At 39.5% G+C, this 121,896-nt stretch overlaps 3 protein-coding genes and 1 non-coding gene across 8 annotated transcripts; 2 read left to right on the top strand and 2 right to left on the bottom strand.

Annotated features, from left to right (window-relative positions):
• Positions 1–622: 622 nt before the first annotated feature.
• SGCE (sarcoglycan epsilon) lies at positions 623–33,475 on the top strand. Of its 5 annotated transcripts, XM_058026214.1 has the most exons (13): positions 623–800; positions 8,915–9,019; positions 12,902–13,024; positions 15,639–15,796; positions 18,471–18,543; positions 19,361–19,559; positions 21,209–21,371; positions 24,567–24,778; positions 25,531–25,557; positions 26,250–26,438; positions 28,038–28,081; positions 28,905–28,939; positions 30,626–31,670. In XM_058026214.1, exons 1-13 carry the CDS (start codon positions 692–694, stop codon positions 30,674–30,676), a joined length of 1,488 nt encoding a protein of 495 aa, XP_057882197.1. In that variant the 5' UTR covers positions 623–691; the 3' UTR covers positions 30,677–31,670. The 5 variants fall into 5 exon arrangements, with proteins under 5 accessions (XP_057882197.1, XP_057882171.1, XP_057882163.1 ...); XM_058026188.1 differs by lacking the exons at positions 8,915–9,019; positions 30,626–31,670 and adding an exon at positions 31,967–33,475; XM_058026180.1 differs by lacking the exon at positions 8,915–9,019.
• Positions 33,476–34,427: 952 nt separating this feature from the next.
• CASD1 (CAS1 domain containing 1) lies at positions 34,428–62,808 on the bottom strand. The gene is made up of 18 exons (XM_058026167.1): positions 62,587–62,808; positions 57,441–57,537; positions 56,644–56,764; positions 55,069–55,113; positions 52,873–52,935; positions 51,647–51,691; positions 48,867–48,990; positions 46,971–47,185; positions 45,594–46,019; positions 45,091–45,180; positions 44,413–44,532; positions 43,334–43,490; positions 41,803–41,882; positions 40,822–40,923; positions 39,417–39,557; positions 38,804–38,881; positions 37,730–37,822; positions 34,428–36,719 (listed from the first exon to the last, which is right to left on the bottom strand). Exons 1-18 carry the CDS (start codon positions 62,717–62,719, stop codon positions 36,453–36,455), a joined length of 2,397 nt encoding a protein of 798 aa, XP_057882150.1. The 5' UTR covers positions 62,720–62,808; the 3' UTR covers positions 34,428–36,452.
• Positions 62,809–68,270: 5,462 nt separating this feature from the next.
• On the top strand, positions 68,271–68,344 carry TRNAN-GUU (transfer RNA asparagine (anticodon GUU)). Its single transcript has one exon. It is a non-coding gene; the product is annotated as a tRNA-Asn (tRNA).
• An 8,055-nt stretch (positions 68,345–76,399) lies between these two features.
• On the bottom strand, positions 76,400–114,742 carry COL1A2 (collagen type I alpha 2 chain). The gene is made up of 52 exons (XM_058026157.1): positions 114,673–114,742; positions 112,345–112,355; positions 111,718–111,735; positions 111,002–111,037; positions 109,303–109,386; positions 107,981–108,037; positions 105,933–105,977; positions 105,783–105,836; positions 105,436–105,489; positions 105,007–105,060; positions 104,422–104,475; positions 104,093–104,146; positions 102,525–102,569; positions 102,269–102,322; positions 102,119–102,163; positions 100,051–100,104; positions 98,836–98,934; positions 98,709–98,753; positions 98,503–98,601; positions 97,875–97,928; positions 97,668–97,775; positions 96,786–96,839; positions 96,584–96,682; positions 95,669–95,722; positions 95,192–95,290; positions 94,395–94,448; positions 93,716–93,769; positions 93,543–93,596; positions 93,390–93,443; positions 92,565–92,609; positions 90,762–90,860; positions 90,002–90,109; positions 89,133–89,186; positions 88,508–88,561; positions 87,887–87,940; positions 87,725–87,778; positions 87,516–87,623; positions 86,522–86,575; positions 86,375–86,428; positions 85,315–85,476; positions 84,500–84,607; positions 83,956–84,063; positions 82,961–83,014; positions 82,747–82,854; positions 82,491–82,544; positions 82,029–82,136; positions 81,312–81,365; positions 81,067–81,174; positions 80,427–80,673; positions 79,811–80,004; positions 77,906–78,148; positions 76,400–77,319 (listed from the first exon to the last, which is right to left on the bottom strand). The coding sequence occupies exons 1-52, from the start codon at positions 114,740–114,742 to the stop codon at positions 77,173–77,175; spliced, it is 4,095 nt and encodes a 1,364-aa protein (XP_057882140.1). The 3' UTR covers positions 76,400–77,172.
• Positions 114,743–121,896: the final 7,154 nt, after the last annotated feature.

Below are 121,896 nucleotides of genomic sequence, written 5' to 3'. Positions count from 1 at the left end.
CTTTGAGATATTTATATGCATTGATGAGATTCCCCTCAGTCTTCTCCAGACTGAAGAGGCTCAGTTCCTGCAGTCTCTCCTTATAAGAGATGCTGCAGACCCGTAATCACCTTTTTGACCCTCTGGTGGACCCCCTCTAGTGTGACAGGGTAAGGTGTTCAAAAAGCTGCTGTTGGGAGGTTTCTCCACGTTGTTTTCCAAGAGCACAGCACACTCCCGTGCACCAGGCAAGCCTGTGGGGTGTGGGACGCCGCCCTCCCCTGCTGGCTCTCCAAGGGCCGGCGCGGGACAGGGCTGGGCTGGGCTGGGCAGGGCAGGTCAGCCTACGCCGCGCCCCTGCACCCGGGGCACCACGGCTTCGTCCCGCCACATCTGCACCGCAGGGCGAGCGGGACAGCCCCAGCCTCCGCTGCGGCCACAGCCGCTCTGCCCCCGCCCTGAGGGGAGGGGAGTCCCGCGGAGCTCGCTCCCCGCGGAGCCCGCATAGAGCACCTCCGCTCGCCGCGGCCACCCCGCCATGGCGGCGAGCGGCTCTTCCCGGCATGCCCGGCATCTCCCGGCCGCGCTGCCTGGAGACGGCGGCCGGGGCGGGGCGGGGAGGAGCGGGGCGGGAAGGGGAGGATGCTGCGGCCGCCGCGGGGCGAGGCGGCGGCAGCGGCGGCAGGAGTAGCGGTACTTGGCGGCGTAGAGGATGCGGCGGCGGTGGTGTCGGCAGCAGCAGGCGGAGGAGCGGGGAGCGATGCGGTGCTGCGCGGCGGGGCCGTGGCCGCACAGCGCCCTCACCACGCTCCTGCTGACAGGTCGGTCACGGCGCGTCTCCCCGTGGCGAGCAGTGGCGGGCCCCGCCGGCAGCGGCCGGCCTGCGCCGCGGCGCTGCCTCTGCTCGGGCTTCGCGTCCCCTCCCGGCGGAACCACCCCCCGCCTCGCCCTCCGGCTGCGCTGGCTGCGCGCCCCATTCCCGCTGCTCCGTGCTCCCTGTCAGTGCGAGGGCCGGGCTGTCCCAGCATCTCCCCGTGCCGCGGCTCCGGCGGCTCCCGGAGGACGCTCCACAGGCGGCGCGGGGATGGCGGCCTGCGCGCCCCGGGACCGCCACAGCCCCTCCCGGCACGGCGGGGCCCGGGCTGAGGGAGCCCGGGGGCGGTGGGTGAGGCCGGAGCGGGAGTGCCGGAGGGCGCGGGAGCCGGGCCTGGCTCGGAGCCGCTGGATGGCGCGGGAGCCTCCGCTCCCGGGGACTGGGCCGGGCCCGCTGCGCTCCTCCGGTGCCTCGACCTGGTGCCTGACGCGAGGGACGGGCTGCGGTGTGAACGGGGCTGTCTTCTCCTTCTTCTCCGTTACTTCCCCTCTTGACCACTTAGTCCAACCGAACCAAAATTAGGAATTCAGAAAAAGTCTTGATCCTGGTCCCTAAAAGCTAAATAATAGCTTTCATGCAGGTTCTTCACCTGCAGTGTCTTCACAGTGAAATACATTAAACAACCGACACTTAATAGCAGCCCAGCCACAGGACTGCCTTTGTGAGGCTTGTTACACCAAGAGTAAGTTAACAGCAAGAAATCTGTTTGGGTTATTTTGAGTTCTGAGAGGTCAGTGGTGTGTTTTCTGCAAGCAGTCTGCTCTGTTTCCTTTTGAATAGTATCTAGGTACCCTCTTAGTACTCCTTTTACTTATGACCATACTTGTCATAGGTTATTAGCCACAGAATTGACATGAGGCACTGGATATATTAAACATGTGATGAGGACTTAAGTGTGAATTTGTTCAATGTGAGGATAAAACTTCATTTGTTAGATGCAAGACAAGACTCCTTTTCCCTTACGAGGAAATTTTTCCTACCTCTTCTGCCTTCCCCTTCATGACTGATTATGGGATAGCAACCAAGGAAGAACTAGGACAATTGAGAATAAGCTTTCAGTATCAACTGAAATAATGTATTTTACGAAAGTCAACTAAATGACCTTCTAGAAACTGAATTGTGAGCTTAATCCACAAGTCCTTTCCAGGCTACATGGTAAGGGAAGAGGTTTTTCATGATAACTTTTCCACTTAGACCTTTCTAAGGTTGGTTCAGTGAGATTTCATTAGTTAAAATAGAAGAATATGTGGTTTGAAACTGATGTAAAAAAGGAGGCATGAGCTTTAGTTCATGTTTCTTTTAGTTCAGTTACATTCTTTTAAGAGATATCTATATAAAATTTGTGGAGATTTGTTGTATGTTCGTGATCTGAACAAAGCTGTCCCAGGAGCTCACCTGAGCTCCCCTCTATTCTCCCTAAATAAAGAAGTTCCAGCCTTGTCTGCTGCTCCAAGATGCATTGCCCAGCATGAAAATCCATTCTGTTGAATCCTGTAAACTTTACAGTACTGCAGCATTACTTAACAAGGCAAGAGATATCTGACAGACAAAATGGCATGTGAGAAGTAGCACAGGACTTGTAAATAGATTTCTTTTTGTTTTCCTCAACTAATATGGATTAGTTTTTTCCCCATTTGTGTTGCAGCACTTGATCTTCCAAAGAAAGTTTACTTATGATTTTTGCATTTCTTAAAAATGCATGACAAAAGGCTTTCTGGAGGAGGATGACTGCTGTCAGAACTCAGAGGGGTTGTCTGCCTCTCACTTCTCCCTATCCTCCTTGAGGCAAAACGTTATTTCATCATCCAGATATTTCACAAGAATTAAGACTTTAAAGGTTGTAAGAGTGATTTCAGTTGCTCCTAGGGGTGTAGTATAGTACTCATATTGAAGCTATTGACTCCCAGATGCAAGCTGATGATGCTCCACTGCTAGGAAAACATGGGACTTCATTGTGAGAAGTGATATATAGGATTAAGCATTTCTACTAGAAACTAGTCAGGTGTTCTTTGACTCTAGCTTTATATAACAGACTTCCTAGAAGTTTGCTCAGTTACACTAACAAGCTCTCTGTCACATTAGTTTGGCAGACCAATGAGTTGCCCCCATATTGTGTATCTGCAGAGAGAGCAGTTATCAAAACTTCTTTTGAGTGACTGTGGCTGGTGGTTTTGCCCTGTATTTCTGCACTTAGAATTAATTGTCAGTGCCCATGTTGTCCCTGGAACCCCGGTTTATTTGTTGTAGAGAAATGGAATTGCATTCTCCTTTCCCTATAAAGGGGTCAAAATTAGGAAGAAGCTCATTAGTTCTCACTTTGCAGGCTGTGGTTATGTGGTCACATTAATTTGTCATAAGGCTGCACTGCTGCCACAAAGCATTCTCCAGCCCTTGCTCAGCTAGGGATTATTTGCTGCTTTCCCTGGTGACAAATAAACTAGTACAGTGACACTGTGCATTGGGTCACCTGGCTCAAAGCTAGTTGACCCACAGGAATAGTTCACTGAAGTGTAAGTGCTGCCCAGGACTGGTTTGGGATTGTTTCCACTGGTGTGTGCTGGGTGATGCAGAGTGTGCTGGGAACGCCCCTTTTGAGCAGAGCTGCAGACATGCCCATTTAGAAGAGCTGTGAAATCACTGCCTGGGGCGGGGCCCAGGAGGCTGAGCCCGATCCCTGCCCTGCTGTTGACAGCAGGAGTGCTGTTGGCAACGCTCCTCTGCTAATCCTCTGCTAAGCCGCGCCCTGTGCAAGGAGGCAGAACATCTCACACATGCTCTGGTGTTCTCCAGCTAACAGCACAGCACACCTACCCTTGTTCCTGTTGTGGTGCAAGCATAAGGGCAGAGAAGCAGGTTTCCTTCAGAGAGCCTCTGGAAGTCTGCCTGCCTATGAGGATGCTGCCTGCACTACTAATCTCAGCCAGGTCAATACAATCTACTGTCAATAGGTACTTACTTGAATGAGTAATTACAGGAGGGGGAAAGGTAGCTGTTCCATTAATATGCTTTTCATTACAGAAACATATTATTTATAGGCAGTACATGGAGACATCTTGGAGGTCCTAAAGCCAGACAGTAAGAAGTCAGCTTTATGGCAGGAGATGTAACTGCTCAGTGTGTAGAGAGGCTTATTTTTGCTCTTTAATGTTTTTAGATTTGGTTGGAAGTTCATTAAAATACTTCAGGAATTGCAGCCACTGAAGTAAAACCCTTTCTTTAGAAGAAAGATTATTTACAATCAAAGAAAAAAGTTATTTAAAGCCTAGACAATAGTATCGGGTTTTTTTCAGTATCTGAAGAGCTTTTGAATTCTTCCTGAATAGAGGGTGATAAATTTACAGTAGTCACTATGAGTGTAGAGTATCTTCATTGGCAGACTTCTAGATGAAAGAAGAGAGTTGCTACTTTTGATTACTTCCATAGGAATTTGAATCTGTATCTTGTATGTTGTTACAATTGCAATACAAACAGCCAAAATGTCTTTTAATTGTAGGTTATTTTAGTGACAGTCCAAACTATGAAAATGAGAAGTTAGAAAGAACAACCTACTGAGCAAGCAGACATCTTAGTGTATTGAAACCAATGACTTTTCTGAATTCCTTGTCTTTCAGTACAATTGCTACCTCTGAAATCTGGAATGCAATTGCAGGGATACCCTGATAGTTCATATAAAAATATAATAGAAATATGTGAGACATCATGGAATAGCAGGCCACCAGGGTGGCATGGTCATACCCCCTTGGTTACACTCAGGCTGGAACCACAGGAACTGACAACGTTTTCCTCACCTTCGTGGAAATGCTAACCTAATTTTTCTCTTGTCAGGCCTGCAGTAGGAGGGAGAATGGTGATGGGTAAATGCTACTGTTAATAAATCATGAGGGTTTTGTTCTCCAAGTAGTTAATTTGTAGCATTCCCATGAATGCTAATGCTGAAGTTTTACCAGTGAGACTGATAAATGCTTTATTTGGTTACATTACTTCAATGATTTAGGAGAAATGTTCAGATGTTACAGTAATCAGTGGATACCACAGGAACAGATGGAAAACCATTGCCTACTGAACAAAGATTAATAAGAATAGAGCCGAGAAACATTCCTGGGGTTGATTTGGACTTTTAAACAGTTTCAATGTAGAGGGACCTGAGCAATCTGTGATGGAGAACTGATACAAATTAATTCCTGTTTCTTACATAGTAGCTGTTGTTGAAAAGGGTTAGAACATATCCGGTTTCAATGTGAATTTCCACTGAGAGAATCCCTTCTAATTAATAGTAAATTTCTGCCACGTACTAGCTAGTAGGCAAGAGGACAGTGCGTGGAAGTTGGAAGAGAAGGGAGAGTAGGTGGGTGCTGCAACTTCTGCCTCCTTTAGTGGATGATGTGACCAGCTGGGCAAGTATCCAGCAGATCCTCAGTAACTGCCTGAGTTCAGCTGTGGGCTATGCACCTTGCAGGTGGTTCTCTCTTCACAGATGTTTCACTTCAACTTATGGTGTCATTTTCTAACTGTTCTGCTGTGTGGTTCCAGCAGTCCTTCAGAAGAATGTGCTGTGTATGAATCTGCACTTCCAGCTCAGAATTCAGAGGAAGGAGGACTGAGCCAGATGGGATATGCAGTAGAGGAGGGCAAGGGTAGCTTTTTGTAGTGGGGTTGTGCTGTAAGAGAGTGAGGGGCAGTGTAAGCATGGCCAGAGGCCCTGGTCTGTGGCATCAAAGTAGCAAGCATGAGTTTATGTCAGGTCCCAGGGCAAGGTGGAGGTGTAGGAGAGAGGGGAAGTGGCTGAGTTTGATAGCCTGAGCTGTGTGCTGCTTTAATAGTAGGAGAGATGGACTTGAGATCCTACTTCAAAGAAGGAATAAGAGGATAGGTGGAGGTGCAGGATACTGCTTGGAGGTCAGAGTGCACTAAAGCAATGGGGAAGGTAAAATTGCTCCATGATACTTGTGTCCTTTTATGATTGTTGTGTGGTCAGAAATTGCTGTGAGTATCCACTCTGTTAAATATTTGGTTGTTAAATCTTATGCAAATATACTTTTAAAAGGGGAATAAAAGAGCATAAATTAATACAAATGTGATTTTTATTTATAACAAACACAATTATAATTAATGTATAATTTAAAGAAAACATAATTGCAGAAAGAAGAAAAAACTGTGATATGCTTCACCTGGGCATATTCAAGTCCCAGGCACAGGGCTATGAAATGCTCCTGCTGTTGAAGGCAGTGGTGGCTTCTCCAGCAACTGTGGCAACATGTGTAACAGACTGAAGAGCCTGACACTATTAACATTCTTTTCATCGTGAGTACAAGGCTGATTAAATTAATTCTAAACTGTCTCTTTGATAAAATGCATAGTTTGAATCCCTGCATTCTGTAGTATAAGGTCTCTTTTGTCATCTTTTAATCATATTCAGATCTTCCCAGAGCCTTCCTCGTGTTGTCAGTTGCTTCTTGAAGGCTCTGCTAGACAGAGCATTTGAGCAGTGATCATATCTGTGTCAAGTACAAAAATAAAGTCTGCCTGTTCCTCCTTGATGTAGCTGTTCACATGTCAGCTGTTCTAGCCAATGTTCTGGTGAAAGCTCTGTTCAACCTGACTTACATCTCTAGGTTGTTACCCAAGCTGAGATCCCTGAATTGTGTGCTCACAGTATGTGTTTGGTATGCTGATGCCTTTGTTCCTGCTGTGCAGTTACATTTTATTCTATTGAACAGCACATCACTGATCACCTTTTCACAGACAATGCAGACTCTTCTGTCATCTCTATTATTTGTCAGTCTCCTGGCCTTTGTTCTTACCTGCAAATTCTATCAGTATATTTGATACATACAAGTCATTCTTTGTCTCCGCATCTCCATCTCTCTCCTATCTTTCTTCCACCCCAGTTACATAAGGCTAATGCCAAAACTTTGTGAGACCCACTAGAGAAAACATATAACAAATTAACTTTTTAGCAGCCCCAATCTCTTGCTTTTCACATCTGTCATTTGAAATCAATTCAGTGGTGATGTTTATGAAAACATCACACTATAAACTCTAGGATCTGAAAACAAGCATACTGGTTGCTTTTCCAGTTCCTCTATAAAATGCAGCATAGCATGGAGAGGTAGACAGGTGACTTCTTCAATCCACACAGCCAAACCTAGCACAACTTGGAACCCAAATGAAAGACTTACTGACCATTTATATTGAAAAACACATTGTGGAACTTGTCTTTATTTTTTTTATTTTTTTTAATTGCATTTAAATGTGCTAAAATGATTTAGTATTTACTTTTCCAGTGAACTGTTAAGTGACAAGCTGTATAGCTAAGGGTAATGTTATTATTGCTGTCTTTATCAGGAAAAACTTGTGGGCTCACCAAAAGTGTCAAAAAAGATGCATGAAATCCTTAATGAGGATTAAATAAGGACTGTGATAAGTATAATAATTTTGACAACTCTAATACTATTCTCCATTTAATAATTCAGTTATCTAATCTTGTATTAATTGTTTTGTCTGGTACTGGTGCTGGTTTGTAGCTGACAAGCCTCTGATTGCCCAGCTCATCCTGTTGGAATAATGGAGCAACTTTATTTTATCTTTTTAGGAATTTCTTGAGTTTTTCAAGAATTACTAAAATTTATGCAAAGTCCTATGCAGTACTAAATTTCATAGTCCCTAGGATGTTATTATATTAAGACTTGCAATATATGCAGATCAGTCCAGCAGGAAAAAAGTTGTTAGAAACGTTATTGTGTTGGTATGGCAAATATTGCATCAATCAAATTATTAAATTTAATAAATAAGTAAAATTAAAAGTGCATTAAAATTCATTTATCTACACTTCATCCTCAATTCAGTTTTAGATGTTTTGTGTGAATTATCAATAACAGATATCTGTCCTACATGTGTAGATTGAGTGTGGTGAATCTTTATTACTGCTTAAGCCAGATCTGTTTGGCCTCCTGAATTCTGTTTGAAGAATGTCTTATCACTAATTTAATAGTTGCCTGGTGTAGCAGGTCAGAAGTTTCCACAGATATTTAGGCTTCTTTCATGTTCTGTGCATGTTTTCCAATAAGTGTTCATTTTTTCCTGCAGACTGGTGTATCTGTACACAGGTACTGCTCCTTTATATTTCTGGTATTGCTTTTTTTACAAGGGTATTAAGATGCTAGACCAAAACCATTTTTGATCCAGGGTTTAACATGAGTTCTTACTCCCAAACTATTTCAAAACAAAAATACCTACTCATTATGGCCACTTTCCCTTTCCTAGCATCTGACTGCAGGTCTTTCCCTCTGCACTTTCAGCTGGCATGTAACTGTACAGCTGACATACCTATTATTCATCCCAGAAGAGCAGGAACAAAAAGTGGGAAGTGAGGAGGGAGCTTTCTCAGGCACCTCTGCTGCTGGGGAGATGGAATCTTTCTGTCAGCTCCACAGCTGCTTTCTGTCTCCAGTAATCATTTGCTCCTCACTGCATTTAAAACTTCCACCTTCAGCTGCATGGATCCAGCTGATTTCAGGCTGTGTTCTAGTTGTGTGGGATGTAGGCAGCCATTTTTAATGGGTTCTCTTTTCAAAATTGATTATTGGTTGTGGCTGCAAGGCAATCAGTCCCATGTGTCTTTATATAAGCATCATTATAAAAGCAAAGCTTGCTTACTTTAATTTTCCTACTTTAACCAAAAGATACCACTCCAGTGAAAGCTACTTTATATATTTTTGTCTGTATGTGAGGTTTTGTCTGTGCAAATAGATTTATTAGACAATGCTCTTCTTCATCTTTGTTATCAGTACAGTTATGTCAGCAGAATTGTCTGCAGAGATTTAAGTATTTAGTGTAGACTTAGCTTATTTGGAAAAATGGAGTCCAAAAGATTATTGTTAGAAATATTATTATATATTTATATACTCAAACACCTCTGGTTTTTTTTGACCTGTGGTTCCTAAACTTTGACTAAAACCAAAACATGATGTAGAAGGTGTCTGATCCCATCTGATCAGATTGTTTGTGGCAGTCTGTTGATCTGACTAATTTTTTTTTTTGCATTTGTTTTATTGTGAAAAGCTATTTTGCTAAGCTCTGCTGATGGCAATAATGGAACTGTTAACTGGACGACTAAGCGAGCCCACAGTTATGTTATCAGCAGAATAAAGGCTGTTCAGAAGAATGGTGAGTTTAGGTTAAGTACCCTGTTGGTTCAAGCAAACCTGCTTTTAATGTTACTCTTGCTTTTCCAGTCATGTCCTTGTTTTAGGAGTAGGGTGCTATTTTAAGGTAAGTAATTTGGAAAACTTTACATTTCTTCAATCTTCAAATATTCACAGACCTGTGTGTTCTTGTTAGTCTTCCCTGACTTTTCGTGTTCCTGTAGCTTTGCTTGAAATAATGGCTGTGTTTATACCTAATACTGCACATTTTCTTATCATGGCTGGTTGCTTGAAGATACCTCTGCAGTTTGCTTAATACAGTAACTTCTCTGTAACAATTAAAAAAGTCTTCTCACACATGAATGTAAAAAGACTATTTTACTGTCATTATGCAAATACACATCAAATACTGTAGCTAGTGCACACTGGCTGAGAAGAAGCTTTGCACTGATTGCTCATCCTGGCAGGCAATCTGGATTGGCCTCCAAATCAAGTTATTTCTGGAATTGTTCTTCATCTGCTAAATATCGGTGGGGAGAGAACCAATTGAAATTTCTAGGAAAAAAACCCAAAAAACTTCCAGGTGAATTGTTTCCTAAGGATCATCAACATACAGGCTGCAACCAACATGGTGAAACTGCTGAAATTTCTGGAGTTAGGGGTTTTCTGCTTCTGGTAACAGGGCCTGGGCTGCAGGCTGATAAAATCCTGTCTGGATTCCTGGCTGTGCCTGTGTTCAAGATGTCTAAGGAGATCTTGGGATCTACAGAAAGTCCTCCAAGTGATCTGGAAACAAGAAAGAAGAAAGCGGTGCTGCCAAGGTAGCCAATTCTAGCAGGGATCTGATGTGATCCTGATGAAGATTTTTAATTTCCCATGATTAGTTTTACAGAAGCTTTTCACAGTCCCTGAGATTTTTATCTACCACAGGGAATTTGCCCAGACAATTCACAGCTGGCAGTCTGCTGCATTAGATTAGTATCTATTTGTTAAGTGTATTCAGTTTTGTCCCTAGATCACCCATGATGATGATTACACGTTCATCTCCAGTCTGTCTCCTGAAAATAATCATGGGTTTTAAAAGCTCATGAAGAAAGTAGCGTTTCACTTGTTTCATTATTGAAAAGCTAGTGATAGCTGTAGCAGACTGAAGACTCATAGTTTTCCTTCTTTTTGGAGGTTTTGAAGAAACTTCTTGTGGGGAAAAGAAGGAGGGCATCTCTGACAATGAGGGCAAGAACTTCTGAGTTTTTAATCACCATACTTGTGTCATTATGATGTGTTTGTCATTACAAGATAGAACAGGTTTCTGAGATTTTTTCTTCTGGGAGATGTTTCTAGACTTCCACCAAGATCAGTGTTTTATAGCTGCATCAAATCCTTACTGATATACTTATTTCAGTAGCAGGGAATGTCTCATTGCTAGGAATGAGACAGGCAGGCATTTAGTGGTGGTAATAGGTTTCCTATAGCAGACAAAATAAGTGTTATATGTTTTTTTTTCAGTAACCACTGATTCTATTATGCTTGTTTTTTTCCTGAAAGAATTGCTTACTGAGAAAAAATGCACATTTCTTTTTCACTGTTCTTCCTGTTTGAAATGGATTTTCATTGTAGAGGAAAAGCATCAGAAATGGAAAAATTATCTTTTCTAGGTATTTGATGCACCTTCAGCCAGCCACCGTATTTTTGTCAGCTCTTTGTTCTATTAACGTTACTTTTTCAGCTTTTCTTGAAAATATTTTAAAGGAAATTAGTTAACTTCCTTGTGCTGTTTATGGCTTATTCACAGAATTGAGTGCAGAGGTTTTTTGGATAATAATTTACTAATTTTAAGTAGGTAAATCAATGATCTTACTGTACGTAAGTCTACATGATGAAAATGACACATTTAAATAAACGTGTAACTGTGTAACAATTACAGTTACACGTTTATTTACAACGTGTAACTGTAATTGTTACACAGAGCTGTAACAATTCAAATTTCAGGATTATTTTAATTTTGTCACTAAGATAAAATTATTAGAAAGGTACTCTGTTCAGTATTGTGTTAAAAGTGGTTTTCAGAAAAGCAGATGCTGTGGAATGTGATCAGTAGTATGTCCAGAGTTATCCATTCTGCAACATTAAGCTTGAAGAGTGGGGAGTATGTAAATGTGGAGGTCTGCATTACAGATGTTTGCATCTCCTCTCAGATGCCTCTGCAGTCCATGGAGGACTAGTCAGTGTAGCCTGGAATCTAGGACATGATTCATCTCACTTTACAGGAGAAATCAAATAAATCAACCCCTAGAAGCATCTGTTTCTTCTCCACTGACTATAAAAGGAGCCTCACTAACTTAGTGGTGGATGTTGTTTCTGTAGGCATCTAAAATTAGGTGAGAGAGATTCCACTCAGAGTACGTGGTGTGAGGGCTGGAATGCCTGTGATTAATGCCTAATTAATGGTGTCTTTTTAAGCAGATCTCAAGTAAGAAAGTTGGTATAATTATAAGGCTGGAGAAGTTATACCAGGAATAAAAAATTACACCAGCATTGAAGAATTACATGGGCTTTATCCACATTTCAAATGTGTCCTGCTTATTGATCCAAAGTTGGAATTAGCACCTCTGGGACCTACAACTTTGTTCCTATCAGTTTGTTACAATGTCTCTGAAGTGTCTTTTGGAGTCTGTCTTCCGGTGACAGCACCTCCAGGCTGTATGGCCTATAATTTGCTTTTGGAGATGTGATTCCTCATGAAGCTTCTTCCAGCTTGGCAAGCAAGGCTGGTAGCTGTGTGTGGTTGTCTGTGGCTTACCATCTTTATCTTCTACATTTGTAATCTTCATCTCGCTGACAAAATCTATTAGCAGTGATCAATTCTTTTAGGGCATTAAATTAAAATTCAGTAGTAATAAAATTAGTAATATGAGCTACAATCAATCTTATTAGGACACCTTGAGAAATGCCTATTTAATCAGTGTTCTCTGTTTATACTTACATTTTGAGACTTGTTGATAAAGTGGCTTCTTATCCATCTAATTTATTGTAATGATTTCTTCATTCTTCTGATTCATTAAAATGTGTATGTAGTCCTGCATCAAATGTGTTATACCTAAAAAGCTATGCCCTTGTCAGCAAATTTTGTACTAAATAAAAACCACCTTATTGCTTTTACATATGCTGATTGTTCTGAATTTTCTTTAGTTTTTTGATCCTCAGTCCTGTAAAACATGGCTTCACTTTTTTTGTTAGGAATCAGTTTCACCTGACTGGCCTATAAATCCCCTTCTCCTCTCATTTTATCCTTCAATACAAGCCCAACATCTTCAGTAAAGAGCTCTGTAACCAAAAGTTTGAGTTGTATTTTGCCCTGGTGGTCTGAGAAAGTCTAGCTGTAAGAACTCATAGAAATCAGTTGAAGTGAATTGCTATGTCCTTTTCTGCGCAAGAAGTGAAAAATCTGCCATTTCTGATCAGTGGGGAATGACGACTGTTGATTGGTAAGGTTCCCGTGTTGCTTTCTCAATGTAAAATATCAGGAGAACATGATTGTGTAACTCATTTAATGTACTTTTATTAACGTAATATTAAAAATAAACCAACTATAAAATTACAATAGCCTTCCTCATTTTTTTAAATTACTATAGAAATAAAGAGCTCAAACAAATTTTGAAATCTTGACATAGGCAGATTTGTTTCTTGCAGTCTTGGAAATGATCCCGTTGGGCAAAGAGAGGGTTTGCTCTGTGTTCTGTTCTTAAATCTATGTAACCTTTTAAAAATCTTATTAACAGGTGCCTAATATTTGTTGCTCTCCTTCTCCCAGATGCCTGCATTGCTGTTGAAATGCATGAAGTTACCTAGAGCATGTCTCATTTTTGCCTTTTTTCTGTCTCTTATCTCTCCTTCTGCTTTTCAGTGTACACAATTCTGTCTAAGGTGCACTCTGATCGGAATGTATACCCTTCTGCTGGAGTTCTGTTTGTTCATGTTTTGGAGAGAGAGTACTTTAAGGGGGAATTTCCTCCTTACCCAAAGCCCGGTATGAGATGCTAAGATCTTCCATATTATATGCAGATACAGAAAAAATATTGTTATAAAAAGTTGAAGTCTTATTTAGCAAACCTTGTGGTTCAACATGTAAGGTTTTAGTTTCTACTGAAATATCTTAAAATGAAGTAAAATATGTAGTCCTGCACTTCTAAAATATTCTAGTTTGTGATTGTTTGGGAAAAAATGCATATAATTGTATATTGTGAAAAAATGTACTTAATTTGGGAAGGTGTAGCAACCCATTATATATATATATGATATTAAGAAGTGTTTCATTGCTTTTGCATTAAATATGAAATTGTGGAAATTGACGTCTGTTAAAAATGCTATTTATCTGGTTACTGTTTGAGACATAGTATGTATCAGGCTATATGAAGGAGCAATTTGAAAGCATATAGTAAATGTAAGACAAAATAGAAGATTAAATCAAATATGAGATTTCATAATACTGTTTTCTTTAATTTTTAAAAATAGTCCTTGGTCTTCAGCCTTCTTCCTATATTTAGAAACAGTTTAATTTTAATAAGCAGATTGGTTTTAGAGAAGGAGCTGTGATTTCCTAAGTATGGTTTTGCCATACACTAAAGCTAAAAGGCTGGTTGCCACAGGTTAGAATATGTGTGAGCAGTCTGGTAGGGGTGGGAAGAGAGAGTGCATTCAGCCGCACATGCTTATCAACAATGAAAAGGAATAACTGTATCCAGTTTATATAAATATTACTATTTTCCTGTAACAGGACAATAGGAAAAACCTATGCACAGTGCTTACATAATTAAAGCCTGTTTCACTAATAAACTTCTGAATTTATTTGGGAGTGCTGTTACTAAGACTCACTTTAAAGAAAAAATAAGCTTCTGTTAGCATTGGTTAAATTTTGAGTAAACATGAGTAAACCCAAATGTTTTTAAAACTTCATCTCTTTGTAAAATGGGTGTTTTTCCTGACATAGATACCTGGGTCTTAATTTATGCCGTGGTGACTGGCAGAGTGAAGTTTGCCTCTGTTCCAGTTTTCTCTCCCTTTTGGCACATAGGTGGAAGGAGCTTGGAAGTTTTACTAATGATGGCTTGTCTTACAGGTGCAGCCTCTTGACATTCATGTGATTCCAAGGCAATAGGAATCTGGTTTCAGATCCTTTGAAATTGCTGTTCCCACAGACAATTGTGATTATGTCAGAAATTCACTGTGAGGTCAGGTGTTGTCATGGTACTCTTATTTTTGTCTGCTGAGCTGGATCATTGTCATGGCCTACCTTGACAAAGGAAGGGCAAACCAGAATGTGTCACAGGTTGCTTTCAGAATTTTCCTCAAATCATTTTTGAGGTGGTGCTGGGAATTTGTTTAGAGCAGGGTGCTGGTAATGCCAGGTTGTGGGTTCAAGCTGTACGTGCCATTCACTTAAGAGTTGGACTCCATGATCCTTGTGGGTCCCTTCCAACTCAGAATATTCTGTAATTCTGAATCTGTGATTCTGACTGCAATAGATTAGATTACTGGAATGTCCTGAGAGAATTGTGAGGGTAGTTGTGTTAGACCAAGTACTGGTTTGGTCTGGTTCTGGTTCATTTTACTCAACCAGATGTGGAAATGTGTACCTGGAGACTGGGTAACACATCTCAGTCTCTCTGTCCCTCTCTGGAGGAGATGAGAGCTGTTCATTCTTCACTGGGCTTGGTTTCTGCTTTCTGGGCCAGCCTGGCTGGTATCTCCTTTCATCACCTGTCCTATGATGCTGTTGCCCTCTCAGAGGTGAGTTGGAGTGCAGGGCAGAGGTGTCTGTACAGGCTCAGAATGGATTTGACTTGAGTTCTGTGCCTCAGCTGGACACTGCCTTGGTGGTGAGGATTTGGTAGTGTTCAGGCCTGATCTCATTTACAAAAGATAAAATAAGTAAAATCCAGAAGTAAAATCCAGACTTATAAGAGTATAAATAAGAACCACAAGAACCAATGTACTGGTTTGACTTGAGGGGCTTTTACAGATGGACCACTGTACTTATTAGCCATCAGTGGCTCCAGTTCACAGGAATGTCTGATCCTTTTTTGAATTAATTTGTTCTCTAAATTAAAATGATTGCCAGGCTGTGGGTGCCAAAGACCTGTGTGTGTATCCTAATGCTAACAGAAGCTTTCAGGCATTATTGATTACGGAGTACTCTCTCCAGTATATTGAGTACCTGGATCCATCATTAAAAACATCAATAAAAGTAAGTTGGGAGGGGAAATTAAAGGACTGAAACTTTTGTGCTTTTGTCTGTAAGGAGGTTAGATGCTTCAATTTGAGGTGGAACTGGACTCTAAAAACCAGACCCACTAGTTACTGAACATAAGCATCCAGTTAGCCAAAACTCTAGGAAGCACCTGCACATTTATATCTGCAGTTGGTTACACTTTCCAGGTATGAATTTCTTAATACCTAGAAGTGCTAAGTAATAGTTCACTTATTTCTGATATGGTAAAGGTTAGCAATTTTTTTTTATTTTTTTCTTCTTAGAAAGGTTCAGAAAACAAGTGAAAGCAGAATATGACGTCCTAGTTGAAAAATTAAAATCAAAGCATTTAACATTTTCCTGTAAATATTCTAATATAATTTCTCTTATCTAGGTGAAATAAGTAATGATCCTATAACGTTCAATACCAATTTAATGGGTTACCCTGACAGACCTGGATGGCTGCGCTATATCCAAAGGACACCGTACAGTGATGGAGTGCTCTATGGCTCACCAACTGTGGAGAACGTGGGCAAGCCAACCATCATTGAGGTACTTGCTTTCAAAAGTTCAAAAATACATATTTTGGTTTAGAGTGTAAGGTTCAGAACTGTCAACAATTTCCTCCTTGTTTTTTAAGAGTTAATTGCTATTTCATATTCCAGTTTTATTCAAAATACAGAGCAAAAAGAAACTTAATCGTAACTTTGTAACATTCAACCTAAATGGGTTGAATGGGTCAGACTATTCCCCACTAGATGAAAGTGTTCAGTCAATAAGCAGTTGTGGGTGGTTTTGCCTTTTAGTTTTTGTTTGCTTGATGGGAGTTTTTGGTTTGATTGTTTTGGGGTTTTTTCAATTATTATTCATCAAATGTCTCCCTGTTCATTATTAATATTTATTGATTTTTATTTTATTTTATTTAACACTTTTATGAATTTAATTCATATGAGTGTAACAATGACAAAAGTGTATTTTTGAGAGTTAGCTATTCAAATATTTTAAAGCACTAATTATTCATTGAGCAGCAATTCAAAAGGGAAAAGGGACAATATTTTCTACCATGTATTTCATAGACAGCAGACTGAGTCAGGCACTGTCACAGTGTTAAGAAATCTGCACAATAACTTGCTCCAGCCATTTTGCTGCTTCAGCAGTATATTTGTCTTAAACCCTTGATGAGTGGTTTTTTTTTCTAAATTGCATTTGATGTAGTTTTTCTTCCTCAAGAATGATAGCTCTGAATATTAAATTATACTTCAGATAGTTTCACCCATGTTTAATTTTGTACCCATGATTCTGTTTTGATTTCAGCAGGACTAATACCATCTGAGAACTGGTCATGTGCAGAAGTTCTTGCAGGCTTTACTTAGTTTTATTTAGAGGAAACCATTATTTGAAATTGCCAGTTTTTAAATGGCATGTGCTTTTAGATTCTATCATCTTTATCAAGACCTCCATTCTAAGCATGACCCCAAGCCAAATTTGAAGTAAATCTTGTCTAGCATACAAATTAATTCCTTGCAGTTCAGTCTTAGATGTGGCTTTTGAATTAATTTTGTGGTGTGTGACGTGGGCAGATGGCATTTGATCCTCTTTCTAGTGCCCTCTGAGAGGATTGATTGCATATTCCTGGCCTGAATAGAACTTCCATCATGTTATAATTCCTGAGGGGATGTCATGGGGAGCTCACTTAACTGGAGGAGACCTCATGATGAGGAGAGCCTAGCATTATGCACAGCACTGCAGTAGAGCAGGTAACATCCTGAGCTCAAGCTCCTTTGAAAGCTGTGCAAGGACAGTTTGTGTCTGAATGAATATTCAGGACAAGGCAATCTCTGCCACGCCGGCCTGTGGTGTGTGGGCCATGCTGGAGTGCAGGCTCACAGTGGCTGCTGCCCTGCTCCTGTACAGAGCTTTGATTTTCTGGGTATTGGTGGTTCAGCTGGTGTTGAAGAAACCCTTTGAAAAATTAGCAGAATTAGAGCTAGTGAAATCTCAAATTTATTTTCTGTTAATTTTATAATGAAATTGTAACATTAAATGAGATCTGATTGTGTTGGGTAAGCTTTTCTCTCTCCACTTAAACAAACCTGCAGTAGATACTCCACAGCATTTTCCCTTTTCATTCAAATCCTTTAAAAGAAGTGCAACATCTGTTACTTTTTTTTATTTATTAGCCAGTGTCACAATAGTTTGTGGTTCTGTTTGCTGAGAAGCAACATAGTTCTGTCACTATTGTCACTCCTCTGCCTCTCCTTTGCTCTTGAAATGAGCGAATGAAGGCTAAAATTAGAAAGAAAATTAGTTTTTTTCCGTTTATTTCATGAAATATTTATCACCTTGCAGGGATAAAAAAGGTAGAGAAGATAATACATAATTATACTGATAGCCAGCCTTGTTCTGTATTTCTTATGAATGATCACTTAATGGTAGTACAGCCTTGGAGTAGAGTCACCACTGAGAAGTAACCACTTGCATGCATTTCAGGTATCCTAAACATTTTAACTTTTAGATTGGTATCCTTGCTTATTTTATTCATGAAGGTGTATGTTTCAAAAGATTAGAGTCACAAATTTTGCATCTACCTTCTAGTTTTCACTTCCCCTACATTTACAGGTTCTAGGACAGGATTTTTTTTAAAACTACTTCTATTTAAGCATTATTTTGAATCCATTCGTGGAGTGAGACTTCACTGGGGCCAGAGCTAAAACTAAATAGCAGTCCCAAAGATGAGAATTCCTGGCATCACAACACTTTTTTCTTCAAAAAAACCTCTCCATGTAGTTTATTTCCTAGGAGCTATCAATGAATTTAATGTTACAGTGTTGATGGAGGTGGGGATTGGAGGCTGCTTGGGGAAATGGAGAAACCAATCTGTCCTTGTGGTAGTTCTTAAAGATAACAGAAGAGAAAGAATACACATGTATGGCAGACCACTTCTATCAGGACCAAAATATATTATTTTCACATATTCATTAATTTTATTTGAGTCTAGACTGGCCAAGAAAATTCCAATATCCTGACATGAGGGTAGTACTGCAATAAATAATTTGACCTTACCTTTAAATTTTATGTTAGTGAATGAATATTCGTATGTTTCAAAATGAGGAGGCAAAGTACTTAAAAACTGATAAGTATTTCTAAGTTACCAATTTAACTTTCACTGATGTTTCATTTATATAATTCTCATTTTTGCATTGTTTTGTAATCTTTTTCACTCTAGATCACTGCATATAACAGGCGTACCTTTGAAACAGCCAGACACAATTTGATCATTAATATAATGTCAGCAGAAGGTATGTACAGAATATAGCTGATTGTATTTTTAACTGAATCAGCAAAACCCTCTTATGGGCTCCTGCTTTTGAAGATAAACACTGTAAAATAGTTGTCTGGTATTCAAACTAAACATAGAGGCACAGGGGAGAAGTAAGAGAACTTTTCCTGCTTTAATTCATTTTGATTTTTTGATTCAGGTTATTTCTGTCATTCAGGACTGTTTTTTTTCACTCACAGTAAAATGTTTGCATCTTTGTTTTTCATTAAAGTTCTGATTCCAATTTCCCTTGTCTTTTCAAAGAGACCTTACATGAAGGATTTCACTCTTTTTCTGTTGTTTAATTTTCTTAGTTCTATGTGTACCTTATGCAATGAACACTTATGTAGGCAGAGTCAGAAAACAGCAGTTTATGGCATATATGGATATTTGGACCGTAAAATTAGTTCTCTTTGTCACATTTACATTCTGCAGTGTCATGAGCTGGAATCCATTGTTGCTGCGGATTGGTTTTGACCCCCAAATTAGCAGGAACGTAGTTATATCTGTTTAATGAAGTTTTAGCAACTGAGACTCTTTTCCTCTAGTCTGCTTCTTCCCTGTTGTTTTATAAATAACTGAAGGTTTTCAGCTCAAGTAGCAGCTAATGGTACTCTCTATTGAATTTAACATAATCACAGTAGGTTCAAAATTGGCAAATTCAAACACAAGATTTTTGGGAAGGTGAATCAATCTTAAGTAGTATTACATTAATCATTACTCCAGATATTTTGAAGATTTTTTTTTGGATTTATGGAGCCTTTGTTTAATGCAATACTCTTTTTCATCACGGGTAGATTTTCCTTTACCGTATCAAGCGGAATTCTTCATAAGGAACATGAATGTAGAAGAAATGCTGGCAAGTGAAGTTCTGGGGGACTTCCTTGGAGCAGTGAAAAATGTGTGGCAGCCAGAACGCTTGAATGCCATAAACATTACTTCAGCCCTTGACAGGGGAGGGAGAGTTCCACTTCCCATTAATGACATGAAGGAGGGGTAAGCATATGTCAGTATGATGGTTTTGCTTCACTTTTTTGTTTGTTACTCAGAAGCCAAATATTTTTTCAAGTTTTCTAGATACTTTGCAACTGCTGTTTTATGTTTTAGAATTAGATATGAAAAGTTTACTCATGTTTTGAGCCCCAGTTAGGAATTTATTGTGTTAGATACCACTATGACAGGGCACAGTTCCTATATATGGATGTTATAATCCAAGGAATACTAATGAATTCCATTAATTATAAATGAGTTGGTAGTAAATATGGTTTTTTTGTAATCCCAGTTTTACTTCTGAGTAGTCACTTGGCATGCTTTTCAAGCTTTTAACCTTTCCCAATTCATTAAACTCAAAATTTTGAAGGAAGTTATGATAGAGCAGAGACACTTCAATTTCTGAGAGCAGTTTGCATGTAACAGTGTAATTTTTAGCTGGTCTCACTAAGTGAGTTAGTTATTCTAGGTGTAGCGATTCAAGAGCACTGTTGACTTTCTTCTGAAAGTCGTAAGGTGTCTGGGGAGCTCAGGTTACTGAGTGCAAACTGCTGGAATGGACTGGTTCCAGTTGTGATTTGGAACCATAAATACTGTTCTGAACAGTAAGGATTCAGTTTTTTCAAATATGGTTCTGAAGGTGCTTTTCCCTGATGAAAATGAAGATGCTGGTTATTTTTAGATAATTTTAGATATTTTGGAGTTAAATAGTATCTAAGAAGGGGATGAAGGTTCAAAATACAAGATGTGTGCAGAAAATACTGGCTTTTTCAGAGCCCTTTGTATCTCTGAAGTTTTTGAGCATATTGAAAGATGTAAAGTGACTTCTGTACTAGCCAGAGTAATAGCAGAGTCACTTAATACAAATGGCTACACTTCAAATATTTAGTTAGATAATGCCTACTGTAACAAGTGGCAACTGGGACTTAATTTCTGTTTCAGAATCCATTGGTACATTATAACCTGGTGCAGCAGGCTGTATTTTATAGCAGTGTTCCATATACCTGAATATGACAATGAATAATACAATCAGTGCAGTAGCTCTTATTTTAGGTATGGTAATGCTAAAGCAAGTATTAGGTTTGCCTTCAGCTTTCAGTGTTCTGAAGCAAATTTTCTTGGCCATGCATAGCTACAGTATGGAATGTTTCAGAAGCAGCTGGGGGTTAGCATGTTCAGATCTATATTAGGTTTAGCAGTAACTAGTCATTGTGAGTTTCTTTTGAAAGCATGGGAAGAAACTCTCTAAAAAGTCTATGATGAGTAAGATTAAAGATTTCCTTAAAACAAAATGATGTATTTTAATACAATTTTCAAAAATAGTGCTGATTTACTTACATGAGGAAGCCACACTTGAAGCTCTTTGACTTCATAGAAATTGGCACAGCTGATGGTATTGAAACATTTACATTAACAAGCAAACCAGAACATGTTGTAATAAGCTGCTAGGAAAGTTGTTTTGATTTCAGTCTGTTACTTGTATGCTTAAAGAGATAAAAGTATACAGTGAAGGAAAATTATTTTAGAAAGTAATTTCAATCTTTAAATAACAGCTGAATGTTACTATATACAGCAATAATATTTGGAAGAGTCATCATTGTCCTTTGGGGATTTGTGAGACATCCTGCTGGTCTGTCACTCATCTCTCTCTGCAGTGTGTATGTGATGGTTGGGGCAGATGTTCCTTTCTCTTCGTGTTTACGAGAAGTGGAAAACCCACAGAATCAGCTGAGGTGCAGTCAAGAAATGGAGCCTGTAATAACCTGTGATAAAAAATTTCGTACTCAATTCCATATTGACTGGTGTAAAATCTCTCTGGTGAGTTACTTTATTATTGCATAAAAGTGATGTTTGTAGAAGTACAGGTAGGAGTTTTGCCAGTCTGGTCAGACAACGTTGCCAATTCCACTTCATTGTGACTGATATTTTTTCCACCTAGCAGACACTCTTAAGATTGTGGAAGGATTTTGATATGTAGGCTAAACTCTGTTAGAGTTGAGCCCCAGTGAAACCACTGTATTTGTTCTCACTAGCAGTGAATTCTATAAATGGCCAGAGAACTCCAGGGCTTAAAAAAGTAAAAGTAATGAGAGGTGTAATTCATTCATTCAGAATGCTGCTAGTTACACTTCTCTAAAAAGTGTGTGCATACATACATGTTTTCTCAGATTCTGATTCTACACTGGCCAATTAATACTATGCTGTTAAAAAACTATTTCTGAAAAATGTCTAAAACATATTTTATGTTAAAAATTAAATAGAAAATGAATGAAAGTAATGCTGACTACTTAAATAATAAATAGGAATATTCTTCTCAGTCAAATGCAAGAAAAAAGATAACCAAACACTAGACTATTTGCCATGAAAGGAGAATAATTCCCAGAGAGGCTTTTTGAGGTTGTTTGGTTTTTAATTCCTGAAAGGAAAATCAAGAAATAATACAGTATTGGAAGATAATGTTGCAGATAAATCTGAACAATGATGGTGAAGGTATATAAAATAAACTTAGATGGTTGTTGAGCTGCTTCAGACATTACCCAGGAGGAAGCTGAAAGGGAGATATTAAGCACTGGATGGAAAAAAAACTTACTGAGTATAATGAAAGATATTCATACACAAAATTGATTGGGTAACTTCCAGTCTTTTCTACCTATACACTATAAATTAGGAAAGGTTCTAGAAGGTTGGCAAATACTTGTTTCAAAAGAATACCCAGATTATTTGCTTTTTATTGGCTTTGTGTTGAGAAAATTTAAAAGGCCCATGTGTACACAGTACTACTTACCAGAACCTGAAAAACAGCAGAAGGCAGCTGGTCTTTGGCAAGAACAAACTATGTCAAGTCTTCAATTTTCTTCTACAAGGAAGAAGTAGAACCAAGGTAGAGCAGCAAATGTCATTCCTTCTTGGTAAGGTTTTTTGATACTGTCTCACAAGCAAGCTCAGGAACATGGCCTAGGTGAAGCTAGGAAGAGCTGGTTGGTAGCCATGATCATAGCAGAATTAATAATAATTCCTGACCTATTCCTCATTAATACCTGGATGATGGAATGTGCTTAATTAGATTTGTAGTTCCCCATGAAAGTGAAAGGGTGTGCAGGTGCATTGAAGGACAGAAGGGTCTTGAGAAATTGGAGAAACAGTCTTAGAAAAAAGGATGAATTTTAAAATAAGGAGCAGAGGGATTGTGCACTAATGCAAGAACAGTCAGCTGTGCCCGTGGAGAAGGAAAAGAAGCTGGTTAGGAGTACTTCTTCAGAAAAAAATGCCTGATAGTGGCAGTGGCTGCTCATAAACTAATCAGGAAGCAGCATTGTCACGCTGGTTTGAGAGAAGCAGAGATCACCCTGGGATGTGTAACAGGAACAGGCTTTCAGAGAAGTGTTATTTTCTGCAGCAGCTATAACACAACCTTCTGGAATTCAGCACTTGTTCTGGCTGTGTGCCACAGTAACTGAATTTAAACTGTCTTAGGGGTGTTTACTGTTGCCAGCAGCATTTCTGCTGGAACCTGCTGCATCAGAGGGAAAAGGGAGCCAAGCTTCCCTCTATTTAATCAGTCTGCTTTTCACAAGGCAAGCTGAGAGACAGGAATTCTCCCCAGATCTATGGGCTGGGAGGCAGTTGAGCTCTGTTTCCCATATCCACAGTTTAAAGGACTGATAGAAAACAGAGCCATCATATTATCATCCTGCCACTGTTGATGAGGTGGTGTTGGCAGTTAGCCCCCAGTCAAAGAGTGGATTTAAGTTTGGGGTTCCCACATTCTGCAGGGATGGGCAATGTAATAAATGCTCCACTTGAAGCTGCTCTCTGACAGCTTGTTCTCACACTGTGTATGGACTCCTGTCAGTCACATCAATAAATACATATTTTTGTTGCATTGTTAGGGTTTGAGATTCAGCTAAGCAGCCAGGTGGAACTCAGTGTACCTAACACAGAAGATACTCTGGAATTAATGAGCAGAGAATACATCAGTTTTTGTTAAACAAGCACTTACATGTATGTGTGTGTGTGTGTGTGTGTGTGTGTGTGTGCACATTTGAGGCTCAGCAGGATTTCTGGAATTTCATAAAAATCTCTTCACCCATTGCCTAAGCTGTAATACAGCATTTTATGACTTGAAGTGTAAATGATAAAGAAGTGACCATCATTTTCAAGATTTCTCAATGAATAGTCAGACAAAAGGTCAAGCATGTAAGCAAATATATTTTATTTGTATTAATGATCTGGAGATTAATGATCTTAAAGCTAGCACTGATAAAATTTGACAGTAACATGTAATGAAGATTACAAAAGAAATGGATGCAGAAAATTAAGTCCTCTGGGAATGGCAGTCAAAAGCGATAGGAAATTTAGCAGCAAAACAGATTTGTATTTCTGGGATCCTTGGGTACAGACACACACACAAAAATTGTGGCCAGGAATTCAGCTTTTGGAGGCTAATTGAATTTGTGTGAGGGAGACAATGAGCTGTCCTTGAAACGGCTCAGTTGATGGCTGTTGATTTTTGAGCACTGGATGTAAAGTGTGATATGAAGGAGAAGGAGGAGGAAGAACACTCTAGCCATGTGACTTTTCACTTTTGCCACCATTATACAAGAGAGGACAGTATTGTAATTTAGGAAGACTAGTAAGAAATGGATTAATTAATCAAAAAGAAATCAGAATCAGTTAATTAGTTTGCACTAAAGAGGTTTACCAAATCTTCACTCAAATACTGTTTGTGTGAGATATGCCTAAAATAATCTGTAAAAGACATTGTATCTCTGCTAGGCACAAAAGAGAATAGTAATATTGTAACATTACATATCACACTGGTCAGAAGCTTCATAAAATGTAGGCTTCTATTATTTTAAAAAAAGTGGTTGGATTAAATTGTCTGGAATTTGTAAAGTAAGTAATATGGATCTTTTTAGATTCTAGTTAGTTAAATACCTGCCTGTTTTTACTTTATGTTACTTTGTTATTTAATAGTCTTTTTTTCTTCTCCTTTTTTTTCCTGGGTATTAGGTTGACAATACAAAGCAAGTTTCCACCTTTCAGGAAGTGGTTCGTGGAGAGGGAATATTACCTGATGGTGGAGAATACAAGCCACCTTCTGATACACTGAAAAGCAGAGACTATTACTCGGATTTCCTAATTACCCTGGCAGTGCCCTCGGCAATAGCACTGGTGCTGTTTCTAATACTTGCCTACATCATGTGCTGCCGACGGGAAGGAGTGTGAGTACTGGAACATTCTAATAAGTAACTCTTGATTTTTCTAAGATTATAATGCATAGAAGGTTATTTGTTAGAATATCTCCATTCAGTTCATTATAAACATTTAATACAGGCCCAAAGGTATCTGCTTGTAATACTGAACTATTTGACACTTAAGCACATGCACTGATTTCCAAGCAAGTGGATGTAGGGCCTTCAGTTGTTCTAGAAAGGGTTAAAATACTCAAATTATGCACAAAACTCCCCAAAATCTCCACAAGTGCACAGCTCTCCAAAATGCCTCCAGCAAATAAAATAGTAATAAAGGATCATTGCTTCAGGAGAATATTAAGTAATTTCTAAAATGCTAACTTTCATAATATAAACCTGGTTAAGGGAATTAACTGTATTTAGACATATTATCAAAGAAAAACACATAAAAGGAAAGCAGCAAGTAACGTGATTTCTGCCATTTCTTACACAAACTACAACTTCATTTTGTCACAGAATTTCTTTTAGCCAGAAGCTTGTTCTTTAACCTGCATTTTTCATTTCCCTGTGTGTGTGTCTGTGTGTGTCTGTCACCACTATCACATCTCTCTACGTGCGTCCATCAAGGCCTCATCATAAACCCCGTTGCAAATGCTGCCAAGTTGCGTTTAGCAATAACCTTGTCAGCATTTCTACATCATGTACTGTTTTCATCATCAGATAGATTAATGTTCCAACTATCAATGCTATTATTTAATTCATAAATTTTGTTTTGTTTTTAGGGAAAAGAGAAACATGCAAACACCAGAGTAAGTGTCTTCTTTCCTGTTATTTTTCTTTTACCATTTAATTTTCATTCTCAGTAGCTTGCCATGCTTCATACATATGTGTCATAATCTTCTCTCATTCTCTCTAATTCATGGTTTAATTCATAAGTGTGAAAGCTGCTTTTAAATCAGTCTTGGCAAGGATAGAAGACCACAATAAAAAGGGTTTGAAATTAAAGACTGTAATCCAAAATAAAATAGTGCTGTTAGAATAAGTATATTAACATGCAATTAATACTCCTGGTTATTGGGCTTCCCAGCCTGTCTCTTAAAGGCAGTGAGCAGGAGAAGAAATAGCCTGGAAGGTATCCTGTGCCTATAATATGGAGTGTTTGAAAATTAATTTACAAGCTTTTATGAATCTACCACAGGAATCAGGAGTTAACTGAAATTAAAATGAAACCAAATTGCAGCAAATAAATGGAACATCAGCCACAAACTGCACAGTCTTGAATCCTATGAAAAATATCCATTCAGACAGAAAAATCTAATGGAATAATTACTGCCTTAAAAATTAAATAAATATTTATTAATTTAACTATGTGAAAGTTGTAATTGTAGTCTGTAGCATGCATCAAAGTCCTTGTACTTTAATAATAATAATTGCAAACTTCTCTCTGTTTTGATAAAGCACTTAAAGTATGTATTCACTATTTTATTTCCTTGTGACACAGCATCCAGCTGGTGCACCACAGTGCTATTCAGAAATCCACCAAAGAGCTCCGGGACATGTCCAAGAACAGGGAGATCGCGTGGCCGCTGTCCACGCTGCCCGTGTTCCACCCGGTGACGGGCGAGATCGTCCCGCCCCTGCACAGCGACACCTACGACAACACCAGCATGCCCCTGATGCAGACACAGCAGTAAGTGTGCACACTCAGCTCTGGCTCTTAATGCCCTGCAGGACCTCACTGCAGGTCCCTGTGCTTGTCCTCCGAAATGTGCTCTTTGTGGGAGGATTCAGTAATGGCTCTCCAGTTCAAGATTGCTCTGATGTTTGCATTTCCAGCAGGAAGAAAGGCCTTCTGTTAAAAGAATAAATGGCTGGCAAGAGGCTGCAGGATTGCAAGAGGCTTGGCATGGAACAGATAGATTTCTGCATGTTTTGGAGAAAAACTACTTTTGACAGAGGATTAAATTAAAACTGTTCTATTTTAGACACCCTTCGGGGTTCTGGTGTAAAACTAACCACCAAATCTGTGGTAATTTTATACCAGAAAATCCAGACTTTGTAAGTGGTTAGTCATGTACCTGTCACACATGGTTTGTGTTTGAAACCTTGACATTGAACAGAAGAACATACTCCATTACTCAGATAATTCAGGCTTGCCAAGAAAATTGCTCTCAGCTCTCTCCCGTTCCCATTGTTGTCACTCACTTTCCACGACAGAAACCAGAAAAATAATTAATTCCTGTTCCTTAGAGTTCATTTATCAGTAACTTAGTGAAACTAGTGAGGCAGACCAACGCTTGCACATGTTCTAAATCAGATAACTCCATAGAGCTGTAGCAAAGAAGCATTTCTGGAAAGGTTGGGTTGAGGTACTGAGCAGATCTGAGGCAGTGGTCAGGAGTGGCTGGCATTTTCCAGTGCTGTGCTGTAACACCAGCTCCTGCTGGTGCCTCCTCTGCTGGCAGGCCTGCATGGCCCCAGTGGCACTGGTGCTGGGCCAGCTCTAATTCAGCCCTAATTTACACATGCTTGTCCTAAATCCCCTTCACAATGTAGATCCATGCTGCAGGAGTGTTTTCTTCTCCCTGTCCCAGAAGCTAAATTCTCCAGAAAGGACAGCTGTATAAATTATTCCTTGTACAAGTGCTGCAAAGTGCCCTGCCCCATCTTTTACAGCTTCTTCTCTATTCAGAATGGCAGTTTTTATGACTGGGGTGCCAAATGCTATACCAAAAGCTTTCTTGAGTTGTACATAGGGTGTTTATCTGCTTCACCTAGATTGTACCTCCTAATTCCTTTCTGTAAAAACACCTCTATCTGATAGCTGTTAAAATGGACACTTAAGCAGGGCACAGAAATGCAACTTTGCCTTGATAAGTGAACTGGTCTGACACATAGAGGTGGCTGACCATTCATTCCACAGCCAGTAAGTACATTTCAATTGCTGTCACCTTTGCTGTATCCATGGCATATAGAATATTCACTTACAGAAACCAAACTTTGCTGAACTTTAGAAAGCCATGGTGACTCTTGTTGCCTCTGGCATTTCACCAAGTCTGAGCCTTTGAACATGGCTGACAAGTGAAATAATAAGAACTACTTTAGCACTGATTGTCTTTATTTCATGGTCATGGCTAACCTTTGGACATCTGTATTTGCATAGTGAAAATAGATTATTGCTTAATAAGCAAAAAAAAAAAAAAAAAAGAAGTGTAAATACTGAGTGTTCATCATAATACACTTCAGACTTTGTATAGAAGCATTAAAGATATTAAATGGTTTTTTATAGGAACCTGCCACATCAGACTCAGATTCCACAGCAGCAGAGTGCAGGTCAGTACTCAGAAAATACTGTAATTATTAAGTGACCAGTGTGCAGAAAACACTAGTCAAAATGTATACAGTCTGTGGACAGTGGAAATAATTTTCAAATAGAGTAAAGTATTACAGAATTGTCATTCTAGAATTTTTTTGATACATCAGTGAAAATTTTGGCATGGAATTGATTAAACAAGGAAGAAATGCTATGTTAGGATTCTGCATGAGAAGCTGAAATTTGGTTCAGCTAACTTAGAAACCTCATATAAAAAATTTTCTGTTACATGAAGCTGCAGCCAGATTCCCAAATGCAGTTACATGGTTCAGATTTTGACACTTGATAGTAAATGTAATTTTCTAATTCCCACCAATTTTAGTTAAGCTTTGAAGAAGGAGCTCTTTTCTGCAGTTACTAGACAAAGTGTTGATACTGGGGAATCTGTGGTGAGGCACGTCCATGCTTCTGTTTCCTCTGTTGTAGTCATCACATTTGTAACATTCTCACAAATGCTGGAGTACTGACTGAGGTCAGGAATGACCCATCAGACTGAGGCTGACTGTCCTCTCTACTTAGCATCTCAGGTTTGATAAAAACCTACAGCCATAGCCACGGGAGAGGGGGTAAAGACCACACAGGGAAAAAGTAGAGGCCAAGTGTAATTTTTAAATATTCAAAGAGATAGCAAAATCAAAACTCTAGAGATATTCATATGTTTTGAACATAATATGGGAACTACAGCTCCAAGCAGAAGATTTGTTTTAACTTAGGAGTTACATAAGCTACTCTTTCTTTTCATTGAAAATGCTTCTTCTTCATTACTGCTTTCGGGGATTAAAGGAGAATTTCGTATGACAACATTTCAAAGATTTGAGGCAAGTATATAATGGATGTTTCTCTCCATGTGGGTTTTGTTATGTGGAAATTAAAAACACAGGTATAAAAAGTCTGATAGCAGTTCTGGTAGCTTTGCCATTTGTGTTCTTCATTGTACATATGCTGGAAATAGTGGATGACTCTGGCAGTCAAACCCTTGATCCAGAGCCTCCAGCACTGGTTGGGGTGACATTTAGTACAGCTCACACTGTTTAGAAGGCAGAATCAAAGTGTTACACAAGTGCTGCTCTTCTGCTATGACTGTTTCATTTCAAGAATTCCAGTCTGCCTTGCAGCAAATAAGATGCAAAATCACCTGGTAATACTGTACAGTGACAGCACTGAGGCTTTTTTGCAAAGGTATGAAATACAAGCTAGCACAGGTCTGTCACTTTTGAGTAGCACTGAAAAACTGCCCTGAAATTAGATCTTAAAAATTCTCCTGTGTCTGTATTTTCTGCAGTACATTATTTCTGTAGAATACAACTGTTCTTTCATATTCATCACAGATGCTGCCTGTGACAAGCTCTCAGAAATCCGGGGGGGTGGATGGTGGGATGAATTTGGGACAGAGGGCGTTTCCTCCTCTTCCCTTGGTTTATAATGACACCTTGCTTTGTAGCTCAGGTGTGCAGGTGACCCTGCAAGCACTTCCATGACGTGATGGCATGTGTCTTTTGCAGCTTTTCTGAAAGGATATTCATAACTCCTGTTGCCAGAATGTTAGAATTTTAGAAAGTTATGATTTAAAACTAAATTCAGTCACTACTAAGAGTTTTTTAGTGGCGTGAGTACAAACTTAGCAATTGATTTTATTGATCTGCTCAAGTAAGAAATTTAGAGAAATAGAACACCTAAGACAAAAAACCTTTAGAATAAGGCATTAATAGTTAAATTTTCTTCTTTTCCTATAGAAAACTCACAGTAATATACTTGGGGAATTTAACATCCTGTCAGTCGCAGTTGTGAATAAGAAATTTCTATTTTAAAGCTTCAGTAGACCATATTTAGTAATTTGAAGAGCAGACCATGGATAATAACTGTTGTCCACTTCAGGAACTATTTGAATCCCCAGTAAGGAATAGTTTTATTTTAACCTTATATAAAAAGGCAGACTTAATAGCTGACATAATACTTGACTATTTCACAAAGTTAAACGTTAATTGGGAAAGAATTGTGCGAGATGTGACCACTCACATCTAATGTTTATTACAGTGATGAAAATTGCTACTGGTCTCCAGGATGAACAGATACATTAGGTTTTATAATTGTCTCTCTGTCAATAGGCAGAATTCACAAGGACTGTTTAAGGTGCTTGGATGAAAAAGCTTATAGGGTGTTCCTGTAGTATAAAAGACTAAGTACAGCGTGTACATCATGTACCTTTCTGCACGTGTACTTTTCTGTTTTGTGCCTCAGCTTCCCTATGAAGTCTGTTAGATCCCAACTAGAAAGACAAATTTTAGTTTAACAATCTTTTTCCAGCCCTCTCCCTTCCCATAATAAATCTTTGTCATGTATATGTTGTCTTTTGATCCAGGTTGTACTTGCAGTGTTTCTCCAATGTGGTTGTTGATAAAGGAATAATAAATACTATTTATGTGCTGTCCTCATAGTTGACAGTTCAGTACTGTTGAAGCATCATGTGCCAGTGATGGATTATATAAATTCTCATCTCTTTGCAGGTAAATGGTATTCCTGAGGAAAGAAAACTAACAGAAGCAATGAATTTGTAATCAAAGAAGGCAGCAAATTGTCTCACTTCCTTATTTGTTCTGGTTGATGCATGAGTTTTTCTGGTGTATATTGTGCATGCCCACAGTATTATGATGCTTTCAGTGCCAGGAGTACAATCACTTCCATATAACTGATGTACTGTATCCTTTTGTACTTTGGACATTTTTGACAATTTGTAAACACTGATAACTTTTTATATTTGTTACATTCAGGAAGTAATCTTTAATGTATATATATACATACATATGTTCATATATATATATATGTATGTGTATATATATATATGTATTAATAAATATCAAGCTTTATTCTGTCTTGTGATCTCTCCTGAAAGTTTTAACAGGGAAATGAAACCTTCAAAGGATTTCAGACTGTTAATGGGATGATATAATTGCCTAACATTTGCACAGGAAAAGAAGTAGTGTACAAGTGTACAAGCATGAAAACTTGTGCAACATGATGAGGCTCTGAAATAGTATTGCACATATATTAGGTATTAATTTTTTAGAGATTACCAAATATAATGAGCAAAGTTATTTTTTGAAAGTAAATAAAGAAATAGCCCCCCAGAGAAAATAACTAAAACTTTCCATGATAAAAATTGGGTTTCTCTTCTTTTAACAGATATTTATGCTATTTCAAAACTTGTAAGCAATAAAGCATTTAAAATCTGTCCATTCATTCACCTGGTTATGTTAGAAGAAACTGTTACAAGCTATTGAAGGCAAAAATTAATGTCTGCAAATAGCAAGGGTTTAATTTGGTACAGTAAACCTGGACTAACTCTTTAAAAACACTCTAAATTTTTTTGTGGTATTCACAATAAAGAGCCCCAGTGTTGTTTATTTTTTATATCCTCCACATTTTTTTCTTTTTGGAGCACAAACTGTTGTGGGAGAATTACTTATCCAGTAAACCAGGGCTAACATTTTCACATCCTAAAAAGGACTTAATTAAAGGCATACTTTGCTGGGAGGTGGTTTCTTTGAGAGGCATTTGTCCATGCAGCTGAAGCGTTTTATATATGGACTTTGCTAAAAGGATTTGAACTGGGGTTTCCATGTTTTTCAATAGACAACTATAATTCATCTACTGACACTTTTCACCAGCTTTTAAATGAATTTCTGATGCCTCTTTAAATCTTCAATTTAAGGACATTATACAGGACTTCAGAGTCTGCAGCTGTAACAGCTGACACCGAGAGTTTTTGGGGTTTTACCTCAAAGCATGGCATTGTTTTAAGCTGACACTTATGCTTTGTCTTTTTTCTGTAATATTTTCTCTTTCAGAAGCTGTATGCTCATCAGGACATTGCATTGTAAGCAGAAAACTGCGTCTGCTTTAAAGTGGCCAAGTGCTGGCTACATTTCCTTAGCTGAGGTTCCTGAAGTCTCTGCTAAGAGAAATTTGAGTAATTTTGGAATTTAAGACTGAGGATAAAAGGAATCTCTACAATGAGGTCATTTTGTAAAAAGACCAAAGTAGTTGCTCTTGGTTTTGTGGTTTTTGGTTTGTCTTTTGTTTTTCTCTTTTTACAGTTATGACCCAGTTCTGTCAAAACACAGAACCTTGATTTACATTAATTTTTAAGCATCAATGATGTGTTTGTGGGCTTGGACCTGAATGCAGGATTTCAGCAGATAGAACAAATCCTGAGCTGCTTTTTAGACTAATTTTGAGCACCAACTATGATCACTGTGGCAGCAAAGTAGATAAGCAGTGCTCAGTACGTGGTACTATATTGTCAAACCTTCAGTATCAGTTTACAGAGCTGTTCTGCACGCTCAGCACAGCCCACAGCACGTGGCAGCAAATCCTGCTGGTGGCTGTTAGACCAGGAGAGGTAGCTCAAGCTACAGGCATTCAAGCTGAGAAATTAAAGGCAGTTCCTGAAACAGGTGGAATAAAGAGCCATTCCTACTCACTTTTCGAGTGGCATCCATCATGCCTTCCTACCTCATCCAAAAGATACCAGGAAAGAGACTTCACCAGTAAATCAGCCTCCTCAGAGACACCCCCCTTCTTTCCAGCAGCTTGGATGGTTATCAATGAAAAGCAAATCTCAAAACTGCACACTGATGTTTATAGTAAATTAAACATTTTCATCTCTTACCCAAGCTGTAAAAAAAATTCAAGTACAATCAGCATTTGGCTTCTGTTACTTTATACTACTATTTTCAGATGTATCAGCTGTCAGGGTTTTGAAACCAAAATGAATGGAATGGATTTTAAATAATGATTTTTAATGCAATGTAAGATTAAAGTTTGTAAATAATTCTGGGTGTGGATTATAGTAATTTCTGATAACTCCAGGATGAAATGACAATCAATGTATCTACCAGCTGAGCTGCTCCCACCTTATTTGTATTAATGTAACAGTGTCAGTATATTTAAGGAAATAAATTGTTACATACATGCATAAAGAATTCCTTTGTAGCAGTGCAGGCTCCACCTATTTTGGAAAGAATCTAATGATGTAGGTCACTTGGGTATTAAGAATACCTGAACTATTTTATGATCGAAATCTTCATTTATCTGAGGTAAGTTTAATAACAAATTATTTATTTTTAATTATTAAAACAATTACTATGAAACATAGATTTATAAAGCTGGTTAAAGACACTTAATGGCTAAAGAATTAGGAATAATTTAGACAGTAAATTCACAGCCTCTTTTAACATTATATGATGGCAATATGAATGGATATTGTATTAAGTTGCAGCCAAATTAAACAGAAAGCCCTACACATCTCTTTGTACATACATGAAATGTATGATCTAATAAAGTGGAAAACACAAGTAGTGAAGTTGTTGCCTGATTATTTTACAAAAGGGTGCCTGAACAACATTGTTCCAGCTTTTAATATTCCAGCCACAATACTGCATGGTCAGGTCTGAGACCTGGGGCAGAGCTAATGGTGCAGGGTTTGTTTAACTCGGGACAATGCCTAAACAGATATCCTAACTGGACAGGAGGGAGAGGATTTGCCACACTTAATATCAAAAGTGGACATGAACTGTGTCTCTCCCTGATGATAAAATCAGGAGCTTTCGAGAACAGAATCACAGAATATGCTGAGTTGGGAAAGGGACTCATCAAGATCATTTAGTCCATCTCCCAGCCCTGCACAGGACCATCCCCAGGGGTCACACCAAGTGCCTGAGAGCATTGTCCAAACACCTCTTAGACTCTGGCAGCTTTGGTGCTGTGACTGCTTCCCTGGGGAGCCTGTTCAGCCACCTCTGGGTGAAGAACTGTTTCTGATATCCAGCGTGAACCTCCTGACACAACTCCAGGCCATCTCCTTCTGTCTTGTCATCAGTTGCAAGATTAAAGAGATTGGTACTTCCTTTGCTTAAAGAACCCCTTCTACTGAGAGTGGGATTTAAGTAGCTCAGGTAGAATCCAAATTCCATAACTCAAGCAAGACTTCAAGCTGGGCTTGGTTTCTTGATGTTGCCAGACCAAAGAAGCCAAGTCAGGTCCTCTGCTCTCCTGCAGAGCTCTGCTGCAGAGTTCCTGGCAGGGAAAAGTATCTGATGCCTCCACTGTGGAGTTCTGCTGAGAGCCCCTGAGCTCCAGGCTGGCTTTGGCTGCTGGAGCTGGAATTTCATCAGAGCAGGGACAGGGCCACTTAGTGATGAGCAATTCCTGCACTGCATCTGCCTTAGTTTGATACAGTGAACTGCAGCGCAGCGAGAGACAAGCAATAGACTTGTTACTTAAATGATGCTGGCCCCATTACAAAAATAAGCATCCACAGCACTTTTATTTAATGTTTAAATTACTTCATATTTTTACATAACCTGAAAAGAAAATATATTTATCCCACATACAGTAATAGTAAACAAGTGCATTATTTCAAACATTAAAAATAAATCTTTTAACCAAGTCTGTACAACAGATAAATAGAGTTATATCTACAATAGTTATGTCGTGAAGAACAAAACAAAAATTATCCCTCAAGCTCACAGTTCCCTGCTGCTCATAATACTGGCATAGATGAAGGTTATGCTTGCTATTCCCCACTATGGTGTCCAACACTTTCCTTCAGTCACTCAAATGTATTGATCAATGAGGTTAAATTCCCAAGCACTGGAAGTATATGCACAAAGCTGAGTATCTTTTCAGTATCTTGAAAACAGCTGTCAGGCTTAGTAAAATTGCTGAATTTGGGGGAAGTGAATGATTTCTTTTTTGTTTTTTGTGATGAATGACTGCTCATTCTTTAAAAGAAACTGTTCTCCACCACACAAAAAAAAAAAAGAAAATTGAAGTAATTATTTTCATAAATTTGTTTTGCATTCATTCATGGCTGCAAGATTGAATTCAATGTTTTACCTGGGATAAGAATAAAAACATGCATGTGACAGTATATATGGTACAAATTAGATTCATGTTGTTCAGTATCATACATAATTGCACATATGCTTGGAAAATAATATTGCTCTTATGTTTTTGACTGCTAACAAATAATCAGAAGAATAATAAAATGAAAAAGCAACCAGAGGTCAAACTATTACTTGAACAAAACCCACAACCAACCAAGAAATGTCCATAACTTCACTGATTAGTAGAATGTAAACAACAGCTTGCCACTGCCACACTGAAGGACTGTTTCTTTCAATTTTAAGGTTTTTCTAAAGGAAGCAATTAGTAAGAAAGACTGGGCACTCCTGAAAAGAATGGGAAAAAAGTTTTCTCCAGACAGCTCCAATCTCATTTCACTTGTAATTCTGAGACTCAACCATCTTCATGCAACAAAGTGGACCACTCAATCCCTGCTCCTCATGATGCCAACAGACTGACTTGCATCCTCTAAAGTGAAAATGATATTACAGCATAGAATATGGCACTCTAGTGCTTAGTTCCCTAGCGAGACCTAATTCAAAGTCACCTACAAACACAGGGAGAGGGTCAAAGATCACCATTCCCCTAAGATCTGATGGAGTGGATATGATGGGATTTCATCTGACTGAAAAAGGTTGGAGAGTCTTCCACAAATTTCCCATCTTGAACTGAGTCTCTGAATTTTCATTTGTTTGTTCACTGGGATTGTACACAGAACTACACACAGTTAAATTAATTAGTGAAAAAATTTATGAAAAAGCAAACAATTCTAGAAAGAAAACCCAAATTCTCTTTATAAAAAAATTTTGTCTCTGAATTCACCGTATTTGCTGAACACATCTTAAATTTCTAAAAAAACCCTCACAAAGTATTATGTAAACTTGTATACAATCTTCAACCACTGAACTGATGATTAATTTTTACTTCCACATCCCAAGGGTTTCATATAACATGTATTACTATTTGCACACCAAACACTAATTTCTAACCAGCAAATGGCCGCTTTGCTCCAGCGCTGCCCCGCTGGGCTGTCTCGGCGGTGGCTCCGGCGGTTCCGGGCCGTGCTGGGCGCGCTCCCTGCCGAGGAACAGCTGCTGGAACAGCGGCGCCAGCGCAGCCGCCGGGCTCGCCCAGCCCGGCTGGGCCCCGGGACGTGCCCATGATGCTGCTCAACCACCGCACTGCCTCGCTTCAACACACATGTAAACAGAAACAAACATCCAGTAGAAAAGACTCATTTTCACATGCAATTCTGTACAGTGCACTCTTGTTTCTCAGATTATTTGAGAAGGCTATTTCCACACAAAATATGTACATTTCCACTATATACATTTTCTACACGTTTAATTTAAATGTCTTCTTGTACCTCCAGTTGAGAAGTTTTGTTCAGGCAGACACAAAGTAAACCCGAAGAAAGTTTCCAAGTTAATGCCTTGACTGATCTTGCATTGCTGAGAAGAAGTGTAGTCCAGAAAAAAATCCAGCTATGCATAGCAACCTTTTCAGCAGAGTTGAGTTATCTTTAGGAACCACAATCTGTGCTAGATCATTCGTGATCTGAGAAATCTCATGTGCCACGCACACAAATATGAAAGTGCTGACAAGAACGTTAAACATTGGATATCCAGGAATGAGCACCAAGATCCCCTTTGTGTCTGCTGCCAGCCAAATATGGTATTGGCAAATGAAGAGCTAAAAGAAAAACAGAAAGTGTTTAGCAGTACTTATACATGTAAATATTTTTACTTACCAAAACCCATAGAATTATTACTATTGCATCAACTGACACACTGCTGCTTAAGTTGAAAGCTGTTTTCCACATGACTTTGCTACAGAACAAAACCATGAACTTGTTAAACCACACAGGGTTTGCTTGGCCCTAAACCAAATACAGCCCAGGGGAGCACTGGATACATCCCATCAGAGCAGGGAGGAATCTGCCTCCCCCAGTTAGTGTCTCTCTAGTGAGGCTCTGAACTGACATGCCTGCAAGTAACAGAGAATGCTTCACCTGCTGATGAATGCACAGCTCCCTGGAGCTGATCAGCACCTAAAACCCAGCAGGAAGTGGAAGAGTGAAATGTGATCCTTTAAAAAACCCACAAAATCCTGTACCCCATACACACTGTATTGCAATGAGTTTCTCCTAGAAATATAATTTAGTAATACAATAAAATGTCACAGTTAATACCACTAAACAGCAAATAACATGGGAAGGAAGATAATTCCTACTGTTTGAAAATATACACTCAATGGAACAAGGTAAAACTTGCATTAAGAAGGAGTTTATTTGTAATGGTAAATTTATTTATTAGTCACAAAAAGCTTTCTAGGGCAAACATATTTATAAGTGTTCTTACACTAGTGAGAAAAATTCATGCAAATTCTTCCTAAATTTTTATCTTCCAACTGCACAAACCTCACAGCATACTCTAGCATCTAATCCCCACTCCCACCACCTTAAATCACCCCATCCCCTATAACAGCACAAGAATTAAGCTTGCTACTGTGAGATTGCTATTTCAGCCACGATTCTTAAGTGCAACAAAAGCTATAATGCTAAAAGAGGTCAAACATGACAGCATGGTATTTAGTAGGCCAATACCTCTTTTCTTTATGTTATAGTCCATAGACAACAACCACCTAACACCACCTTACATTTCTAAGATTTAATGCACTGTACTGCTGGTGATTCTACTTACCTCTAAAGAAATTTTGCCAAACCAGGCGAAGAATGAGCTATACACAGATCGGACATATCCGGGAATGTTCCTGATGAGGATGAAAGCTAAAATCTTTGGGTTTAAAAAAAAAAAAAAAGGTAAAACAAAGGAAGCGACTGTGGATGACAAGCTAAACAACACATAAAAGGTGTATCCATTTTCACTGTGAAGGGCATCATGCATTAAAATTTCTTTAAAAGTAAATAAAAATATAAACCAAACAAAAATCCATGCAGTTTATACTTAACAAAGTAAGTGTTGAAACTAAAAATATTGTATACAAATGCTTACATTATAGTAGGTCACATTTGCATCTCCAGTAGAATCATGGCCTTGATGCTGACAGGTGTTACTACATGCCTCCTAGGCATGGTCACAAAACATATAACACCATGCCAGCCTAAAATAAAAGTGGCCACAAATTTGAGTTAACCCTCAATTTTTAAAGAGAGGGTGTCAAGATGGATAAAATAATATTAAAAATTAATATTATCCCTCTTGCTGCCCCTCAAGAGAGCAGGACAAAATAATGAGAGAAGAAACAGGGCACAGAATGAGACAGCTGGGGTATAGTGGGGCAGGGCGCACAGCAAGAGAAGCATCTAAATTGAAGAAAACCACATGCATGGCTCTGTGGCCCACATCTTCTCTGTCTGGAAGTGACTACAGGGTCCCATAGGCTGCTTCCTACACTAATACCTCCCAAACACTCCTGCTTTTCTACATCTTTCTTCTCTTCCACAGCTTTCTTCTTTTCCACTGCTATGTAAAATAGTCAAAGTTGGGTTTGGACTTAAATGGTGCATATGAAACCTACCTTAAGGGCATCCAGATAAATCAAAACCACAATCACAGTGTGCAATTCCAGGGCTTAAAGGCAATGAAAAACTGACTAATGTTGTTAAACTCTTTTTCACTTTCAGACATGGGAATGAAGTTCAATATCTGACATGCCATGCAAAAGCACAAATATATTTTAAAACAACTTTTTAAAAAGCTCAAATAAGAACAGACTAGATTCTATCACAGTACTTAAAAAGGACTAATAATTACCTGCACCACAGAAACAGAAGGATGTAGCTCATTGCACTCTGTCTTGTTTTTACAGCTACTAGCCCAAATAGAGTAGGTCTAGAAGATATTAAAAAATTAGTCTGTGTAGCAATTATATGGACATATAAAAATGAAACAAGAGTATGATATTTTGAATTGTTTTAGCATTAGTAAGTTCACTAAGATGTGGGACACTAAGAAAAAAACTACATGACTTAACCTTTGTGTTTCTCTTAAATTTTTTTTTGCAACTAATGAATACTTATCTGATGAGTAATTCTTAATACAACTTTTTTTCATCAAAATAGATGAGCAAACAAGTGTGAAGATAAGAGCTGTGTTATCTACCATGTTATTTTTTTGATCCAATTTTCTTTTAAGCTTTGAAATAAACTGAAAGAGAAATTATATTTTTGTCTACATTTGACTGAACAGAAAACATTTTAGTGAGTAGATAGGTAGGGCTGTACAAAAAAATCCAGCTAAAATATCTCCAGATAAAAATTTGATTTTTCAAGGTTTGTTAGATAATACTGACTAAACAACAACTTCAGAAAACTTATTTTCCAGATATTTACAAACCTGATTATACTAGGTTATAATAGATACTTACCAAAAAAGACACAATTGAAATAAATAATAAAACATTTGAAACTCTGTTGGAGAAAAGAGGATCTCCTTTTCCTTCTGATATCATCTGATGTTTCTGCAATGCCAGATAAATAAAAGCAAACAGCATCCCATGAAAAACCACCTATAAAAGACAAACAGAATGCAATTTATATTTCATGGCTTTTACAAGTACTTCAGGTATAAACCCTTACTAGAAATGCTACCAGATAATTTAGTAGTAGTTTTAATGCTACATTTCGAAAGGTCCTTTCCCAGATTTACTGAAGCAAATGAAACCAGACTTTCTGGTTTTATGACACAAGATAGTCATAAACTGAATTTTTAACTCAACTCAAAACCTACAAATAAAGAACCTTTACTAATACTTCAGAGAGCATTAAAGACAAGACAAATTTCAAGAAGCTTTTGAGTACCTACTATCCCCTCTGCAATCTATGTCACCACTGAAAAGGCTTTCTCTGGGGAAAAACCACAAGTCTTTGGCTTTCTCCCAAACTGGCAGGTGAAAACATTCAAGAGAAGCAGGACAAGTGCTTCCCTCTCTCACAGACACAATTCTTCAACCGACTGTTTTAGAATCTTAAGCCACATTCTCATCAGCTGGCAACATGAGGCCATTTCAGGCCCACACAGTGCTTGTTCTCTGTACTTATTTTGAGCTCTCCTCCTCAGCAGCACCACCCAAGCCACAGTGCTCACAGGAGCCAGCAGGGAGCACGGGCTGCCAGGCAGGGTGTGACAAGGCTCTGCCCCAGGGGACACACATGGGACTGATCCCGTTAGGGGTAAGTTCAGCACTTCAAGGCTTCCATCTTAGAAGCTCCACTCACCTTTGCCAAGAAGGAAAGGAAAAAAGATCAATGTCTCCCTGCTCTATTCCCCCCCATTGCAGAGTCAACAACTGGAAGGAAAGCACTTTCCCAATGGAAAACAATTTAAAAATAGGTACTAGAGTAGTCCAGTTTGGGCACCAAGACCCTGATTTTAATGTTTCATATGTTACCTTAAAAGAAATATATCCTTAATTGATACAGCTTGCAAAAAGTATTATTAAAAAAGCTACCACAGTAATTTTCCTTGTCTTTCAACAGCCTGAAGTGCTACAGGTGTTACATTTTCACAGTAAAATTTTTGAGAAAAGACAGATCTAGGATACTTGATACTTAATTTTTTTAAAAATCCAGAAGCAAGTAAATAAACCTCCATCTTTTAAGCAAGGCTCAGATAGACATTTGCAGTACTAAAGTGGGTACAGCTTTGTCTTTTATTAAACACTGGGGCAAACTCCTGTTTTCTCTGGAGGGCAGGAAAACAACCCTTCCTCTTCCCACAAATTAAAACATACATTTAAAAGACAAGTAAAAATTTATGCAAATGTTACATACATAGCGATCCAGCTTCCACCTAAACCACCATTCATAGACATTCCCATTCAGTTCAAAACACTTGGACAATGGCCAAAATGAAAATATCTTCTCAAATGTAACCTGTAAAAGATAAACATGGAGAAGCATTAACACTGACATCAACTGTATTTACTGAATTTAAATCAATAAAATGTTTAATATTATTCTACCCTTATTTCACTAGCTGCATGGCACTAGAAAAACAACAGGGTTCCTTAGAAGTCTTTCCCCCACAAAAGAAAAAGGGAAAGGAAAAAGGAAAGGGGAAAGGGAAAAACTTCACATGAGAGAGAGCTTGAGTTTTGCTTCCCCTTAAGGTATTTGCATGCCTTCCAGTTTGTACTGCTCCTCACAGGGAGAGATTCACTAACAGGTTGTGATAAGGAATATGCACTCCAAGACTACAGTTCAACAGGCTGAAAACCAGTGAGGGATAAAAACCACACAACCCCCCTGTAAGATCCTGGAGGGACAAACTCTACCCTGACTTCTTTCTGTCAGCTGTACTTATAGCATGCAGGGAGTTGCTAATTTAGCCTGAGAACCAATCTTTTGATGTGGTATCAAGGCCAACATGGAACTTCATTATCACTGTATCACCATATGCATCCCCATATGGTGGCAAAACTCAGTAACTAAGCACATGAAAAAACCCCACCCCAAATCCAAAGCATAGGCCCTTGTATTTACTGCATTCACAGTAGTACTTTGAAAATATGTCAAACATAACAAACCAATAAGTAAGACACATAGTTGTGGGTTTTTCCAGCACCCAAACCAATTCAAATATGAGAAGAAATCAAAAGGTTCATTATGAGAAGAAATCAAAAGGTTCATTTTTTTTCTTCTGTATTTATGATACTGGAGCAAATATACAAGTTATGAGCACATCAAAAAGTAAAGACAGGTAATAATATACTCTTAGGTCATTAAGGATGATTATAGCCAGGATTTACAAACCTGAGAATATGACAGAAAATATATACATGTCAGTAAGCAAATCAGTTTCAGCAGTAAACCAAAGTGCCACAGGCAGCTCCCTGAGGAAGAAATAAATTAATCATTATACTGTCATTAATTTTTCAACAGCAAGCCCCAGGACACATTAAGTAATAACTGCCAATTATTTAGTGTAGCTATGCTTTGTAATAGATCAATTCATAAATAAATGTTCAAATATTGCCAGCAATATTTTATCACTATCTACATTTAAATTTTACTTCAAGCCATTAAAATAAACATTCACAGCAACTAAAAATCTAAAAAGTTTTGAGCCTAAACTAAGCCTCATTTCTAAGACAGGGACAAAATACATAAAGAAGAGAATTAGGTGTTCAAACAGAAACACTGTTTTAAAACCTCTGCTTTCCCAAACACTCTGCACAGGCAGTCCTTATTCCAGGTGAGTGTAAATAAATACATACATAAAAATGCCTTCCTTTTGTTCATGTGAAATGAGTAAATATTATTAAACTTTGAGATATCAGTTTTACTCCAAAGTTCAACTGCAGCTCATTAAGGACAAGTATCTTGTTGAAACAAGCCTGATAAACTACTCCTCAAAGCTGTCAAATAAGCTCTACCCAAACCTCAGCATTGCAACAGAGATCATCTCCCCCTCCAACCATATAAACTGGGAGCTGTAAAGAGGATCATAAACAACTGAAAGCTATCATTGAAAGATTTTCCAGTTTCACAGTACACTATTGCTCCAAAGTACACAAGAGTAATTTGAGTAATTTCTCTGCTTCTGGGAAAAGAAAAAAAAAGAAGGAAGATATTTGCCTTTGAGATAACTTGTAAAACTACTCAAGTGTATTTTTGCAGCATCTATTCCTGGTATATATTTGGTATATTTCATGGTCATATCTTCAGGCTATAAAATAAGGATATTCCTCAATAAGCATTTACCACATGGCTTGCAGCTTTTTAAGGAATTACAACACATAAACTGGGATTTCAATTCCATTTTTATTTAAAATATTTGTACCACAAGACATACTTCTGATAGCTCATTTAATCTAAGATATTAGGATAGCAAGCCCCATGTTCTTATTTGGCCAGCTGAGGCAGAACTGGTGCTCAGGATGGACAGACACCTTGGCAACACAGAAGGAGAAAGTCTAAACACTCCCTGTTCACACAGCACCCAGCGCACGACAGACACAGCCCCAGCAAGCACACACAGTGCAACCTATGGCTTTCATTTCATCCAGTAAAATTACAATTCTTGTAAAACACATTCCTGATGATCAAAACCTATTAAAAAGTATTCTAATCTGACTGTAACCAGATGCAGAGTTTAGTCATCAGCTGTTATATTTTTCAACTGACCTAATTCACCTATGACAAACTGTATTTCTGTGAGCAGCTGTTTAGCATATTTTGACTAACAAAGAGGCTGAGATCTACTAACAATGCCATTTCTGTATGATTATCATTATAATAACATACATATTTTACAGCAGAAAGAAAAAATAAGAAATCTTACCATTTGCTTTCTTCTGGACAATCTGAGGCCATACAGCTAAGGTGGCATAAATGATCATAAACCAGACAGTGACTAATGGCACAAAATAGTAGAATTGGTAAGGTCGGTCCATCACTATGCACAGTACCACAACCAAGAAATTGAGACGAAATAAAACCTGGGGGGTGTCAGAGGAGAGAAGACAGAGGATATGTAAACTGGGAGGCAAAGCTGAGAAAGATGAGGCCATGTTCCTTTAGCACTGTACAAAAATATCTATGTGTTTTACATTAAAACACAGATAAAGTCGCACAGGGAACATCAGCAGGGCAAGGTGAGATTGATTATGTGGTTCTGGACCTGTACTGCCCTGACCTGCTTGGGTAGAGATTGTGATGAAAATAAGGTTAACCCTATCTGACTATTTCCCAGGCAGGGGACCAAGTGCTCTAGTTGCTGGATGCTGTTAATGTCTCTCTTTTTTCATCCTCAAAAGCTACCTAGGCTAGCTCATTTAGAGCCAGGGTACTGCCATCACCAGGCTGTAAATGTACACTTACTAAGCACAATGACCTGAGTTACAGGACAATGTAAAACCTAATTGCAATAAAAGATATGCATTAGAAAAAAATTAAAGTACTACAGCATATGCTGCAAAACCTAGGAGGAAAGCCACAAAACCAGGTATGTTGTCCAGTGTTGTTATGGTGTGAAAATTACTTTTCTTTATTAATAAATGTAGGCTCCAATACACTGTCTTTGGAAGCCTACCTGGCTCTTTATTTACCTATTGCTATTTACTGTAAATTGTACTGCAATGGAATCTCCATTGCTATTTATTAGAAGATGCTTGTCTTGTAATTTCAGAGTGTACCTAATTACATTTTTTACATTTTAAGTATCATTTATATGACTTAAGTTTGTATTAGATGAACACTACCAGTTAAACAGCTCAGATTACATAGACACAACAGCCATTTTTATTGTTTAAACCTTGGTTAAATGAGCTGGGATCACATTATTTAGAGAGTATGGATATATTATGGATACTTTGCTATCTGAAAAATTTATTTATATAAATAGTAGGGAGATATTCTTACCTGACAGACTCTGTATACACCAAAGTCTCCTTTTATCCAAAAATATGAGAAGTGCCCATAACCTGTTTGAAACAGATATGCAGCAACCAGAACTCGAATGTGCATGTACACAGGCAAAAACTGTTGAGAAAAATAAAGTACTTTTTATAAATGTCCAGGTAAATATTTTTTGCTTTCCTTTTGCTCCCTCTCCTTTATGCTATTTCTGCATTGCACTAAATCAGATTTAACCAAGAAAAGAAACACTGGGGTACCTTGCCCTGTTTCTTACTAAGCTCTTTTGGTGTCCTAACTTCTCATGTTAGGACAATTTTTTTCTATTTATTGCTCTACACTTGGCATATTCCATTACTAGTTATGAGAGACTTAAGAAGGGCTCTTTGAAAGCTCACCTTCAACAGTTTCAAGTTGCTAGCAATTAAAAATAAATTAATGCAATATTCTACACAGAGGACACTTTTTTTTTTTTAACTGGTCAAGTAACATATGTTTTTGTCAGTCAAAAATACACTTAGAGAGAAAAACTAACTCTGCTAATACCATGTTTAAAACAACAGAAACAATAGCATTACTGACTCATTCTATTCAGTTCTAATGTCCATTTACACTATCTTTCTTTTGAGATACAATACTCAAATTGCATTCCCCCTAAAAGCAAAAGAAATTCAAATCACTTACAGTGCTTGCTCCAGAGATATGATAAACCAAAATAACAAGTTGCATCCAGCCCTTCCATTCATCAGTCTGTTCTCTATTTAACACTTTAGTCTAATGCAAAACAAAACAAGAGTGTTGCTATTCCAAAAAGAACAAGGAACATCTACAAAATGAGGAGAAAAAGTTCAAACAATAAACCACTTTATGGGTAAATGGGTCTCTCCCAACTGTAAAAGTCTTGTCTAGCGGGCACAGATTTAACATTATTTAAATTCTCTTTTAGCCGAGTTCGGATCAATTCCAGTTTGGAAGAGTGAGAATGACTAAAGTGGTGATATCCATATGGCTTCAAAAAGCCTTAGCCTCTGTCTAATTCTATGCAGACATTATTCTGCTCAAGATGGCATTTTTTGCAGGTGAGTTATAATAACTTTGAAAAATTAACCTTGAATACTTAGAAATGGGTTATTTTACACACAAATTGGGAAACAACATTTTAAGTGGGATGTCAAGGTGATCATTACCTCTTTGGTATTTTCAGTATAAAATACCCCCAAAACCAAGATATAGACGATGGGTATGAAGAAAGATGAATGTGTGTAAAATTTATTTTCCTTCATGAAAAGATTTGCTCTGTCACACAGATAAAAATAGGTCATGATTAGACCAAGTTTGCAAAAGCAGTGTAAGAGCATCTCTAAAGTAGAAACGTTAGGTGTGCTGATGGCAGGTTTCTTCTCCTCTCCACTTTCCAAATCAGTGCATGATTTGTTCTTCCGATAATTATTCCGATGAATTAAGCTGATAATTAAATATCCAAAAATGGACAAAGTAAAGAAACAGAAAGCTATCTTCTGTATCAGAGTGAGAGGAGGCTGAGGCTGGCAGCAGGAGCCATCAATGGGCTTCATTATTTTATTGCAGTAGACATTCATAAGAATCATTGCATTCTGTAAAAAAATAAGCAATTTTGGTAATTAATTTCTAATAAGAAAGTTAACATTTCCATCGAAAGAAATTTTTTTTGCATCATGAGCTGACATCAGACATGCAATTCTCCCTTATCATTACAAAAATAAAATCTTACAGTCCCACCATATACTCAGTTGTATCTAACAGTCCAGTCAAAACACTTCTTCCAAAAAAAAAAAAACTTGAACTTCTACAGGTAAGCAAAAATGGCTAATCTTAGAACAGGAGGGTCCTCTCATTATTTCTGTAAATGAAAACCAGCTCACAAACTTGGGTTCTAAAGAGGCACAGTAATGCAAGTCTCTGAAACATGACAGACTGAAACATGTGGTAAGATGGCATTTAGCTCATCCAGCACTTTAAAGCAACTTAAACCTGCAAAGAAATGGAACCAAAAGTGACATAATGGGAGAGTTTTTCACAAAAAGGGCAAGCTGAAAACCTCAGAGGGGCTCACTGCATGCATATACATATTGGTTAGTAAAAGAGAAGAAATAAAGCCAGAGGCACTCCATGCAACCAGGAATATCTATACTATGTGTTTGTTAGCTTCTTCATGCTCCTTACCAAACCAAATTTTCTGGACACATAGGGGGAAATTTAAGACTTACTTCTAAGCACTGCTTTACAAGTCATTACCACCTTAACACATTCATACACATGAAAGCATGAAGTTTGCACTCAGGATCTAAAAGATCTAGTAGATTAACAGCTATTTAACAATAGTTATGCACTAATGTTTTTGCTATTATGTTTTTTAAAATGCCTATAAAACTGACTGCACTCCCACCCACTGGAATTTCTGAACAAAATTCCCTGACAAATGCAGTCCTCATTACTTCCATACTGTTTGCAGTTTCAGAACATTCACTTCAGATCTTGTTTTACTATTAATACTTCCAATGTTGACCAGTGATAAAAACACTTACTGTATCTCTGCTTGATTCAGGGAGATGCAGGCCATCTGCAGACTTCATGATAGTTTCTTGTGCTATCAGTTTTGATACACTGAACACTTTCACTTTAGCTTTGGAATTTCGGGAGCTGCTGTTCAGAATACGAACAGCTGCTTCATTATAAGCATCTATTTTCTCATTAGTGATCATTTTCCGACTTTCACTCAGCATATCTTCGTAAACAGGATCTGAATTTCAAAGGACAAAGAATGAACACATTAATATTAGACTTATCAACGGATTTCCTTAGCTCAAGTTGCACAGGCTGCTTTCATTTAAGAGGTCACAATTGTTTAATTGTACAGAAAAAATGTACAGCAAGGAATAAATGACTGCTACAGTTACCAGAGCTGTTTATCACTAAATGTTCTTATCACCATTCCCTATTAATGCATATGTAGTTGGAGGTTAGAAATGAATGCTTGTTTAATTTCTCTGAATCCAGGAAAAGCAGATTGCTAAAATGCTAAATGCTAAAGTGCAGAGCTGCTTATGCTTTCTCTCAGCAATGGAATCACCCAAGAAAAGACTCCAAAAGGAAAAAGGGCAGAAGACAGGCAGCAGAACAAACATATGAAAAAAAAAATAAACCAAACTTTCTCAAACCCTTTTTTCTTCTGTGGAAAAAACCCCAGCTCCTCACTTCTCATAGGCCATAAACATATTCCACTTGCTCCTCTTGATTTCAGTTTAACTTAGGGCAGAATCTCAGTTTTACAGAGAAAAAGGTTGACTTAATTCAATACAGGCTTCAGAAATTATGTAAAGCTTAAAAGAAAGTGATTCTAGATCAAAAGGTCAGCCAGAGGTCTTTAAGCTCCTGTGAAAAGCTCCTGCTGTGACACACTCTGTGAGATGCAGATTGATTTACTTCAGATACATCATGCCTATATTAGGATAACCAATGTCTTGACAACTCTGTACAGATTGCTTCTCCTCCCACTTGGGCTACTGAAGAGCTCAGAGATTATGTAAATGGACAAGGTCCTCAGCAGTACCATGGTGGGACAAGTCTGACAGCTAACTGCTTCTGGTATCAATATCCATGGCTTTGAAAGGAATGGGAGACTGATTTGTTAATTCAGATTTACCTCTAGAACCATCTTTGACAGGAACTTGGATATGACTGTAAGGGTACAGCTGGATATATGGCTAACAGGGCTCAAAATCTGCCTGTGTTTGTAACTAAGGTGATGACAATCTAAAATGGTGTGTCCTGTGGCAGAGAAACCAGGAGAACATTCTACCTATGAGCTCATTGCTCACTTTCAGGGAAATATTTTAGTTTTATTGAAGAAAAGCAAAACAATGTAAGCTTGGTGCCACAATAAAAATCTCACTAATTCATTGTGAGCCATGACTTCTCATCCCAGTGTAGAGAAACAAATTTCATTCTAGGGACTTAAATTCTCTGTATTCTCAAGAGTGTGTGTAGTCATTGTAGACACACACAGAGGATGCACTTGTTCAACTTCTTCTATTATTAATATAATCTGAAAATTCAATTGAACAAAAACCACTGGAATACTGCTGTTGCATGCACCTGTACTCTTGACTCCCAAGAGGTATGTATGGAGCACAGCACACAGAGAACAGACCTGGCACGTTGAGTCTGAGAGTAAGCCAACAAAGAATTAAGAGTTCATAAGGCAAAAGCTTTTCATGCTACAGCTTTGAAATCTCTATCAGCAGTAGCAGCTATTTAGGTATCAGCTTAGTTATGACTGCAAGAAAAGAGAGACTGAAGCTCAACTAACAGCTTTTTCAATCTGCAAGTAAGCAGTATGGATTAAGTTTTCCATAGCCTACAACATACTAATTCAACAGACAGTAAAGTTAAAAATTGTTACCTACTGTTCATTACTTTACCTTGTAAGACCCAGTAAACATCACTACTTATTGCTAATTTTTCCAAAAGAGGTGCAATTGAAGTGATATTGATTTTATATTGTGCAAGAGCTTCATTGCTGCCATTGTGAATCTTGATAGACCACTGGAGAAAAAAAGAAATAAATTCAGAACATGTATGTCTGAGGATCCCTAATTAATTGATTCCCTTGCTCCACTTGTAGCTATTTTTCATTACTTCAATACAGCTAGATTTCTTCAGCTTTCTATTCAAAAGCACTAAAAAAATTCTTTTAGACCAAGCAGCTATCCAGACAGGTAATTACATTCAAACACATCATCCAAATACAGAGTATTTAACATCCACCTTATGTGTATATTTGACTTTTCATAAATTAAATTTTAATTCAAAGTCTCCTGGCTTTATCCAACAATGAAGTAGCAAAGCCACTCTTGTTATTTAAAAATCTTGGCCAGTTCAATCAATTCCTCTCTAGACTGACTACAGCAAGAGATGCATGCAAACAAAACCTGACAGTGGTACCAAGTTCCAATATTTCCATCTGTTCTACAGATATCCACAAAGGGGAAAGAAACCTCAAAAACCAAACAAGAGCAATTTTAATTTCTGGTTTAATCTTCTATAGGAAATCCCTGGGAGAATGCTATACCCACTCATGAATTCCTCCTAACTTTTGAAAATTATTTCCCACACTGTATGAAAAATGGAGGCAGTTTTATTTTTTTAAGTGTTACCGTATCTCTACTGACCTAGTAAAAACTAAAAAAAGCAAAACCATAACAATTAGCCTAAATGTAGCAAATCCTATTTATCTCTAAATAGCCACATAAAAATTTCATCAGAAGACAAGTACACTGATTAATGCACTTCCTGAAAATATTATTCAATATAAATTAATACTTTGTGAAGCCAAACAACATACAGCTGCTCTGAGAACTCCCACTGGAAAAAAAGAAGCAGTTTCTCCCAGCAGCTAAATACTTAATTTGAAACACCAACATATTTAACAGACAGTTAAAGCAGCATGTTCCTTGCAACAGGAAGTGAGGAATTAAGAAGCAGAGCATGGTAATGACATTCTCAGAGAAGCTCCTTTTCCCAAAATAAGAAAGCAACTGACTTTTGTATGAGCTGGAGCCCCTCCAGCTTATAGGACTTCTATTTATAAACTGTTATGCAGTTGCCATCTTAAGACAGACATGTCCAGGCTGAAGTAGCATGACCAACCCAAGAGTTAGTTAAAGATATAGGTAAATTTCAAAATGCAACAAGTTTAATCTAGTGGCAGGTTACCACACCACTGTCAGCTATGGTGAGGTTGCAGAAATGTCTGATTTTTGAAGCTTTTATTTTTTTGGAAGTCCCTTAAAATAGAGGATGTTTATCTTTGTTCAACTCTAGATATCATATTAAATGTTTTGTACAAATATAGTAGTGTTAAAAAGAGCAGAGCCTCCCCTGCATATTGTTAGTTTCTATCTCCTGCTGTCCACAAAAGGCAGCAAGCTAGAGCTAATATACACATACAAGTAAAGGGAATTATTTAGCTAAGTGTCCTGCAGCTTTGCAACCTGACCTTCTGCATGCCAGACCATTATCCATATATAATGGCATTTTCTCTATGGAATACAATGACTCATCCTGGTAATAAATGCTACAGCCTCAGACTGAGAAATCATATTCTAGGCTTACTACAATTCCTAAAGCTCAAATATTTATATGGATCCTACAGAGGAAGGGAACTTAGGGGTTCACCTAAAGGAAAAGGAGAATTTTTGATGCCTCAGGAAATGTGTGGAGGGTTACATACACACGACCTCCTCTTAAAAGTGAGGGAGTTTGTCCTTAAATGGGCATGCCCACAAGTTTCCAGATTGGTAGAGTGCCTCAACTGTCTCTAAAACAAACTGCTCTTGAAGGATTTTGCTTTAAATGCAACACATTTTTCTCTCTTTACATTTCAGCTCCTATGAAAATAAATTAGCTAATTCTTTCCAAATTCCAATTCCCAAATATTTGGAAGCAAGGGACATTAAATGTGGAAATAATGAGATGAGTGTTTGTTTGATTTGACTTTGTTACTGGAACAGACTAATTAAGGGGCCTGCTGAATTCCATCCCTGGAAGTTTTAAAGAATTGGTTCACTCTTGCCAAGTGTAAGATAAGTAGAAATATCCTGCCTGGTGGCAAACTGATGGGTCAGGACACCTCTTCTGGTGCTTGTCAGCCCTGTTTCCTGTGATGCTGCAATGCATATCAGTGGTGGAATCTTCCAGTGCAACAAGATTCCAGAAGTCCAACCTCTTTAACTGTTGAATTATCCATGTAAAATTGTGATTTTTACCTATATATATATATATATATATATATATATATATATATATAAAAGAAATATATGTGGTGAAAGAGACCATCCCAGATTGGGCCATACTCAAAAGCAGAATTTTGTGACTGAAAAAGGTGTATTAAAAATACACTTCAATTAGTATGCAAATACTTTAACTTTTAAAATTAATAATCTGCTTTTAACTAAATCCACTTTATTAGCTAGGTTAAAGCAAATTAATGCTTATTAACCAGTACTGCTGACAAAAACCAAGTACTGTACATCACACTGGTATAATAAAGCATACCTGATATTTTAAAACTACTTTTAGTAACAACAAATTCACTGAGAATAGATATTTTACTCCAAACTGTGTTTAACAACTTGCTCATGTAACCAACTTGAGAACATTAAAAGTTATCCTACAAGAACTTCCTTCTTCACTAACTTACCGTGGCAGCTCCTACTACAATTATATGGGGTTTTGCCACAGAACCCTAAGAAACAAACAAAAAAAAAAAAAGAATTACTTTCAAAATATTCTTAAATTATTTTAAGACTCATATCTACATTCACTATGACTCTCTTGCCCATCAGCTAACGGTTACAAAAGAGTAGATTGCAGATACATTGCAGAGAACATACACCTGATATTTGTAAGATACAGAATAGAATTCACATAATAAAATCTAGAAAAGCATGAAGTATCAATAAGCACCTATAATCCTGATCAACTGAGCAGCATAAGCTCTCTTTAAAACATCTTCTCCTAAGGTCAAGTAAATTGTAGATCACACTACTGAACTTTTTATCTCAGTCTCAGCATTGTCAAACATCTGTTAGAGCTGCTGCATTGACCATTGTCACCCCAGAGGCGTGCGACAGTTCTGTGCAGGACAAGGACAAGGGCCAGTGTACTCAAACAAAAGAGCACAAGGAAACAAACAGTCCTAACCACCCCAGAACCAGTTTTATCCCAGCACCACAATGAAAACCAGTAGTGCTCAATTTTTATAGAAACACAGTAAAAGAAAATCAAACGATAACTTCAGCTATCCTGATGGAAAGTGTCGTGCAAGAACGATTAACAGGATAGCAAAATAATCACTGTGAGCTACTACAAAATAACTGCAGGCTATTGAAAGGTCAACAAAGGAAGAAACAAGAAGAAATTAGCTGCCAATCTGTAAATGTATTACTTGTCATCAGAGTTACATAGAGAATAAGAAGACAGCCTGCATCATAACTGAAACACATAAAATAATTAGGAGGCTAATTGAGGGAGATATTGAAAACAAATCAAATCAAAGAATTCTTGACTTTGCAAATTACCTTTGCCCTTCACTCTGAAACACTCAAATTAACATATATATACAAAATAATAGAATATCTCAAGTTGAAATGGACTCATAAGCATCAAAACATTTGGTCACATTAAAGTGGAGTCATTGCAGCCACAGCAGAAGTAAAATACCAAACCAGACTGAAATTCCTTTAACTCTTAATAGGATTAATTAACCTGCTCCTATGAAGTAGGGTTTTTCTAGTTTGCTTAGGGGTTTTTAAGGTCCAAGTGATATCATCCTTGAAAGACCAGGAGATACCCAGAAACATATACACCAGTAAACATCCTCCTTTCACCACTCTGAAGTCAAATTATAGATCTCTTAAAACAAACCTCAGCCCAAGATTTGATACGTTGCCTCATAGAGCCATTAACTTCTGGATACCACAGAAAATCCTGTAAAAAAACGCAGAGTTACTCTGCAAGCTTAAAAGACAATCAGTAGACTAAAACCAAAAAATGCAAAAAACCCAAACTAATTGCCATTAATTCAATTCTAAAGGAAAAACATTTGGCTCAGAGTGTGATTTCCTTATAATTAGCATGAAAATCCTGATATCTTACTTCAGCATGGAAAACAGAAAGCAACGAAAAAAAAAAAAAAGAGAAGAAGCCAACAAATCCACAAAACTTTTCCCTCATAAAAACCAAATTTTTATTTGTAGTTCAGGAGTCAGAATTTCACCAAGAAGGTGTTTTTTTTTTATGTCTGCCAAATGAGATGTCCTTGGGTTTCCACTGCAATCAGGGACCACAAAAGGTCACATCTATAACTTATTAGAACTTGCTTTTTTTTTCAGTTTTCCACATCCTTACCAGCAGATTCTCTTTGTTTCAAAGTTTAAAATAATTGATAGCATGAAATAATGATTTTCAAACAAAATCAAAACCTAACAAATCTTTTAGATGCCAGGAGCAGTGCTCAGCTTTCATCTAGGACAGTGTAGACTAGTGCTTTTATGTCTCCCAGGGAAAGCCATGACTTCCTAGCATTCAGTTACTCCTCAGGACAGCACTATTGAATAGTCTAAAAATATGCCTTGAAGGGAAATAGCAGGGACAACATCTGCAGAAACTATTGTGAGGAAACTTTGTAACACAATGCTGAAACACTATCAGCAGAGAGGAAAGCTCTATCACCACTCCTCTGGATTGGTACATTTTGGTAGTTCACTTGAGAACTGTCAATTCATTATTTGGCTGTGGAACCTGTGAACAATCATGCAGCCCTCTACAGTGTCTGAAGGACAGAAGAGTTACTGTGATGACTAGAAAGGGCAAAATTAAACTCTCCACTTGTTCCCAGTAATTTTCTCTTTTGTGGTCAAGTATTTTCCACATTTGGATTATTGGGTCACAGCCAGTCTGAATATGGAAATTCAGCTATCATGCCAATAATGTCGAAGGGCAGCACTGCATCAAAACAAGGAAGCAGCAGACTGGGAATATATTAACTATGAGACATCTTCCAAAAGCCCAGACGTGCCATCTGAAATCTTTGTGGTTAAGGGGTTTTGAAGATGTGGCCCTGTCAGGCTAGCCCAATGCAAATCAGGCTGCATCAGCCTCTTCCTCCTGCCTTGTGTTCTGTCCCATCTTTTCCAGCATTCAGATAACAACATGATGAGCCACATCAGACCTGACTAAAAAGGAATCCTACAAAGTAACTTTTTAGCTGAATTGACTCCTGAAACAACCCACTCCACAGCTCCCCAGTGCTAGCTACAGCACAAACACAGGAACATACTGTGAAGGCCAACGGAGCAGGTCAGCACATGCTTAAATTGCCATGGGCTTACCACCCTAAAATGTTATTCTGTACCCTAAATCTTAACCATGTACACAAACAAGTACAGAAAACCCATATTCATAGAACTCAGCAAACACACTGCTTCTTTGGTTTTGGTGAATAGAGAATGAGTTTTCTTCAGGGCATAAATAAATACATGACTAGCACAATGCCAGCACTGCTGACAGCTGTCATGGGAAGCAAAGAAAGCTATTGACGACAGCATCTGCAGTGCCAGGACAGAGGAGAACACAGCCCTTCAGAAAAACTAGCCTCAAGTACTTGTTTACTTTTTTTAAATATCCACATTGTAATCAGCATTGTGCTTATTTCTCCATGCAAAAACAGTGGAAGCAATACTTGTTGGGATAGCACAGAAAACTCAATGGCAATTACAATTACCAATCCAGGGAGATCCAGATATATATTTTAACAGCATGAAAAGAGTAAACTTCCTGGCAAAAGGTATGCTTGGAAAAGCCAAATTGGAAGATCTGACAAAAATTATACACAGCTCCAGAGCTTATGCCCAAAACTAAGCCACAATACAAATACTCCATGCCAAATTCTCCTAACACAGCATATTAAGATGCACTGTGAAACATCTGTGAAATATTTATAAAGAATGTTTATGGTCTTAACCTTCTTTTAACTTTTCAGCTCTGACAGCATTTTCAATCATATTACATGAAATAATAACATGATTATGGTTTGCATTTTTACACTAGATAAAAACTTACCACTTTAATTGAAGCAGATTTATCTTCAAATGGGATATTTCCATGCTGTCAAAAAACCCCAAAACAACAAAAACAAAGTAAGAGAAACTTTCAGAATAAAAACAAAATATTTACATACCTATGCTAACTTGCTCTCACCCAATATTTATCTTCAGTGGAGAGGATTTTTCTTGCATAAACTTGTCAGTGTATTCACACAAAATATTTATGTTGCTTTCTTGATAAAACAAGCTACTAAAATAAACAGTTATTTTTCCTGGAAGCAATCTAGCCAACAAAGTCTGAAATGCTTTCTGCTCACTCTGTTACAAAGGTATCAAATGTTTTCCTAAATTTAGCCTCCCAACATAAGAAAAACTTATGACTTTTCCTCCTTTTTTTCTTACACTGCCTTATTCCAGCCTTCCTTTTCATCTGCCCATCTCCATTACACAAAACAACCAATACAGTTTTAATTAAAGAATAAAAGAAAATAGTCTGAGGCAGAAATAAAATCTATAATGCATTATTAAATTTTCTGGGTGAAAACTGTAAACCAGAAAGGAAGGAGTCAGATATGCAATCACAATACTCCTTCAAAATTATAAAACACAGTATTGATTTTGGTACTGATCCATAACAAGTGTACTTCTTCAAACTGAGATCTTGATTTCAATAAAACGTGACAAAAAACACTCTCAAGATCCATTACAGCACTCTCTCATCTCACCATTACTTTTGGGCACCAAGAGTGACCTAACCAACTGACTAAGAAAACCAGAGTTCTTGGATCAATCAAACATCTTGTTTTGACAGGTGGAAGTGATTGCATGCTGCATGCTGGACAAGCTGCCACCTTGCACTTCTAAGTGACAGAATTACTAAATAATTGACAAATCTGATGTACTGTTGAAAGGCATATTTTCCATCACATATGTACATACATCTATGAAGACATGTGCCCAAAAAGTATCACAGAGCAAAATAAATCAGCATTTTGTTCAACAAATGATACAACTAAATCCTTTCTTCCTCCTTCCACCTGGCTGCAATTTACATACTTAACACTATAAAATTCAGACAGCTATTCATCAGTGATCAAAAAGAAGGTAAGACCTGAAGATATTTTTAGTTTCAGCTTCAAGTTAGACCTGGAAATCTGTCATTGCCCCAAGGATTTTTATGAACAGATTAGATCAGCAATTTAACTGACATTTTAAATGACAAATTAGAAGGCATGAATTACTACTATTTAAAAACACACAAAGGAGCAATCATTTTCTCTCTCATCAAGAAACCAAATAGGAAGCATAAATTGCTATGGGACAAGTCAGCTTCATTAATTTATTCCCAGGCTGCTGCAAGCTTTCTCTTGAGCTTCCAGTTCTCTTCTCAGATTCACAATTATCTCATGTGTACCCAAACAATTATTTTGGTCTAATCTTGTTCTTCTTCAAAAGATCTTTCTGTGCTTCTCCTTTCATATGGCAAGGCCAGCAAACAGTATAATTTATTTTTTTGAAGTTCAGACCAGAGTTATGAGGTAAATTGGGAAGAAAGAAACAAAAAATCAACCACAAAACCAAGCTATCTCACCTTAATTCCCTCTTCTTTGACTTGAGGATTTATCAGTTTTATGAATGAATAGAACAGCTGTCGAATTCTAGAATCTCCTATAAATACAACATGTTTGTCTATGAGGCAATTTTTTGCTTCACTGTAAAACAAAACAGCAACATTACAGAAAATACATACCTTAGAAAGAAGTATTCTCAAAATCTACAGTTATATAGATAATTCCAAACATTATATCCAACTCTAAGGCATGATAAAATTTTTTAACATGTTGAATTAATAACCAATTTATTGCAATTTGCATAGAATTGAAAATGAACTCTCCTGCTAATGTAATTAGGCAAGAAACTAAGAAGGTTTTCCTGTTATGTGTGCTACAAATACAGTTGTTTCCAAAAGGTAACATACAGCATAACTCTAAAAAAAAAAAAAAAAAAAAAAAGTTCTCTTACTAGGAAGTGAAAAAAGTCATAGGTAATTTTATTTGGGATAGTTTTATTTTCAATTTAACATGTGAGGTCAGCAATCTGAGAGTGACATATGCAGCCTCATATGACTTTCCATAACTTGTGCCAGTACCTCCATCACCAACATTTATTTGTATTTTTATACAGAAATACAACTATGGTAAACACTGTACACAGATAAAGTACTTGGAAAAGACTTCTTTCTCATAAATGTACATTTTTGAAAGCCTAGAGAATCAGATGTAAAGTGAACAATAGATTACACTATTACTACAGTTACAGCAATTACTACAGCTGCAATCAAACAATGATGCTTATTTACAGATGAACAGAATACATGAGTTTCCTTACCTATTTTTATACTTATGCATCATACAACTGTGAGGTTGCCATACTTTTTCTCCAAGAAATCTCCCACTGGACAGAAGATACTCACATGTATCACCACCTTTGAAATGTTATATTAAGATTAGAATTCAGACACATGAAATGTAAAACATAGCCCTGTTGCCATCATAAAAAAATAATTTGACAACTTCTGAAAAACAGAAATTGAAATAATCAGCAGCAGTAAACAAATTTAACTGATTGTAAATACATCTTGCACAAGCTTCTGCAAGTTGCCTTCTCACTCATTACAGAATACTTGTTCTGTAAATCCCACCCCAGCCACAGAATGTTAGTGATCCCACTTCTGCTGTCAGAAAGATGCTGTGACTTAGAATGGCATTTCCTTTAAGAGACACCAATCCACTTTGCTATCTACTATCCCAAATACACTAATAAGAAATTAAAGAATACAACTGTTGAATAAAGTAACCTTCTACACAGAATCACCATGTACAGCATCTTACATAGAGCATAAAACTCATTACAAGGTTTGCAAGACATAGTCATGTGGTCACCTTAGAACAGGTGATATGGGTTAATACACACAAAAAAAAAAACCCAAACATTTACACATAAATTTGCTGATGATTCTAACTGCACTTATCCCTTCCAGTCAATAAGCTTTATGCTAATTAAGATTAATCATTTTACAAGTGCTGATTTTTCAGGTCATGTTAAATTTCAAATATCTCAGTTATGAAATCAGTGACTGTTATCTTCCCAACTCCATGTCAGATTCTGCAGTTTTATAACTGAACACAACTGAACCCACTCACTGCAAGAGAAGTTGCTCTCCAACATTTTTGTCATTCTTGGCATTTCCCAGCACTGACAAACAGGGAAATGGTTGTGAATGAAGTGGTAGGAACTTGTTCTAGCTTGGGCAGGACCAAATGTACCACTGCCCATACCTAACACTTTCTCTGAAACCTTCACTTCATTAAGCTCAACTCATACTTTGGTTTTCAAGCAACACAATTGCATGAGTTTGCAATTTTGAGTATCAGGGAAAACTATAATTACAAGTAAGTTGCATAAAAAAATGAAACTGTCAGGAATAATAAAAAAAAACTATCTAATCAAAAGCAACATGAGTTTGATAATGAGGTGGTTTAGAGTTATTACTGATAGGAAGGCCTCTACTTCACAGCTGATGACAGCTAGGAGATCTATGAAAGTGATGTAAGAGTGAACTTTGTAAAAGAATATCCACCACTAATCAGACTCACTCTGACATCCATTAACTTGCTGAGAAAGATGTGTAAGAAAATCAGGACAGTTATTCATGGTCAGACCAGTGGTCAGTCTAGCCTAATGTTCCATCTTCAACAAGGGCAAAAAGCAGATGCTCACAGGTTAATAAGAGGGCAAATAAACATTATATCATTGTCTAACATTCTCCCAACTATGTTCATTCCAAGGATTTAGTGAAATGGACAAGCAGTCTTCAAGTTCTTAGCACCCACAGAATCCTTCTAGAGTTTTCTATATCCAGAGCTGATGCCTGAAGAATCATCTGCCTTTATCTGAAATATGGTTTCCACTAGATTTACTTGGGGCACTCCCTGCTTCTCCAATGGACAAGGCAGTCTGGACTTATATCTGCTATGATTTGTAGACCACTATCACCCCTCTCTCCATCAAGTTTTCAAGACTGGAGGATGTCCTTACAGAGAGGTCATGGCCCAAGCTCAGTACCCCTGTACTCCATGGCACTCCCACCACAATAGTTGCCCATAAACACCCTACAGTACCTTCACTGAAGTAACATCCCAAACACTGCACACATTTCAAACAGACAGACAATAATGCATGTCAAGAGGTTAGGCTTCTTTCCCAACTCCAGGTACTGATTATCTTACTAATGCCCTGAGCCATACTAGAAAGCTCCTGAAACTCATTCAGGCTATAACTGAAGTTTGAGATCTTCCTTTAAACATAATTGTAGAAAATAAGGGGAGAAGATGACACAGGGGAATGAAACAAAACTGAAACAGCAGCCAAGAGAGAAAGAAAGTAAAGAGGAGGTTACAAACCAGACAGTGCCTCCAGAAAAGCTCAACTCTGGATTTAGCAAGTGAAATAGCAGCCAAAGAACTATGCTCATTTTAATACACCACAACTTCTTAACCATCAGTGAGATCTTAAAAAAAACCCAAAAAAACAACAAACCAACAACAAAAAACCCAACCAAAAAAATAACCCAAAAGAAAAAGAATTTCAAGTGCCAATGTATACACAAAACACAGACCATTCTTTTTAAACTCTTTCTTTGTGTAAATGATCCTTCCAACAAATTAAGTTTTATGCTCACTTAGATACACAACATTATAGTTATACAAAGTGCATAATTTTTCTGATTTTTTTTAATGTTCATTATTCTAATTTATCATTCCTCAAAATCATGGCTATTCAACTGAAATTGTGAAATCTCAAAGTCTTCATTCAGCACCAGAGCATGCTATTTCACAAAGCTTTCTCTAAAATACATACTCTTATAGAGCTGGAAATTCAATTGTTCTGTATTATTCAAAGTAAAAAATGTAGTTTTAAACAGAGTGTACTACTGTTGATTTCAAGAATGCGAAATTTTAAATAAATTCTTATTTCCAAAACAGTTTACGAACTGTACCTTTGAAATACAACAACTGAAAACCACAAAGCATTAACGTCACTGGATAGTATGTAAACATTGAACCCACTTAACTCTCCCCAAATTAAAGACAGCCTGTACTTTCTCTTTATTCACATTCTTTTGTAAAAAATGTAGGTGACCCCTAAATACAACAGTATTCCTAAACATAAATCTGACCTTCCACAACTGCAGTTCAGCATTTTTCCATACAAGTAAATTTTATACAGGCAAGTTTGACTGAAGTACACTGGGCTGCTCCTGTCTATAGTATGTACTTGCATGGCTGTGGTCAAAATGAGCCAAAACCTTTCCATGTAATGACAATGAGACAAAAGGGGAAGTATAAAAGCACAACAAACACAGAAATCACTTAAATGACATGGCCTGGCTACTTTGAACCTGTTTGCAGCCCTACCTCCAACACCCTCTGGAAATCATAATGACCCTTTTTGGGATATTTTGATATAAAAATATTGGTGTAAAATGTCTTACGTGTAAAAGAAAGTGCCTTCTTGCGATCATTTAAAATGTATTACCCAATTTCATTTGTCAGTTGATATTTTTGTGTTATGGCACAATAAAAATCAATTTACGTTCCCCCAGTAATTCCTGACATTTGAGAACATTAAGAAGTTACTTGGTTTCTGTTCAGGTTACAGAATTTTAGTTTATTATTTGTCATAGAGAAGCTGTTTTATTCTTTTGCCGTTTATGTTGCTCTTTTGTACACACTTTCCAAGTTCTACCATACCACTACTTAGAGTGGGTGACCAACACCACTGAGAATGAGTGAGGTGCCAGTGAGCTTTAGCTGTGCACTATCAGTGAAAACCTCTGCTTTTTTCATTACTTGTCAAAAGTGGCATTAGTTGAATTTCAACTGTTTGTTATCACTGAAGGTTTGCAGAATGATCTCTTCGATTAAAGCACCTCTGATTTTATCTATCCTAAAAATTCATCTGCTGTAATTTTTCCACCTTCCTTTTCTAAACTTCTCTTTTGAACATTTTATGTTCATAGAAGCCCAAATTGGTAAGTCTCTTTTCACTATGACTCCATGTCGTCCTAAGTTTTAAACACTTAGGGGAAAACCTTTCCCTTACCCTTTAATTGCTTCAAGAAACTGATAGCCTTAGGTAAAAAACTTCAAATGTTTGTAACAATTCATACTGAATTGTTACAGAAGATTATCACCATTTTGCAATCTAAGACTCATCCCCCTCGTTAACTCTCACAGAATATACTGAAATTATGCATATTTTATTTTCCTTGTAACCTGCTTGATATGTCAGCTCCCATTTGCTTAGTCTTGCAATCTCTCTTAAAAAATTTGCCACCCTCCTTCTGCGTAGTTTTGTGACTCTTTGGTGCCTTAAGGAACACTGCACAACAGGCAAGTTCAATTACCTCATGCTTGATCTACCCTAGAATTCAGTAAATGCTTCCAATTTAATACTAGTCAGTTTATCAGGCTTACCGACATGCCAGCTAGAAGGTGAATCCAGGGAATTGTAAACATAGAGATCTCTACCCCTTTTTCCATTTCCACTATGAATTACCTCGCTCAGCCTTGTCTCCCATGAATGCTGGCAGCCAAGTGTTAGAACACGACACCAGCTGTGCTACAACAAACAGAGCCGCGGTCATCTCCCTGCAGATCAACTTTTTCATTTACCCACAAAAACATACCGCATTTTTCAGCGTGACACAGAAACAAGTAAATATATCCCTCAGCGGCTGCATTTGCATTTACGGATCATGCCAAGTTTCTCTGCTCCAGGGCCGAAGCAGCCCCAGCGAGGAGGAGCGGGCCGAGGTGCGCCGTGCGCGGCGGTCACGGCCGCAGTGGCACCGGCTCGCTCCGCGCCCGGAGCTTGGCCGCGGCCACCGGCAACACGTGAAGCCAGCAGCTCTTTACTGCGCTCCATCCACCACAGCGGCCGCTTTCGTTACGTTTGATGGTTCCAAGAGTGAAACAATATATACCAGATCTCGTACCAACTAAGACTTTAACCACTAATTGCCAGGTAATTGGCCATTAATCATGCCGTAAGGAAACCAGTGACAGGGAAGAAGTCACCCTCTACCCCTGCAGCTTCACCTGCCGCAGGCCGGGCCTCGGAGCTGCGGCGAGCTCTCAGTGCAAACACCGCATAGCCACAGCCCCGCCGGCCCCGCTCGCCCGCCTCACTCCGCGGGGCCTCGCCCGACCGCCGGGGCCTGCGGCGACCCCCAGGCCGGGCTTGCAGGGCCCCGCGGGCCGGGTCCCCGCTATCCCCCAGGGTGGCGTCCCTCGGCAGCTTGCGACCCGCCGCGCCACGCTGCCCGACCGCCCCGGCCCGCCGCGGCTGCCCCGGGCGGAGGTAACCTCCGCCCTCCCTGCACGGCCGCGGTTCCCGAGCTCCGCCGGGCTCCGCCTCCCCTGCCCGGCAGCCGCGGCCCCCCGCGGAGCGCCCGCGGCCGCCCCCTCACCTCGGTAGCGGCGGGAGGCGGCGTGGCAGGCGGTGAGGAGCAGGACGGCGCCCAGCGCCAGCGCCTTGGCGCTCCTCACGCTGAAGTAGTAGTTGATCTCCCGCTTGCCCCCGGTGTAGGCCAGCGCCGCCATCTTGGCTCCTCCATGACAACAGCGTGCGATGGGGCGGGCGGGCGCGGCGGGGCAGCACTGGGTCCCCGCCGGCGGCCAACGCGGACCCCGCCGCTCCTGCTACCGCCGTCCCCGCCGCCGCGGCCGAGAGCAGCCCCACGCCCCCCCGGCCCACGGGGCGGAGCCGGCGCCTCTCTCGAGGCGCCGCCGCTTCCCCTCGGCCGCCAGCGGGCGGCCCCAGCGTTCACCTCCCCGCCCCGCGGCGCCGTGAGGATGCGGTCGCTCCCGGTGGATTCCACGGGATCGCACCGCACTCGGCCCGAGCCCCGCAGCTGAGGGGGCGGTGGCGAGGCGGAGACCTCCTCGCGACTGTGCTCCGTGAATGAGGAGCTGGGCGAGGGTCTGTGCCCCACACGGTCCGGATCGGGCACCGGACAGTGATGGCTTCATTACAAATAATGCGATTTTGAAACACTTGTCACTCTTCTGTTGATAATGAAATGGCCATACCAGGCTGGGAGACGCTCACTCCCTCTGAACGCGGGTGGGTAACTGTACAAGCAAGCTGACACACAGAATCACAGAATCCCAGAATCAGTTAGGTTGGAAAAGACCTCTGGGACCATCGAGTCCAACCTGTGACCGAACACAACCTGCCAACTGGACCATGTCACTGAGTTTAAGGAAAGACACGCAGTCTTTCCTAAACACCTAAACACCTCCAGGGATGGTGAGGAACACCTCCAGGGTTCCTAAACACCTCCAGGGATGGTGACTCCACCACCTCCCAGCAGCCCATAATCCCCTTTTCTCTGAAGAAATTCTTCCCAATGTTCAACCTAAATCTCCTGGGGTGCATCTCAACACTGTCTCCTCTCATCCTATGGGTATTTGCCAGGGAGAAGAGGCCGACCCCCACAGATTTACCTGGGTTTGAGGGATGTATGAATTGACTGCTGAAATCAAACCTTGCTAAGATTTACCAAAGGGAAACAGCTATCTGAGTTGGGCAGGAAATCTGGGCTCCCAATCCAGTCCCTCATCAGCGGTGGAAGCCACCACCAAACTCTCCAGGCCCAGAGCAGGGCAGGCTGTCACAGGAAATATATTTCACACAAAATAAAGTAACCATATAAAAACCGTATAAATAAATTTAAAACTTAGGAAATGTGTGCAGTATGTAGTCACATAATGTTATGTACATACAAAATTTGAGTTCTAAGTATTATTCTGATGTGTGCTGTTGCTATATATTCAATATATGTCCCATTTCTATCCAACCAATGTCTTTACTATCTGCCAACATATAGTCTATACTTCTTTTCTATTCAAGTCCGTCTGTTGAGTCATTCACCTTTTCAGTATCTTTTTTAAATAATAAAAGCACTTCACTCTTTTAAGTCTCTCAGGTTTATTCTTTTAGGGAAAGAGAGAGAAAAATGGTACCAAGTATACAGATGGGTAGTTACTTGGTTATGTTTTTCCAGAAAAACCCCAACAAAACCAAACTAAAACAATGACAACAACAAAAATCCAGACAAACCAACCCCCCAATTCTGGTTGTAGTAGGGATTCTTTTACTCAATAAATGAAAAAATCTCATTGATGCATTCTTTTTTTTCCTCATACCTCATTCAAAAAGCCAGGAATTTTCAAAGCCTTCTTACTGTGAACAAACTTCATTGTTTGTTTAAATTGTTAAAATATTCCTGTTGGTGCTTCTGTTTCTTTGTCTTAATTTCATATGCATTTTACACTTTAAGAAACAGCTTAAACACTTTTAAACACATTTTCTAGCTAGAGCATTTTGTAGCTTTTTGCATTGTTACTCGTTAATGATTCTTTACAGTCTTATGAAATATATCTTTCCTGCAGTCATTGAGGACCACAGATACTCTTCTTTTTCATCTGTTTATGTAACGTTTGTTCACAAACAAGTGAGACTTCATCCAACCAAAAAACATATTTACTTCAGCCTGCCTCATTCTGCAATGTAAATATGTTAAGTTTGAGGGCCATGGGACAAGGTCCATTTATGACCATGAGTGCAGCTCCTCAAAACTTACCCAAACTGCTGCTGTTACTATAAGCAGTGTAGATGCAGAAAGCACCTGGGGTTCTGCCACAGCTCCTGGGATGTTGACTCAGCTTCTCAGTTAGTGTGGGTACAATTCTTAAGCAGGGAAATTTAATTTATTATTTTATTCTCAAAATCAAAAAATGAATTCAAGTCTCCACAACAAAGTTGTCTCCATAGAATTTCAGGGATTTTCAACTAAATCGTCTTCTTTCTCTAAAAGAGCAGCAGGAACTAAAATGCTATCAAACCAACCACACTTCTGTTTATATATATCTCAGAAAATTACAACCCTTAGAAATAGTAATTCTGTCCTGCAGCATTTGGAGGGCTCTTTCAGATCTGCTGCCTGCTGCTGGGAGTCCCTGGGCATTCCTCACTTGCCATGAAGACCTAACACTGATCTTAAGTAATTCCTAAAAAACTCCATGTGTGGAAATCTCCATGTGTGGATTTCGACTGTGTTATTTTAGGACTGTAGCAATACATGCTGATACTGTTGCAGGTCGAGTTTCTTAATTAAGATAATCCCCCTGTGTATATTAAATATTTATATGGGTGTAAGCAAGACATCTGCTTTTGCTTCCATGCTTCTTTGGAGACATTGCTTAGGAGATTCATAATTGAGATCCCCTTCATTCAGTCAGAAGCTTTTGGCTGAAGTGCTGTAAGTTAGGAAGTGGTTTGCATGCATATGGTCTCCCTTCTAACACGTTCCTCCTTGTTTTTCACAAGCTAATTGAATTTGGCATCATGACATATACCTAAGTAATTCACACCAAAACCACTATGTATAAAAGGCCTGATAGAAAAGGCTAATTAGGGATTGCAAAGCACCCTATCAAACTAACTCCAGACATGAACTATTATTAGCTAGAAGCAGCTTTGTAAATTGTGTTCTTTATTTCCCTGCTGCTGATCAACTTAGTGTGCTGAAAGTAAACCAGGAGGCTGCAAGCCCTTCTGATCAGTCAAACCTCAGCTTTTGGTTTGCAAATGCTACAGCTTCCTATTGGCTTTCTGCTTGCTCTGCTGGAAGCATCAAGGGCCATCAGTGGGAGGGGAACACTTAGATAGAGAGAAGACTCAGAGAAGAGAAAAGTATTTCCTTTGAGAGGCACAGGAGATATGACACTGCTGTGCATGTGAGATAATGTGTATGAATATTAAAAGTAAAATGCCTCTGGAAGAATTTCAAATATGTTTTTTCTACAGGGGTAGCCTTAGGTTAACTGGTTTAATTATTTTCATAAGAAGCTGTGGTGTTTTCTATGGTCAGTAATGACTGATGCTGTCATTACTGAGGTTTTTGGCTGCTCTATTTCCTCTACGAATCAATCTAATCAATCAATCAGTCAGGAATGAAGGTGTTCATCCCACCTAATTCCACTCACTCACAGAGAACCAATCTATTTTAAACTAATCCTTTCCCTCTGCAGAACTGAGAGAGCAAGTAAGGTGGTAATTTACTTGTAAGTTAGAATAAGGTGAATGACTTACCGTGAAGAATGGTGACTTACTGTTCAATTTAGAAAACAAATTTAAATTGGACACATGTCATTTACACAGATATAATTTAGATGAGGTAATTCTTCTTTTAATGCTTCCTGATCTTTCTTGGCAGGCTCAGCATAAAGGGAAGGAGAACTTTGTGCCGTGGGTCAAATCTGGCATGCACATATGAGTTTGCTGATAAACTGAGTTGGCAGGAGATGTCCTTTTTTCCTGTTTTCAGTATTACAGCTGTGTGTAGCTTCTTGATTTGGAGCTACTGTCCTCAGGCAAAGGCACAATGTAATCACAAGGACTGGGAGCATGTAAGAAGATGAAGTGGCTACTGTAGTATAAAGTCAGATGTAACAGAGACCTGACATTTAAGTATTCTCTGAGGAATAGTAGGGCATTCTCATGTGATATTTTCCCCTCTGAGTTTGTGTATAAGAGTATAATGTAGCAAGGAATATCAGCACCAGAGTTAGAAAAAAAATTATCACTTGCCTCTAATCTTGAAGTTTCATAAGGGAAATGATCACATGCTCATAAGGAACATTCTGTTTGTCATATAATAAGTAGAATATCCCCTACATTAACTTACATGTTAAGTGTTGACTAATTAATTAGTAGGATCTGCCATACCCCAAACCATATCACTTCTTAATTTAAATGGTGCAGCATTGCCAGATTGCTCTGGTCAAATTTTAATTCCAGAAACAAAGCTGTGTTTCCAATGGATTCCTGGGGGGTGTAGTGTTTTCAGTTATACAGCTTTTGCCTGGGCAGCTTTTGGGTACCTGCCAAATGATGGCATCAGACATTTTAATTGCTGGGTTTTCAGCCTCATAGTGATAATCAATTTTTCCCTAAGAATCAAGTTTCCATGTGGCATGTGTATGCACGGTAGTCACCCATTGCAAATATTTGGTTGCATTAATAAAGAGGGAGTACAAAGTGTAAGAAATCTTTTTCTCAGTGAACTTGTTCAATCACCCAGTGTATGTAGCCTGAGTACTGACTTGATAGCCAAATGCTGAAACAAATATGCCCTCAAACCTGTAAGATCCTGGTACTTCTATCAGCAATTACTGCTTTTACAGAATTCTAATTTTGTAACAGTTACAAAAATGGTTTCTCAATAGTCTGTACTAAAATCAGACTGATATTAAGAGAAGTAATTATGAAATCAAATGTACAAAGGCTATATTTAGCTTTATCACTAAGAGATAAATACATCTGCTGTTCTATAACATGAGGCTTAATAGTGTTTTCCTTTCAAGCTTCTGTGGGTCTGAAACAAAGATGGATCAGATGAAGACAGGGAAGGGAAATGAGCAGAAAGCAAATATTTTAGTCATCTGTCCCCTTTAATTAAGGACAGTCACGGGGCCACACCTTTGTGCCTCGTGGGGTGTGTCATTGCTGTGCAGCTACACGGTCCTGTGAAAGGGGCTGGGACCCAGCTCAGCTCATTAATACAAATTATGTTTCTTTCAGCTCTTTTCCTCAAAGATTTGTATCCATCAAAGTAATGGGTTAAGAATGTTTGGTTTTGATGAGTTCTTTGGTATGCAGGTTTAAGTTTTTTTTATTCCCTCCCCTCTCTTTTCTTGACTGCTGGTTGAGGAAAAATGGCAGTCACCGTTAGTTGCTTTCAAATTGAGTTATTCTCTTTTCATGAAGACTTTGTTTCATATTGTTTCCTTTTTCATGGTTCTCCCTTGTGCTCCCAGTTGTGCTTTCTTAAAATTCAGAATTCTTTATATTTATAGGGCAGCCTTTGGAAGCCTACACAGGCACAGTGCAGGCTTTGCTGTGTTTGTGCAGCATTATAAGCCTTTCCTTCTGGCTGCCAGCAATACAGATGCCATGTGATGACCATGTTCTCTTTTAGCATCTCTGTACTAAATCCCTGCTATTTGAAATTGACGTTTTTAGGAACATAAATTTATTTTGGGTAGAGAAATTATTTTTTCTTATGAAGATTTGAGCAGCCAGGGAGTCTCTGTGGCGCAATCGGTCAGCGCGTTCGGCTGTTAACCGAAAGGCTGGTGGTTCAAGCCCACCCAGGGACGTGTTCCTGATTTTCCTTTGCCATGGCAGGGGGTTGGAACCAGATGACCTCAAGGTCCCTTCCAAACCTAGCCATTCAATGAAATTTTAGAAATTTGGAATTCTCTCTTAAGCCTCAGGTTCACCGAAACCCTTGTTTGCTGAAGTACGAAGCAATGGATTAACAGACTAAAATATTTCCATGCATCATTATTTCAAAATGAAATTGCATAGGAATAGTTTCATTTTAGCTGAACATTGCAACGTTCCCTATTCTGTCAAATTTGTTTGTCTGGAGCTCTTTGTATGGAGCTCTGTTGTGTTATTTGTGAGCTGTAAAGGATCTATGTTATTTTATGATGTTGAAATGTAAACACAGATATACAAAATATCAACATGAGCTACTGTGCACCTCAGGCTTAGCAAAGATTTGTCATTTAGGAATTAACAGGAAATTGAATAGTTGTACCACTTCCAGCAGTTTTGTGTGACTGGTGAGTTGGAATCTACAGGAGAGCTATTGTTTTTTGCCCCTAGCTTTAAGTCTCCTGTGGATAGCACACTTTAATTATTGCTAGATGTCTGGCAGGTAGATCTAATTCTTTGCTGTGTTGTTTTTTCTTATGCTTTAAAAATACTCGAACAGAAAGGTTTAATTAACAGTGTATGGCTTTATCTAAAGCCCAAAACCAGAACAAATCCATATGCAGCGAATCCACTGGAGCCCATTATTCTTCAGCAACTTTCTTGTGGACTCTTTTTCAGGAGCAGTAGTTATAGGACAAGGAATAAGGGGTATAAATTGAAAGAGGGAGAATTTAGGTTAGATATTAGGAAGAAATATTCTACTGTGAGGGTAGTCAGACACTGGAACATGTTGCTTGTTACTGGGCTCACAAGGGTCTTTCAGGGGTGAAGAGGGAAAGTCTCAGAAGCTTGCTATGCTAAGAATAGAAAAGGAAGGAATCAACAAAGGAGCTCCCTCTGATTCTGTCCCAGAGAGAGCTCGGCCTTTGAATGGTCCTTAATTGTAAACATCCAACATGGGCTAATCACAGGTGCACCTGTTGCATTTCACAGCAGCAGACAACAATTGTTTACATTCTTTTTCTGGGGCATCAGCTTCCCAGAAGGAAAAATCCCAAAGAAGGGATTTTTCGCAAAAGATTTCTGTGACAGTTGCTTAGGAAGATTGTGGGTATCCCAACTCTGGCTATGTTCAAGGCCTGGATAAGGCCCTGAGCAATCTGGTGTAGTGGGAGGAGCCCCTGCCAGGCGTGGTCAAGACTAGATTGCTGGGGTGCCTGTTGCCAATTCCCTGACTTCTGGGACTCAGGCTGGGCCCTCCCAGGGGGCTCCCCTGTTGGGGGAGACCCTCCTGGAGCAGTCTTGTGACAGGAAAGAGAGATGCTCTTGATTTTTTTGGTCTTCAGGTTCTTTATTATCTTATCTAAGGTTTTTCACACTGTCCACACCAGGCTCAGCGCACTGGAAAAGCACCTCAAAAATGGCTAACAATCTTTAGTTACAAGGTCTTTTAAAGCTGAACTATCCAATTAAGAGCTGGCACCTAGATTATTTCCCCTTTTAACCCAATAACTGATCCCACAGAGCCCTCAAAGTGGATTTTTCTGCCCAATTACAAAATGCCACCCAAACCCATGAAGAAGAAGGAAGATGAAGCATGAAGAAGAAGCCCAGGATGACACCCTGTGCCCTCCATCTTGATTCCATCCACAACATACTAAAAATCTCAAAACCTAAATTTCTCACCTAAGTGATACACCTTCACTACTCTTTATAATCTACTTCACACTTAGTGGATTCTGGTCTATCTTGAAGTTTACAAAACTTTCTCCATGAATGAGGGTCAAAGTCAGTGCTCCCCTGGGGGTGAGGCACCCCAGAACAGACAGAGAAATATTCCCAGTGCCCTGGTTTCCACACTAGAGGAACTTTCAGGTCCACTCCCACCCTTTACAATTCAATGATTCTATGATTCTATTTTATAAGCCTACCTTTTTCTCACAGAGCTCTCTTTCCACAGACCTGTTTTCCTGGTACATGCAAAGCAACTTAGAAATGAAATGCAAATCCCAGTTGGTTTTCAACACACTAGATCCAGATCATATGAAATAATGAATTTAAAATTTATATATTTTTAAGAGCCATGTTGTCCTAAATTTCAGACTTTCAGGGTGTGAGTTTAACAAAAAAAAAAAAAAACAAACAAAACCAAAACTATTAAACTTTGTAAGCATGCTAAGAAACAGATGAAGGAGTCAGTAGAAATCAATTGAAGTAGTCTCCATATTGTGTCTGGGCAGTGCATTTTCATGTGAGAGGAAAAGAGGTAAAGGAGTTTTCACACAAGGCCCACAGAAAACAGGTACTGAGTTGTTGCATATTAAATTTCCACAGTATTTATGAAAAGTTAACATAGGGAATGGATTTTTAGACTAAGCTTCTGCAGCAGAGAATAAGTAGAATGTAAGAACATTGCTATGGACCAAGAAAGAAGGTGTGAGAGAAACTCAGTTAATCCATAGGTCAGTCCTTGGCCCATAATTTTATTTTCAAGGTGTCATACCTGGAATGGATACACAAGTCTTATTACAACATAGAGATCTATAAGATCCTGATGTACAGACAACAGTAAAAGCTATAGCATTGGTAGTATTGTATATAGAGAAACACCAGAGAAACACCACCTTAAAGAGGAGCAAGGTGTTAGAATCAGTATTTTTCATTCTTGGATGTGCTTTCAAAATACATATTTAATGATTAACTTGTGGGATGTGGGTGAGTGGGGGTAGGAATGTAGTTCCTGAATCTCCAGGACAATCAAAGTGCTCAACCTCACAAAGCAGCTGAGGGCATCCCAACACTGGAGGAGGGAGATGAAATGCTTGTTCCTCTCACCTGGAGCCAGACAAGGACACTGTCATACTTAGGCACAAACCTGTCCCGTTCTCAGCTGTTTCTGATGGCCTGGAAAGGCTTGGGATGGCCTTGGGCAGCCCGTGCTCCAAAGGACGAAAAGAGTCTTCAGGGTTTTTCTCGGTCTTCAGTGTTTATTAGTTTTTATCTACAAGATTTTCTGTCGGCCCGACAGAGGTCTGCACAGCAAGCCAGCCATGAGCACACTGACTGCCCCCGGGGCGGTCACTTATCTTTATACCCAAAACTACGTATATTTACCTATTTTCCCCAATACCTTTCACCCTTATTGACAAGTGCACTTTTAGTAAGAACCAATCCCAAAGTGCCACCACCACCACAGAAGATGGAGGCCAAGAAGAAGAAGAAGAAGGACAGGACACGCCCTAATTCCTCCATCTTGTCCCCTTAGAACCCCCCTGTACCGAGATTCCAAAACCTGTGTTTCACACTATAGTTAACCTATCCCTTCACCATTTACCCCAGTGAAATCCTCCCATCCTCATACAGGTGTCGTCTCCCGTGCAGGATCAAAGTCCAGCCACCAGACGCTTCTGGCAACATTCCAGGACCTCTGAGCCCCCCAAGGGTGGTCTCGGTCACTCTGCACATCAGTCCTGAGGTGCTGAGATCCCACACAAACCACCAGCTCATCCTGCACAGGGTTAATTCTCAACCTTGGCTCTTAATCTCTCCAGAAAAATTGGTGAGTTCTAACTGAGAGTTATAGGAACAATATGAAATAAAGTATTTGAAACTGTACTCCAGAATCACATAGGGAACTGATAAATTTCAAAGGACCTCTTGTACCTGTCTGTATCTATTGTACCTAATGCATCTCTTGTATCCATATGAGAATTAAAGTAGATTAGAAAAGTGAATAAAACCGTAATTCTGCTTTTTTCTACTGTGAGGCAAGTGCTCTTCATGGGTGTGGTTTTCTCTCTGCTGTTCCTGAGAAGAATAAGCAAAGGTCCTTTGGATCTCATTGCAGAATCTGGGGAACAAATAATTTCTTATTCCCTGTTAAATGCTGAAAAATGAAAATAAATGAGAAGATAGCTCATTATTAACTGTAAAGAGTAATGAAAAGCATTTTCTCCAAATTAAGGCAGACTGTGTTTGGGTAGAGACTATACTGGGATATATTGGGAGCAGAGACTTACACCCTGAGATGTTAAATACCTCAAACAAAAAGTAGTGCTAAATCCCTTTGGATTAAATTGAAAAACAGAAAAACTGACAGTCATTATGGAGGAAAGATTTCATTAAGAAAAACCCCTGTCCTTTATACTGCTATATAGAGAAGATAATTTCAGATTGACAGAACCTAACAACTAAAAGAGTAAATTTAATTATTGCCTTTTTTTTTTGTGCCCTGAGTGAGCCTGCAGTTTGCTCCAAGAGCTTTCCTGTTCGGATGAATGTTCTTCTCAGTTAGTGCATATTTAGGATGAGTTCTGATGCTGATGTTTTGAAGAAATAGCCTGTAGGATAGGCTTGGCACAGAAGATTTAGATAGCAACAGCCCTGAGTTTAGCTTCTTGCTTAGAGCATGGTGCCAATAACCTCATGGTTGTGGGTTTGATACCTCTGTGGGCTGTTCACTTAATACTTGAAGTAGGTGATCCTTGTAGATCCCTTCCAAGTCAGAATGTTTTGTCCTTCCAAGAATGTTTTGTGATTCTGTGAATGACAGTGAATTTGGGAATAAAAGCCCTAAAATACAGTCCTCAGGGGCTGGTAATCACTATGTGAGGCAGTAGGTGGTGCACAATGCCTGGGAAAATGCTGGAGAACTGCTGTGCTATTTGACTGGTCTTCAGAATTGGCATTTGGGAAAGGTTTAATTTCATCTGAAGGTCCAATTTCTGTAGCATGAACATAGTGAGATATTGATATTAATTATTGGAATTTATTTTATGTATTTCAAATGCTTGTGTTCAAAATAATATTCAAATGATCTATTTCTTTGTTTTGATAGTTATATTTGCCTTAATGAGAATCATAATTTCCTGAGTAGCTGGAGTGTATGCATAAGCATGGATTCATGTGTAGGAAATTTTGCTCATGTAATATCCAACCACATGTTTTCCAGGAAAGGACAAATGTATTCCAGCCTTAGAATATAGACATGCAGTAATTTCTTTGTTTATGCACCGTAGATTGCATTCATTATGCATCTGACATTCATGGGGGAGCCCTATAGAAAAACAGTGGATTTCCAATAAGCTCAGAATGAGACACGAGTAAAGCCAAATGAATTAGGGGTTACTTCTGTTTGCATGACTTTATTTAAGTGTGTTAATATGTCATTGGAATTGGATACATGATTCTAATACTGTAAAACACTGCATCAAGAGGGTGGTAGGAAGGCAGATTCTAGGAGATCCTGTCTGAAACCACTACAAGAAAACAAATCAAAAGTCACGTCAAAAGCTTCAACTTAAACCTGAATGGTGGAAGTGTAGATGTGTTGTCTGTTAATGTTGTTTCATCGCTCACCTGTATTAAGGATATTTGTCTGTAGCACAGTATTCATATTTTAGACTGACAAACTCAGATACTGAAGATAATTGCTAGTGGCTAGCCCCTACTGGGCTGTACAGTTACAACTGCCCCTGCTAGAACCGTGCTACATGGTTTGAGTTTCTTTTTGCTCAGTGTTGGTCCCTTTGATGGTGTTCTCCTCTCCTCTAGTTTTTACTTACTTAGGTCATATTAATGCAAAAGCACATGCTACAGGGAGCCCAATGTGCTTCCAGTTGAGCCTGCTGTAATAGGAAACCATGGATACAAAAAGGAGTATTTGCACTGGAGACATCAGAAGTCAGCTTAGATACAATTTGAAGCACATACTGACAGGAGATGTTTAATCTCTGTCCATCTCCTGGGAGGATAGTGTAAGAGAAGCTGATAGACAGAACATATTTATTGATCACATAGGTGAGGGTTATTAATCCTGCATGTTCCAGGGAGGAAAATGGTCTGAATGCTGCAGGACTTCGGTTTGCACAGTTGTGTCACAACTGAGCACTACATGTCAGTTTTCTCTCCACCCAGCTCTACAGAGCCTCCCCAGCAATTCTGTTCTGGCACAGTACAGCCAGGGCTTGCTGCAAACTTTGCCTTTCACTTAGTTACTCCAGCTGTTTTCCTTTCCTTCTATCTTGTTACAAATGTAAACATTAATCTATTATTTCAGCTAATTTATGCTAATGCTCTAGAAGTATTGCTGCTGATAATGAAATTCTCCAAAGATAATGCTTATAGGAAAGCAGAGTACTCTGAAAAATAATTAAGATCACTTTACCAGAAGTTTATTCAACATCTTATATTCCCAAAACTAGACAATATTAAAGCTCTCTGCCCTGTCTGACCTTTATCTCTTATTTACGGCTATGATCTTTGAAAGATAGTTTCTTCAATATTGTACGTAGCATAAGCAAAATAGTTGATTATGCAATATGTTCTGATAAGCTGAAAACCTGCAAAGCAGACTGAATATCTGTCCAGTGCTAATGGGGCTGGAATTTGTGAGGTAAACACTATGTATTTTTTCAGGTTTAATTTCCAAATGAGGCTGTTTTGGGAGCAAAGATCTGAAAACATGTAATTTGGATGTCATCAGTGAGCGGATAGAAAGAAGGTGTGCTCTACCTAGGCAGGACATGCCATGGAATAGATCACAGAGAGCAAAGGAGGAATCAGAAGACAACAAAAGGGGACAGTATTTGCTAGGTGTAGTTTCCTTTCCAAGCTCAAGTGTTCCTTTAGTTGTGCTTTGGGGCTTTTTTTCTCTCCAGGCAGCAAAGGTCCTCCTCCCTATCCTAGCAATAACCTTTGCATACCTTCCAGTGAATTGCAACACCTGAGGGATGAAATTTTAGCTTTTCAGTCCTTGTAGAAACTTCCTGTCTTGTAGTCAATCTATACAAAGAAAGAAAGTCTTTACTGTTTTCAAATCTAGAATTACTGGTTTTACAACAACAAACTTAATTTGAAATGGTAAAAAAAATGCTTATAATAATAATATTTTAAGAATCATCATGGTCCAGTGAGTAAATGTAGGTATTTACCTACAGTATGTTTTACTCAGTGAAGAAAAAATGAGTTATATTTCATAATGGAAATTCCTATTTTTACTAATTCAGCACACAGCTGCAGGCACATAGCAGCTGCACCCAAGATCATGTTTTGATATTTGCCCTATTTTCCTTAATCAGTTCATTGCAAGCAGGAACAAAAAAAGAAGCCTTAGAAACAGATTTTAGTGCTTATTCCCCCTTGCACCATTTGGAGCTGCCTTCAGACTCTCAGCTGCTAATCTTTGGAGTGGTGCTTTCTGCAGGTTACAGGGACTTTACTCTGGTTATTTCCTTCATGCCACTCTTCGGGGGTTCTGTCTGGCCATCTCACCTCTTGCTTTACATGCTTTTGCTGTTGTCTTCATGGTCCTCTCTGGGTTCTCTCAAGCAACTTCCCAATTACAAAAACATGGCTGTTGGAATTTCAGTTTATTTAGGGTTTTCAGCAGTCTTCTAAATGGTCTCAGAGAAGAAGTCTTTGCTTCTCGTGGTGGTTTGTGTGACAGTAAATTATTAAGGATAGCAAAAGCATATGGTTCTGTGTCCCATACACAACTGAACAAGCTGTAAGGGCCTAATACTGACCTTCCTGACAAAACAACTCAATTTGAAATTTTTGGCATAGGTGTTCACACATCCTTTCTAAAGTGCACAGGTACAGTTCTGCTGGTTACAGCCCAGCATCAGCCAGCACAGCTCTATCAACAGCCAGGAGCTTTCTGTCCTCAAGTGAAAGAGGGAAGCTTCAGCTTCCTTCCACTTTCAAGTCAGATGATGATCCTTCTGCACCCAATAATCCTACTCAGTAGTTGGAAAAAAGGATGGAATTATTTCTGCTCCTGAACTTCTCATACTATGAGGCACAGAGTTACTGAGTTTCTTGAGAACTTCTCGGAAGTTAGTGTTGAAATGAAGAGTCAAGTAGACAATTACACCCTTAAGAGAGTTGTAGGCAGCATTTTGAGGCTTTAACAAAATGTTTTATAGCAATGTGCTAAAATCTTGGTCTGAGATTCTCCAATGCATCTAAGCAAGTAATTAATTAAATAGTTTCTTTTGGAACACGGGACATGCTTTATTTCATTTTTTCACAATTTATTTAAACATCTCACATATACAAAATACATTTTATTTCTTTTTTTGAGAAATGATGACTTTTTTTTTACCCATAGTAGAAGATTGAAATGAAATTTGAAAGTGGGAACACCTGATTTTGGAGGAAGAAGACAAAGAGGAAGAAAAATTATCCACATGCTTAAGCTGTGGGTGAGACAGGGCATCCTAAGTTTTAAGACAGACTTCAAAGAAACAGAGAAGCAATACTTTAAATGCTACTAGCACCATCAAAGTTCAAGTATTGGAAAGATACTCTGTAATTATGCGATTAGCACCACTGTATTTTGAGTGGAATTGAAAGTACCTCAGATCATATGGAGAAGTTCCTACAAAAGATGTGGATCACTCTTGATTTAGTGTATGAGGTAGTTTAAACCTTTGGAAGTCATGGATTTAAACTTCCTCTGTGGAAGATATTCAAAGGCCACAAATGGTGCAAACTTTCATGACTTTTTATTTTGTTTTTTTTTTTTCTTTACAAAGGCTGACATTTCCCAAAACAAGGTGTTAAATCTTGAAAGACTTCCAAGTCCATTTGGGGCTGTATTAAATTTCATTGCACAATGCTCCAATCAATTCTTCTCCTTCTCTTTCGCCCAGAGTTTAAGCAAGTAGATGAACAGAAGAAATGGAAGGAGTCAGCTTTCATTATAAAAGAAATGACAAGAGAATAATTTGGGAGAGGCTTTAAGTTAATTTTAGTTCATTCATTTAAAACAGACTGGGCCAATGTCCAAACCGAATTCTTGGTCAGCGCCGCCAATATCCAAAGGTGCAATGTCAAGGATGGGCAAGCGGGATGGCTTATTTGTTCTGTATTCAATGATTGTTTTGCCCCATTCGTTGTTCTTTCTCTGTAAGAGAAGATTCATTGCAGTTGTTATCGCATTGTTCACAGTATTAAGAATTATTTCACCTGAATGGATAATTCCTGAAATAATTTCATAATAATTTTGCTTGTATTGTTTGCAAATCAGATACCCACATCCAACTATTTAGACCTCCAATACAGAAAAATTATTTACTTGAATCTTCTGTAGTCTGATGTGATGCTGTATGCCAGCTACCATATTATTCAAAATGGTATTAGATCCTAAGAGAACTCTGCCTGATTGTTTCAGTACTTAAAGATCCTGCCCCTTCTATAGCATGTGCATTGTTTTCTTATCAATCTTCTGTTTACACAGAACTTGGATCTGGTCTCCTCTGAAAACTGTTTTTTTGGCCACATGTACAGTACAAGGTATAATTTTTTTGTAACCTCTTCCTTCCCACTTGTTAAGGATCTGCCATGGTTGGGTTTGTAGGCTATGTATCTTCACCAGGCAAAATTTTGCTGGTTTGACCAATAATCTAATTCTAAATTAAAGCACAACTCTATCCCTAATCACATGCTTAGGCCTGGGCAGTCACCATGCCCGTGGTTTCTGTGTTACTTACAGAGCAGCCATCCTCAAGAACACTGAAAGTGAATCTGCTGTTGCCTTCAGCTCGTAGCTCGACGTCGTTGGATCCCTGCAGCACAACAGCCTTCTTAAGGTTGCCAGTTTCTGCATCCATGTAGGCAATGCTGTTCTTGCAGTGGTAGGTGATGTTCTGGGAGGCATGGTTGGCCAGCAGACGCATGAAGGCAAGTTGGGTGGCCATATCCTTGGAGGTCACTCCTTCACTGTTGTACTCAAACTGAAAAACAGAGAGGAACCCAGTCAGCTGTATTGCGGGGGAAAGGAGGATGTTGGTAAGGAAAATGTGTGATAGCTGCTCTAGTCTCCTGATTTTAGCTAGGGTAGAGTTAATTTCTTCTCAGTTGCTGATACAGTGCTGTGCTCTGGATTTGGAATGAGAATGGTGTTGAAAACTCACTGATGTTTCAGATTTTTGCTAAGTCTAGAATACTTATCTTTTTTTTTTTTTTTTTTTTGTGTCTCAGGCTCTGCCAGTGAGGAAGTGTGCAAAAGAAACTGGCAGGGAGCATAGCTGGGACAGGTGAGCTGGGCTGACCAAAGGGATATTCAACATCATAAAAAATAATGCTCAGTATATAAACTGGGATGAAGTAACCCAAAAAGGCAGCTAGTCTGGGTTCAGGAAGCAAAAGGGTCTGGCATAAGTCAGCAGGTGGTTAGTAATGACATTTTGCATCACCTATTGTTTTCCTTTTTATTATCATTATTATTTACCATTGTTATATATTTTATTTTCAAATATTAAACTATTTTTATCTTAAGATGCCAGTTTTACTTTGATTCTCCTCCCCCTTCTACTAGGGTGTACTGGGGGGAAGAAAGAGGGAGTTGAGCAAGTGGCAATGGTACCTAATTTCTATCTGAGCTTAAACCATGACAGCTAGGAGCTTTAAAAGAACAAAAAACTAATCACAAGTCTGCAATCACTTTTCTATTGCCATTCCAGAGCTAAAGAGCACAAAATAAAAGTAGTAGGAGCTAGACTGACAACCAGACACAAGTGGATGTAGTTGAACTGTAGAGTTCTGTTCCAAGGTATGGTGTTAACAGTTTATATGGATTCAGAGACAAGATCAGATAAATTCAAGGAAGACGATCTACTGTTCCCACTGCTACACACAAACAATGTCTGTCTCAATAAAACCGTGAAATCTTTTTTGATAGAGTTTTGAAACTTTTTTTAATACACTAGTGTCTGTGGATAGTACCAATGCTTTCTTCACTCTTATATTCTTTCTACAGCATCTACTTTTAGCCACTCTAAGAAACAGGACCCTAGACTGTTGTGATCCAATGTGATTAAATCTCATCTTAGACACTTCACCACAATATAACTCAATTTCATTTAAGAATTAGGTAATTAAATCTCCTTAGCTGTACAAAAGTGATATATTTGCAATTTGCTGGGAAAGTGTCTAACATGCAAGTAGTAGCTCTTGTTTTCACTTACACCTAAAATTCTGAATGTTATCATGGCATACACTCAGAATCTGTGATGTGTAATATAGATATCTGTCCAGGAACAGTGTTGTACAAAAATATTGATTAAAAAGATTGATGTTTTTAATTGTTCAGACATTTTCTGGACTGTCTTTATATGTACCATATTACAGTACAGGCTTCCCTTAACAATAACCATTAGTCAAGCTGAATTGATCACTTGCAGACATCAAGAAAAGTTAGAACAATACTGAGAAGTACTTTTAACAAACTGATCTAAATCAGAATCAGATCTCTTTGCCCTTCAGATAAAAGGTAGCTGGCTTTTCATATTTCTCCCCTAAGAACTTAATTTATCTGCTTGCTTCTGAGTGTCAGTGAATTGAGAACTCTTCAGACAGTGCTGAAGGAAACAATCACCCTGCCATACATCACTTACCTGGCTGCCACCATTGATAGTTTCACCAAACCATATGTGCTGCTTCTTGTCCTTGGGATTCTTGTTGATATACCAGTTCTTAGCAGGAATATTGTCGGGGTTGGCATAGATGCATGTCTCACCAGTGGAAAAATCACAGTATGCTCTAATGGCATCTGCAGTGCAGCCTTGGTTGGGGTCAATCCAGTAGAAGCCTGCCATTGAGGGAAGAAATGTAAATCATGGTTCACTCAGCATAAACTCTCCATGCAGTTCATATTCACTCATATTCATTGATATACGAACCCAGGCCATAAATATCACAGCTAGGGGCAATATTAAGGTGATAAGTGGGAAACAGGTATTTTGGATTGTTAGTGTATAAGAAACTGTATTTAAAAGCAAGGGTTAAATATTTTTGTGTTATTTTGGAAAATTAGTGCAATAATGTGCGACAATATCTACAAAGAGCTTTTCAGGATGTAACTGTATCTATTTTCAGTGGAGGCAGAAAGAACTTCTTCATTGCTCATTTAGTATTTTTGCCACGTGGCCAAGGATACCTTTCACTGAAGAAAGCTAATGCCCTGGAAGTGCTCCCAGAGCCAGAAGGGGCAAACATCTGGCATTAACATACCACTGCTCCATTCTGGGTGGCTAAGTCTGAGGTCACGGCAGGTGCGAGCTGGGTTCTTTTTGGAGCCTTCTGGGGTCAGCAGGGTCTCAATTTGGTTGTTCAGTGTTTTCAGAGTGGCATCAACTTCATAATCCTTGGGTCTGAGAGAAGGCTGATCAGCCCGGTAGTATTCTGCATCAAAGCCAACTTCATATCCACCACCATTGGGACCAGGGGGGCCAGGGGGACCAGGAGGGCCAGGAGGACCCTGAAGTTTTTCAAAAGCAGAAGACAAAAAGATTCTGTTAGAGATATGCTTTTAAAGAAATGCTTCCACACATGCATACTCCTAGTTAACTCCTGGCACTCTCAGCTCTAATTGGAGGCAGCACACATGGTGACTGCTATGGCTTGAAGCAGTGGAAGATGCACAGTGCAGGACTACCACATCTCCTTTGTGCGTTTGCACTCTGGCCATAAGGAGCAAAGAAAACCTTTAAGTTCAGGTCAATTAAACATTTCCCTAATTTTAAATATCTTTTTTTAAGAAATAAAACCATGTGCATTATTAAACTGCTAGTCTTCTGAAGTGATGTGATTACTAGGCTTATAGTGTAATGTAAATGTGTTGAATCGACAACAACAAAAAGTTTATACTCACAGCAGGACCTTGGTGACCATGAGAGCCACGCACACCAGCAGGGCCAATAGGTCCAGGGAGACCATTGCGACCATCTTTACCAGGAGGACCAGAAGGACCAGGTGGACCCTAAAAGGAAATTTGAACAGTTTAATTGACAGTAAAAATGCTACAAATAGGGATTCATATGGATGGGAGCATATATATATATTGCACAATGAGAATGAGAATGAGAGTTATTTGAATATATTCTGAAATTCACTTACCCTTGGGCCAGCAGGGCCAATGTTACCAGGAGGACCTTGATCACCATGTTGGCCCTATTGGGAAAGATACACAGTCATCAAGAAAAGAGCAGTGGGACATGTTTGTGCTTGCTTGATTCAAGAGGGAAATGTATGTAATGTGTATCTGGGTTCAGAGAATGGGAATCTAGGGCTTATGACATTTATGAGAGGAGTTAGGGTATAAAATGCTTGTTTTGGGAAGAGAGGAGAGAGGCAGTCAAGATATATTTAAGATGATAACCTACAAAATTCTTTATATTGTTTCTTCTGATCCTCAGAGAAGATTTTAAAAGAAAAGTCAGAATCCTTAAAGTTGATAGACAGTTGATAGTTTAGAGGGAAGAAAATCCACAAATTACTTAGGCTTTTCTGAGATAAAAGTTGTACAATTTCTGGCCAAAATAAGAAATAATATTAAAACAAAGGCAGAAGATTTTTTAATTCTTCATTAGCCAAATGCAATTGAGCTTCAAGGGAACTAATGGTAGTCACAGTCTAATGCCAATACCAGAATCTTCAATTTTGTACAAAAACCAGTGAATGTTAAAGAGACTATTTATGACTCTTCATTTTGAAGTTGCTGCAGAGTGGAGTAGTGGTATTAACATGCCATGTTGTGCATATGTAATTTCATATGTAACCATTTTTTGGTTTTTTTGCTCACTATACTCAAAACCCAGAAAATCATTTACTTACAGCAAGACCAGGAAGACCCTGCAATCCATTGTGTCCCTTCAAGCCAGGCAGACCTCTTGGCCCCTTATCACCAGGCACACCTTTCTCACCACGGGGACCTTGTGGGCCCTAAGAAGGGATATAGGTGTCAAAGGAATAAATTAGAAAGCTTCAAGAACATACTCCTGTCAAAGCCAGAATTAAGTGTAAATATTCTACATTAAGTCACATCCCAATGTATATAATGGACATCCCCTTAACACATCCAGGAAGAGTGCAAATCCTAAAAGCTTCAGCATTTATCCTACAAAAGAGAATGCTAACTGAGATTCTAAGTTCCTAAATATTTTCAGATCCTTAAGCATTATTGTTTGGGCCCCTTGCTCACAGTTATGGGTCCTTATTGATAAAGCATGTTTTCTCCTCTTGCATCAAGAAGAGAAATGTAATGTATTTGGTAATGTATTTAAAAATCAGACTTACAGCAAGACCTCTTGGACCAAAAGCACCAGCAGGACCGACAGCACCAGCAGGGCCCTGAAACAAGAACAGAGAATAAATGTCACTGCTGTATATTGTTCTAATGAAGGTTCCATGGTCAACACATCTCTGGAGAAAGTGAAGTAGTTATCTATGCATAGTAGAGGTGGGTTGTACTTTGTAAATACAATAGACAAGTCTTAGTCCTCTTAGACCTTAATACAGAAAGTTAAAGTATAGCATAATCTCATTGACTTACAGGTTCACCACGGTTTCCAGGCTTTCCAGAAGGACCAACTTGGCCATGAGGACCAGGGGCACCCAGAGCACCGCTGGGACCAGGATTACCAGGAGCACCACGCTCACCCTGGGAACAAAGGAATGCAACAGAGACACATTGTGTTATTACTGACTTACATATATTGGAATATTTCTTCCATGACAATGAAATACAAGAAAAAGAAACAAGTTACCTTGAAGCCAGGAGCACCATCACGGCCTGGAGGACCATCATTACCAGGATTGCCCTATTAAAATACCATGAAAAAAATTAATAAATTCCATCACCTTTCATCTCACACAGAACACTGTCTCAGTCTAATTGCTTACAGTGAGAGTAAGAAGATACTGAGATAGGATAGTATAAATCTTAAAGAGAAAAAACCTCTTCCTTATACACGTCATTCTCAAATGCCTAACGTTCTCAGGAAACTAAAATTATCTTCAAATGTTTTAGGTTCAGTAAAGGAAAAAATTGCTGGGCTTTGCAACATTTCTCTAAATGAAAAGGCTAAGACAATAGTGGTCTTCACTAGCTTGCATTTTTTTAAAACTCTTTTAAAACATTTTTCATCATTCTTTTTAGAAGAAAAATGCCAGTGGAGGGAAAAGACCTGAAACAACAGCCACAACTAAATTACTTTGCTGTCAGAAGGTTAAATGGTTTCCTTTGTGAATATTGATTTCACTTCAGCACTTAGGCTGTGTCCAAAACCCCCCATTTTCATTCAGAAAATTCCAATGAAACAAAAGTTTGGGATTTTTAAATTACTGTTCTCTGTTCTCCTTCAAATTCTGCAGTCTCTACAAGATTTTTATTCATACTGTATTAACTATGTTTCAGGTTATCATATAAGCTTCTCTGATAAGGCTGCAGGCTGCAGTTTTTATACTTTCATGAAAGATATGTATGTTCCCCACTCTATCTTTCTTGGCATTTAAGTAAAAAGTGAAAATATTCTGAGAGTGCCTTCAGGACGTACTTCAGACACAACTTTTGCTTTAAAAATTCTGTCACCTAGTTGGGCATAGGAATCCATGTCTATAAAGATCCTGATATAATTTTCTCTTAAGACATTCTACAAGTTTTCTAGCAGAACAGCTTCCAGTTCCATCTACTTTTTATGAGTATTGGTATTTGGATCAGAATGAAGAAAAAGAAACCTGAAGAGGATAAAAGACAGCTTACATCACGTCCAGCTTCACCAGGAGCACCATTTGGACCAGGAGAACCCACAGGACCAGAGGGACCACGAGCACCAGGAGGACCAGAAACACCCAGGGGACCAGGTTCACCCTAATACAGGAACAGTTGTAACAAAATGTGACATTATAATACAACACAAACCAGTCTAACAAAACTTTTAGCCTTTATCTAAGAGCAACATTTTTCTGCAATGAGTTTGGGAAGGAAAAAAGAATCAGGACACAAGAAACATACCTATCTACATCAAATGTTATCTACATTCTAAATTTTATTATCAGAAACTTAACATTTCTGACATTCAGAAATTTGCTCACTTGCAGATAATACTGGCTTGGCTGCAATAAGCCATAATTTCTCCCATTGATCTACGTCGGGTAGGTCCACATCCTATGTTTCCAACAGCAAAGGAAACAGCGTAATCTGCATCTTCCTGGTTTCCCACAAGACAGGATCTCAAGTGTGTGTGGGTTTTTTCTTTTTCCTTACATGCTATCTGTTTAAAGCAGTTTACTAATCATATACTCACTGTTGCTCCAGAGATGCCTGGAAGACCACGTTCTCCCCGAGAGCCAGGCAGACCAAGGATACCAGGAGCACCAAGAATACCCTGAGGACCTGGGGTACCAGGAGGACCCTATGACATGAAGGGAATAATATTTATATTAATAGACAAAAATAAATGTAACATACGCATCAGTGATACTGAAAATTGCATTCTCAGATACAATTTTTGCAGATCACAGAAGAAATTTCTATAATTTTTTTTGTTGAGTAACAATTGTGGTATTGCACACAAGTGCTTACTTCAATATGTATGACTTTTAAAAAAGACAGTAATTCTGGATGTGAAAGCTTAAAGATACTCAAAAGTAATTAATTTATTTACATAATTCTACGTCAACATGTGCGCAGACAACTTTAACCTTGTGATCCCCACAAATCAGAGTTTATGGTGCAGCTATGAATTGAGATTGTTCTAAATGGACATTCACAGGTTCTTTCTTTTTCTATACATGAGGATCAATTCCAGAGCAGAAGATGTACTTCCATTTCTCAGACTAAATATCTATTTCTTCTGTAGTTAGAGAAAGATATAATTCAGCACAAGAGAAAAAGAGAAAGAAAACCCTGACCCAGGGATCAGGCTCACTTTTTATGGCATATTTGTCAAGCATGCCTATGAACAATTTCTTGTGTCTCAGTGGAGCTTCTACTTAAAGGCTTTGCTAAATTTGTGGAAAAAATAGAAAAGCCCTTCACAAACACCAGAAGTATCTCAGAAGCCATAACATTCACATGAAGAGAAACATTTTTAATGAGATGTGATACTCAGTAACTTACAGCAGCACCAGCCTCTCCAGATGGACCTTTCTCACCAGCAAAACCAGGTGGGCCAGCAATACCTTGTTCACCAGTGCGGCCAACTGGCCCAACATCACCACGCAGACCTCGAGGACCATCCTTGCCAGCTGGGCCAGGAGGACCAGGGGGACCAGTGATGCCCTAGGATTGAGTATGAATATGATACCATTACAATATAGACCTGGGGATAAAATTTCATTTTAATTCCATGTGAAAAAAATGGTCCCTTGCAACAAACAGGTCATCAGCTGCTCCAAAGCAGCAATTCCTATTGCTTTGTTAGCAGTGGAGAGCTGGAAGCAGTAGGATAATTTCACTGCCTTTTTTTTTTTTTTTTTTTAAACTCTGGGCAGGCGAAAGCAGCAAAATTTGGTGGGAAAACATAGACCTGTTTCTTTTTGCATTAATTGCAATGAGAAAAAAATACCTAGTATCTCCCAATTCAAGAGAGGATTATTTGCTTTGGATAATGGGATTTAAAATTTATTTAAACCTAGAGTATCTAAGAAAAGAAGTGCCTTTTGGTAAAGGTTGGAAACACCTTTGAAAAGGAAAGACTACAAATTCAGTCTAGAATGAGAATTTCTTGCTGAAAAATAAAAAATATTCACATTTCAAAACAGAGTGAGTTTGCCCTGCTCAAGAATGGGACTAGAACTGCAGGTACTTTAGAAAATGTAGACATACAATAACCTTAACATTCTGCAGATTGGTCATGACCTTCTTATTTCACTCCATTATGAGTAATTGTATAGCCATTTGTTTGAACAAAAACAAATAAACACTGATTTTTGGAAATGGTTGGGTACTTCAAGAGGCATAGGGATGATTTATGGCTTCTAAAAACACACAAATTAAATGCATAGGTTGTACTCTGAGAGTTTGAACAATTGGATTTTTTTTCTCATCCAGTTCTATTAGGATCTGAGGTTATTCCAGTGCAATTATGATCCACATCAATGAAACAAAAGTTAGGATTGTCCCTATGCAAAGCAGCTTCTGACTTATCCCCCATTACATTTCTTCATTAGTTACTTACAGCAGGGCCAGGAGGACCAACTCTTCCAGCAGCACCAGGGAAACCAGTCATGCCCTAAAAACAAATTTGAAAATGAAGATTAGGTTTAAAGGAAACAATAACTTCATGAAAAGCAACAATGTCAGTTCTAAAAGCCTGAAGACTTACAGGAGGACCAGCATCACCGCGAGGGCCAGCAGGACCAGCAGCACCAACGGGACCCTAAGCAGGAAGGATTGAAAAAGAGAGAGGGATCAAGCAAAGGCAATTAATGCTCCCTGCTTAGAATAAGGGCTCAGTCTCACTATTGTGAAAGCTAAAGTGACTTTTACACCACGCCTATCCTGACAATAGGGTATTAAATTCTCACACACATTTTAAATCGGTATCATAAAGCCCGAGAAAAGTTGCATAAGGCATTTATGGTTCAGATTAATTTCCTTGCAAATGTTACATGCATCTAAACAAATCTGGAAGTCAAAATGTGAAAGCAGGGTAAAATCATCAAATCCTCTGTTTGCACTGTGTGACTAATACAGTCACGTAGTGCAAGAGCCTGGTATTGGTATTAAAATCATACAATAAGTAACCCAAGCCACAATATCCTGCAACACTCTGTGGTATTTGAAGTACATGGGTCTGACTTTCTGCATCATTTCAATCAGTTCTCCAGTAATATGCATGTGAGGCAGTATACAACTTTGGGCTATAAAGGTGCCAGCACATGAAAAGCCTGTGTGCAAATGGGTGCACAGACAAATTTGCACACATGCTTCTGGATGACTGAGTCTGAAAATTCGACTGTGACAGCTCATCCTGTCTTTGAGAGAAAAGTGTCAACATCCTCAGCTCAGAACTTACCCACAATCACCCCCTGAATGGTCCAAGATAGAGTGATTTTGCTGATCTTCAGAGCAAGTTGAAAATTAGTTATTATTTTCTCTTCACTTCAGTTCCAGACTCACGATCTGAGCCCACATAAATAGATTGATAAAATTTACATAACGTGTGAAAATCAGCAGTTTAACTTTTCTCACAGCCTATCTTGAAGTTTTGTTTCTTTCTTTCATTACCTTTTCAGAATTCAAGGCTTTCAGGGTAATGTATTGCTTGCATGGCAAAGTTGGGAACGATGCATTTCACAAAGACACAATTCACTTACTGGTGGTCCAGAAGCACCGATTGGGCCAATGGCACCAGTTGGTCCAGTTTCACCCTTAGGTCCTTTGGGCCCGCGCTCGCCTTTAGCACCAGGCTGACCAGCTGCACCCTGTGGGCAGAAAAACAGGCAAAATGAGGAACTGAAAACCTTGCAGAGGAAACAGAGGAAGGTTATGGCATCAATATGAGGAAAGTGCAAACAAAACTTACAGGGGGTCCAGCAAATCCACTGGGACCTACAGGACCAGGCTCACCACGTTCACCCTAGAGAGAGGACAAAGTAGAGACGACTGGTTAGAATGATCTTTAAAAGAGCAGTTTTCTGAACATCATGTCTTTGACACAGGAATAATTATAGAAATTACAACTTACAGGGATACCACGGGCACCAGCAGGACCAGCAGGACCAGCAGGACCTCCTTCTCCCTAAAAGATAGACAAAACACTTTGACACTGGGAAATGTCAGAGCCAAATGTCTGCAGCCAGAACAGGAATGCTCCTGTGGTACAGATACAAATAGTGAGTCTCCTTGGAGCTCCACTACAGAGGATGTTACTGAAAATGCTTCTGGTTTTGATCCACCCTGTATTAATAATATCTAATGATTCTCAGACAGCATAACGTATCATTCTGAGCTGATGTGGGTTATTCATCATTGTATCAAAATCTCCTCTCACAGTGCAAGTAGGATTGTGGAGTTTAACCTCAGTTGGGAAAAATTCAGCCCAAGGCTGATTCAGAATCCTCTCCAGATACAACCCACTGCCATGGAGATGTGCATTCCCTTCCCTGCCCTTTTAGAAAAAGTTTTGAGGTTCTATGGCAAGCTTCACTGAATATTCCCAAAAGCCCTTGCTTCCTGAATCTGAAAAACTTAAACAACTGGTGTAAACTAGAAAGATGGAATTGTTTTTTATGGAACTTATCTTTAATATTCATGTATGAGTAAACTGTAGCAACAAGGCATTTTTTCATTCAAAGAGTAGACTTACCCGATCACCAGCACCACCAGCAGGGCCAGGAGCACCAATAGCACCAGGCAGACCCTATGGGCCAAGAGACAGGACATTGTTTCAAACAAAATGTAAGTAGGACCAAATACTTTAAATAGGCTTTCCCTTTCCCCCCGAAGAAAGATGTGTAACTAACTTTCTTTCAGATGTTCTCAATATAAAGGATACATGACTTTATAAAACAAAACCTATTCTGTTATTTTCCTTCCCAGAGTATGAATCCTAAGAAAGACACCTGAAATCTCAAATTAAGGATTGTTTTGTGTAACTTTGCAGGCTGTCTTTAAAATTAGCTGCCTGGGCTGAGCCCATGAAATTAAAGTTCACTATCACACTGAACATCTGTGCAATGTCTGTAAAATACTCTGCTCATGTAATTTCTCTGCTTGGATGCATGAGAAGTGATCGCTTTTCTCTCTCTCTCCTCCTGAATTCAATCATCCTCGGACAAGGGGCAACAACATTACATTGATTTGTATCAAAAATGAGCAGCTAAAAACAGTAACGCAATACAATGGGAAATGCATGTTCTGAACATTCTTCTCAGTTATTTAATTTCTGAGGTGTAGCAAGGTAACGTGGAGTAGAACCAGAAGATACTTACACGAGCACCATCTCTTCCTGTTGCACCCGTATCACCTCTCAGACCTGGGGCACCCTGGAACACACAGCGGCAAAAATTGTATTGGTAGTGAACACAACAGTTTGTATGAAAGAAGTCTTGAGCTGTTTGCTGAGTACCTGTGCATTATTTGGATATCACACAAGAACCTTATGCTAGGTTTTCTGGAGAAATGAGAGTTGATTATTTTATTCTTATTGCTGAGTGGCTACTGACTGGCAAAGTGAATGTTTGGAAAGGGGACTGGCATGCTTTTCAGGATAAACCTGCTTCTGTCATGGGAAGCCTTTTTGGCTTCTCTCAGGTACCAAGAATTTTGAATGAAAACTACGTCTATGTATATTACAAATGATTTAATCTCTTTTTTTTTAATCCCCCTCAAAATCTCTTTTCTTTTAGTCAAGAGACATCCATCTGTAAAAGTTCTTCTAGCTATTAACATTATACCTTCTATATGAAGCAAGAAAACAGCTATTAAAATGATGTCATATAGGCAGACACATAAAATGCCACATGTTTCATATAACAAAAAGTTATTTTCAGACCATCACTAAAGTCAAGAAACCAGATCAGCACTCTGTTCTCTCTGTTTTTTTTTTTCTTAATACAGCCTAGTGCTCTTCATTATTCTGCCTGTCAATACTTAGCGTTTTTAAAAAAGTTTTAGGATAGCACCTTGGAAATGACATTCAGTCCCTTAGACCAACAAAATCTCTACTTGCTGACCATTGAGTAATACAGTTTCACAATAAATAAAAGTCACATTGGGGTAACACGCAGTTTTTTCCAAGTAATGAAATTTAGGCATCTCAAACCTGTCCATGCAGTAACAAGCCAGTTGTCCACCTTACCTTTTCACCCTTGCCTCCTGGAACACCAGCAACACCTCTCTCTCCTGGGATTCCACCAGGGCCAGCAGGACCGGGAGCACCAGCAGCACCAACATTGCCAGGCTCACCCTAGCAGCAACAGCATATCATGGAAGTCAGGGTCAAGTCACTCACACAGCTTGGAACAAAATCATCATTACTATTCTGCCCACCATTCCACTTGGTTGTAAAACAGTGTGAGTAGTAACATTTTTGTCTCGAGCTATTGTACATGTTTTACTTTTCCAGCTAGTGAAGATGCTAGATGTGAATGCTCTCACTGATTCTGTGGGCTCCTGTGGTTTTAGGTCTATTTTCCAAACTAAACTTCTGTAGAAAGACTAGCCATGGAAATCTAGAAAACTAAGACCCAGATTCATTTAGCATCAAGCCGACATCATCATTTACTAGATGATCACTTATTATTGACCTAATATCTGGGGGAAAATATTACTAACTAGAGACAAGAGCTTCCTATGTAAAGTAGGTGTGGGTATAAACAGAAGTCAGCCTGAATTTTGGTCAGAATCTCAGATCCTATCTCCAAACAGAAAACCAGCATCTCCAGCTGACAACCTGTATTCAAACTGACTTCCCCTCCCATCATCCATATTACTAAATACAAACCCATTTAATATTAGTGTGGATGAGCTGGGATGAAACTTCACCACTTGGAGAGAGGTTTTGGACAGCATTGATCAGGAGTTCAGCAGTAAGGCAATGGCAGCTGGAGAAGTCATACCTTGTTACCATCGGGGCCTGGGGGGCCAGAGGGACCACGGCTGCCAATGGGACCAGCGGGACCGACAGCGCCGCTCTCGCCAGGAGGACCACGCTCACCCTAAGGAGACAGACTGATCTGAGGGCTTCCTCGGATTGCTCTCTGCTGAAACCACTGGCTGGGAGCAGTGACAGCATGGCACATTTTTATCTGAACAAACCCTTAATTAGGATTGTGCAGCTATTAAATAAATTGGTCATAAGAACTGGCTCTAGCTTTTGACAAAAAAGTATCAGGATGGAGTAATGAATTCTTGCATCATGACAACGGCGACAACAAAGTATCGATACTTCTTGAACATGGATTTTGGCTACTGTGCTTGTTCTGTTAACAGACATCCTACTGTCAAATGGAGATTCTGTTTTAGGACAAATAATGAATTCTAATGAAATTAAAGGGATAGTAATTGGCAAACAATTGTTTTTACAGTGGCAAGTGCCTGGTGATAGGAGAATAATAAAGGTAACACCTAAAGCCTGCTAATGTGACCTGTACATTATAACAGGTATAAGGTCAAATTCTGAATCATAGATCTGGACACATGGAAGTAGCCAGAAACTCAATTTAAATGCACAATAGATCTATCAAAGATAGAAACACTAGTTTTACTAAAGATATCTCAAATTATCTCGGTGTGATCAAACTGGATATCAGTGAATAATCTAATAAGGTATAATGGAGTTTTTAGTTATGCTGGAGAATTTGGAATTTGTGTAAGAACTATAACGTGGTTAAAGAACTGACTTAAGGGGAGTTAGCTCACCAGTAAAAAGTACCAATGAGCAACAGATTAATTTATATTGTAGAGATGTTCCTAAATTAATTTTTTTTCATACATTTTGTTGATTACAAAGAGGCAGAAAAAGAAGAAATATGCAGATATCACAAAGGAAGGATTTGTCAACAGGAAGAAGGACTGGCAGACTACACAGGAAGAAGTGAACAACCTGCTAGATAGCTATCACAGCAAAGAGATAAAAATCAAGAGTGCAAGTACCGGGACATATATTTAGGCATGAAAACTGCAAATTTTGCTGTAAATGGAGGCTTCAATGGTGAAAATGACTGAAAGGGAAAGGTAATAGCTAACTATATGATGAACACATGTAAAAGGAAAATATGATCTGGCACAAGCAGTGGGTTACTTTTAGGAAGTATTAGTTTTGTGTATAAAGCATCAGTAAGGCCTAATTTGGAATACTGGATGAAATACACTGGGAGCTCGATATGTGATGCTTAGGGCAAGCTAGAGCAGAGGAAAATAACTGCTACTGCTAAGACAAAGGGAACTTGGCTTGAATGAAATGGAAAAATTACAGTTTAGAGCACGTGTTTTTTGATACAGACTCAGGGCACTGAAACATAGGGAGCAAAATTGCTGTTTAAGCTGATTGAAGTAACTTTTAAGAGTGAATGGGAATATTTGTCACTGGATACATTTAATCTGCAAGTCAGAAGAAAAGAAGAAACAGAAGTAGGTTAAATATCAATCTCTTTAGAGGCAGATTTGGAAAGCAAATACTTAATTGAGTCCTTTATAAACTACTCATTGCTCTACATAAATGGGATCCTCCTGTCAGGCAGGAAGGCATCCACACAAAGCTCTTGGAGGATGTCAATTGAAAGTTCAGAATTAAAGGGAAGTGGGATGCAATACCTTCTAATGCCTATTCTCATTTCTGATTTCAGAAATGTACATAGTTATTATTATTACTGATCACATTAATAAGACAGTCTGTACCAGATTTCAAATGAGTTACTCACTCTTGGGCCAGCAGGACCAGGGACACCAAATTCACCATGAAGACCCTAGAAGAAAGTAGATATAGAGGTAAAGTTTATTTTACTTGCTTAAATTGTTCTTTGTTTCTTAGCAACAAATGGAAATTCTCAAATTGCAACAGCATATTGGAAAGTTTCAGACAATCTATTCCATACATGGAAATAAGCCCTTTTCCTCCAGCTACACAGTATCTCAAGGTAGACATTAGATAATATTTTTTCATCTGAAGAGTTAGTTATTAAATTGAAAGCTCTTTTTTCAGGTATATGCAATGTAAACTCTTTTACAGGGACAGATGTAACTATAAATGTGAAAGGTGATTATGATGCAAAGGACGCACAACTTGCAGCGTATATCTCACGCTAACTGTGCAGCAGCTAGAGCATGAATTACAACTGAACCACCTCAGCTGGATACCATTGTACATTCCCTGAAATCAGCTGAGGTGCAAAAACATAAACGGACTAATGCAAGTTAGACTGAACCTTGAAGATTTTGAAAGAAATGCGAAGTAAATTATTTTTCATGTACTGTCTCTTCTGGGGAAGAAGCATAGTTTATTACTGCTTAAGGTCCCAAAAGCAAAGGGCTATCTTTGCTCTGTTTCAAACCAAAACTTTGAAAAAGGAAGTATGATGCAAGCTCCAAGGCAAAAGGGACTTTTGCAAATTAAGGTTTGCATGTTACCCTGATTGCTTTGTTTGGCAAACAGATTCACCAGGCTCTTGCTCCAGCACGTGTGCCATTGCAAACCCAGCCCTCATGCAATGCCTCCCCATGCATGGAGTGCTGTGTCTGTCACTCACCCTCTCGCCTGGTTTACCAGCCTCCCCAGCAGGGCCCGAGGGACCTGGCAGACCCTGAGTGTAAAGAGAGAAGAACACAAATACAGTTAAGGCAGAAGCTCTTCATGCTTTGGGAACCATGGATAAGATGGAACAGAGCACACAGTTACTCACCTGGAAGCCAGGAGGGCCAGCAGGACCGGTTTCACCCTTTGCACCTTGGTTGCCCTGGGTGGAAAGAAAAACAAGTGATTAAGGTGAAATACAGGGAAATGGATTTTAAAATGGGAATTCCCATTAATTAAAAATAAATCACAAATTGGATTTGTGTGGAAGCTGTTACTTACAGTGACTCCAGGAGGACCTTGAGCACCGTTGTTTCCCTCTGGACCAGGAGCACCCTGTATATGTTCAAGTAGAAAGCTATTATCAAAGTGTTAATTTGATATGAGTAATATCTCTAAATTATTATTTGCCAAAACAAATGTCTCTCACTGTTTATTTTGAACTTAACCATTTACTTGCAAGAACTTCACAGCCAGAGGTACTAATGGTGCTTAAAATTTTAAATTTTCATAATTTTAGTTATTGCAGCACATTCATACTTAAGAAAACTTCTTTTGGAATTACGAACTATAGAAATCTTGCTGATAGCATTTTTCCCAAACAAGATTGTTTTTGGTTCCCTTAAATGGAAGAATTACTAAGTTTCAACTATGAGTTAAAAGGTGGAAATTTACAGGATTAATTAGAAACCATACACTGTGCTATAAGATTGAAGGATAGGGAGTGCTATTTTTTTCTGTTCATAGGATAATGCCACTAATACCCAAGAAGGGAAGTTTTCATTTATCCATTAAGTCATAGCTCCCACTGACATGAGGCTAAAAATAATGCATTCCTAAGGGCTTTTCTAATTTCATCATCTAGTCATACTTGCACAAACCAATGCTATCTTATTACAGAGGTTTGGAAAATCTACCTTTTTTCTCTCTGGAAGGTGATAAAGAAAATATAACCACGTACCCGTGGGCCAGCAAGACCAACATTGCCTTTATCACCAGGTTTGCCAGGTTCACCCTGAAGTTGAAAGAAAAAGATATAAAAGTTAACCAACACTTCATATTAGATTCAGTTTAAACTGCTAAGCAGAGACTTCTCATTGCCAGAAGATTTACTGTAACATTTCTTTAACCCAAATTAAAACATACACAAGCTCCATCTGTCTTTTTGGATCACTTAGATTAGCTCAAAAATATATGTCTTTTCAAAACTTGATGCCTTTATGTTTTGAGATTGTAATTCATGGCAGTCCATGTAGTATCCTAACACTATATTTGCCTGTGTGTGTACAGCAACACCCAGTCCGGGACATGATTGTTATCTGTGGCCTCTGTGGGACATGTAAAGAACTCCACTGAAGTCACTGGTAGCTGTTCTTCTAAATTGAGTGAGCTTTGGATAGTGCTCCATAAATAACAGTACTCTGGAACTGATTTAATGGCCAAACTTGACAGAACTTTTACAGATGTGAATACAGAGAAATTATAAAATGGACATGCTGAAATAATATAATAGACATATATTATTCTAATCACTTCAATTTCAAAATATCCCTAAGCTAATTAAACTGTTTTTTTAATTTCTATATTCATATTTTGGATAACTAGAAAATAATTTGAAACAGAACTCTTGAATGTAAGTGGATGCCATCTGAGGAGGAGGATACAGGGTGATGTGTTAGATTAATGATAGAGTTGGGACCCTACAGATTAGTCTGGAAATACTTTCATAGTAATAGAAAGTTTCTGTATTGTACTTACAGTGGGACCTTTTGGTCCAGGGAATCCAATGTTGCCAGGCTCACCTCTATTACCAGCTGGACCAATTGGCCCAACTCTACCATCTGCTCCAGGGAAACCCTAGAAAAAGAAATCATACTCTTAAATGGCTGAGGTAATTTAATTAGAGTTCAGCTTTAGGAGAAATATGTACTGACAGGAAGCAAATGTCATTTAACTTTTCACCACTGTTGATACATCACATGCTCATGCATCCCTCCCTTTTCCTGCTTTTTGTAGAACTCTGTATTTCTTCTTCCCTTTTCAGGACACAGGTCTAATCTGAGACCCACAGAAATGAAAGGAAATCTTCACACTGATCTTGTGAGTAATACAATAGAAAATCTTGCTGGTTTTACACAGTTGTGTTAGAGCTCAGTGCTGAGATGTCTGCTTTGTACTATTTATGTCAATCTTTCCCATGCAACGGTGTAACAGAATACAAAGCAAGGTACTTACAACAGGACCTTCCTTGCCAGCAGGGCCTGGGCTTCCAGGCTGACCTGGGAGACCCTGAGAAAGGAAAAGTTCCATGATTTTAGAAGGAAACCTACTCACCAACACACAGTCACCAGTTTTTCTACATGCATGCATGCACACACAGATGTGCCAAGATATCAATGTACACTGTTTAAACAGGACTGTAGGTGCTATCACATTTCCACCTGAAGCACACTGACTCTTAATTTGGTGGTGTGTGCTCACATGCCAGTTGAATATCAGTACAGGGAAGTACCTGTTTTACTCAAAGGAACTGATTTAGGCTCTGCTTTGGAGGATAGTGTGTTTCCATGTTTGCAGATGCCTAATACTCATATGTGCATTGCAAACTTTCTTTTCACAGGGTAGGGTAGGAAGAGAAAGAATAAGGAGTGTAAATGTTGTGAGATGATCATAATCTGGCTGCAGCCCACACCACTAAAAGTAAATGGCTGTTTTCAGTGAAATAATTTGCAAAATAAAAAAGAAATAATTGAGATCAGCCATTTCACATCATTTTAGTAGGGTCTGCTTTCCTTTGAGTTCATTAAAGAGAACACACACACCTTAATTGTGACCATAATGATCACATTCTGTAAATAATCACAAGTGGAAACCCCTTACAGAAGTCAATGCAGTATCCAGTACAAGAAAACTGCTCCATCCCAAGGCCATCAAGTGCTATGTTAACAAAACTAACTAATTTCAATAAACATTTTGACGCTTCTTTATCATTCCTAATAGGGTTTTTTTCAGTTGAATGGTGGAAGTGCCCTAACCGTGGTTAACACATGTTGAAGTTTTGCAGTGGGATTTCTGAATAATTTTGTCCATTAATTGTAAGTAATTTTCTTCCTATGTAGTTCAAACTTAATCCACAGAGTTCGAACTTACTCTTGGACCCATAAGACCAGGCTCACCAGGACGGCCAGCATCACCATTAGGACCCTTAGCACCAACAGGACCACTAGCACCACGGTTACCAGCAGGTCCCTACCAAAAGAAAGAAATAAAATTAGGCAGAGGTAGCAAAAAAGCGTTGCAGATCTGTATATAAAAGGTGGTTCAAAAATAGTGACCCAGACAAAAGTCTTACCATGACACCAGCTCTGCCATCAGCTCCAGGGAGCCCACGAGATCCAGGTACACCCTGCAAGTCAACACAAAACAAATCAAGAAAGGGAAAGAAATAAATCTGTTCCTGTGAGGTGTATCATGCCTGCTGGATTTCAGCCTTCCAAGCAGGTCTGCGGAATTTGAGGTAAGTGCAGCTTTAAGCACACACACCTCAGTGTAAATAGCTATTGTGAAAGAAATCCCTCTCACTCCCTCTAGATTTCTTTAAATTCTAATCTGTGTAATTTTCAGTGTTCATTGTAACTAACAATGGCTCTAGCCAGCAGCTAGGATCCCACAACCTGTCCCACAAAGTCCCACGTTCTCTGTAGAGAGTTACTGACTCTGAAATCTTTATCTCTGGAAAAAAAAATCTGGGGGAAGAGCTGCCATTTTTTCTTATTATTTTCCTGTGAATTCTCTTCCTTCATGAAGCTACATGCTTCCTGAAGTTCATGGAGTAGCTTCCTCACCCAGTGAAAAGTTTACTAGGCATCCTTGAAGACACTGAATTGAAAGCTTTTGCCCCCCATGATGTGTGAGCCTATTACCATTTTAAGCAGTTAAATCCTATCACAAACTTTTAAGAATAATCAAAAGATAATTCACTAAATATTACGCGGTGGATAAATCAAAGCCATCTCTAAATACTTCAGGGATAAGAGAGTAAACAAGAATTAATGCAAAGTGAAAATGGGTTTGGTCCCAACTAATCAAAAGGTTCAGAATTGAAAATTATCACTGCTTAGAAGCATTAATGTCAATTTAATTACTCATAATTATTTAATTTGCCTGTGGGACTCCAGATTGATTTCCACTTTCCTTTTTGCTTCTAAGTGTGGAACATGAAAAGAAAACTTACTCTCAGACCAGCAGGGCCTGGGGGACCAGCAGAGCCAGGTTCACCAGGGCTGCCTCTCTTGCCTTCCTCACCACTGGGGCCAGGAGGGCCAGCAGGTCCAGCAGCACCCTATTTTGAACAAACAGGGAAAAAGAAGGTATCAAACACTGTGTTGCAGATATTATCAGGCTTTTGATTGAAAAAGCCTTCACATTTTGCCATACTTACAGGCTCACCCTTCATACCACTTTCTCCCTTGGCACCAGCGGGGCCTGGTTCACCCTAGAGTCCAAAACAAAAAGAGATTACAGAATTAAGCATCATTCCAAAAATCTCTCTTCTACCTGGAGAGCTTACTCATGAATCAAAAAATTCTTTTATCACCTAATGGCATGTCTCCTTCTATTGTGAAAATGGCCAATGAGCATGACTGTATTTTTGACTTAAAAGGCACAAAACCAAACATTTAAAGGTGCTTAGAAATGACATAATTGAACAATGACACATTTAGGGCTGGTTCCTCTACTGAGGATACCCACCGAGGGCCTAGTTGGGAGATTGCTGCCACATCTCTCTCAGTGCTACCAACATGGTCAGAGCTTCACAGTCACACAATATTCTGCATTGGAAGGGACCCACAAGGATCAACTACTCCTTGCACTCATAGGGAGTGCAAAGTGAACCTTTTCAGCCTCAGCATCTAAAGCAAGTAATGAGACACAGAAATTAACTACAATGTTAATTATAGTGCATCAAGAAAAGATGTCTGCACTATAACAAAAGTGTATCCAGAGATCTTTTACAACTGTGGACACTGTGTCTGGTTTTCAAATACATGGAGGAGGAGGTCACTTACAACAAGTCCTCTAGCACCACTAGGACCAGCAGGGCCAGGAGGACCAAGAATACCACGGGGACCAGGCAGACCAGGAGCACCAGCAACACCAGGAAGACCCTGTCCAACAGAGGGGAAAAAGGTATTGTGAACCCATTGTCTTTTCTGCTGCATTAGCCGAATTGGGGTTTTTTAGAGGAAACATGTGTGAGTGTAGTTGTACTTACAGCTGCACCCTTAGCCCCTGGAAGACCATTAGCACCAGGGTTGCCCTGTTAAGAAAGGTAACAATACTGGTTAATTCAGAATCAAAAGTGCACACATCTCACAGATAGAGCCTGGCAAGTTACTCACTGGAGGGCCAACAGGACCACTAGAACCAGGAAGTCCAATCTCTCCTCTTGGGCCAGCAGGACCAGTAGGACCCACATTGCCAGCAGGTCCAATTTCACCCTGTTGGAGAGAAGGACAGAACCCTCCATCAGTGTACACAGCCTTATGGAAAGAGTGAAGCAATCCCCTATCAGCCTCTATCATATTTGAGTATTTCCGCTTCAGACAGCGGGAAACCAAGCAGCTGAGAGCTTTTAATGGATTTTAAAGGCACTCAAGTTGGGATGTCTATTTAGGCTCTGTCCAAGGTAATGGCTAAGACAGGAAAACCAGATGCTTATAGAGAAGGTTGACCAAAAAATTAGAATTAGAATTCCAGTCTCATTTGCATCCATGTGCCTCCAGAATTGGCCTGAGGTGCCACAGTGCATGAGACCTAATTGGCCATTATCTTGCACTTTTGGATGCCATTTGCATAGATGCAAAATGCAAAATTATGCCTGACCAGAAAGCACACAATAGTGTTCACAATGGAGTAAATGACAAAAAAAGGCTCTTGCTTTTATTTTCAGAAGGTTGTGTTCTGTAAGTTTACTACAAGAACCTGAATATAATGACATGGATTTTGTGACAAACGGTCAGCAAAATTTGTAAATGAAATATATGTAATATTCTTTCCTCAAATGCTCTGTCCTTCCTTGGTCACTCAAAATATTGAGGCTCTTACCCAGGTAAAAAATGCTAAGATTTGAGCAATAAAGTGAATAATTTAAATTATAGTCTGCAAGAGCAAAATGGTACTGCCCTAAACCTGAAAAATTTTAATGCAATTTCTGTAATTTCAGGGACTTGGAAGTAGTCCAATACTCAAATGAAGCTTCTTTGTCCTCCACTATTTCTGTAAAGTGATTTAACTGCTGCCTCACTTATTGATTATGATTCATGTCACCCTTGGAAAGTGTATATAAGTGCACCAACTAGCAAGCAGTAAAAGGGTTCTGTTTTCCTGAACCTGCCCAGCTTCAATCTTCAGCTGTGAAGTAAGTGCTGACTTTAAATTAGCATTCATATCTGATGTTCTCCAAATACAGATCAGGATGAGGATGAATCCCCAGAGTAACTACTAAGAAAGCACTCCTAGTTCATAGAGGATGGGGTTTTTCTGCTGCCTAGAAACTCTGGTTAGCATATTTCATCTTCACTAACAAATGCACCAGCTGAAGCAGATGTTCATACCTTAGCACCAGGAGCACCTGGGAAGCCTGGAGGACCAGCAGCACCAATAGGGCCCTGGGAAGTGAAAGGGAAAATGTTGTGTAAAGGCATTCAGTGACAACAGAAACATCTTGCTTGTTGAAGTAAGCAGATTAAAAAAATGCACATTTACTTATTCCACACATCACCCCCTCAGCACACTGGTTGCCTTTTGCAGTTCAAAACTGACAGATTTGGTTCACTACAAACAGTAAAGAGCCAGGTGAATGCTTAAACAACATTTGCAGTGCAAATTAAGCAAGAATTGGTAAAACCTTGCCTTGAGGCCAAACACCTGAGAAAGAACAAACAGAGGATGAGCAGAGGCAGGCATCTGCAAGGCAAGATGATGATTCTCCTATGTTTACCTGTTGCTGTGAGATTTATAATTATACTGGGACAAAGTTCCAACGTACCAGACATTACAAGAGAAGATACACTGATGGATTCATAGCCTTAATTTTTAAAGTCATACAAATAAACAGGGATAGTTTCTCTTCAATTATTAATTTAAAAATCCAACTCATATTGGGAATTGATATCCATCTTTTGCGAGCTAATATCTTTCAATTAGAAATATTTATAATAACACTGCCTCACAAAGCCAAGGTAATAAATGTCAGCTGCTATGAGAAAGAGTTGGCTTCAGACATTCTATAATCTACTCTGTTAGAAAGGGGGTACCTGGAATTGTCACTAGTTTTGCATAACTAAAAAAAAATACCAAATTCCCTTTAGGATATGTTTGAAAGCATAGACTTCCAGAATTTTCATTGCAATGACTTATTTACCTTTTACATTTCAAGCGGAAAGAAGGATAAAACACTATTTCTGTTTTAGTTTTTAAAAATGAGTGTTAGGAACTGCTGTGCAGAATATTTAAGGTATCATAACCTAAATATGTGACAAATAACTTCAGTCTGGGACAGACACTGGGACATAATGCAACACTCTGCCCATTGTGAATAACAATCCCTGCAATCGACAGCTTCAGAAGACTTTTCCTATAGCAACTCAACTGCCTTAATTCAAAATGTCTTCAGCTAAAATGTTTCAGTTCTAGTACATCAGATCTTAGCTGTAATATTTTTATTTGCTTGCAATTTAACTGCCCAATAACATATTTTTTAAATACACCACATGGGAGAACATAAGAGATATTCACAGTCATGCGCACATTCTACTCTGTTAAAGCACAGCAGGTGTTTGAAATGACAAGGGGTTTTAAAATCAACTTTGGCAAAATGGAACCAAGTACAGCTTCATCATAGACTATTGAGGTTTTAAAGGTAGGAAGAAAAAAAGCTTATTAATTGTTATTACTATTGTTCTGATGCATTCCAGATTTTTTTCACAGTTTCAAAACTATATCCTTGTACTCATATTTATGTGGCTGAGATAAATGAGATTAATGAAGTCAGGGGTAAATTATGGAAACACTAACTCCTTTTAAACAGACAAATCTGCACTGGATTAGCTCTTAATAGAATAGTTACAGTCAGATTAGGAGAGATGGATCTTGTTGGCCTTTCACAACAGCTCACAACTCAGGTATTAGTAGTGAATGAAAAAGGTTAGTGCCTGCAGGTGCAAAGCTATGTCCTGTTGTGCATTTATAATTTATAGGATGTATATAATTATAGCCATCTGTAACACATGCATGGTATGCATCAGTTAAAAAGCAGAAAGTCTCTTTAGCTTTTGGATGGGAATTATTCTGTTAGACTGTTGGAAACAGGAATTCTGTGCACTGAGTATTTCCCAGTGAGATGTGCTGGAAGAACTTCTCATGAAATCACCAGTGCAAACAAGAGAATATTTGGTTCCTTTTATATGGATGTGTTTAATATAAATCCTGAGAATGTCATGATTTTATCTGCAAAGGGTTTATCACTAATTCTCTTTGTGATGTTCTGATAAGCAACAGAGAACTATGTTAAAAACATCAATACAATCAACTTCTCAAAAGACCAAGAAATCCTCTAAAAATGGGAAAAGAAGCATAAAGCCTCATGGAACCAGGCTGGCAAAAAGGAAGACTGAAACTTACAGCAGGTCCAGTGGGGCCAGCGCTGCCATCACTTCCACGAGCCCCCTGTGAGGAAGAATATGATAAACAGTTAAAAAAGAGAATTGAATATCAGAGGAAGCCACAGCAAGTGGCTGGTTCATGATGACAGGCAGATGGGAAGCCACTTACAGCTGGTCCAGGGGCACCTACTCTTCCTCTCTCACCAGGGAGACCACGAGCACCCTTGAAAGAAAAATCAAATGAACTCATTTATATCTTTTACTGAATATAGATATATGGAGATCTTTCCCTCTGCTAGGTCATATTACTATTACATTAGAGTATCTGGGTATCTGGAGTGTTAATAATGACAAATATTGAAGAAAATGCTGGCTGAACTAATTCTATCAGATTACACTTTCCCACAGCAGCAATGAGTACTTACAGGTTGTCCTGGGGTACCATTTTCACCAGGGGCACCGGGCTCTCCCTATGAAGAAGAAAGTTTGGAGACATGAGTTACTTAAAGGATGCTTTGGACAGAGTGCCTAACTCTATCAGAGAGATCTTCAGCTACTGGATCCCACTTTCTGTGTCCTCAGTAGCTTTTATAACACAGCACTGTCCATGTTCCTGCATCACACTATGCAATAATAGCACATCAAGTCCTGAGGGTGCAGAGACTGCAACTGTCCCTGCATACACTGGAACACAGCCAGATGGAATCCTTTTAGAAGAGGAGGGGCAGAAAAAGTTGTGCCACTTGCTCTGCTTTCTTCACCCCCTTTCTTTATGCTGACATTTACTCTGTAGTACACATTTAAGAGACTGGATCTGGATAGTCAACTACAAATCCAGATCAATCAGCAGCTGTTTTTAGCTGGAGCAGAAGCAGAATGATGCTTTCTCTTGCCTTATTGTAAGTTGACAAAATTCTCTCAAATGGCATAAAATAAGGATCTGCCTCAGGTATTTTTAACTTAAGACCAATAATACTGAGTATTTGAGCAATAGCCATGAATACCTGGCTCGTCTCCCTTCAGTACTGTATTCTCAACAGCCTTCTCAACAGGTCCAGGCTGGTCTACAGTGACAAGATTTGTCATTCAGGTACATTCAGGATACAAGTGCTTGCATCCTGAACATACCTCAATGCACCTAGTCTTAAATGCTGCAAAGAGAGAAAGTTTTTGCCTTCATTGCTGCTTTCAGCACGGTTATATAATGAACAAACTTGATTTAATATGCTGGTGTTTTCTTGCACTCTTACTAGTAACTGTTCTATCCTTTACTTATGTGCTTTTTCTGCTTTTAATCTCCAATGACTGGACAGACTTTGCCAGCTAAACTTTTTCTGAAGGTTAACAACTTGCAAATTAACAAATTGTTATGTTACAACTAAAAACCCTTTAATCAAGGCTACTAAATGCTAAGCTCTTAGAAACAAGCAAGATGGAGAATTAGTATTTGAGGTTTTCACTGTTATATTAGGAGTCTGTGAATACAAATTATTAAGTGTTTGTTTAAGGCTAGTGTTCAAATGTGCTCTAATTTAAAGATGATAAGCACTGCATGTATCCAAATTTTTAGAAGGAAGGCTTACACTGATCACGCGTCTCACACAGTAGAGTTTTGTAAAAAATGAGATGTTTTCATTTTAGTATGCTTTAAAAAAATAGCCAAATGTAGAATACAATCCAGAGAAGAGCAGAGATAGCAAAATCAGCCTGAAGTGCTGCTGAATAGCCAATCATTAAGAGCCCAATTCTACAGCCTTTATTCACTGAAAGCACTAACTTGCTTATGACTTGATTGAGGGCTCAAGACTAAGGCCCCAGGAATGTTTTCTCATGACAAGGTGCATGCATTTGTTCTACATGGATCCACTGACTCCTAGATTACTGCAGCTGGGCAATGTTTAATGGCAACAAGGAAGACTGACTGGACCTCTGCACATCTCTTTTGCTAGGAAGAGCTACAAATGCATCCTACATTTTTAGATTTTTTCCTTACCTTGGTGCCAGGAGTACCAGGTTGTCCCTTTTGACCATCCAGACCATTGTGTCCCTATATTGAGTAGAAAAATAAATATTGATACATGTTTTCTCTCAAATAGCTTTATGCAAATTCTTAGTTTTATAACAAAACCTTCCTCCCACACAAAATTATTTCCTAATATAATCTTAAGATTTTTCAAAAATAATTAGTCTTTTATATCAGGCAATATTAAAAACTTTGAAGAGGTTAATGCACTCTTCACTTTCAGAGGATTTCCAGGGTTTTTAAATATGCTGTAGTGATGTTAGTCTTAAATATTTAGGCAAAAGTGTATATGTACTCACCCTAATTCCCTTAAAGCCAGGCAGACCAGGAGTTCCAGGGAATCCACGAGCACCCTAAAACACACAGTGCATGAATGATTGTCCTCATATTATACAGTGCAGTTAAAAGGAAAGATGATGACAAAGCCTTTCAATAAAATTAACAAGTAGATTTTGGTCATTATCATTCAAGTAAGGAATAGAATCCAGACCCTAACCTCTCAGGACCAGACTTGCTTCAAGATTAACAGTAATCAACCTGATTTTTCTAGCTCTGAATCTCAGAAATTTCATGCATTACCATGTGACACCAAAGCTTTTTTAACTTTCTATGCCAAGGTGGCTGGTTACCTTTTCCTGTGTAATTCCTCACACTTCTCTTACTGTTATGCCACTTCTGTTACTCATTACTAGCTTTAGTGGGGATGGGGTAGGGGAACAAAATAAGAACATAACTGTATGACATCCCTGCAGGTAAGGGCTGAAATTGTATTAATCCATATAAGGAATATTACTAGACTGTTAATGTGGTGAAATTCAGAAAGACTGTTAGGTTTCATGGATTAGTGAACTGGTTTGTATTGTACCCAGGGGATCACTACACACCTGAGGGCCAGCAACACCCCTCTCACCAGGTCTTCCAGGTTTGCCAGGGTGACCCTAAAAAATGCAATAAAGATGTGCTAAGAAAGAAAGCTCTTATAAAACAGCAACACAAACCACTAAAAAAAAAGAAAGTACTTTGGCAATGCTTCTCTTTTTCTATAAATACAGGGAGATTATTAACTTTCAAGTTTTCTTCTCCCTGTATTCAGGAAGTTAAATAATGCATTGGGAGTGGTTTGGAAGTTATCCAATTTTCTATGCATTTCCAGCATACTGCACCTCTTGTACTATGAAATAATTATTTCAGGGGTTTATTTATGTAACAATGTAAAAAATATGGCCAATAGAATGCTTAGCTTAACAATTATCTGGTTGTTAGGGCTGAATCACCACCACAAAAGAGATGAGTAACATTTAATAACCACTTACATCTTCACCAGCCTTTCCTGGAGGACCAGGGGGACCACGAGGACCCTGGGGACCCTGTCAAAAACAGATTGAGAATTACTTGAAGCATCAGTCTTCATATACATCTTCCCATTGTTTTATGACTCGTGTTGGGCCATAGTTGGAGCCTAATTGACTTTGCACTTTATGATTCCAAATGGAGAGAGCCTGAATCTGAGTTCAGCTCTGTTTCTGTAACAGGATCAAGCAGGAGTATCCAAACATTCAGAGAAGAGCATGTGGGTAGGAGGAATGGGCCTAAGCATTACAAGCCTACTTTGGGGTGCTGTTCCTAATGCTAGCAGTGTCTGTGTGTGATCTGTACTTACTGTTTGACCAGGTTCACCAGGCTCACCAGGAAGACCTTGGAAACCAGGAGGACCCTAGAAAATGAGGGAGATATTATTGGTTTCCAAACAAGATAAATTGTAATTTTACAGGTATGTCAATGTCAGCAGGAGAGAGAAGACTGTACTCACAGGGGGTCCAGATGCTCCAGGTGGGCCTCTGGGTCCCATTAAACCCTAGGGAAGGAAAAACACAAGATCTTTTTAAAAACGTCAATTATATAATCTCATCTATGACACAAATTCCCAGCATTCCTAAAACATGGTTAGCATCACAGTCTCCATTGTGCAATGTTCTAATGAAATTAGAGGAAGAGTTCTGCATGAATTTGCCCAGGCAGACCAAGTGCAAACATCTAATGGCAACAAAGCAGCACAGAATCCAGTGGGATGATTAGAAATGTACCATTATGGCTGTGAGCTTCAGGATTCACCTTCTTAACTTATTCTGGCCTGTTAGAAAGTGAACGGCTTCATTCTTTTTTGAATTCTTCCCTCTACCTTTCCTGTGCAGAAATGTTTAAGGATGAGGGTCATAACACATCATGAAAGGCTCTTACACATATTGTATGTTGTGTGTACATCTATTTCCCATAATTAATTACTTTGATTTAAATATTTCATTGTTTTCTGGTGCGGATTAAATTCTTTTCATATCACTTGCAAAAGAAGTGACTAATACAGTTTCCTTGACATTATTTACAATTTACAAACATTTTGAAAACACAGACAAATCACTTCTAAAAAGGAAATTTCCATAGACTGGTGCTCTCTCTTAACAGTTATCTTAAGGCTTATTAAGCAAGCAAGCAATTTGCAAATTGAAATTTTAACTTGGACTTCTATAGTCTAAACAAATTATTTAGGAGACATTTCAACAGAAATAATTATGTTTTAAATTGGTTTTAAATCTTTCTCAGAAAATCTTTCAGATTTTCTCATTACAACATTAAAAACATATGCCAACTTTTCAGTGGTTTATGTAGTTTTTCCGTGAGACTGAAAACCTTTTATTAAGAGGAATAAATGCACATTAATTACAGGCATTTACTCATGGAAGTGAAAGCAATATTGTGGATACAAAAATATGCAGTAATTCTAGGAAAAATAATGGTTCCTAGAAGTCTGAATCATATGTGCTGCATAAACCCTGTGAATTTCTTCTCAAATTAGATTCTGTAACTACCTTTCCCTTCCTGAATTTTACATCTTATTTATGAAATAAATATGTGAAACTTAAAACTTCCTCATCTATGTTTTCCAATTACCTGTCAGACACTGAGGGCAGAACTTAATTAAATGTACTCCTATTTTCTATATTTCTTAGCTAAATGGATGCCAAAGTATTTTCCAAAATCCATTTAATATTAGAGTGTTTTTGGAAGTAGAAGCAAGCACTTGACCCAGAATAATCCTGGTCATTCTTCATCCTGCTGCTCACCCATCATATGCACTATCTGTGATATCAGAGTGTGTGGTGAATTCAACCCATATTCTGCTACCTATGTGTACTGACAATATTTGCTAATGTACGGAAGGGTTAGAAATTCATATGGAGTGGCAATAGACCCATTAAATTCCATTTGTATATAGTATACAGTGAATTATAAAGAATCCTCCTCAGAACAGCCTTACAATACCAACATTACTAACATTCAGATGATGAGAACCAAATGTGGTGGCCAATTTCCTAAAAAACCTATGCAATCTAAGGGTATCAAAAGAGTTTACAGCCATGGAGAAAAAATCATCACCAACTGGAGCCAAGATGCTGAGTTACTTTTTAGGCCTGTGCCTGCTTTAGAGAGCAGCTTTACAGTTAAAACACAATCTTCTGTCTCAGTATGTGTAAAGTAGTACTGCCTCAAAGTAGATGTGTTATCTAGCATCAGATAATGAGATTCATTGACTCATAAAAGTGTGGTCAACAAACAGAGTTAAAGCACAAGATCCAGCAGTGTTATATTCAAGATAAATATACAGATACAAGACCATATTTCAAACCCTCAGACTAAAACACTTCTCATCATCCTATATTAAAGGATCAGTTTCCAGTCTGAGCCAATCTATGATCAAACCACTAATTTTAACACTATGTTTTTCATTAACACAGCTGAATTAAAGGAAAGTCCCAAACACATTATTCATGTGAGTTATCAAGTGCTGTGTCATATACCTACCATAGGTCCTGGGCCAAAATCTGCTGCTTTAGATGGATCATATTGGGCAGCGAAGTTCTGCAGACAATAAAATGTTTGAAATTAAAATTCTAAAAACTCTACTTTAAAAACTATTTATAATCAACATTCTATAATAAATATCATCTGATTTGTTATACTTGCTATGAGGTTTGTTAAAGCAGCATACATATAACTCAGTAAATACTGCCTTATTACAAATACAATTCTATTCACTTGTTTCCAAAAAGACTTAATTTTACTGGGAAGGCCCTTTCAAACCTAAATATCTCTGCAGATGTGATAGAGAGACATTAAATAGTGTGAACTGAAAATTAGGAATGTAAATTCACTGCTTATTTAAAATTGAAAACTTTCTTGAAACTCTCAAATTATTTTGCCTAATTTCCAATGAGGGAAGTTAAGCAAGGCAGTGAAAGTATGCATAAGTAAAATTAATGTACCAGCCCTGAGTAGCTATTGCATGAGGTGGGCCCTTCAGTTTCAGAAATATCTGAGGAGCATGAAGCCTCAGAAACACTGCAATGGATTTTAGGTATTTTATCAAAATAGAAAAAGAATCTCCACAACACAATCAAACTCCCTTTTCTTGCTTGTTTCATTAACATATTAAAATAAAAAAAACCACAGTGAAAGCAGTTTGATATTTGCAACTAGCAAAATAAAGTTTTGAAATAAAAATGAGTATTCTTCCATGCAAAAGGACTTACTAAACTTGATCAGTACAAGACTGTCTATGTCTTCATGCTGCCTATGTAGCTAATGTCAAGCAAAGAGTTAAATTCAGCATTCTGCAGAGAGTACAGGATGGGTGCCAGTACACAAAGTGTGTAAGCACAGCCCATTTACAGGTCTGCAGTATGAACACAGATAAAAAAAATCCAAAGGAAAATACAATTCTATAGGACTTTTAATTGATTTTTAGCTTAAGGAGTCATCTTCTTTGCTGTCTCCTGAATCCAACCCCAAAGGCTTCTTTTCCCCCTCTACTTAATGGCACTGGTTTCATTTAGTTGATGCTTAACCCATAGACATTATAGCTGTGTAAATTTAATGCTAAATAACAGGGTTGATTCGCTCTTCTTCCTAAGTCCCTGTTGAATAGAGAATCCAAATTTTCCATGGAATATATACGCTCCAAGGAGGGTTTCATTGGAACCGGGCCATCAATTTCTTATGGCTCACAAAAGAATGTTTCTTCCTCTCCTCAATTCAACAACAGTGCTTTCCAGCAGATATAAATTCCATCTTGGTTGCAAAGCACAGCTTAGGAGTTCTGGTAATAGAAAGTTTGGATGCCTTACTCCGCCAAGACCTGGAGGACCAGGGGGCCCTGGAGGACCTGGTAGACCATCTTCACCATCCCTGCCTGGTGGACCTGGGGGACCCTAGAGTCAAAAAGAGAATTATACGGTGAAAATTGGAAGTGGTTGAAGAAGTCTCTGATGTGGTAACTTCATTAACAACCAGGCACACCCTACAGCAGTGCTATACATTTCAATAAATAGTTTAAATAAATGCTTAACCTGAGAAAATATATAGTCTGATTTTGTGTTACCTTGCTACACCTTGTATCGGACAAGTACTGGAGCTTTGTATTTGAAAAGATTTACAGGGGCAATATTGGATTTACACTACCAAAGCATAACATCCAAACTGGGAAGATTGATCTTAGGTGACAAACTTTAGACCCAGAACCCCAAGTGACCCATGTGGACCCACACAGCCCAGCAGATGCTAATAGTGAGAGCCTGAAGTTTTACCAGCTGAGGATTAGAAAGGTCAGCTCTACTGATATGAGTTACCATGGATCCAGAGTAAGTCCAAAGCCACTTTTTTAATCAGTATAGACAATTTACTGGTATAATTTCAAATCCAGTTAAAGTTTAGCAGTGCTCTTCTACAGATTTTTTTATACCATCCATCTGCTACCACTGTGAGAACTTCTTTTATGACAGGTTGAAGTTACCTGTGTTCAGTCCAGTAACATTTGTCCTTACATATTCTTTCATCCCCAGTACACAAAGCTGGTCAAGTTTTGGCATCATGGCAATTGATGTATTTAATTTGTTGGGTTTTTTGGACCCAGTTCAGTACTTAATGAAATCAATAATAAATGGATTTCTAAAGGAGCAGTATTAGGTTTGTTGCCTTCAGAACAAAGAAAGCATCTCCTTTCATTAAACAAATTTAGTTAGTGGCAGCCTAAAGCAAACATCCAGCTGACCACAGTGATACAGTGTTCCTAATAGTTTCCATCACATTTGTCAGCACACTATGATCTCAGAAATCTTTAAGAGCTCCTTCATCAGTACTATAGCATTTTCATTTTCAGATGATAGAAAAAAAATACATATAACTACACACAAACCAGATAAGTATGTGAAGTTCAGAACACCACTTTAAAAAAAGCAGCAATGATGCAGAAGCAAATCAGAAAAGCAGATATGAGCAATATGAATGAACATTACAATTAAATTATTCAACTGTCCTTATTACTTTGGTTACTTTTACGGTGTAACATCCTCTTTTACTAGCAGAAGGTAGATAACAAATGCCCAGCTGCCAAGAAAAAAGCTTTTCCAAAACATCATTGGAGGCACAGATAATGAATTACCCTCAAAACTGGCTTAGTCTATTCGGTTTTTATGTAGAGAGCTTACCCATATGCCATATTATTCAAAGATTACATGTCAACTTTTCCGTCTGCATTTCCATGTGTTAATTCCCCTGTGAACAGCTGGAAAAACACTTTTCAAATCATCACTTGAAGAGCTAGGCTGCCCTGTGATCTCAACCATATCTGCTCAGGCACAATGACCATAATTAGACTGGATTTGGTACATATGTAACTTGGTTTCTTTGTTAAATAAAATTGCACATACAAGCTTCTACAGGTACAATCATTTGATCTCACAGAATGCTTAAACTTAGTTTTTTCCTACTGATCTTCCAACAACTACCATTCAAAGATCACAAGTAAATGTCACTCTAATTCCTTACCCTTTCTCCCTGTGGCCCTTTGTCTCCTCTAGGGCCCTGCCGGAAGAAAATAACACTCAATGAGTTACTGTGGAAATTTTCCAGGACAATGCAGGGAAACAGATACATTAAGAAAAATTAGTGTACATTAAAAAGGAAAAGAGGGCTGCAAATTCAGCTATTTTCCACAGACAGTGTATTTTTGTCCACAATAATCTACTGGAAATAGATTAGCCACTGACACTACTGTGTGTTAAAAGCGTCACTGCACAGACCACAGAAGTGCTTGCAAAATTGGGGTTTGTTTCTACTGAATAACTACTTCTAATTTTACAGAAGTGACTTTTAGAAATAATATCTAAACAATTTAGCTTTTTGTACCTATATGGATATTGCTGTGCCATTCAATCCACATAAATCTTTACAAAGAAAGGAACTCTGTTTAAATAAGAATGACACTTGGATGCCATTTAGGTCTTGGTAGGCTTAGTTCTGCTCACAAGTGAAGCACCTTTGATTCAGTACCTGAATCTACCCTGTTAAAATGCTGCATTGATAATTTCCCCCTTTTTTCCTACCTACTCATCTCAGCACTACTGAGATGCTGTTTTCAGACAACACTGAAAATAAGCAGAGTAGCCAATTTTCTTTTCGTCCAATATTCAACAAAATATTAATCTGCTGAAGACTACCTGATATCATCTTTATTTCCACCCAAGAAAAAGAAAAATGCTTACCTTGCGCCCGGCAGGTGGCTGGAAAAAATAAGGAAGACAATTAAAAAAAGAAGTTACAATTTCTGCCAGTATTTTGAACTAAAATAATGCTTAGACTTATTTTCTTACATAATTATACTTTTTCTCATTCCAATATATTTAACTATGCCCTGTGATTTAAAATTACTTTGAAAGCTAGGTTATATACAGCAAAGATGCATGTAACTAAATTAAAATGTTGTGTTGAAGACTGACAATCTTATAGCTATTACAGCTTAAAATATTAGAATTTAAAAAAGAGTCACACCTGAGTTCTTTCATAATCCTACTGTGCAATGAAATTTAGACTGTAAAACTGGCTTTAAAGTAGAGTCAAATCCAATGCAAACTGCCAGGTACAGTGTCCAAAGAGCTCTGCTCCGTTACTTTCTCCTCATGCTCTCCACACCTATGAAGGCAGTCTCTTAAAAAGCCCATCCCACTTGTGAAATTGGGGTGGGTACCTTTCCAGGCAGTGCCCTCAGGATTTAATCAGCACTTTTCCATTACCATCTTGGGAATGAATGTAACAAAATAACACTGCCACAAGAAGAGAAGCCTAGCCTGTTAATTGGAGTGTTACATATTAGATAAAAAATTTATACTGACCTGATTCACATCTGCAAAGAGAAGGGAAAGGAAAAAAGAGATAATTAGAGCAGGGACTCAAATATTTTACAAGTTTTAAATTTTAAACTTGCTTTCAATTTAAAATTAAATTTGCTGCTTTTAATGCAAAATGCAATTTAGTTGATTTCCTTAATGCAATAAACATTTTCTTAATGTAATTTCTTCCTGTTAAGATGATTAACTTATAGTGGAAAAACTCAAGGGTGAAATTGCCATGTATTTCAGATTCAAAATGGACTTGCTAATTAAATCAAAACAACTAATATGGCTGATACAGTAAAAAGGCAGATATCAACTATAAACCTGCTCTAAATATGTTCAACATACCTCCATTGGAAGCCCCCCACACCTATGTATTTCCACATATGTGTTCATGCAAGAGATTAATAAACTCAGGCAGACTGGAACATGTGAAGATACTATATTGTAGGAGTTATCTGAAATTTTCAGATAAATGGCCCAATCCCACTTTTTATGGGGAAAGGTTCTAGCCAAACATCCATTTCCATCTATTTCCACATTTCCCTGTAAAACTGTGTAGCAGGGAACAGTTTGAAGCTATTAAACACCATATTGCAAATAACCATCTCTGTATGTTATGCACTAATAAGCGTGAATATGCACTTTTTTCATTAGTTGGAGAAACAAATTTTCTGATTTTCTTAATTTCAAGGAATTAACAATCTATTTTGACCTAAACTCACCCTACTAAAAGAGTCTCACATCACCCTTGAACGCCTGCAATTTAACATCACCACTAACTAAAAGGTTGTTGGATGATTTTCCACAACGTGTCACTTTGGCAGCGCATGACCACACACACTAAATTCGGATGATTCGTGCACTCCAGAAAAAGGTAACAGTGCTGAAATGCTGAAAACACTGGAATTCCGCGGCAGTACACAGAGCCAGCCTAACTCAGTGCTAACTCCACACAGAACTAAAGCCATTACCGCCCGCGGGTGATGGTGACAACGGTGCCTGCCCAAATTCCCTGCGGGAAGCGCGGGGTGATCGGTTCGGGGACCCCCACAAGAACCCCCCACAAGAAGCGCTCCCTCTCCTGTGCGAAGGGGCAGCTGCCTCCCGTCACCGGGGTTGGGGAAATGTCCTCAGAATGTCCCTCAGAACGGCCCCGCCGCTGCCCCCCGCCCGGCGAGGGAGACCCGGGGAGCATCATCCCGGGAGACATCACCCCGTGGGACACCATCCCGTGGGCATCACCCCCTGGGACATCATCCCGTGGGCATCACCCCCTGGGACATCATCCCGGGGAACACCATCCCGTGGGACATCACCCTGGGGGGCACCACCATCCCGCATCATCCCGGGAGTTCCCAGCGCCAGGAGCGGGCAGCGCACGGCTGCTCTCTCACTCCTCCGCCCTGGAACGCGGCCAAACCCGGGTCAAAGCCAGGCGGCCCGGGGCTCGGGGGGTCCTTCACAGGGCGCTGCCCTGCAGGGAGGCTGCGCTTCGCCCCCGCGCGGATGGCGGGGCGCGTTTCCCTCTCATCTCAGTGTGCGGGGTGTGTGTGTGTGTGAGGGGGCACCACATCCTCATCCAGCGAGAGGCGGAGAGCGGCACTGCGCCCTCGGGGAGCCGCGCTCCCCTCTGGCACTGGAGCGGAGCCGCGCTCCCCTCTGGCACTGAGCGGAGCCCTGCTCCTTCCCTCCCCTCCCCGCAGCCCCCGGGCCGGGCAGCTCCGCCCGCCGCGCTGCCCCAAGCGGCCCGCAGGGGGCGCCCCGCGCGCGGAGCCGGCGGAGCGATGGACGGACGGAGGGACGGACGGATGGACGGATGGATGGATGGATGGACGGACGGATGGAGGGATGGATGGATGAGCCGCCGCTCCCCCGCTCCCTGCTTCGGAAAGCGCGCCTCAAGTCTCACTAAAGTGCAGCCTGGGTGCCTCCGCTCGCCGCAAGCACTCTCCTCCCAGCCCGCATCTGTATCTCCTCGCAGCATCTGCGCCGGAGGTTTGTGTCCTCCTCTAGGTACAAGCCCGTCTGGAGAGGAGGTGGTCCCTTTTCTTTTACTTTTTTTTTTTTTTTTTTTTTTTTTTTTTTTTTTTTCCCGTAGAGGGGGATCTCGTTGGCCATGTGCCATATTTTTCTGGGAGAAAGAAAGAATCTAGAGTCTGATCTGGGACGGAGGTGGCAGTTTTGAGCTGGTTTCTATCGTTTGGGAAGCAGCGACTCCCCGCAGACTGCCGTGCGTGGGGCGGGCGTCGGGACAAAGCACGGAGCGCAGAGCCGGACAGCCACCCCTGCCACCACCCCTGCCACAAACAAGCGGAAAGCACTTACGTTGGCCTGTTGCTAGGTATGAAGTTACTGCGAGCAGCAACCAAATCCGTGTATCCACAAAGCTGAGCATGTCTAGTTGCAAGACATGCAGACTCCTTGTGGTGCCGAGTCGGTTGGTTAGCTATCGCCTGTGGGACGCAGGCATACAGTCTCGAGGAGTAACTCCAACCTTAGCAGAAACCTGCTGCCAGGGACGCTAAATTAACCCAGCCCCGGTCCGCCCTACTTATACCGCAGGAGGGTCCCGGCGCCGCCCCGGCCATCACGTGCCCCGTGTCTCCAGCCCTCCGCAGCAGCCTTGGCAGCGGCAGCGCCGGGGGGGCGGCGACGCTAAATTGGTTCCATGCTTTGAGGACGTGGACACTGAGGCTTTCGGAAGGAAAATCTGACTCGTCGTCTCTCTCTTTTTTTTTTTTTTTTTTTTGTTCCCCTCAGCCGTCCCACGCCCCTCTCGCCCCGCTTTTCTGGGAGTGCGGCCGGAGCCCGGCCGGGCAGCGGCTGGCAGCGCCCCGACGGCGTTCAAAGCGGGAGCTGTCCAGGGCCTGCGGCGCCTCCCGCCCCGCGGGGAAGCGGCCGGGGAGCCGGGAGGAGGCTGGATCCCAGCTCAACCAACCTCTCTCCGCAGTCCCACTGCAACCAAAGGCATCCCCAGACCCCCTAACACGACCCCTCTAGCACGGTCACTCCGGACCCCCGCCCTTGGCCTTTCCCCGCGGACAGCGGGTGCCGGGGACACCGGCAGCCCCTCAGCCCGCCCGCAGCCGCGTTCGCGTCCCGGCTGTTTGCTCTCCCTGGGGAAGCATCTCCGTCCAGGGCGCGGGCAGAGCCCTGTCCGTGTCCCTTCCCGGCTGTGCGGCCGCTCGGGCAGTGTGTGTGTGTGTGTGTGTGTGTGTGCGAGGGGAGCCCGGCGTGCCCGCAGCCTCCCGGCCGGCGCAGCGGGGCTCTCCGGGCGCAGGGAGGAGGAGGAGGATGGGCATTCCCGCAGCTCCCCTTCGCGACGGCCACCCGCCCACCCAGCCGAGGGAAAGCTGGCGGCCTTGTTTGCCACGTCTGCTCGGCAGACGGCTTCTCCCTTCGCGGGGGAGGGGGCCGCGGTGGGCGTGAGAGGAGAGGAGCTGCCCGCGCTGCGCCCCCGAGGGCCGCCCGCCCCATCGTGCCCCGGCTCCGCGCTTGGGGGCTGCAGTCACTCGGGGTCGCGCACCGCGGCCCCCGCGGCTGCCGGCAGCTGACGTGGTGCCCCGGCCGGGCCAAGCCAAGCGGCAGCCGCGGCCCCTCCCCGCACAGGGCTCCTCCAGGGCGGGCAGCCGCCCCCGCCCAGGCCCCTCCGCTCGCCGAAGGGAGTCCCGGGCAGAGGGAGCGGCGAAGGCAAACTGGAGCCCCGCCTCAGGCTGGGGGGCTCCTCTCCGGGGCGGAAAAGGCGAGGCGGGCGCCCGTCCTCTCCCCCTTCCCTCCCCCAGCCGCGGGTCGCGGAGCGGGCGGATCCTGCCCAGGCATAGCGGAGAGCCGGGACAGCCTCCGGGAGAGCTCCCGGCAGCGGCTCGGCACCGCCTCCTGACCGCCCCCCGGCCGAGAGGGTCCTCTCGCCCTCAGCCTGGCTTGGGGGAGCTGCCGGGGGGTATCCAGCCCCTGCTCATCAGCTGCCGTCGGGGGCACGCCTACAGAAAGAATGGAAAGGATGGGGCATGGGTGTGCCCTGAGCGGGGACCCCACAGGCGCTGTGTCTCAGGGGCACTGCCAGCACAGAAATCAGCATTCCTGTGCCCCGCACACCGAAAGCGGCATTGCTGTGCCCCGCACACCCAAAGCGGCATTGCTGTGCCCGCACGCCCAAAGCGGCATTGCTGTGCCCCGCACACCCAAAGCGGCATTGCTGTACACGCACACCCAAAGCGGCATTGCTGTGCTCGCACGCCGAAAGCGGCATTGCTGTGCCCGCACACAGAAATCAGCATTGCTGTGCTCGCACACCCAAAGCGGCATTGCTGTGCCCGCACACCCAAAGCGGCATTATTGCTGTGCCCGCACGCCCAAAGCGGCATTATTGCTGTGCCCGCACACCCAAAGCGGCATTGCTGTGCCCGCACGCCCAAAGTGGCATTGCTGTGCCCGCACACAGAAATCAGCATTGCTGTGCCACGCACACCCAAAGCGGCATTATTGCTGTGCCCGCACGCCCAAAGCGGCATTGCTGTGCCCCGCATCCACGCGTGTCCGGCGAGCTGGCCGTTCCCGGTACAGCCTGCCTGGAGCTGCCTCCACCGTCGGGACAGTTCATCGCTATCAAGGGTGCCGACGAAATGGAAAAGCCTGCAGTTGGGATAGGAAAATCCACAGCATTAGGAAAAGGTGATCCAACGAAGTGTGTCTGATCCCAAAATGGTAGCACAACAAATTATGTGATTGAAACATTGTAATAAAAGTATATGGCGTAAAAGGTACATGAGTATTCTTTCAGGTTATCTTTCATGCGAATGGTATCAATTTAGAACAAGAAGGATTTTAAGATAACCTGGACAGTGAAGATAACTACTTGAAAGTTTGTACCAGCATAAACCTAAAGTAGCTCTGTGAGCTTCAAACAAGTTAAAATGATAAATACATTATCAATATTATTATAGACCCAAAGCACTGTGACTCAAGTCCAAGTATTTCCTGATATCACTTTATCACTTTCAGTGAACTGGTTTTTTTTTTCCCAACTTGTTCCTTGAAATCAATCACTGACTCTGTGGCCAGTTTGTTTTGACTCTGATGCATCAGCAGAATAGTTATTGACTGATTATAATAGTAATTAGACACTTCTGAGACTAACCTATTCTAATTGCATACGTATAAACTTATTTTATGCACATTTTCAATAAGTGATAGCCCTTTTCTATTAAAGAAATACGTGGAAGGTGGGAGGATGCAGGCACATGTATCCCGACCAAATCAAGCTAAGCCACTATTCCCATCCATCCTACCCATGAAGTTTCACACAGGAAGGACAAGCTCCCAGCCAAAGAACAGAAAATTGCTGCAAAGATGTGGATTTTCAATCACCTTGTCTCCCATAACGCAGGTGGGTGAGGGAGATGTGGAGCCAGAAGCTCAGCAACACATAAAACCAGTTGAGATGGTATGAGACTCCTCAGGCTTCCAAAGAGATGAATTCTTGGTATGCTCCAGCCATTTCAGGATTGCTGCACATGGATAGAAAAAAAGAGATGCAGAAGAATAAATCATTGATATGGCTCTTTTCCCAGGTCAGTCTCTTTTCAGCCATCCATCCAGCCATATAGTTATGGATTTTTCAGCATGGTGGATGGCTGAAAAGAGGTGGCTAAGTTCTCTAGGACTGACAGCTTTGCCACAACAGTCTCAGATTCATACCTGACCTTTGGAACCGATGGGGTCCTTGGCCATTTTTTTCACTTTCAATCATCCATTGTCTTCATACTTCAAGGAAAGATGAGGAAGGAAAGAAAGGAATCTCTTCTCCCTCTTCCATCAGCAGTTGTTCAAGTCACACCAAATGATTTTAGGGAAAGGGACAAAGGCCAATTAAGCTGATCTTCCTGCAAGGTATCTGTGTCATACAGGCACTGTCACAGTTTCTGTTGTGATGACAGACTACAGTGCTTATCTCCTCTACCTAAGCATGCAAAAATAATCTTAGAAACTTGGGGGAAAGAAAAAAAGTATTTCTTTAAACAGGTAGTGCCTGGCAACGTTGATTCTGTTGTGTGAAATCAGAAATACTTTTTCCATAAAATACAGTTATGGCAAATGGTTGCTCGCGTGCAATATCATTACTAGTACAAGTATTTCTGAAGTAATAGAAGTAACATGAAAGCTTTTGGAGCCATTAGCATACCAGAATTGATTTGATCAACCAGCTTCAACAAGTAAGGATCTAAGAGTTCTTTTTCCCTTTGGATCATACCTGTTTAAAGGAAACATTTCACACTAGAGCCAGTAATGCCTATGGCACAATTAAAATTGAAACTCTCATGATAACAAAAAAAAACCTCTGCAAGATTTGCTATTAGGGCAGACTTTAAAAGAGAGGAGTTTCTAGGTGATGTCAACCTGGATTTATTTCTCATTTTAAAAAATCGTTAAAATACAGATAAAAAATTATGAAAATGGTAACTTTTTATAACGTACACTGGGAAACATTTTCCCTGCATGCTATTTCAAAACTTAACAGCCAACCACTGAGTCCTTATCACAGAATCATAGAATGGTTTGGGTTGGAAGGGACCTTAAAGACCATCTTGTTCCAATCTACTTGCTATGGAATGTCTTTCATTAGATCATGGCCAACCTGGTCTTGAACACTTCCAAAGATGGGGCATCCACAACTTCCCTGGACCTGTTCCAGTGCCCCACCAATCTCACAGTGAAGAATTTTTTCTGAGCATGTAATATAAACCTACTCTCTTTCAGTCTGAAACCATTTCCCCTTGTCCTGTCACTAAACACCCTTGTAAATACTCACCATTTTTCTTGTAGGCTCCTTTCAGGTACCAGAAGGCAAAAATTAGATCACCCAAAGTCTTCTCCTTCACAGGCTGAGCAAACCCAAAGTGCTTCATCTTTCCCTACAGGAAAGCTGCTCCATTCCTCCAATAAACTTGGCAGCCCTGCTCTGGACTCACTCCAGCAGGTTGATGTCCTTCCTGGGGTGGGCATCCCACAGCTGGATACAATAGTCAAGGTGGGATCCCAACAGAGGGGAGTAGAGGCACCAAACAATTACCCAGCCAAGCAATTTAATACTGTCTGGCCAGCACCATACTATGAGAAAACACAGAATAATGCTAGAATTTGGAGAAAGATCTGTGTCCTTTTAGTCTGTCCCCAAACCTCGTACCCCAGGGTGGATAACTGCATTTGGTGTGCTCCCAGATCCAAGTTCTCCTCCAGCTGATGTGAATGGGAGACCAACAGCGTTTGTGGTTGGCACAAGTAAGTTATTAATTGATTTTCATCTGTTCCAACACAAACTTTCACACATTTGTTCAGATGATGGGTGCATTCCCCACCACACAGCAGCAGTGGGTGAGCAACAAAGGTGCCCAAGGGAAGCAGTTTCCCAGTGGGATGAGTACTGGGGCTGGTTCAGTGACATGGTCTGGCTTCAGCCTTCCTTTTGCAGAATATATATCCTTTGTATGGGTATATGAGGGTCTCCATGATTTCATGCAGCACTAAGCAGAACCTTGGGTAGTTTTTGCTTGATGTCTGCTGTGTAGCCATATCTGCTTCCCTAGAGATATCTTTAATGGAATTGTTTATGATTCTGGGCTTCACACTTTAGCTTGGTTAGTCGATATTTTGCATGAACAAAGAGACTAGTACATTGTCAGTGGAGAAAATATGCAAGTGGTACCATGTATCTTCCTCACTGCAACTCATTGTGTCATGCATGCCGGTTTTTTCTTGACTGCTTAGTTAAAAAAAAAAAAAAAAAAAGAGAGAAAAAACAAACAAAAAAAAAAGAAAAAAAGAAAAAAGGAAAAAAGGTTGTGCTATGCTCTTACAGAAAAATCCTACAGAGAGACAAGATTTACAAGGAACTTCCAGTGTTGAAGGGCTGGGTGTGCTAAGGCTCCAATCCTCCTGTTCCTACATAGCACTAAAGGTACACATAGGTGTAAGAGCATGGCACAGGTACACAGAGTCATGACTTGGCTGCTCCAGGGATCATAATTTAGAGGCAGACCAAGGGGTGCCAGTAAATATTAAGGAAGCAGGAACATTGTGCAAACAGCTCATTCCCATTAACCTCTAATACTTTGGTATTTAAGACAGTTCTTTTAGAATAATTCAAAGTGGCTTTTGAGAAGTAGTCCAGCAAACTGACTTTTAATGGGAAATAAACAGGTTCTGTGTGAACAGCTATGGCTGCTGCTTCATTTAGTTTCTGTTCCCCAGTGGCTGTCTCATGTCTGAAAGAAATCATCCTCCATTATCCTCAGCAGGATTAATGGTCATGGATTCTCAAAAAGGAGCAACTGATAGGCAGCCCTTGTGGGAGTGCTGTTAGAGGGATCAGTAGACAAATTTAATGGAAAATTTTCCTCAATTATGCTTCAGTAAAAGCAAACAAGAGAATGACTCAAGGCTGCTTTATTAAAATTGAGATGTCTATTTATTCTCCTCAAAAGGGGTAATACTCCACAGCAGCAGTCAGTGAGCTTTCTGGGTGGTGTTTAAGCTATTCAAGGTATATATTTTTTTTCCCTCCTTTTCTTTTCTTTTCTTTTCTTTTCTTTTCTTTTCTTTTCTTTTCTTTTCTTTTCTTTTCTTTTCTTTTCTTTTCTTTTCTTTTCTTTTCTTTTCTTTTCTTTTCTTTTCTTTTCTTTTCTTTTCTTTTCTTTTCTTTTCTTTTCTTTTCTTTTCTTTTCTTTTCTTTTCTCAAGGAATACACAATTAGGGATTGAGGAGGTTAAAACAAAGGCCTAGTTCACCTATTCATAGAAAGCACAGTTGGTTTTTACTGGAGCCAAACCAATTTATGGTGTTTAAATAGATTCAGGACGTATTGACCTCTTTTCATGTTGTTATCAACTCAGTCTATTGCTCTGTGACTCTGAAAGTCATCCAATAAAATAATGTAAGTATTGATATGCTAACTTACTTTACATCTGAAAAATAATTTAAAAACTTTATTTTTTAAGATCATTTGGACTTCACATCTAATTCATTTAATAAAGCCATAAGCCTGCATGTCTGTTATAAATATCCTTCCACACTGGCTCTGACTGTGTTCTCACTCTGGTAGTACAATGGAAACTCACACTGACTTCAGTAATAGCAGAGGCAGGCCAATATTCACTACGTTTGGCTGAAGGAAATCAAAATTCTCAACTAAAACAGGAGGCAAGATGAAATGAAGGCAGGTGGTCCTTTGAGATGCTCATCAATCTGAGCAAATACAAGTAAAGCAAATTAACATAGCACTGGTGAGAATAATTTCTGTGTATGAGCACATATTAATGGCTGTGTGTAGACAGACTGTAAATAAGTTTGTGATGTGGACATGAGGACTGGTGTACCAAGCATGTGCCACTGTTATTTAGAATATGGCTGAAATGGGAATCAAATCACAGTATTAAAAGGTTGCATTGCGTCTTTAAGGAACTGACATCTACAGAGCCTCAGCTCCTGGGAAATTCCAGAATTTTCTGTATGAGACAAAACAAAAATGCAATGAATATCACTTGTAGAGAATCA

The sequence above is a fragment of the Melospiza georgiana genome, chromosome 1 (genome assembly GCF_028018845.1).
Source record: "Melospiza georgiana isolate bMelGeo1 chromosome 1, bMelGeo1.pri, whole genome shotgun sequence".
NCBI lineage: Eukaryota > Metazoa > Chordata > Aves > Passeriformes > Passerellidae > Melospiza > Melospiza georgiana.
Note: the sequence above shows the minus strand (reverse complement) of the source record. Positions and strands in the feature narration are given on the sequence as shown.

What these genes read in the sequence shown, in the direction of transcription:
- SGCE (XM_058026214.1), top strand. Translation starts at nt 692, where the DNA reads ATGCGGCGGCGGTGGTGTCGGCAGCAGCAGGCGGAGGAGCGGGGAGCG. An exon ending in AAAGGCTGTTCAGAAGAATG is followed by an intron (nt 9,020 to 12,901) that starts GTGAGTTTAGGT and finishes TCTGCTTTTCAG; the next exon opens with TGTACACAATTCTGTCTAAG. An exon ending in CAACATTTCAAAGATTTGAG is followed by an intron (nt 28,940 to 30,625) that starts GCAAGTATATAA and finishes ATCTCTTTGCAG; the next exon opens with GTAAATGGTATTCCTGAGGA.
- CASD1 (XM_058026167.1), bottom strand. Translation starts at nt 62,719, where the DNA reads ATGGCGGCGCTGGCCTACACCGGGGGCAAGCGGGAGATCAACTACTAC. An exon ending in CGCCTCCCGCCGCTACCGAG is followed by an intron (nt 57,538 to 62,586) that starts GTGAGGGGGCGG and finishes AACATTTCAAAG; the next exon opens with GTGGTGATACATGTGAGTAT. An exon ending in ATGCATAAGTATAAAAATAG is followed by an intron (nt 56,765 to 57,440) that starts GTAAGGAAACTC and finishes TTTGTTTTACAG; the next exon opens with TGAAGCAAAAAATTGCCTCA.
- COL1A2 (XM_058026157.1), bottom strand. Translation starts at nt 114,742, where the DNA reads ATGCTCAGCTTTGTGGATACACGGATTTGGTTGCTGCTCGCAGTAACT. An exon ending in CTGGCTTTAAGGGAATTAGG is followed by an intron (nt 104,147 to 104,421) that starts GTGAGTACATAT and finishes TACTCAATATAG; the next exon opens with GGACACAATGGTCTGGATGG. An exon ending in CAGGAAGAGATGGTGCTCGT is followed by an intron (nt 88,562 to 89,132) that starts GTAAGTATCTTC and finishes CTTGGCCCATAG; the next exon opens with GGTCTGCCTGGTGCTATTGG.